This window comes from Eleginops maclovinus, chromosome 6 (genome assembly GCF_036324505.1).
Source record: "Eleginops maclovinus isolate JMC-PN-2008 ecotype Puerto Natales chromosome 6, JC_Emac_rtc_rv5, whole genome shotgun sequence".
NCBI lineage: Eukaryota > Metazoa > Chordata > Actinopteri > Perciformes > Eleginopidae > Eleginops > Eleginops maclovinus.
Window position 1 is genome coordinate 6,472,203 of NC_086354.1, and position 104,491 is coordinate 6,576,693.

General features: G+C 40.8%; 5 protein-coding genes across 11 annotated transcripts; 4 read left to right on the plus strand and 1 right to left on the minus strand.

The window, feature by feature from the left end:
• The first annotated feature begins 276 nt into the window (after nt 1-276).
• Nucleotides 277-44,983, plus strand: LOC134866514 (disabled homolog 1-like). Of its 2 annotated transcripts, XM_063886724.1 has the most exons (15): nt 277-610; nt 18,117-18,731; nt 25,698-25,837; nt 28,740-28,838; nt 30,568-30,699; nt 31,633-31,752; nt 32,135-32,173; nt 34,588-34,653; nt 36,386-36,445; nt 38,266-38,313; nt 38,551-38,656; nt 39,787-40,419; nt 41,692-41,819; nt 42,182-42,288; nt 43,369-44,983. In XM_063886724.1, exons 2-14 carry the CDS (start codon nt 18,662-18,664, stop codon nt 42,269-42,271), a joined length of 1,731 nt encoding a protein of 576 aa, XP_063742794.1. In that variant the 5' UTR covers nt 277-610; nt 18,117-18,661; the 3' UTR covers nt 42,272-42,288; nt 43,369-44,983. The 2 variants fall into 2 exon arrangements, with proteins under 2 accessions (XP_063742794.1, XP_063742795.1); XM_063886725.1 differs by lacking the exons at nt 34,588-34,653; nt 36,386-36,445.
• Nucleotides 44,984-46,129: 1,146 nt separating this feature from the next.
• Nucleotides 46,130-58,410, plus strand: c8b (complement component 8, beta polypeptide). The gene is made up of 12 exons (XM_063886723.1): nt 46,130-46,343; nt 52,651-52,801; nt 54,152-54,299; nt 54,515-54,656; nt 54,771-54,903; nt 55,305-55,502; nt 55,692-55,932; nt 56,451-56,579; nt 56,684-56,847; nt 57,216-57,369; nt 58,034-58,105; nt 58,202-58,410. Exons 1-12 carry the CDS (start codon nt 46,261-46,263, stop codon nt 58,354-58,356), a joined length of 1,770 nt encoding a protein of 589 aa, XP_063742793.1. The 5' UTR covers nt 46,130-46,260; the 3' UTR covers nt 58,357-58,410.
• Nucleotides 58,411-59,488: 1,078 nt separating this feature from the next.
• Nucleotides 59,489-67,678, minus strand: c8a (complement component 8, alpha polypeptide). The gene is made up of 11 exons (XM_063886846.1): nt 67,447-67,678; nt 67,222-67,330; nt 65,971-66,118; nt 65,716-65,863; nt 65,015-65,204; nt 64,733-64,915; nt 63,865-64,105; nt 63,642-63,773; nt 63,367-63,524; nt 63,004-63,229; nt 59,489-59,813 (listed from the first exon to the last, which is right to left on the minus strand). The coding sequence occupies exons 1-11, from the start codon at nt 67,554-67,556 to the stop codon at nt 59,662-59,664; spliced, it is 1,797 nt and encodes a 598-aa protein (XP_063742916.1). The 5' UTR covers nt 67,557-67,678; the 3' UTR covers nt 59,489-59,661.
• Nucleotides 67,679-68,041: 363 nt separating this feature from the next.
• On the plus strand, nt 68,042-76,884 carry si:ch211-188c16.1 (uncharacterized protein LOC562677 homolog). Of its 5 annotated transcripts, none has more exons than XM_063885215.1 (19): nt 68,042-68,210; nt 69,380-70,319; nt 70,421-70,609; nt 70,852-71,395; nt 71,480-71,595; nt 71,695-71,717; nt 71,822-72,018; nt 72,203-72,335; nt 72,528-72,687; nt 72,913-73,036; nt 73,115-73,146; nt 74,263-74,326; nt 74,491-74,528; nt 74,726-74,789; nt 75,767-75,862; nt 76,000-76,013; nt 76,270-76,303; nt 76,440-76,529; nt 76,607-76,884. In XM_063885215.1, exons 1-18 carry the CDS (start codon nt 68,202-68,204, stop codon nt 76,507-76,509), a joined length of 2,847 nt encoding a protein of 948 aa, XP_063741285.1. In that variant the 5' UTR covers nt 68,042-68,201; the 3' UTR covers nt 76,510-76,529; nt 76,607-76,884. The 5 variants fall into 5 exon arrangements, 4 of the variants coding, with proteins under 4 accessions (XP_063741285.1, XP_063741287.1, XP_063741284.1 ...); XM_063885217.1 differs by having other exon boundaries at nt 71,822-71,862; nt 71,968-72,018; nt 76,440-76,884; XR_010165976.1 differs by having other exon boundaries at nt 76,000-76,133; nt 76,440-76,884.
• Nucleotides 76,885-77,543: 659 nt separating this feature from the next.
• LOC134866020 (phospholipid phosphatase 3-like) lies at nt 77,544-91,676 on the plus strand. Of its 2 annotated transcripts, none has more exons than XM_063885912.1 (6): nt 77,544-77,899; nt 83,097-83,251; nt 87,841-88,121; nt 88,235-88,292; nt 88,445-88,621; nt 89,180-91,676. In XM_063885912.1, exons 1-6 carry the CDS (start codon nt 77,761-77,763, stop codon nt 89,306-89,308), a joined length of 939 nt encoding a protein of 312 aa, XP_063741982.1. In that variant the 5' UTR covers nt 77,544-77,760; the 3' UTR covers nt 89,309-91,676. The 2 variants fall into 2 exon arrangements, with proteins under 2 accessions (XP_063741982.1, XP_063741981.1); XM_063885911.1 differs by lacking the exon at nt 83,097-83,251 and adding an exon at nt 84,129-84,286.
• The last annotated feature ends 12,815 nt before the right edge of the window (nt 91,677-104,491 follow it).

Sequence of the window (104,491 nt, forward strand, 5' to 3'; positions counted from 1 at the left end):
CAACTGGTCCCTCCTCCCTCCACCCAATCCTTTATTTTTTCGAAAAATGTTTAATCCCCTCCCGCCCTCCCCCCCTCCCGCCCTCCCCCCCTCCTCCCTGCACACATTCTCCCTCTAACGGATCCCCTCTCTCTACATTATTCTCTGTGCATTTTAATTTTTTTTTCTGTCACCGGGGGCCCAGTTTCCCCGCCCACTCTCCTCATTTTCGCCCGAGTCTAGAATAGTGGAGCCAAGAAATAGTTAATCTCTCCGACTGCTGCTGTGATTGGTCGCTGTATGCAGCCCTCAGCCTCCTTGAATGAGAAACGGGGGTAACCAGGCAACTTCAGAGCCGGAGAGAAGGGACAGAAAATAAAGAAGATAGAGCTTTTTACGGGATCTTAGAATTGTGGAAGAATTTTGAACATGTAAAAAGCGAGGCAATGTGATTTCACCTTGGAAAATGGAATTAACAAATGGATTTTCTTAAGCACGCTCTGTGCCTCTCTCTCCATCTCTCTCTCTCTCTCTCTCATTGGGGGAAAATAGAGCGCTCAAATGAAGGGGACACAGATGTGGATTAAAACGCATAAATGGGACACTCCGGAGAAGCATCCGCTAAGAAAAGGTGAGTGCAGTTCTGCTATTAAGGAGTGTTTTAAAAAGCTGAAAGTGTCAGAGCTGCTTAAGGATGCGAGGCAGCTCCGCGACATGTCAAGATTTATGGATAGGATGCGTTCGCCGCTGAATGAAAATGGGTTGTATTGCAGTCCGCTATGGATGACTGAGAAACAGTCACATATGAGATGAACATGAAAGGAATGAGATCAGAAATTGTGCTCGTGAGGAGGATCATCGACGGTTGCTTGGTGGATTTGAACGTGGAGTCCTCTAAAGCGCAAACGCCGGTCGCTTGTCAAATAAACTGCTGTCCCATATTGCGCAAGAATTAGAAATATGGTTCTTAAAATGATTTCGATGCATGACTTCCATCGGTTATGTGGCTTTTCTTCCGATAAGTATCGGGAAAAGCTTTGAGCTTCTCCTGCCACGTCTGCCCCCCCTCCCTCCACAAATATTCAAATGAAGAGATGTCCTGCTGCAACAGCAGTAAGTCATCTTCAATCGACTGCGTGTTAACCGGCTCTGATGCTGAGTGGATGATGACGCATTTGTTGATAAAATGTATTGATCGGTGCTTAGAAACGGTTAGAAAATGCTCAGCGGGCTGCAGCGGGGGGATGAGTACCTGTGGATGGGAGCGCGCGGTGCAGCGGCACCGGGCTGACCGGCAGCGCAGAGCCGTGTTGCCTCAAACCAGCGCATAGGGCCTGTACAAGAGTGAGCATTGACTCTTGATTAGCGATCATGGGTCACTGTGGTGATGAAAAACATCCTGCTAATTGTGTAGATCGTCTGATCATGGTGGGGGGGTGGGGGTGGGGGGCTCTGAACTGCGCCAGGGCATGCAGTTGTTGCGCCCACATTTGGATTTTCCCGATGAGAGATGGATAGATTTCATTGGCCATAATTCGATTATTTAATTCACTTTTATTTAACTTTTTTAAAGTCTTTTATTTGGATTGTATGTAACCATATTGAAATTATTAAAGTATTTACATTAGTGCTGTTAATAAGATAAATACATATAAAACAAATGTATTATTAAAATTCATTAGACATTTTTTTCTTTAATAAAGCAAAAAATAGATTATTTGCACCAAAAAAAAACACGTTAAAGGTAATCTTGGAAAGTTTTTCCATTTGAAATGCAGGGCATATGATTAAGGGATTGCCCACACACAGCTCTAAACATGGTACCAGCCAATGCCTGGGCTAGCAGCTAATGGTGCTAACAGTGAAAACATTGCAAACAACAGCAACAGTGCTATCAGAGCTAATGGTGTAAACCTTAGGTGATACCAGAGGTTGGGCCATACTTTTTCGACGAAAAAGATGTTGGTCGCTATAGCACCATCATCGGGAAACTCCTTATGACTGCAGTGCAGACTGGCGGCTGAAAGTCAGCCACAGACAGGGACTAGCATGCAATAACATGAACACACAGCCTGTCGGGCTATGGTAACAAAGCAAAGAGACAATACAATTAATACAAACACAAAAGAAAAGCCTCACATTTCTCCACTGAATCTTTCCAGATAATTATTTTCTGCCACATTAATGATCTACAATTTGAACCTTAAAGTGAGTCAATGTTTTTGAGTGACTACTGGTTGGGTGTTTAACCCCTTCCTTCCTTAAATGATTATTTATGATTTGAACCTTGAGTCAAATCTCCCTTGGGTGAAACTGTACATAACATGACCAGTTCAAATGCACAATTCAGTGCTTGACCAGGCTTCGATGGAAAATGGCCTATGCTATTGCCGTGAAAAATCACTAACCTAACAGCTAGCAACTATAAAATGAGATGCTGATGAAATTATGTGGCTCAAATGACCTCATGTTGTGTTTATGTCACTGCTCATCGGGATGTATGCAAAGGTCGGCGTTAGCTTTTTCACATTGGTGCCAAAGTTCATTGGTAACTCTTGCCAATGATCCAAACTGCCTAGCGTAATCTCCTTACAGAGGATGTTCTGCAACAGATCCTAAGCTGCACTCACTGGCTCGATTGTAGGACACATGTGGTGAACGTGCACACACACACGCACGCAAGCATACAGTACGACTTCCAGTTGTCATCCCAAGACAGTTCTTTCCAGCCCAGTGTGAGTTGGGGGGCTTAAGATGGAGCTGAACAAAACACTAGAGAGCATTAACTTCTCCAGTATAGGCTTCTTTGTTGGATCTCCCAGTGGATTCAAGACATTTAATTTAGCTCCTGACAGCAGAAGCTGCGGGTGGATATGTGAGCTATATCTTATCCGATTAAGACCATAATGCCTTTTCCCCTTTCGCAATTATTGTAAAATGGTGAAAGTGGTTATTTTGGTTTCTTGTCCCAGCACACTAGCAACAAATTAGGGACAACATTTGGGATGTTGTTGTCTCTTGCAATCCTTAGGGTTGTCTCGCTCATTTGCCTTAGTGTTACCTCTCGCCTTTTGTCTTGCTGAAAGGCATCTGTGTTACACATAAGTTTGTTCCTTTCATTTTACCTCAACTTGAACCCCCTTAAGATTTCCCAAGTGCTCTGAGATAATGCATCTAACGAACAGGGGGGTTACGCCAACCTCAATGTAGCGTTTCAGCATTAGACGCACGATTGCCGGAGTGGCCTAAATCTTTTATAAAAGTAGCTTTTAATGAGCTCGCAAGATTGTGTCTGAGTTCTCATTTTGCTGGTGGCCTTATCACATCCAGTCTACTCATTAATGGAGATGTGGCCCCTGGCAGTGGCAGGTCAGAGGTGATCTGGGTTGACTCCGTTGAACAAAAGGAGAGGATTGCTCAGATAGCGGTGCATGCGAGATGCTGAATGATGCTCATGCTCCACTGGGAGTGTAATCAACATGACAGGTGCATCTGAAGTTGAGAGACCAACGGGAGGGTGGCGGCAACCAAACGTGTCGGAAGCAAAGACTCTTAACTTACAAGGTAACGAGTAGTTCGACATTTTGGGGAATACTTTGATTTTTATAAGGATCTTCTTATCTAACTCTTGTCAAGAAATCGAATCAAAGTCTAAAAACAATTTGCTTTAAAGGGTTATGTCCTGGATCATTTCTTGCCTTGCAACTGGTCCCGGCCAAGAAATAGTCTGGCATCTTAATGACGTCAAAGTTGTTTTGTGCACTTTAGGACAGATTGAACAATGCATATAAAATGTAAGTGAATAACTTCACACAGGGCAATATAATTGGAACAATCCCCACTTATTACTCACTGAAATTGGAAAATGTTTGAATGAGACATTTTTTTCCAATATGTGTAAAAATAACAAATGTAAATAGACCCATACTTGGAAATACGACAAACATATTGTCTATGATTTACATCATAATGAGGCTGTAAGTCGCAACTCTCATTTCCATTTAAACCTTGTAACTTATGAATTCAATTCTTTCCAATATCCCTTCAGACATTATGCAAGTTGGGCTTGTTCTGTTTACAAGGATGAAACCTTATCAAAGTTGAATTATGTTTAGATACAAAAAATTATGAGAGCAATAGAAGTAATCTTTGCTAATTGTGATCAAAGCTTAATTTATGTTTCAAATTTATATGTAATTAAGTCAATTACCGATATATATGTAAATTGTACCACTACAGCAGTGAGGCCCAATTGACTACCAAGTGTTTTCCCGCCTAGTGTCCCTTATCGCACTGGCCCTGTTGAGTTGACAATGAGGCCGCGACCCCGGGACTATAGAGTGTGTTACTGGAATCAAATGGGCCAGTGAATTGCCAGCCCATCAGACAATTATTTCCATTGTGTGGAGCCGGGTAGCTAGTAATGCTTGCGCCTTGACCTGTAACATCTGGTGAGCGAGTGAAGTGTTCAGTGTGAAGCCGGCAGTGTCGGCCCGCGTTCAGCCGGAGCAGCCGTCTCTGCCCGCTTCACTTCCAGAGGACTGGGCTTCTTCAATGCATCAATGACACCAGCCATCACAAGGGACGTGTAGCATGCCAAACGAGTGATTCATTAGGACTCAATTAGCTGGGAGGCATGGGGCGCCCTGCCATATGCCTCGAGGTTCTACGCAATCTGTACCCACTCCCTACTACTGTACTATCAACTGTCTTTGGCACCGTACATATGTGTCGCAACAGCCTTTCCACAGTCGTCTTTGTACTGTTAAAACAAATCGGTAGTATAGATTTAGCAGCTCCCGTCTCAAGCCACCCACCTTCCAAAGCTGGGAATGAGTCACAATGACCTTCAGCTCAACTCATGTTGCGCCAGTTGGCTCCGTATGAAATGCTCATCCATTCACTGAAGTATGAGGCTGCAGAGCTCCAGATACTGTAAATCTTAGGAGGCAAGAAAGCCCCCCCCCCCCCCATCCTCCCCCCGCTCAATATCGACCTCGCCTTGCTTGCCAAGAGGCGGCGTGTGCTGCCGACAAGATCTATCCTCCCTCAAATCTAGTTTGTCTTCTTATCTGTGCCAAGGTAAAGGACCCCCATCACCCCGTCACTCCTGGCCCCTGCCGCCCAATCAGACTCTTCCACAACCCGAAACTAATGAATTAGAGCAGAGAGACGTCTTGGGGCAATGAACATGCCAAGCTCATGTGATGTAATATGATGTGGCATATAAACACTTCGTCCAAACATTGCAGCTGGCATGTGATATGTTTGTGTCCATGATTGACATTTACACATTTTCTTTAAAGGTAGATTCTGCTAATTTGCTATGAAAGCTGCCACGGCTATATGTACCGCTGACATTCAAATAATGCCATTCAGTTACCTTTTAAAAGCCTATTGAAATAAATACAAATCCAATCATTCAGGATATAAATATAGAGTTATAAGATGATTCAGAGGACTGTCCTTCTACACCCCCTTAATACCTCCAATCCATGATGTTGCTAGCTATATACTGTAGATATTTGAAAAGACAGGGTCAAGTGTACTTTTACAGTGCATAATGGGATAGATTCGCCACTCATCCCAAATCCCATTCGATTGGATACATTTGTCTGTCTTACACCAAGGACAGGATTAGTCATCAAAAGCATCGGAACAGGGAGCAAAAAAGGGGACTTTACGGAGAGACGGTAAATGCAACGACACGGGATAAAACCTTTTGTTTTTATTGTCAATAGGTCTTTAATATTTCTGTCCCTGTTTTTTACACATGCAATATTATATATATGTTACATATTCAAAATAATTGTCTACAGAATGATTTAAAGGGTTGTTTGAATATTTTTCAGTTTAAGAAGATGTATAAAAAAAAGTAACTAAACTTTATGAAGTGGCAGGTAATCTGTTTCCTTAGTTGATTGTGAATTAGTGTACATGTCGCTTGTTTCTTTTCTCACGTTACTGTAAGTATTTGTTGTAAGTAACTATAATTGACAGACCATCTATTTTGATTGTTTACTTATGTTTTGAGTAAGGGGCAGGAAAAATAAGATTAATTCTTCTCCCTGCTCCTTTTCGCTCATGGAAGGTGTAAAGAGTTGTGTTTTTGAATGTGAATTGATTTTCTTTCCTCTTTTTTTTTCTTATGTTGTGCACCATCATGAGCGGAACAAACAAAAATGAAATGAAAAAATAGGAACCAACTTCTGGAACAAAGATTGATGAAGTTATCACATTATTGATATAGAATGGAATTACACTTGTTGTTCAAATTTTTTTTTTTTTCCAAAAATAAGTGTAAAATGTGTTTATGGTCCGTACGGAGACTCTCATCAGCTACAGACAACCTGCCTTCGTACCTAACATGTTACTTTGCAACATATGCCTGAAAGAGTATGCATTAGCATTATTTACTATTACTGTTTGCCTAGATAAACATCAACTACCTTTTTTAATTCAAGCAAAAAATACATCAATCATAAATCAAATGAACCCATAAAAATCTCGTTTTATATAGGTCCATTTATGTGACCATTATCAAAGGAGTGTCATCGAGAAATGGAAAAAATGAAATAGGAAAAAAACGAGGCGTCTTTCTGCAAATTAGAAGCGTAACTTTTCAATAAAGCCAGGAGCGCGAGAGAGTGAAATTGAGAGAAGTTGGAGCGGCTCTGCCCCAGTTGTATGCACGTGCAGCCACCCAACTGCACTCCTCCAGCGCTTTCACCGCATTACCCAGAAACGCTACGTTCGTGTGACCCAATTTACCAGCCCCTCTCCTCCCCATTCATCTGCTCTCACAGATGCACTGCATGAGGCTCCATAAGCAGCAGAGCATTCATCACCTCTGAGTAGCGAGGTCCTCTTGGTTTCCTCCCGTTGGTCCGTTCTACAACCCTATTCCCCACAGGCGGGACAGCAGCTCCATATGTGGCTGATGATTGTAATAGTGTGGCGGGGCTGGCAGCAGCAGCAGGCACCAAAGTAGCCGCGATGCATTTGTGCGTGCGCTTGTGTATGTGCTCCATAAAATATGTAATCAAATATAAGCTTAGCAGGTTTTTCTTCCACTGACAGTCAATTTAAATATTGTATCTGCCACGGCTCTTTACTGCAGTGCTTTTTCAAACCCCCCCGAGGTAATTGAGATGTTTAGTTCAGCCTAGAGGAGCTATCAAACTCAATTCTCATGTGATTTCACATCCCCTGATTCATGCTTTTTTTTCTTATCGAGCACAGCTTATTCCCCCTGTTAGGATCATTTACAGTTTTGAGTAATCAAACATTAAATGACAGTAAATATTTATTCACATGCTCAGTCAAAGCATCGCTTCAATTAAACTGTTTGAATTGGTCTTACTTTGTTTTGAGCGTTGTAGTTTGATGCGAAAGAATCTTCTGAAATACAATAAAACTCATCCTGTGAAATTAACAAACAGTTGCATCAACACCTCTTCAAAACTGTTTCAACAAAAAGTAACACTATATTATTGCAGGGCTTTTGTGTTTCACTGCATTATTTAGCTTTGGGTACCAAATAAACCATCAACTGAGCGTATAATGAGCCAGTAGGTTGTCTGTTGGCATTACTTTCATGTGGCCAGCATTGAATTCAAGCTGATGGAACCAGAAAAGTCCATTATCTTTGAATATTTAACGCGTCTTTCAGTTACTAAACTGCAGAAATGTAAGAAAATGAAAAATTCAGTTCAGCAGCACATGCTGGTTTTAAACAGTTTTAGGTTTTGAGAAAAACGTTGACACCCATTTTTAACTTAATAAGGCAACATTCACAACATCACTAAAAATCTTTGACACTAAAGATTTTTTGTCCTTGTAAAATGATATTTACACATATTTGTTTTTGGCATAATTCCAATAAAGTATTCCTATGAAGCAGTTTTACATGGCTAATGCCAATGATTGTTTAATTTCCATTTATATGTTAATTGTCAAAATCAGAGCTTTTTTTTAGACCTGAAACTCTGTTTTTTTCAGTTAACACAAAGAACTGGCTATAAACAAGCAAGAGGCCATCTGTCTCATACTTTTGGTGAAAATACCCAATTAAGACACATATTGTGAATGTGTGTATACTTGCCTAAAGAACGCACCCTATTAAACCCCGAGTAATATCTGTTTATCCCACTTGTCTTCATAGGGAAATTCTATGTGCTGAATAAGGCCTAATTTTATCTAAACATAAAATGACTTTGACGTGAACCCTATAAATTCAGATTATTGTCATTCACCTCCTAAGGTAAGGAAACTATCATGAGGTTAGTTAAAAGTGTAAGTGATTTGCAGCACTTCCCTAACCTTAACCAAAGTGCTAAACTTGTATAAAATGATCTGTGTGCCATACCAAAGCAAACACACAAAATCCAGGGCAGCCCTCATTATGTAATGCACAAAGCAATAGTAGTACATAAATTACCTTTCTTTAAACCAGGGAAGGTCCCCCACTTATTCACTGACTATTTGTGTTAATTAGCCAGGCAACTACAACCGTTAAATACAAATTGTGTAGAAAATGAGCTAAATAGAAGAAAAGTGTATCGCTGTTCTTCAACTGGATGACCTGCTGGGGGCCCTGCGGCAAAAAGAGTCCTCTGTTGAGCACCCCATTGCTTTTACGCTTGAAGAATGTTCACCAAATAAGCCCAAGCAAGCTAAAATAATGTGCTAAATGTCTTCCTATCTGCATAACAGGGCCTTTGGATGCTTATAAAACAGCCTAATGCTAGAAATCTAGTGGTCATCTTTGATTCCAATGTTACTTCAGATCATTGTGTCAACAAACAAGTTTTGTCCTGTTTCCATTAACTTCAAACGTTCTCTTTTCTCTTTCTTTTCTGCTGTTTTCATTAGTTTATTTTCTGAAGAATCGATCACTGTAATACACTCTTCACCTGCCGTAACAATCAAAAGTTTGCCTTTGCCTTCAAGTGTTACAAAGCTCTGCAGCAAGGCTGTTGAATGAAAGTAATCACAAAACCCCTGCTTTAGTCTCCTGTTAACTTCAGGATTAAATTTAAGGTTTGAATCATTAGTTTAAAAGTACTAGAGAAACTAACAGACCCCATCTCAACCTAAAACAGTCCTCGAGCTGTCTTCCTCTCAGAGTTCCTTTTTTAAATCACTATGGATTCGTGTATTGTTATTGGGGTTAGTGGATTTTGGTCTTTTAATGGTATTATTTTTGTATTTGTGAAACCTTTTGTAAAGCCTGTTTTGAAAGTAGATGCATAAATATAATTATCATAATTATTGCCACACAATGAACCCTGTTTCACCGCTTCATTGTAGTTGAGTGCTTTGACCGATTGGTAATCCATCTTGAGTCAGAACTTTCCCTAAAGGGAACTGACCCTTAGATTGACCTTTTATGGAGGTGAACTTGTTTTGCTTCTGCATTATTATGCTTCATTTATTGGTGTTATTATTAGAAAACGTTGACAGAAGGCCATATTTAAGTCTGTGACAATCAACTAAACTATAGATTGTGACATTTAAGTAAAACGTAGAATGAATCTTTCTCTCATTATGGCTGCTGACATTTGATTCTCTCTGCTCAGGGTGAGTAATTCCAGTTGCTTTTTCTACCTTCTTGTAATTAAATGGATATCCGTCATGTAGTGATGCCTGCAGGGAACAGATTCCATACTGTACTTTTGATGCAGAGCTGCACTGAGCGACAAGCATCTGGCACAGCGACCCGGTCAGCATGACGTCTTCCAACGACTAACTTAAGATCGCTCCTCATCAGCGCGTCACAGTCGGGGGCTGCCCTGATGTTTTGCTCTAATCAGACATCAAGTGTCATATTTAGAAGGCTTCACTCAGGCTTGAACCCGCCTCCGCTCCGGGTTTACACTAAAACAACATGAACAAAAAGGAAACGCGCCTCTGAGAGCGACAACATTGGCTCCGTCGCTTGTCTGTATGTTCACGATATGAGCGAGATCTTGACCTTGTGAGGCCATTGTAATGAGAGGCAGTCGAATATTTCACTTATCATTAGCAGCATGATTAGCTGCCAATGGGCTGTGCCTGGCGTGGTTTAATCCTCCCGGTCTCCGGAGTGCGATAACATATGAGATGACAACAGTTTCACACCCGGTTTCACACCTCCTGTGGTTCCATACGTCGCAGCGGCCTAATCACTCTTGAGAGATTAATGAGAGACGTTTGAGGTGTGCTGGGAGATTCTCTAATTACACCCACACATACGGTACTGTAGTCAGGGGAGTAGACAGTTTAAGCGCGTGTGTGTAAACTTCTGCTAAAGTACCATTTTACGAGAGACCTGTTCCCTCGTACTGGGAAAAGTTGAGAAACAAAGGCACCCTCAAGAGAAAAAAGAAGAAAAACTTTATGAAAATTGTGATTTATTTGTTTTGCCCCAATACAGCAAAATACCTCTAATTGACAAGAGTTATTCTTTAGTATATATGGAGGAGAAAGGCTTTCTGGGCTTGGAAAATCCCCAGCAAGAACTAGTAACACTTTCCTGTGTAGGAAATGTCAATCACTTCTATATTTTCTCCAAGGCAAATTTCTGCCAGACGCAGCAGTTTGTGTTTTCATAGCAGAAGACAAGGTAGAAGGGGGATTTGTAACATCTCAATTTAGTACAACCTTAGTACAGCCTTTTTCCCTCTTGTACTCAAAAAGGCTTAATCACTAGGAAAAATGGCTGAATCCTGTTGAAGTACAAAGACCCTCGACAACTTTATTAAAAGGTTAATGGACCCTTCCACTTGACATAAAAGAAAATGCTAAACCATATGAAAAAATTGCAGCAATGTGTATAATGATGAAACTACGGACAATTATTAGCTGATTTTGCAGCTCCCCTTGGCTTCACTGACTTTATTAGCCAGTTGCAGCTCATTGTTTTGCATCTGACCCGCAACGTTACTGGTTTGCGTCACTCTCACGGCTCTCACTATCGTTGTTTGCGCCACGGGAATAGCGGGAATAGCTGGTTAACATATTTGAGCTTTTATTTGCTAAAAAGCCTCATGTTTCCCTCAGGAGTTGGTAGTGACTGATAACAGAGCTACTCACGAATGAATTTTGGAAAGTGGTACACCATTTTTGGACAAAAGGTGTATACTTTTTATAAAAATTGTGTAGCTTTTAAACTCTGTATGTTAATTGAACAATCATTTAACAAAATGTACTAAGTTGCAGTTTTGGTGTAGTGCAATAACCGAATTCCTGTTTATCAAACACTATTAGTACTCCAATTAATACATTTTTTAGATTCTCATTATCGACCAAAGCACGCGATCACAAGGCTGATTATTTATTTATAATTGTTTCCCGCTGAACCAAAGTCTCTGAAGCCCGATACACCATGGCTTATTTACTTATAACATTGTTTTGTTGGATGGATAGATTCAGATTTGTGCTGAGGAAATGTTAAGCCCATTCAAACCTTTTTTTTAATTAAAAATGTTTAACATCTGCATGATATATCAGCTGCCCTGCTATTGAAACATATACGCCATTGGTAGACCCTTATCGAACACTCACACTAATAGATACTTACATGACTTTTTGACAAGCTCTATGGTCTCAAAGGAAGGCTGAAATGAGCACTAATCTCGGGAGGAAAATAACTAAATATGCAAGAGCCATGCTCCCAAATAAAGTACCCTCTCTTGATTTTTTTAAACCCTCTTTCTGTCTCTCATAATTTTCATACAGTCCCTTAATAGTCTCAAAATGACAACAGTCATTAGGATCTGAAAACCTCTGAATCTGTTTGCCTTACTAAGATCCAAAAGATGACACACTGCACTTCATTTACAATAATAGAATCTCTTTCTCAACAATGTGTGTGTGAGGTATGTCACATCATGGCAGCATCAATGACACTGTGTGACAGTAAGTAGGGAAACAAAGAGGTTCCTGTCCGGTGCTTCCCTTCAGCTTCGTGAAAGCTGTCTGGCAGACTGCAGGTAATGTTTTTGTGCTCCTCGGTTTTGATCATGGCAACTTTTATCTCAGCTCCACAAAAACTCTGATATTAACATTACCTGTCCACGGTGCTGCTGACTCAAATGTGTTTCTTTTAAGACATGAATAGTGTCAGAACAACAAACAGTGAAACAGTTATTCACAGTGGAGTTCCATAAAGAGGTGCTCTCTTTTTCTTAATTATATCCATGACCCGTGTGCAATTAAAGAAGACACCTTTTGGCTATTTATTTAGTTCAAAGGGAACATAGAGGGAGGGAGAGAAAACCCTAATTGTCTCATTAATTACTCTCCGCATGAAATAATGACCAAAACCAAGGTATCCACAGTTCTTTTGTAACTCACAAAAGAAAGGCAAGGGTGGGGGTGGCAGCGAAATAACACATGCTTCAACCTCTTTTCACAAATAGGCATTATGTTGGAAGAGGGAGACAATGAAAAAGAGGGCAGGGGGGAACAGGGGTGGGAGGGAGAGGAAAAAAAGAAGGTTAAAATGAAATTGAAAAAGTAAAACAAAAGGCTGTGGAGACTAAAAATGATAAGAGCGAATCAAAAAGAGAGGAAATAGAGACAGAAGGAGAAAAGATTGGCTGTGAGGTAACATGGTGTTTGTCCAGGCCTTTTTGGAGCTTGCCCAGTTCTCTCTCGCTCCCACCAAAAGTGGTAAATAGCCTGTTTTAACACACTGTTCAGACGCTGAGACACAGCACAACAACAAACCAAATCAACAGTGAATTAAAGACTCCTCGGGGAAGCCATCGAGTAACATCAGAGGAGGTGTTTTGGAGAGACAGATCAACCAATTAACGGTTCTGAGAGAGGTCCAGGAGTCTCACGCCGGCTCTGTTTCCATACCCGCTGTATGTGGTGGGTGGTATTAGATAAATAAAAGCTGGAAATGTATCTTGTTTGCATGCTATTGTTTACCGTCACCATAGGGAGCTAGTGACACTCTATTAGCCTGAATATGTCTGTTATAGAGACAGAAGCAGCCTAAGAAATGCAAACTTTCAAAATAAACCCCATTAATATTTGCATCTTGAGACCTCAGCTGTGCAAGTGTGTTGTTCATTTATGTCATGTCTCACACTTGAAGAGACCACGCACACTCGCACACACATCTCCGTGCTCTTCCGTCTAAATTGGGCCCAGTTATCCTGAAGCTGAGCTGGTAAATAGGATAATGCGGAAACACTTCAGAGGGCAGCGTCTCACTGCCCTCTGTGTCGCCGTGCCCGGCCATGTTGGAGCCACGCCTAAGTGAGTGCACAGCTCCCAGGCCTGTGCTGACATAAATCTGCACCGCAAAGCAACTGTGTGGCAACGCTTATTTAGTTTACCAGCTGTAGCCGCTGAACCCGAAGCAATAAGGCCTCTCTTTGCCTCAGAAAGTAAATGAGGATGCTTCAAATGCCCAAACCAACATTTTTATTTGATATGTATTCTCTTCCCTTCCCTTGCTCGCACACTTGACTGTTCCATCGTCAGAGGCCCTCCATCTTGTCAGAATGAGGTGAACTAATGGGCCGTGGCTGAACAGCCCGAGCTCAGAGGCTATCAGTTCCCCCTGGAAGGCCAGGAAGGCAGAGGAGGAGGAGGAGGAGAAAGGGGAGGTCTTTTCTTCATCTTTGGCTACACTATTTCAGCTTTCCCTCAGATAAATCATCGCAGAAATCAAACAGAATGGTTTAGTTTCTAGTACGATGTCCCCATTTCTTCTGCTTACATATTATTCACATGTTTGCGAGCTTAAAGAAAGATTGGTAATTTACTCAATTCTATTACATATTCTTTAGGCTGTCCTATTTTGCGCTGATGCCCCCCACATCCTTTGTTCTTTTAGCCATGCTAGCAGAGCGGCTCTTTAGATGACAGTGTCATGCTTTTTGGCCAGTGTCTTGCTCCACCACTGGCAAAAATACCTCCACCACATTGGATGGATTGCCCTGATATTTGGGCATTACTAGACTTGATATTTTGCTATCATCTATTTACCGACAATGAATTTGGTTGACAACTTAAGGGTTAATCTAAGGGAAACATCAGGTCAATATCTGACACTTTAAACCAAATACCTACCTAGCATTAGCGTGTTGGCATTTTCAACAGGCCAATGTTAGTATTTTAACCTTAGAAAGTGCACCGCTTTCCCTAAGTACATCCGCTCAGAGCTGCTATCTTATGCTGTGTTTCAATTTAGATGATTTGGTTTGTACACTTCCGTGTAGTTTGCTGTGTACACTACTTACTAGGGTGGTGCATTAATTCTGACCGGGTAGTGTCGAATCGAACAAGGCCGTAGTTCAGTTACAGAAAATTAGGATCGCAACATTTGACACCATTGTGGTTCTCATAGTGCACTGCATTTTGCCATACTTGGCATGAACAAAACATTAGGGAAGGTACAGAAATACACATTTGCACACATTTGTGTTGCTGCTTTACATTTTCATATATTTCTGAATTCAACCTGCTATCACTGTGCGCAAGATGATTAACCCCTTTGACATGTGGTCACAAATGTTAATACATTTTAGCGATGCCCCAAAGACCCGTATGCCAGTCAACCATTCGCTAGTCAGGAGTCTAATTAGTAAAAAAAAAAAGAAGCAATTTAATCCTATCTTTTTAATCTAATCATAGGCTATCTGACACTTGTAAGGTCGCATGAGCTGACCTTATCGTTGATTCTTAGAGTGCGATAAGAGCTGAAGCTGTGGAAAAAATAAGACATATAGTAACAGTTGGCCAGCCTTCACTGGTGACAAAAGGTAACACAGCAGGAACATTCAGAGGAGCTCTGCTAGGCCAGGTTGTGACAGTTGTGTCCCACTCCATGAGCTGGGGGGCGTTTTGTAACAAAGATGACCAGCGCGAGGTGCCAAAGCCGGTCTGTCGAGAAAAAATTCCACCAGCCCAAGGCCATGCCAGCCTTGGCCAGGCAGAGATGTAGATTGTGCAGGGGAAGGGGAGGGGGCCTTCCCTGCTCCTCAGCAGTCACCGCAAACCAGAAAGCACAGCCTGCATCTTCCATCGGGACCACAGTGAATGGAGGTGTAATTGGCCATATCCAGTGATAGATGGCTGTTCAACCTTTGTTACTCATCGGTGGCAGGATGCGCGGGGGCCTGTCTCACAATATGAGGTTGATTGTGCAGTCTATTAAACACCGGTCTCAGGAGGGAACGTGACTCGCAAGAATGCTGGGGCTTAGAACAGCACCTCAAGTACTGCATGATCTGATTTAAAAATCAACGTGTGATTGCCCATTATAGTTTTTAGACAGTAAACATGATTGAAAATCTGATCACACTTAACAACTCGTTTCCATCCAACGAGCAACCAGGAAGATTGAAATCAGTATAATTGTTGCAAATTACAACCCTTTGTCTCTCTGCAACATAAATCTAAATTATGGTTTTTATTGCGACCAAATTAGCACGTCAAGAATTGAAAGCAAAAAAACACTCATGATTATTGATCATGAAGCCGATTAACGATGTGACTGGTAGAGTGTTTTTTAAGTACCTGCACTAAAGGTTATAGGAATCTTTCTGACAAACTGATGAAAAAATGAACATAGCATGGTGTCACTTCATGAAAAAGATTCAAACACATCTCATCGTATTACACTGCAGCTGCATGACAAGATGTATGTTTCTGCATGATGCCCAGGGGGTCTGGTTCGCCTTGTGAAGGTATACACTCCAGAAAAATCAATGGCTTGCATGATTGATATCTTCGATGTGAAGGAAGAGAGTGTTGCCATACATCAGGTTTTCTCAAAGCATTCCGGTTTTTGTTCAATAATCCGGCGACTGGGCAAAGAATCTGACGCAAGCAGGAAACAAACGTCTAAAGAGATGATTTGTGAAATGCCGGCAGAGAAAGACAAAGACGGCGGCGGGTTGACGGAAGGAAATGAAGAAATGCGAGCAGAAATGAAATTGACTTCCCTCAAGGAAGTTTCATTTTGCACTTGAGAGAGGTAGAGCTAAAATGAACAAATTAATAAATAAAGGGTGGCTTTTGTCAAGGGCTTTTGACATCCTCCAACTAGAGTAGCTGGAGAAACGAGTGATGCTCGTTAACTCTGACCCAAATCATAAGAGACACTGGGAGCTGTTAAAACACAGAGCAGATTGGGGAGTCTGGGTGACCTAGATAGCATTGGTTTTGACAAGCCGCTGTACATCACATTAAATCGCTCTTCCGTCTAACACAATGAGGCATATCTCTCTCATTGGTAATGAAAATTACATTCTGATAAGGTTCATTGTGACATGGAAAATACCTCTTCCATCTCTGGCACTTCGAGGCTCTGTTTGAGATGTACTTATGGGAAGATTGCCCCCTTTTGCCTGGACCTGGGTGAAATTATCTGCCTCATAAGTACACATGAGAGGTGACACATGGTCTAGACAGCCGTGCACAAAGAGAACTGGTGGTGATGAGGCAACCAATATGAGCTGGTGTTAAAGAAAATGAAATTTCTCTTGACATCACGGCTCATTTTGGAATAAAAGGAGGGTTGATGGCCTTGCCTGCAGGAGGAGAATGAGGATATAGCTGCAGAGAGACTATTTCCAAGATCCATTTGTTTTACGCATGCATACAGGAATGTAAAAAGCAATGCATATACTCTGAAAGGATCTCTTTGCTTGACCGAAATTGAAAAGGACAACGTAATCTGACTTATTTCTAGAACTATCTAGCCATACAGCCCTTTTTGTGACCTCAGCACTTTGTACGTGATTCAGTGGCCAACTCTACAGAAGAGTACAACCAGGCATAAGTAAAATGCCTAAGTAAGATATGATAGGGGTACACATTATTGAAGATAAATGTACATTTTGAGAAAAACATTTCCACATAAGGTTGAACTTTTTTGAATAAATCAAACTCATAGCGTTAAGCGATGCCTGGCTGTAATGCTCTTTTGTGCAACCCAGGATGTGAAAGTATAGTGTTTATATCTAGATTGGATAAATAGTTAAATCTTAACAAATTGCATTTGTCCCCATATGGTTTGTTTAAGTTATACTTCTGGCTGCTAGCCTTGCAAATATTTTTCAGTTTTATGTTTCCACATGTTGAGATATCCCAGTTTTTTACCACTATCACAATACAATGGCTGTGAATGGATTTCCGTGTTTGGTTCTCCAAACATTGCAAAATTACATACAAAGAAAAAAATCAACAGTGTCCCAGTTACTGTGAATAAACTACGATCTTCCGTGTGATGGATTTCCTAGGGACTATTGTTTGATCTAAAAAAGTAGTTCTGGTAAAAATGTCCCACATTGAGGTTGGTCTGATTATAATATGTAACAGGGACACTGATTCTGAACCATTGTCTCAACCTGGCCAAAATAAACTAAAGTTAAAGTATATCTTTTTTTATTGTTGACCTTTAATGAGTCATGAATGATTGTTTTACACCGGAAACAGTTTCAGTAATGGGCAAATATTGAAACAAGACTCACAATGTCAAACAATGTCAAACAGGATAATGTTTGCCCGGTGCTCGATGTGCAGCAGCACTTTACAGCCTGGGGTAGGCTGAAGGCCTCTTCCCCCAACAATGGCCCATCACCGTGCCAACGGAAGCGGTGCCAGCCATGGTGCCAGCTTGGCACGGACCCCAATGTTAGCAGTGGATGATTCAAGGGCATTAAAGCACAATGTGGGGGGTTCCAGTTCATGGGCAACAGTGCCAGGATTTCCACCACAGTTTGCTTTGAAACAGCCCATCATTCGCCGCTCTCTGTTACTTCCCCTCCTCTCGAGCTGCTTCCTCGTGCTTTGAGCATTAACAATCCATCTTCTGAAAATTGACTTTGCATGCACAGAAGCACCGGTCATGCTTTAATGTTCTATATTTACTCACAAGCTGAGTATAAAAACAAGAGAGTCAAATATTCCGCCACAGGTCTCTTTAAAAAGCGGGCATTTGCTGCACATCATTAAGGATTGATGAATTGTTAATAAAATCTTTGTTGATTTGTTAAATTGCTGCCTGCCATTTTCGTCTTTTAAATTAATGCTGTAATGAGTGTTTAAGGGGACATGTGTTTTTCATTTGAATGTTTAACCAGCTCCAGCTTAACATTAACTGTCAACCCTGTCTCTTTGCCTTGCAGTGCTCGGAGCGAATGACTGTGATGGGCTGTCGGACTGCATCTGAAGTAATCTCCCAAAAAATAATATCCACTCCTGACCTACTCTGAAGAACAATATTTGATTCAATCAATGTTGCAGTGTTCCCCTGGAGGGAGTTGCTCCTGAGTAATAGGTGGACCCTCAGAAAAGAGCAACAGTGGACCATGTGATACTTGACCTTCAAAGAGTGAACTCAGGTACACTCCAGAAGATGTCAAATTTGATCTGAGGCTGCTCTCAAGAGGATCACACATAATTCAATCATCCTTTTCACGTGTGGTTCAGCATTACTTCTACACGATGGGCCAGCAGTGACGGAGCGTACTTATCAATGACGGATCTTCATTTATCCAGGAGTACCAGACATCTCATCATGGATTTGAATGAGATTTTCCCCACCAAAGGGCGACTGTAAAAAGAAAAAGACTGGAGTGGGGAGAAATTGGACTCTGGGAGTTTGGGAGGATTAGTGTGCTGCTAACCCATGGTGGATCTGCTGTGAGCGGGACGAGGGACTCAGTGGAGGATGTCAGCGGAGGCCGAGCTCCAGCCGGGTGTCAAAACCAGCCAGCGAAGGGAGTCCAGGAGGGTCAAAAGTAAGTGAGAGTTTACTGCATTGGTACAAATATTCTGTAAATCTGAAATGTAATATAAAAGGCTATTATGGAGTGGTGCGGGAATGAGTCCTAAAACCTGGAAATTAGTTAGAATTTTACAGCTTCCTTTTAACCTCGTCTGAACGTTTTTTTGGACATGATTGTGGTTATAGCCCTGAAATACGGTCCGTGTTCGACACAAGCTTAAGAGTTTTTCACTTTGTTCTCCGACATAAAATATGTCAGTAAATACCCATCTTTTAAATATCCAAAGGTTTTACATGTCATAAAAAAACAACAGTTGCTAACAAGTGACTTAATGAGACATCACGGTAAAAACAATTCTGCATTTGGCTTAGCAATGTTGATGCACACCCATGAAACGGTGATGTAGTTCATTTTTAAGCTTCTTGTACTTGTAGAAAAGGGAGTCGGGACAAAGTGTTAAACTGGCAGCTTTCTTATGTTTGGCAGGCAGTGAACATAACTTTTAGTTCTGTTTGTATGGAGCTAAATAACGCTGGAGTACATGGAGAGAGGGTTCACTCAGTCAGACCCGCTGAGAGCTCCCTGTCATCCCGGGGATCCAGATGTAGTAACAGCTATCGCATGTAGCCCCAGGGTCTAGTAGCGCCCATGATTTAGGTGTCATGGACAGGGTAATTCACACCCCGTCGCTTTGATGAACAGCATAAGTGATGTAATAGGACGAGGCATTCTCCGAAACTTCACCAGGAGATTGAAATGGGATTGAATTGGCTGAGAGGAGGAAATATAGTGAAGTAGAAGGTCTGAGATTCACAGGGAGAGGGGAGGGGGGGGAGAGGATGCAGTTTTCTTTGCCCTCCCTTTCTCCATTCCTTTTTTTTCCTCTCATTTCTCCATCCATATATAAAGCCACTGCAGCTAGTCCAGTAAATCTGGCTTCTGCGGGATGGCTGTAACGAGGCCGTGGGGCCAGGTCCTCTGTGGCTGTTTCACTGGCCCTGTCGGCTTGGTTAGATAAATGGCCAGGCTGGAGGAGGGCCCATTGATTTCAGTTAAGTGAAAGGGGGAGTGCAGAGCTGGGGGGGGTGGGGCTATGATACACTCTGCCTTGCGACGGGCTATCAGCACAGGCTATCAGACCCTGACTTTACCGTGTTAATCACATGGGCTGCAGGGACCATTATTGCAATCAGTAAAGGTGCTATTTAGATCCATATAAATGGAAATGGAGCAACATAAATGCAGGCAGACTTGCAGACAGCAACGCTAGCTAGTTGTTTGTGAACAGGTTGGGGCCAGTTGAAGGACTCTACTGAGGATAACGATGGTGACATGTATTTAAACAAAGCACTGTTTATATTCAAATGTCTGGAAAGCAACACTAAAAGTTGGGTGATGTGAGAAGGATAATGTTGCCGTTATTTTATATTTTTAATCTCGCAAACAATGGAGAAGTGAAAGGAATACAATCCCGGAATTGGGAACTTCTGGTTCCTTAATGTCAAAGTCTTTTTAAATTGGGTTTTTGGTTAGATGCTTGAAATAGGGTCTGTACATTTATTCAACAGGGAAGGCAAATATTTTGCAGCAAAAATAGGATTTGTTGCTGCAAAATCTAAGGCACTAACCAATCACATTGTTGGGAACAGTTATATTTATGAAGATTATACGATGACAACATGGAAGCTCTCACGTCCAAAAGAACACGGACACATTTTTTTCAACCTTGACAAACGCTGCATATACCAGATCCAATCCTTCAGTTCCTACTTTTCACATTAAACGCCCTATACATACATAGTATGTTGTTTGCAGGGGAGTATTTTATATTTTCTTACTGCTTATTCGTCATGTCGCTCAGTATGACAAGGCCTTTGTTTTGGGCATCAGCCCATCGTTTCAGATAATACATTAATAAACACATTAGCTATAAATATTTTATTCCATCTCTGCTAATAGCTCACCTAAATCGTACACATTGCTGCTTTTTTAAAATTCTTTAAAAAACTGATTTATACTACATTTGTCTGTCATGTGTTTTGTGTTAGGGATTTCTTAGCACTTGCCATTCCTCTCAAAATCTGTTTTGAAAAATCAAAACAGCAAGCAGGCTCTGACTGCCATGGTAAAGCCAGGGCTCCCCTCCATCCATCAACAGAATTGCTTTACTTGCGTGACTTTGCTCTATCTCCATAGCAACTGTTGCTCTCCCACTGTAATCTGTGCGCAAAAAAAAGATTCATTTCATAAAGAAAGACAAGGAATAGAGGACAGAGAGACATTGAAACAGAGTAGTCGGAGAACGACGACGATGCGGCGAATGGAAAATTAGAGGAAATTGTCAGTCACCTCTCATTCTGAATGAATGACATTGGGAAGATTGTAAGAGACAGTACAAATAGTAACCATTTCACCCTATTCAAACACTATTTCCCACATTTGAACAAATCAATTGGTTCTCATATCCAACTGCTCAATCCACTGCTTTACAATGAGTGTTATAATGGCATCGCTGCGGAGCCTGTATATAAAAAATGATCTCGCCCATTTCCAACCACTAGAACACATCAATACCTTTTCTATTTCAATCCAATCGTTGGTCCAGTGCACAGGCGATCTACACAATGACCCTCATTATCCCCGTAAGGGCTCCAACGATTAGTCTTTAAACCAGGACCTCGATTTGCTGTTGAATGTCAAATTTGGGTGGAGGAATTTTGACATTGGTGTTAGGTGAGGGGCATGGTACTGCTGTTAGTGTTTGTGATGGCAAATCTGCACGTTTGCGGAAGCTTATGGAAGTTATTTCATGCACATGGGGGAGGCAGATGGCCGGGACAGATTTGCTTTCCTGAGACTTCCATTCTCTTTAATGCTGTCACCAGCCCCCTGCTCCAAAAGGATATAGCAAGGATTTTCACTTTCAACTCAAAATAATGGTTAACCTTAGGATTTTCCGAATATCTTTTCAAAGTTTTTGTTCTGTTCTAAGATGAAAATCCTTGAAAAACAATTATTCATTTGATTAAATTAGTTAGTTTATTTATTATCGTCTCTCCTTAAATAAATAAGATAAATGCCTGTGACATGCCTCACTCCATGTCCAACAGGAGTGAGTGCACATTTTTAAAGCAAAATACATTTTTGTTTTTTTCAATATTAAAAATAATGAAAACTACCTTTTTTTTTCTTCTAAATTTGGACTTTTTCACTTTGAAAATGTCTGGAACAAGCAAGTGAAAACCAATCGTCCAATAATGGAATCTATTTCTTAATGGTATAATGCTAATATTAGTAGCATAACCTTTGCTTAATCTAACACTGCATTAATAGCAGGTTGAATATTGGAAAAAAAATGGAAAATTGTGTTGGTGATTTATAATTCGAATGTCAATGATACATATGAATGAGCTGAATTATTTAGAACAGCCCTAGTTAACATTGAATGTACGTGAACTGAGAGTAGGCATCAGTAGGCATTGTGATACTTTCAGTCTCATTTTAGCGTAATGCATTGCGTGCGTTGCCTTGTAGCAGATGGATATTGACAGGAAGAGACGAGCAGACACAGATACACACTCGGAGCAGTTCAAAGGTTAAACTGCTTCGATGCCCAGATCCCCAACAAAAAGTTTCCCGCTGCCAAGTCCTTATATCTAGAGGGGCACTTCTGACTCTCCATCTGTTGCCATCTGTCCCTTCACTGTCCCCATTCTAGTGTGGCAATGAGGACGATGCAACACTGTGATCAGAGACAAGCCTTGTAACAGTATGGAGCAGGGCGAACAGTAATTGTTCTCTCCATGGTCCTGGTGCAGGGCCTGTGTTCAGGTTGGTGACCGTAGAATTTTTCTTAAAGGCACCTCTGATGTCTTGGCTGGTCAATCTCAGCTGCAGTTTTGGAAGATTCTGCTTTTTCCGTCTTTATTAGATTGCTGTAAATGAGGTCAATGTGAAATATTAATGGGTATTGTGAGAAAGGTCCCAGAAAGAGTAGTGCAGTGATTTCATATATTTCTAGGTCGTCCTGGTATGTAGCATTGCATTTGCTCCCCCGACCAATAAGCAATAGAATTTTTCCATTGGATTTCGGAATATTGCCGAAAATAAGATTTCTGGCAAAAACACGTTTGTGATTCTTACAAGCTTTGTTCAGCAGGATCATTTCCACATTTTGACACCACTTTTATGATTTTCTGAAGCATAATTGCAACTACCAGATGTGAAAAGCTAACGTTATGCTTTAAAAAAGACTACATCACGGTGTCATTGCTCCCATCCCCACCGCTAAGCTAAAGGTAGCTAATGTTAGTTGTCTTCTTTAGAAACGTGATAGCAGCCGTCATTTTTAGGACACCGAGAAGCTTCGGACATTCACCCGGACATGTAGAAACAAAGTGATGATTTTTAAAGCTTGTTTGAACCACAGACATTATTTCAGACACGTAATCATTAAAAAAAACTGTTGATTTCGAGACAATGGAACCGAAAGTGGTAAAATGCTCACTCTTTACCAGATTTAAGGGCTTATTTCTGCACCATTCTATTCTGACCTCTGAGTCTGAGGCCACCAGGGCTCTTGTATGTCAGGCATTTTGTCCGATGTATGCAATGCACTTAGACGCAGAATAATAGTACACAGTGCTTTAGGCAGCCCTCTGTCAGACAAATTATGAGCGTCAAGCTTATGGGCCAGAAATATTGTGAGGACCATTCAACCTTGGGTAATTGTAAATCCAGAAAGCCAGAGGAGTATGTATCACCTCCCTCTCACACACACACACACACACACACACACACACACACACACACACACACACACACACACACACACACACACACACACACACACACACACACACACACACACACACACACCTTCCTCTTCTCTCCTCTCCTTCCTTACAGTTAAAGTAACAACATGAAACAGCATGCCCCGCAGCTCTTTAGTTTTCAAATACAGCACACTCGCTCGTCTTGATCTGAACCCAGAGCACGTAGCGTACGAGTTATGCCACTGTGTCAAGACGCTCATTCGGTATGCAAGGCCTACTTTTTTTTGAGGATCCGTGCATAAACCTCTAAATCTCTCCTGAAGTGTTATTAGGGGGAAATGGCGTGTTGTATGTAAAGAAACAAATGGCACAGAACATCTGGCTAAAGCTCATCTGAGAGAGCTGCACTAAATTGGACCGATCGTGTTTAAATTGCAACTGGAGCAGCATGCATTTTACATTACATTAGTGTATGAGTCAGTAAAAAACTGGATGGAATACATAACACTGTAAGAATAGGCTCCAGTCGCTGTATGAGGTATGGTTTGGAATAAAGTACAGCAATAATTATCATCCGCCCTCAGCAAGCTTTGAAACAGCACATTGTCTGCAATAGTTTAGTGAGTTCGTCATCAATGTGCGAAGGTAATTTCTGTACATGGTAGATGCCAGGTTTCGTTTGGTTAATTTTCAGAGGTACGTGGTGGCTGTATATAACACTCATTATCCTCTGGCTTCGAAACAAGTCTGAATTAGACCCAGATTTGACATTCACTTGCTTAGAGACTTTAATGACTTTAGCATCTTAAAGCCCTCCTCCCCCTTTGGAGAATTGTGCCCTCATGAATTAGTGAGAGGGTGTGCATAGCCAAGACAAGTGCTTGCATTTGACGCTTTCTCTCCATTTGCACAAACCACTTAATATCCTTTTTTTGATTTTTCCTTTTTGATTTTCCTTGGAAATTCATTAGATTGTAGAAGGAATTCCATTTGTGTAGGAGTAGATGCACTGTGTGTTTCTTGGAGGGAAAAGGTTTTTTTCGCTGTAATACATTCTTTGAGTTCTTGGCAGTCTGAATTAGGGATATTAAACATCCTGCCTCTCTCGCACAGAGCTCAGCCATCCTCTTAAATATGCCATTAACAGATGTGCTGTATGGGACTCTTGAGCTAGAATTGAGTGAGCAAGGGGCCTGAAAACCGTTAAATTCTCAGAGGTGATGCTGACCTTGATTCTGGAATCCTGCTACCTCGTCGTGTAAATGGGGCAGGAGATGATGTTTTGCGGCTATCAAACCCAGCACAGGTTATGAGGGGATGGTTTATACATTGCATACACGCAAAACTGCGCTAAAGGCTTGCAAGTCATAATCAAAAGAGTTTGACGGTAGGTAGCGTGGAGACTAAATGAGAAAACTGGCGGTGTCAAGGTGATGTCAGGGCCGGTTCAGAGATGATAGACAGAATAATCAGCAATGGGGATGGGAGGGAGAAGGTGAGAAATGGCATTATAAAGCCCGAGGCCGGCCAGACACATTTGCAAATGCGCCCCCCCCCTGTCCCAAACCACCAGCCCACCCCCCGACATCCATCACCAAGGGAGGGCCTGGTGGATTATGGGTGAGCGCTGGACCGAGATGATTCCTCTCAATAGCAGCCATTCAAGCTGGTTTGTCACCACCAATGGCACCCATGGGAACTGTGGGTGTGGGTCAGGCGTAGGAGTGAGCCCCCCACACTGTAACCTTCCGACCGGGCGTTCTGTGTGAATGCCCCACAATGCCTTGCAATTGGCGAGGGCAGAGTGTTCTCAATGTTCCGGTTGTTTTCTCATTAAGTCCAACGGCTTTATTCAACTTCATTTTCAATCTCAAGTTCAATTTTCTTTCAATTTAAGCTTGCTCTTTCTAATTTGCAATTCATTTTGCATTTCCTATTCCATAAATATTTATACCGGAGCAGCCAACTCTCTCACTCACACACACACACACACACACACACACACACACACACACACACACACACACACACACACACACACACACACACACACACACACACACACACACACACGGTAGCTTTTAATGTATGCCTCAAACAGGGCATGATGCTAAAGTTGTGTATTTCAGTCGTGCTCACATCCTTGTTTCCTGTTGTCTTTTTCTTCTCCTTATTTTTCGGCCTCTCTTTTTATCTCTCTCAGGTCAGGACCGCACTGAAGCGGGGCTTATTAAACGTTTCCGTGGAGATGGCGTGCGTTACAAGGCCAAGCTGATCGGGATTGATGAAGTGACTTCGGCGCGCGGGGACAAGCTGTGCCAGGACTCCATGATGAAGCTAAAGGTGTGTGTTTGTGAGTGTTGGGGAGAGCATCAATGAGCTCCTTCACTCATCACAGTCAGATGTGGAAAAGGCTTGTCCAGTTATGTCTGTATTGTCTGTTGAATGAGTCATATGAGCTGTCCTCTCCTGTAAAGGACTCACTGAAGCTCCTTAAAGAACTGACCACATAGAACAAATACAAGTCCTAATAGGTTACTCTACAGCTCTTTATCACGTAGCTACTGTAAGGTTGGTTTTATATCTGTTGCTAAATGTAAGTGGCCTTTTACTTCAATGTCCCTCTAATAGGCTGCTGTATTTCTAAAAGCTCACCATATTTATTCACCTAGCTGTTTTTGACCTTGGAGGCAAAATGGCTTCTTATGTTTAAGACGCTTAAAGCCAACACTTAACTTAGAAATGTTCACTTTTTAGAACCCCCTCCCTGCCTTTTGGATGTTTTCTCATGTCAGTCCTAGCCTTCTATTTTTACAACGATGTTATAATTGTAGCACATATGCAAACTGTGATAATGTGACCTAGATAATATTTCAGCCTGTGTTCTTTAGAATGTTGCAAGTTAAATTAGGTCAAATTCAGCCCTATAGTTAGTTGAGAAAAAGTCTTCATACTGGTGATCGTGGATGAAAGGGTTGAGCGTTACCAAACTTATTTTGAAGTACAGTATGTGTACAAAAATGAGCTGGTGCTAGGCCTTTAAAGTTCTCCATTCTCGCACATGCACTGTTACCCAAAAACAGGTGTTAGTCATTCCCAAAACAATGGCTCTTTGATCGCAGACAGTGGAATAGTACAGCTATCCTCTCATTTATAGCCGGCTACCATACATTTTATAGGCTGATAAGAGCTAGCTAGCTACCTACTTAAAATAACAACACCATTTTGCCACAAGCTGATTTATTTATGTTTTCAGCTGACTCGGGTAAAACTATGGTCGGTTCATTATTCCAAGCGCCCGTTGTACGGAAACCCCAATGGAAAAAAAAATGTCCCATTGGTCCGAAAAACCCATTTGTCCCACAGTTTATTAACACAAAAGCAAACACCTATTCTCGGAGCAATGAGCCTTCGGATCGGTGGGTGTTTTTTTCTTTTGGGGTAAAAGACTGGGGACCAACTGGCTTCCGGTGCAATGAGACATTTTTTGGACTATTGGGTTTTCGTAATTATGGTCCTATGGCACAATGGCAACAAGAATCTTGAAACAGGGGTCTTTAAAAAGCATTTGATACACCTTTTTTCTCCCGCTATAATATTGTACTGTTAGTATGTTAAGGAAAAATGTAAGATTACTTCATTCTTACAAAATCCTGATTGGCTGCTTTGACATAACCTATAAACGCACCCAATAGTGTAGATTTAAAAAACCCTTATCTTGTATCTTTATCTTTAGGCAGGCTAAATTACAAAGTTTGAAACTTAGGTTAGAAATTCGAAACACATAAGCATCTTTGCAGTGGGTGGCTACGGGATAAATCCTCCTCCAAAAGAGGACATATACGCCATGTTTTTTTAAGTATCTTTTCACACTCTTTGCTGGGGCTTAAATGTGTGGGAAGCCCCAAGAGAAGAGGAGGGCAGTCAGAAGGCAAAGCCTCTCTTCGCCTATTTCTATTTCCAAGTGAAATGTCCAATAAAACAACTTTTTCCCCCACCCCGATGGCATTTCAGAAGTGCCCTCCATATGACTCCAGTATTCACCAGCTAGCAGCCATTTACAGTCTATGGGGCAGTCGATACAGGCCTGCTATTATCTGGACAGGGGATAAAGGAGGGGATGCGGTCTCTATTGAGCTGCCTCTCGTTGCCTTGAGGACTAATCCACCAAATTGAGAAGCCGATAGCTGATTGACAACATCCATCGACTCGCCCGCCCGCCCTCCTCTCTCTCACTTACTTCATCTTTTCCTTATCCCCATTGCTTGTTCTGCTCTTTATCCTCACCCTATTCACAGTCCCTTGATTCCTTCAGCTCCTCTGTTTCTCATAGGAAAGATACATGTTAAGATGGATATGTTGCCTCAACATCTCCCTGCAGAAGTAGAGCTCGATTGTGATTAATGTAACCCATTATGTCTTTTAAATATTAGCTGAGCCCTAAGAGTAAAAAAAATCTGAAGTGGAGGATAGCTGAGGTCGACCACTCTTCAGCGTTCCTGGTCCTGCAGTTTTGTCAGATGTGTTCAGCACAGCAGGCAGGACGTTCTTCTTCTCGTCTCTTCTCTTCTCTTCTCTTCTCTTCTCTTCTCTTCTCTTCTCTTCTCTTCTCTTCTCTTCTCTTCTCTTCTCTTCTCTTCTCTTCTCCTGCAGGCTTTGTTATCTGAAAGACATGTCAAGCACACAGGTCGCGTCAAATGGAACACGGTGGAGATGTTAATTGTTTTCTTTATTAGAGCTGAGAATGTAAGGGAAAAAAAGTGAGCTGCTGAGATCCATGGGAAAAAACGTACTTCAAAGGCTGGCTGCCGTGTTCAGTCAGCACTATGCAAAAGTTGTCGAAGCGAGCTGGTCGGTCAGCAGCTATCCATTCTGTCAGCAAATCTCACCTTATTGTTGTTAGCTAGCACTTGTATATGTCACATTGAAGTGCAGTAAACCTACTTCAAGAAAAGGGAGAGAAAAAAAGGTGCTCGGGGGAGAAGAAAAAAAGGCCTCAATAATAATAACTCTTGCTCACAAGTCGACGTGTGAACTCCTCTGAGAGTGAAGCTTCAAGAAACGGCACATGAAAGAACATTCTGTCCTATCACACCTTACGTAACTACTGTCACCGTACCCTACAATATCCCCCCTTCTCCCACTGTCACCCTCACCTGAGTCGGAAGAGGCGAGGGCTCACCATCTTTCATGCTGAGCTCATATCCTTTCATCTCCTCATGTCGTTTCCTTTAATCTCCTGCAGGGAATGGCTTCCTCGGCACGTTCCAAAGGGGAGCACAAGCAGAGAGTGTTCTTGACGGTCTCTTTCGGCGGGATCAAGATTTACTGTGAAAGATCAGGGGTGAGTAGCATGTCAGCGAGGCCCTCGCCAGCTGCTGTACTGTGAACCTACAGTGTAGGACATCCAGAGGGCAGACGCTCGCATGCTTCAGTGCACAGCGGCTGCCAACCGACGCCATCTTGTCAGTGCGGTTGACTTATTGGTACCACTGAAATACCTGCGCAGAGGGAGGATGATTCACAAGGTTGTGCTGAACTTTAACCAATTGTATTTGGATTCCAAATTCCTGTCCAAATATTGATGCGGAATGAGATTGCCTTCCATGTGATATTTTGCCCTTTACCCTTGAACTTGACAGCTTTAAACTGCAGGTCTTGCATTTGATATTGAACCCCAAGTACACTGGGTTAACCCGTGAGATCTAAGGACTACTGCAGGCCCTTTACTGTAAGATCTGTCAGGCCCTGTCTGCTTGCTAATGATAGCGCAGTGAGCAATGTTAAGGTGATGTTAGGAGACGGGCTGTTTCCGCCTCCATACTGGCCTCCATCCCCCTGGCGGGCTCCGGGGCCTGCTGTTCCATTACAGGATGATCGAGGCACCCGGCTCTCCCCAGTCCTGGGGCGTAGCATTGGCTGGATAGGCCCACTATGCTCATCAGCGCTAACCGATAATTAGCACTCAGTTCCACCCCTTAATGATCATTGCCGCTAATGCTAATTACACCACGGCTCCACCTCAGCTGTCATTATAGCTAAACTGATAATTACCTAACAGCGTTTGTCCTGTGGCTGCGAACCCCCCCACCCCACAACCAACCGTCTACTCTCACCCCCCCCCCCCCCCCCCCCAAAAAAAAAAAAAAAAAACCACCCGTCTTTGATAATATCTTCTTTCACTGTTAATGAAAAAGAACATTAAGCCCCGCGCCACCACCAAATAGCTCACCAGCTTTCTGACAAGCTCATTTGTTGTTTTGGAAATCATGCCCCCTAATGCTCCTCATTTTATTTACTGATTACCGGCAGTAAATAACACTCAACACTTAATATCCCTCTTGAGTTATTATGGGGGAACGGGATCAGCAGTGTCAGCAACACTGAGATGGAAATATTTTATGTAAAGCTGACTTGATTCTGTGCTGAATCCAGTAGACTAGTCATATTCGTTTTGTATTTTACATTAATCTGAGGCGTTACCAGCGACAGTCCCTGCTGAAAATCGGCTAATTTTCAAATGAAAGCTCCTCCCCAGTGCCTAAGCTTATCTCTGCTAATAGAGGAGCTGCAAGTGGGTGTGCCCGAATGACAGCTGAATTGCTCTGTGTGTATTTGGGTGTGTGTTTATGTTTTGAGAGTGTTTTTGGAGGTTTCTACTTCAAAAAAGGCATTGAGCATCACAAAACCTGCTTATATAAGAGAGTATAGCAAGGAAGACCAAGAGGTTTTACACAATCTGACATAAAGCACTAAACAAACATCATGCGACTGGATTATACGTTTAATATTAACTATAGTGCCTATAGAGTTCTGTGAAGTATAGATTTGAACACCCTTGAGTCTCTCCTCCCTCTGTGTTGGATGTGTTTGGCTCCTCAATATGCAAAGATGTTTAAAGTAGGTCTGACCTACTTTCCCTGCCAACACAGTGTACAGTACTTGTAAAACACTATTTAAAAATGGAACAAGACATGCTTTGCATCTGTAAGGGGAGCAAGATTGTGTGATTTTTCCGTTTTCATCAAGCCAATGTGGTCCTTTCTGTAAACTTTGACATGTCTGCCATGTAGGTGCTCATGCATCACCACTCAGTGCACGAGATCAGCTACATCGCCAAGGACACCAGGGACCACCGGGCCTTTGGCTACGTCTGCGGGAAGGAGGGCCACCACAAGTTTGTGGCCATCAAGACGGCACAGTCGGTAGGACATGTTATGTTCTTAAGTTACTTTAGGTTAGGTGAAGTCTCAAGCAATTATATAATAGACAGAGCCAAACATCTCCATATGCTGCTCTTACATTATCTGTTCAAAGTGACATGTCTGCAAAAAGAAATGGAGTTATTAAATCTCAAAGGTCACTCCCCATAATGAATTATATTAATTTATTGATGAGGATGATAACACGGTTAATTTAAGTTCTTGTCACCTCAGTATTTTTTGACGTAATTTTTTTGACTGAAATGACTCTAAATTACTATAAATACATTTAACGTGTTTTATTTATAAAGGTCACTCCACATTACAAAAAAGTTGATGATGATACATACCAATTAATTCCTTTTCACCTCAGAATTCTGTTTAATTGTTAGCTACTTGTACATGAGTTATCTGACTAACCAACTAAACCAATACTTTACTTACAAAGTCCACTCCTCAATAAATAATATTGATTAAATGAATGAGGGAAACACAGTCCAGCAGTTACATTATTTGACATCTCAGAATTGTGCTCAGGGTTTACTATTTGTTTGTAAGGTTGTGGTAGTTTTGTGTAAGAAGAGGATAACACAGTTAATCAAGTCCTTGTCATTTCAATATTTTTGAAACTATTCTACCCTTAGAGTTTTTCCTAGTTTTATTAGTAAAGATTTTTAAATAATTCAACAAAAAAACTATCTTTCTGCCCTGTTCATTTTCACCCACTTCTTCTGGATTTTTTAAAACTCGTCTACCTCTGTTTCTTGCTGCTGGCCTCCACATGTCCATCTTTCAAAACACTGCTTGTCAGTCACCTTGATCTTTCTGAAAAAACTCTTCTTTCTTTCCTCACATTTCTATTTATTTGCCCATTTCCTTTCCTTTCTCCTTCCCTCTCGTTAATATTTGTACTTCCCCGTCTTCCTCTTCGTCCAGGCGGAGCCTCTCATCATCGACCTGCGCGACCTCTTCACGCTCATCTATGACATTAAACAGCGGGAGGAGATGGAGAAGAAAGCGCAGAAGGACAAACAGTGTGAGCAGGCGGTCTACCAGGTAGGACATGTTTTTTTCTCAGTTTCATTTCCCATTCAGAGGCGAGAGCACACATTATAACTCGGCCAGCAATTCATTCACACAACAGAAATCTTCCTCTGAAGTGCTTCCCAGACTGTGTTTGTATGCACCATTGATTTCTATATTGAATATCTAAATATAATGGAAATGCAACAGGTTGGTTTTATTGGAGTCAGGTATGTGTGACAGGAAACGCATGTGTGTTGTTATGCTCGCTTGCAGGAAAGGACACTTGAAATGTATTTTTTGTTACCCGTTCTTCCTCCATTTACCTTCTAATGAATCTCCAAATTGGGTCGCACTGTCTTACTGTTTAAAAAAAGAAAATTTGTCATCTGCCTTCTGTCCCACCCCTGCACAGACCATCCTGGAGGACGAAGTTGACGACCCAGTTTACCAGGTAGGTCCGGAGGCACACAGCGCAGCAATCAAACACTGCTGAACGTGATGCTTTCTTGCAGTTTTTTCACTCTTAAAGCTTTGAATTGAAAGGAAACTCAATTTAAATATCTCCTCCAGTCACTGATGTGCCTGAATTAATGATTCATGATATTCCACCATTCCAGTAATACACTGAAGACCATCCTATGGACAGTTTTGTTCAACCATTCAACTCCCATTTGCCAGTGCAGTGTTGTGAAACCATATTTTTTCAGTTGATCTGTGTCAATGTTCTTCCAAAGACATGCCCACCCCTCCCCCCACAGACTGGTTGTTACCCCCTCCCCTTCTTTATAGCCTTGTGCATTTATTTGCCTGACATGTTTTCTTTTTTTTCTGTTTGCTCTCACTGAATACAGACAACACTAACTCTTACTCTGAATGCTATGTTCAGTGATACGTCCAGCCACCTCCCAGAAGTGTGTTTTGCATAAAGTCATTCCATGTGCAGCTTTGGATTATGTTGATGTTGGTTGACAAAACTCCTCACTGTGGCCAGAATCTTAAAGGAGCACTTTGACATTTTGGGAAATTCACTTTATACTTTCTTGCCGATAAGGTTGGATTCAATTCATTTCATTCACAAATACAGGTACAAGCCTAAGACATAATGGGGATATGTAAAATTGGACCAACCAATTTGAGAAAAGGTTCCCAAAAAATCTAGAATTGGAGAGCCTTCATGTAATATTCACAAACACTACAAGCTAAAGACACCTAACATTTGCCAAATACCCTCAAAATATTTCAGCAGTCAAAACATTCAACATTACGTGTCTTACATTTTGACATATTTGGTTAACAACTGCTTCCTTAAGCTCTTTTTAAAGATCAATGGCGCCAGCAGCTTACTTGCCTTTTTTAGCATAAAGACTGAAAACGGGAAACTATGGCCTGGTTTTGTCCAAAGGTAAATAACAAACGCTTAACTGCACTGAAAACAATCGGCAGTGTTAACTGCATCTGATTTAGTTTTTGTCATAACATCTAGTGTCTTTTGGTCATGTCTTCTCATTTTAGTGTCTCCTAAGCATTTTCAAGCTACAGCTGTTGCCATCTTTGTTGTGTACAGTTACCATGGTTACAGGTGTTGTTCTTATCTATCTCAAGGTTAGTGGTAAAGGACATGTTTGTTAAACACAGTGCCCATGTTAACTAATGTACTCAGAAAACAGACTCATAAATCTATTTATCATTTCCGAACGCAGGCTGATTGAACCGAAGGCTCACCTAGCATTAGCATTAACGCTAGCATTAGCTCAGAATCTAGATTCAACCACTTGTTTATTCATTTAAGTGCTGTTGTTTTCTGCGTCAAGCACAGAAGCTTACTATAGCATCTTGAGGAAGTTTTTGAGGGTTGACACCCTACTTAGAACCTACTCATCCCTTCCTACATGAAATACATCTTACTCTCCTTTCTTTAAATGTCTTTGTGCTGCCTGCATGTTTTTGTAGTCCGTCCCAACTTTTTTGACAGAGACATCATGTTCCTCGTTGAAAAATATTTTCTAGTTGAAGATGCAGGCAGTGATAGCTTTAAATCTGCATAGGAGATTTGGTTTTGCAGTGGAGGATACTGTTGATAATCAGAAGCTAGGCTACAGTGTATGATTCTGCTGAATGACGCAAGTTTAAAATGAATTCTTTGCATTACTACATTTGTCTTTAATGTTGTCCTTTAGTTTTTATTTGTTGTCAAAAATCTAGTTAATTTAATAATTGTACTTTTCATAGGGTTCTTTATTTATAATTATACAGTGACCTTTATTTCCAGTCATAATGCTAAGCTAACAAAGCTAAGCCATTTCTAGCTCCAGCTACACATTTATCGTACAGATATGAAAAAGGTATCCGTCTTCTCGTCTTATCCCCGGCAAAAAAGTGAACATCATATTTCCCAAAATGTCAAACTTTTTTAAAATTTGAGATCCATAGAGACATGTTTCCAACATCTTAAGAGTAGACACTGACAAATGTGAGACTTCCCTCATGGATCTCAAGTTGAATATTCTGACCTCCGTGTCTATTTTCTCTCAAAGAGGTGGAGCATCATATTATTGATGTTAAAAGGAGACCTCAAGCTTAAACTTCTACATTGCCTTGAACTTCTGCCTGACCTATTATACTTGTGCTCTTTCCTCTTTCCACCTCACTCTTTTTTCTTTTCCCCCCCATTCACCGCCTTTTTATTCGCCATTCCATTTCACTCCCTGCCCGACGCCATTCTCGCTCCCCTGTGCTTTCATTTATTCTCGTCATGTTTCACTCCCTCGTTGTATCTCTCTGTTTTATATGCCAACCTCTCTCTCTGTCTTCCCCTCTCATTGTTCTCTGCACCTCTACGCCTTGCCCACTACTTCTGTTCTATAGTACATAGTGTTTGAGGCTGGACACGAACCCCTCCGTGGCCCCCAGTCAGAGGAGAGCGTTTATCAGGTACAAAGACAAGCATTGCCCCCTTTTTTTCTTCTCCCTCTTCATACCCTGTGATAGATTATTATGGTAACAGTACTAACATGACTGTAAAGCACCTTTCTTAAAGAAGTTACAAAATGCACATTGTTTTTGGAGAAAAGGTTTTCTGAGGATTCAGTAGATAATCTAACTAGGGTTTCGGTTTTTAATATGGCTAAAGATGAGACATCATCCAGGAAAGAAGCAAATACTGCTTTGATTTATAAATTAAAATACGGTTCTGATCAAGTAACAACTGGTAGTATTTAAGGGTAAATCAATGCTAACCGTGGGAACAGATGTATTGCATTCCATGTAGCTTTTTCACGATAAAAGCCTCTTGCCTGTTAAAGTCACAGCAGTGGGATGTTTCATTAGCACTAGCAGTAACGAATTACAGCTCTGAGCAATGTAATGTGAGCGTACACTAAACTGTGAGGTTATCAATAAAATAAAATGACCTGCATCCTGACTTTGCATATGAAGGCAATTTGAATCCAGCATGGGATTGGCTGACACCGCCCAGTACCAATGAAAACTCAGACAAAGAAAATGTTAATACTTTCAACAGCCATTTCCGAGAAAAACTATGACCTTTTTGGTTTGATTTTATGAAAATCTTTAGGATTAAATATTTATAGATAATAAAAATAATTAGTTTACTTTAAAAGTACAAAAGAGAGTTGGAGTCAGTTTAAGGAATCGGAATAGGAGGATTTTTCTATACATTTTAATCTTGAAAATAAGTCAAACTTCAGTATAGCTGCTAACGCTAATGCATTTATTCTCAAGATTTCAACAGTTATTCGAACATTGTTGACATTTAAACTCTCCTTTTCTATAAAGTAATTCTGACATTTTGATCAGATTTTTCAAACAATCACATTTTCTCCTCTAATTGTTTTCTCTTTGGTATAAAAAATGTCTCATGTAGCATCTAAAACATCTGAAGAAGAGTCAAGGTCAGTTGTTCAGTCTGGATAGTTCACCTAAAGCCTTTAATATCTCCAACACTTTGACCTTTTGGCTTTAGACCAATTCAATGACTAGCTAGGACTCAAGAGACCTGTGGTATGGTTTAATCCTACCCTCCTCCCTTTTCTCTCCCTCTCTCCCTCCTCCTCCGCCTCTTTTTGCCTCTCTGTATTTTGCGTTCCTCTGAAGATGAAAGATGCAGAGAAGGAGATTAATCACTTGCCATGCCATTTGATCTCAGAATGAAACAAGATCAATAGGCTTGAGGAAAACGTAAGGAAAAGTTGAGGGAGCAATGGGGAGACAGGCAGCAGGGATAAGAGCAACAGATAGTCGGAATAAATGTGAGAGAAATATCCAAAGGAGGCCAGAGCCGAGGCGTTTTGATATTGTCAGATGAACTAGTTGAGACATACTGTTGCAGAATAACAATAGACTTTTTTAACACTCCCAGAACCAGCTCGCGCCATCTTCGAGCAATGTTTGCAATCAATATTGATTTAAGTAGAATTGATTCAACGAAACAGCTGTAGAATTAGCATAATTCCATTGCTCTAAAAGATAAAACCAAATCGTAGAAAAATGGACTAAATGGATATTGATTCAGAATGCTTTTTCTCCTTCAATAGAGATTTCTACTTCTTGTATTTTAATAAACGAGGCTGTTAAAAAAGAAAACGTTAAAAAAGAAGGTGTTGCTCTGTTACTTACGGATGAATCGACCTCCAATCCAATGCAGGTCCCAACCAGTCAGCAGAAGGACGGGATCTATGATGTCCCAAAGCGCCATTTCATGACTGTAGGTGTTTTTTTGGTTTTTGTATTATTTTTTTCTTTACCCTTCTTCTTGCAAACCTCTCTTTAACATCCTCTTGAAGGAAGTGCCTCAAGCCCCTCTTGACGGTGCCCATTGGTTATGTCAAAAACGCCAAGCCTAGAACGACTCTGTGGTGATGATGAAACAAATCTCCATTGGTCATGCCCAGCCTGTCTCAAGGAATAGGACGAATTGATTGGTCAACCAAACTCGGACATGTCGGCAATTTCACAGGAGGTTAAAGACGCTGGCTATGTATCCTAAATCCAATCCTGTGCAGAATATGACGCGTGTCCAACCAGATGGTTGAGACTAAATCAGTGTGTTATCAGGCCCGACCGATCAGATAAATAAAGGGGTGGCTTTTCCGTCCTTCCTCGGAGGATGAGGTGGAGAGGTTTGTAGTTTGGGTTGGTGTTGGTTTGAGCTGCATGCAGTACAATCAAACACTCATAAAAGCTGTCCCTGAAAAACAATATACGGAAAATCGACCAAAAAGCATTCCCCCCCCCCCCCCCCCCCCCCCTTTCATCAATATGAAAGTATATTTCATCTCATCCTGGTAGGTTTTATGAGTTCTTCACAACCACGCTACTACATCCCTCAAATCGCTTGTACAAACATTCATTCAAGCCTATTTCACCCCAATGTTCAGTCAGAGACAATTTCCCTGCAACTTTTGAAAACAGCCCCAGCAAAGTGCTTCTGTGCTCTCCGCTGTTTGTACACTCGACGCTCAGCATATCAAACAGATAAACTTCCCCGGCCCCCGCGCTATCTCACCCAAACAGCCCATGCCGGTATAAGTAGCAGCGCTTCCATATCTCTAAGTGTTACTGCTTGTCTGTTCATTCAGTTGGAGCTTTTTCAGAGCTTTGGAGCTCCCCTGATGTGTGTCGGTGCCTGCAGGGAGAGACCTCTGTGTACACTGTTTACCTTTTTCCCCAAATTCAGACTCATTCTGTGACCCTGAATGGTTCCAAAGTGCCGTGCAAACTGTGCAACGCGCCATGTCCCGGCTTATTCAAGGAGGACATAAACACCCTGTTAGCAGCAACACTGATTGCTGCTATCCTCCCTTTTTTCCTTTCTTTGGTTTAAATATATGTGTGTTTGTGTCAGTTTCTTTGCAGCATGCAAGTCCTGTGTGTTTTTGTGCTTCTTTACGGTGATTCATTGTCTGCTTGTGCATGGCCCCAGAGACATTTCATGCAACTTAGCCATTCCATAGTCTCTTCCATAACCGCGTCACCCCTCTCCTTTTAAGTAGTGCAAGTGGAGGACAGGGGGGGACTAGAGCGGGGGTCACGTCTGCCCACAGGGTGAGGTGGCCTCATTGTCTCGCTCGGGTGGTTTCAGGAGCTTCTTCTTTTCATTTACGTGATGAAATAAACACATTCCTCTGTGTATGTATCTGCTCACGGAGAAGAATCAGCATGATAAAAGAGGCCCGGGCTCTCACGGGGGCCCCGCATCTTGATTGGCAGACATAAGAATATCTAATCAGAGTCTGTTTTATGGGACTGAATAGCCTTTTACCCACTCAATTATAGCGAGCCATGAAAGATTCATTTTAGATCCATTTTCTGATAATGGAAGAGGGGATAGTTGTTTCTTGCCATCCACAGCACAAACCGCCTTTGTGAATAGATTTCACTCCCCACACCTACCCACTCATGCAACCACCCTACCCTATCTGGAGACAAATTCAAGGTTTCATGAGTGTGCAAATCTCATTGTCCGGATGTATCACTGGACTTTTTCTCTTTCTCTTTCCGTTGGTCCCTCTGTACCACTCGCAGAACATCAACCACTTTGATCTTTTCGGCGACATGTCCACTCCTCCCTCGGTAAGTACTGACCCACGGAACCAAACCCCCGATGGTGTAATGGAAACAAGTTTATAGAATTCATTTTATCTGTGACATTAGGTCATTTAATTAGGACTGTCACAGAGATCTAAATTACCCGACAGAAAGATAAGTGAGATGAATGTGCGGCGCAGTGACTTTTAGGTGACTTTGACAGAAGTGACATCTGTGTGTGTGTGTGTGTGTGTGTGTGTGTGTGTGCGCTTCGCCTCCCAGATGCCCCCGTCACCTGCCAACACACTGGACCCGAGCAGGAGCAGCCGCCAGCAGCAACACGCTGCCGAGTTGTATGCCCCCTTCAGCCCCACCTCCGTTCCATCAGGTAGCCCACATTTCCTGAAACATTGCATCTTTTTTCTCAATACAGAACATACAAAGAGAATGAAGTGCTGTTGGGGATGTGTTTCTTTGATGTGTAGTTGGAGAAAAGCTTTACTGTAGAACAGAGATACTGTAAAGCGATGTTTCTTCAAGGACAAATACTGGTGGGTTGTGCATATCCTAGCAAAACCATTGACATTGGGATTTCCAAAGAGCGTTCAAGAACATCCTTTAAGAACAGCAGCCTTCTTTAAAGCAGGACACATCATCATTGTCACAATGTGTCTGTCTATGATAACACAGCTTATGAAGATGAGAAATCTCAGATGTTGTTCTGGAAGCTTTTCAAAACATCATTTTTTGCAAATGCATTGCCATGCAACAGTGAGTTATATTAAACAAAACAAATACTTTGGTGACTGACCTCAAACTGCAAGATTCTGCCAGTTTGGTATTCCTCCCAAAAATATGGTCCCCAATCACGTAGTATGTTATTTTCTGCCAGTAGGGGTCAAAACAAAAACAACAATGTTAAGTAGCATGGGATCATGGGAGTTTGTCAATGCTTCTCTCAGATAGGATTCCTTTATTTATTATCAATGTCTCTCCGATTTTGTTTGGCTGCTGCTTAATGTTCAGCTTAAGACCCAGACATCTGACGACTGACATTTTTTATGAGGCTAAAAAACCAAGATCTAAAAAGGATATCGTAAAGTTTGGCCTAAAACTGGATAAAAGTCAATTCCTGACAGCTTCTTTCAGTCAACGTCAAAGCTATGGAAGATCAAAGGGGATATCGCCATTACAGGCGACCAAATTAAATGGAAAGTTCATAGAATAATTCGGTTAGCAATATACGTATGTATATAACACAGGCAAAATGACATATTATACCTTTAACAATTCCCTTTTGCTATTAATTTCACCATTGAATACCTGTCATTGTTAGTCAAATAGACACCGCTATTATAAGGGTAATATGCTGCAGTTTGGAAAATCAATGTATTGAATCCTGAATCCCAGGATGCTAGATGTATTCTGCGCTCATTATAATAGTCTCCTCCACTTCCTCTTCCTGCCTTAATATCCTTTAATCATTTTTCTCCCACCTCCTCTCTTGTTCCACTGCAGGCTATATGACCATGGGTCCGGTGCAGGCGGCACAGTGGGCTCAGCAGTCGTACCCTGGCCAGGCCCAGACCCTGGCCTTCCCCGTGCAGGGGCCCCTCCAGGTGGCTCAGGTCCTGCCCGGTGGTCAGCCGCTCATCTGGAGCCAGGCCAACATTTTCCCGGCCACTCAGCAGCAGTGGGCGGCCATGGCGGCGTACATGCCGGCCCAGACTGTGGGCGTGGGGGGGCATGCCATACCAGCTGCCATGCTCCAAGGCCTGGTACCCATTACCACCATGTGCCCGCAAGCCTGTGACTTATCGGCCCCATCCTCCGCCATCACCAGCCCCCAGCATACGGCCGACCCCGCCCTGCTCCTGAGGCAGCTGAGCCTGGGCAGGGAGGGCCTCGGCGCGGACTCAGACGCAGGCGAGGGCCCCTCTACATCAGGAGCCGGACATGGATTTGCATCCGCATCGGTGAGCAGGTGTGGGACCCCAGGGCCGATGGGCGTACCGGACACACTGATCTGCAGTCAGCTGCTGCCGCCTTCAGCTGCCACCACACAGGAAGAGGAAGGCAGCTGTAGTGACCTTGATCTCTCTCGGATGACCTTGAGCCCGGGTACATCCTCATCGCCGTCTACTGAATCTCGTAAGTGCTCATCTAGTCTGAATGATGTAACATCTTTGTGCCAGTATATGTGAAAAGTGAAAAGCATTTATTATTTTAATAATTAGTGTTATCATGGAAGGACTGGACTAATTTAACAACTATCAGATCTATTCCTGTGCCTTTTTTGCATTTATTGTTCCCAAAGGATGCATCATTCTTATTTTGATGACCCTAACTTTTGGGGTTTTGAATGAGTGTTGGATTTATTCCCTTAAAATGTAGAACAGTACACCAATGTAGAAAAAGTACACTACTGTACGGAAGCCCTGAGGGGCAAGTGAGAAAAATCCTGGACATAAAAAAAAAAAAATACGGTTATTCCTGAAACAGGTGGGAAAATAAAGTGGCAGGATTAAAGAGTTGTTGTTGTAATCCGTGTTTCCCTAACAACACGTAAGAAAAAGGTAAACAAAGTAGAATAAAAATAAATGAATAACAGTAATCTTTCAAAACCTGCTAACGCACACCACATGAACCTTGTGTTCAGCTTGCATACAAAGAAATATTCTCAGCGTAAAAAGAAATACATAAATGATTCAAGGCCAGAAGTAAGCAGTGAATAACAGAAAGTTAAGCTAAAAATATTATTTTTAAGTTTTGATTTACAAGCCACAACAGAGTTACATTGTCTAATGTCAGCAGGGAGGTGATTACAGAGAAAGATGGTATGATAGGAAAGACACCTCACAGCCTGCTGCCCGACTTTAGCTTTGGGGACTGTTTTTTCAAGAGGACATATTTTGCTCATTTTCAGGATTTATATTTGTATTTTGTGTCTCTCCTGGGACATGTCTCCATGCTTTAATGTTCAAAAGCTCTTTATTTTTCTCATACTGCCTGTGCTGCAGCACCTCTTTTCACCCACTGTCTGAAACCAGAGCCCAGTCTGCTCTGCTCTGGTCCTGCCCCATAGCCTATCACATAGGAGCGCTAGCTAATAGAAGTGTGAGTGTTACATAGGGGTGTCATTATGTTATGGAAGTTAGCAAAGGAGTCCAATGAAGGGGTTTCAGGCCGGGGGGGAGTGTGGGGAGAGGAACTCCCTCTGGTGGGAACACAGGGATTTTAGCCTTTGCAGACCATTGACATGCACAAAAACCTATATAAAACACTAAGCATAATAGGGCCTGAATGAATGAATGAAAGGTCATGATGTGGATTTGATGCTAATATTTAGATTAGCATTAAACAGCACACTATGGAAATGTCTTCTAACTGTATACTGATCATTTCTTCCTCCCTCTCCTTCAGCGTCCACCCCGGCCCCTCATCAGAGCTCGTCCTCAGATTGCCCCGCCTCCCAGGCCAGTGACCCCCCGACAGATCACTCCCCTGTAGACCCAGAGGGCACCTGCAGCAACGCCAAGGAGGAACAATCGGTAAGCCCCGCCCCCCTGGGTCAACACCCCCTGTCAGTAAAACACATGGATTTGAGTGACTACTAATCTGTTATCGTCATATGGATGATCTGATCTCAAGTACGCCTCACACAGCAAACGATTTATATGGCAAAATAGGATTGATTTTACAGAAAAATGTCAAGTCAATTAAACATAAAAGGTCAAAAATGATTTAAGTGTCTTGATAAGATCATGTATAATAAAGTAAAATCGTGGTTCGAGGTAATTACTGTCATTATCTAAACGCTTGGCTGATTTTCTTGGAGAAGTAAAAGGAAAAGGTGAACAACTTAGCATGTCACCTGCAAAATATAAAGTTTGCATCCCTCTTTCTCTCTCAGGGCTCTGATGCTGCAAGGTCGACCTCTCCGGAGCCCAGCGGAGCTCCTGATGCTCCGCAGGATCAGACCTGTCCACAGGAAGACAGCTAGAGAACAACAGACACCCAGTGCGTATTTCATGGCCCCATCCTCTCCTTTTTGCATGTTTAATCTTCAGTATCAACTACCTTCACATGGTAGTCATGTCATTTTCCTGTGTTCTTCTCCCCTGTTCTTTTGTCCAACAACTCCCTCCATCTCTCATGTTTTCACAACGATAACTCAAACATCCAAAGGCTTTATAGTCATAAACACATTAGCCACATCGTTGGTAATTAAAATAATAAAGGGACCCTATTTTGCTAATTTTTTCAGGTTCATGTTTGTATTTTGTGCCTGTACTGGGACATGTCTCCATGCTTTAATGTTCAGAAAGCTCTTTATTTTTCTCATCCTGCCTGTGCTGCTGCACCTCTTTCCACCCTCTGTCTGAAACCAGAGCCCAGTCTGCTCTGATTGGTTAGCTTGTCGGCTCTGTTGTGAACCGCTGAGAGATGTCCCGCCCCTTAGCCTATCACATATAATGTGTTTATAGACAGACCATTTACATGCACACTAACCTATATAACACACTACAGGAAAGGGAAAACCCCAAAAAGCATAGGGCCTCTATGAGATATTAAACAAATAAGTCATACAAATGCGCAATAATGGTGCAAGTAATATGCAGGAATAAGCTAATTATACTGCACATCTTAGGTCAAATGAGATAAAGCCATATTAAATAATGTACAACACAGCCATGCAACTCAAGACTGTCCCTGCTTGCAATCGCATCACCCTGCGACAGTAACATTACATTTTGTATTTTTAATTTTGATTACTGATGTCGAACTGCAGTCTTCTCCACCAAATGAAATGCCTGGTACCTTGATGAAAATGACTGATCTGAGACATGTTGGAAACTGTTGGAGACATTGACCCTGCTTTCTTTATTAGCTTCATATAAACATGCGTCTCCTTGTTTCCCTTCCTATGTGTGCTTTGCAGCCCATTATAAAAGAGCCTTGGTTCAATGTTTCTGTCATTATGCGTCTCTGCATCACCCAAACTAAAGATAAGGAAGGCACAACGTTGCCCCCCTGTGGTTAGATCTGTAACTGAATGAATGCAGATTCATGATTTAGTCGATCCGTTTGTTCTTTCAGGGGATGGAAGCTCTCAAGGCCCAGACAGAAGCTCATGAGAAAAGAGAAGAAGAGAGAGTGACTGTGAGATCTCTTACAGCTGGATTACACTGTTTTTTCAACCTTTTAAAGGATATTTTTGGCAGTTCTGTAATACGCTGGCTTTCCTAGGATCTGCTTTTCCTCCAGAGGCCACACACTGTACTGTACTGTACTGTGCTGTACTGTACTGAACTCCTCAGCATGACAACCAGACTTTGGCTTTATCGTCCAATCAAATTACCTTTTAACCAGGAAGTGACCTTTAATCTTTGATAAACACACAGCGGGAGGCGACTTCCTGTCACGGATTAATGAGTTTACACCTGCAAGGATGCGTTAAACAGCCATGGTGACACTGACGTTGCAAATATTTTTTCACGAGGAGCATCGCCCTACTGTATGCGGTCGACCTTGGGTTTGTCAACCGCCACCAGCATAGACTGTAACACAGCAGATGGATTTTGCCAAATGTTCTCATAGTGTTGCTCCACCGATTCGTCCATTTGCATGAACAGACTCGATGTGGATTCAGCTTTGGGCTACACTGTTCTTTGCAGCTTCCCTCCAGACCCCAAACATATAAAAAAAATATTCTTTTCTTATTTTATAAGCTGTGAATTCTTAGCCGGTGTCGTTAGAGGCATCGGAATGACTACGAGGCATTGACGTGGAAATCAAAATTTGCCAAACTATCTATTTTGTAAATAAGAATCCCCCCCCCCCCCCCGCCCTTCCTTATACCTGAGCCTCTGTGCCATAAGATAGCCTCTCTGATGCCAACTACCTGTGTTTCTCTCAAGCAATGCCCTACCAGCACCTCCATTTTTTGACGTCTGGATGTTTGTTTCGCTTTTGCAGCCATTTTTTTTTTTTTTTTTCATTTCGGAAAAATGTCTTTGTTTCCGTTGGGTCGGTGAGATATGAACTGTGAATCTGTGTTACATGGTCATTTGAAATAAAGCCTGCTGTACCTGTCTCGCTCTGTTTGAGCACAAAAGAACGATAAAGATGGCGACAACATATCCTGCTACTCTTCAAAGGTAACAGGTTTTTTTTCCTAAGTAAATAGAAAGCAGACTTTCCTGCATCTTTTTCGTTCTTTTTTTAGATATTCTACATTTCCAGCTGAGGTCGCATTGTTTACAATTTGCCACTTTGAATCATATCTCTGTTTGATTTCTTGAATTAATAAGCAGAATAAGAGACAGTAGAGTGCATTTCTATGCCTTATCAGGTTTATTTTTGTTGTTCAGTCACTGTTCTTCTTGTATACAGTAAACAGGTCATTGTTGTAATGAAGCACTTATCAAAAGTCTGCTCCACCCAATCGAAACGGTCAAAAAGAAGGGTTATATAATATGAACAATAGAGATATCACTATTAACTGCTAGACATACAATAACAAACAGTAACTGTACCCCCTTGCTCGAGTAAGAAAAATGAGAAATAGTCCAAAATATTTTGTAAATTTTATTTATGGAATTAAGAATTGTCTTGAAAAAGAGAAAAAAAGGACTTTTGTACGTCTATGACTTCCCCTTACACTGTACCCATGCCACTGTTCAGTCACAAATAAAATATCATGTGATTCCCATCATGCTCCATTTTTTAATTTGTTGTAATGCTGTTCTTTTTTTATAAAAATGGATCTCTAAAGAGAAGAAAAGCAGCCAACAGAGGCTGCTCTGCTCTCACAAATACTGCAGTGATCCTCAATCTTTGTCATGTGACTACTTGTTTGTGATATAATAGTATAATGACTTGTGCTGATCGTACTACTTAATCACATGAGAAGCAATCACAATCATACTTAAGTAAAGGTACAGACATATTCAAAGCAAAGAGCATTTCAAGTCTCAAAAGTAAAGTATTAATGCAGAGAAATTGCCACATTTTTGATGCAAATGCTCAATATATACCATGTATTTAATTGTAGCTGATCAAAGTGGATCTAAACAGCCTCTTATGCAGATAGGAAGTGTACTTCAAAATGCCACATGATCAATCAGGAGGGTAATTAAATGAGTGTATCGAAAATGAAAAACAGTTCTGCTGCTCATATTAGTAATTGTTTGCTTTTATTGCGAAATATTGGGATATTTGACCTTTAAATGAAACCATCTGGGACTTTTATAGCAGAAATCACTGTTTATGGAATTTCTGATCACTCATACACATCTGCTACATGCCAAAACACCACTTTTTTCACCTTTAACAATACTTAATTTTATAAGAATATCAAATGTTTTGGTGTTAGTAACTCCAGCTGTCAGATAAAGGCATTATAGGTACTATAATGTTACTTTTGTTACCACTGCTGCTGTTATTACAAACATGGATATACAAATCACATTGCTGTTGCTTTGGTTTACCCTGAGTCAGCCAAAGTTGAAGCAAAAGATTGTGTCATTCTGTAAAATCCAAAGTCGATGAAGGTTTAAAGGTCAGAAGTACATAAATATTACTCAAATGTTTTGAACAGGAATTTTCTTTATTACAAAGCCTTCATATTCCACCAATGTAATTCATCGTTACACTAAAGTAAGTTGTCTGATTATTCACATTCCTTCAGATTATACATCAAAAAGTGAATTAAGATCGTTCAAAAGATACACAGACTTCCTGGATTTCCTATTAAACTTGCCAAGCCTGCTTCATTGAAATCCTGATGTCTGTGTGATACCTGTGTTAAACTCACACTGACACAAGACACAAGTCCTATAACCCTTTGTTTTCTGAGGCCTGCAGGATTGTGTATTCAGCTCCTACTCTAACCCTACTGTCAGCACTGAGTTCATGTATTGATCAGTGTGTGTTTACATAGAGAGCTGAGCAGCAGTGTGTCTTCGTCCACAGTCACAACACACAGCCATGCTTTCTGTGGGGATACTGATAATTGCACTCACTTCGCAGTGCTGTCTCAGCTATGCTACTTTTGGAGTTTTGCTGTCAAGGTATGAGTTTTATTTCTCTGTTTAGTAATAAATTGCCTGCATTTTTTTGGTCAAGTTCAATATCCATCAAGAGTAACTCATTTCACGGACTTGATGTCATAGAATAGTTGATTCCATTAAGGATTACAAATGATTCATTTGATTTTAAATGCTGTATTAAGATAACATAAGGACCTTTATTTATCCCCGTGGAGAAATTCAGTAGTTTAAAGCAGCAACAGGAATAGTGAAAAACAGGACAGTAGAGATTCACAATTAAATACAATTAAAAACTGTTAAAACAAGATTTATATTGTAGAAGAGTTTGCTTATTTATTTTTTTATTTAGAAGTTTATTGATCAGGGACAAATGCATTAAACATTATTTCATATGAAATACAAAACAGATGTCATGCATACAAGTTTCTAACTGAAGCTAATTTGCAACCCCTGTCCCCGGTTAGGCTTTTGCTATTAAAACAGAGTTCATGAGCAAAGTTAAAAACAATACGGAAACATGAACAAACAAAACATATAGCCCGAGACAGAATCGATACATACAAGAATCAAAAACACAAAACATAAAAGGCAGGACACTAAACGAGTACAGTAGGATATAAAAGTCAATGTTCACTGGTTTGTTTCAGTTTCAGCCATTGTTTTACTTCGGTGTTAAAAGCCTTGAGCTCTGTCAATGTTTTTATTGCAGGTGGTAATGTATTCCATAGGTTGGTACCTATTACTGAGAAGGATGACTGTCCAAATGTTGTCCTGCGTTTCACTGTTCTATAATTATTGCTTGTTACACTCCTAGTTCTAATTCCACTGTTTTGTTGGGTTACTAGTTGGCAGAGTATTTCTGGAGCAAGGTTGTTCACACACTTGAAAGTCAGTTTTAAGAATGAGAGGCCTAGAAAACTGTCAAAACTTAAGTTATGTTTCTTGATAATTTGGCAGTGGTGCCATCTAGGAGGTTTATTATCCATTACTTTCAGTGCCGGTTTATATAATGACCTAATTGGTGCCGGTGTTGTTTGATTAGCTTGACCCTAAACGGTTGTACAATATGATAAATGGGAGAATATCATGGCATGCATGAACTGTTGTGCTGCCTTAAGGGGTACAGTGGTATGCAAAAGTTTGGGCACCCCTCTGAGATTTCATGACAATTTGCTTTTCCTTTATAATAGAAGATCACAGCAACAACATTTGTTTTCCTACAAAGATGTAGACGTTTTAGTGTTTTCCAGACCAAAATTCTTAGGGTAGCATTACATAGTTTTATTATAATAAAATAAAATGCAAAAAATGGGATGTGCAAAAGTTTGGGCACCCTTATAAATAGCATTCATTTCAACACCTGTACGGATTTATAGCTGACAGGTTGCTGCACAAAATTGCTTTGATTAGCTCATTAGACCTTCAATTACAAAGACAGGTGGAACCAATCATGAAAAAGGCTATTTAACATAGGTAATAGCTGGCTGTGCCTGGCCTAGGTTCTTTCTTAGGGAGTGGCAAGATGGGGACCTCAAAACAACTCTCCACTGACCTGAAAGCTAAGATAATCCAACATTATAAATTAGGAGAAGGGTACAAAAAATTATCTGACAGGTTTAAACTGTCTGTCTCCACAGTCAGAAACGTAGTTGTGAAATGGAAGGCCACAGGAACAGTCCGTGTGAAGGAAAGATGTGGTAGGCCGACAAAAATAGGGGAAAGGCACAGGCGAAGGATGGTGAAAATGGTCACAGAGAAGCCACAGACCACCTCCAGAGAACTACAACAACATCTGGCTGCTGATGGTGTAGTTGTTCACCGTTCCACAATCCAGCGTACTTTGCACCAGGAAGAGCTCATTGGAAGGGTGATGTGCAAAAAGCCTTTCCTGAGTGTTAATCACAAGAAGAGTCGCATGAGGTATGCAAAAGCACATCTGGACAAGCCAGAAGCATTTTGGAACAAAATACTGTGGTCAGATGAGACCAAGATTGAGTTATTTGGTCATAACATGAACAGGTATGCATGGCGAAAAAAACACACTGCATTCAATGAAAAGAACTTGTTGCCCACTGTAAAATTTGGTGGAGGATCTATCATGTTATGGGGCTGTGTGGCTAGCACAGGTACTGGAAAACTTGTTAAAGTTGAGGGCCACATGAATTCCTTACAGTACCAGGAGATTCTTGACAAGAATGTTCTAGAGTCAGTCACAAAGTTGAAGCTACGCCGGGGTTGGATTTTTCAGCAGGACAATGATCCTAAGCACCGATCAAAATCCACCAAGGAATTCATGCAGAAGCACAGGTACAATGTTCTGGAATGGCCATCCCAGTCCCCAGACCTTAACATCATTGAAAATGTATGGATTTATTTGAAGAAGGCTGTCCATGCACGGAGGCCAAGAAACCTGACTGAACTGGAGACGTTTTGTGTGGAAGAATGGGCCAAAATACCACCTGCCAGGCTTAAGGGACTTGTCTGTGGCTACAGGAGGCGTCTACAGGCCGTTATTGCAGCAAAAGGAGGCAATAATAAATATTAATGGAATTATTTCTTAGGGGTGCCCAAATTTATGCACATGCCTATTTTTGTTTGAATGCACATAAACATGTTTCTGTTTGACCAATAAAAGTTATTTCACTACTGAGATGTTTCTGTTACCATAAGGTATAACATATGTTAAAATGAAGTTGCTGCTTCAAAAGCTCAGCAAGTGACAAACTGATGCAGTGGTTTTCCTAAGGGGTGCCCAAACTTTTGCATACCACTGTATATATTGTCTACTCAGACGAAAGCAGTTTAAATTGGTTTTGACAGTTTTACACGGACTCTTTACATGTCGATCAAACTTCAATTGAGAGTCTAAAATGACCCCTAAAAATTTGAACTCGTCTACTTGGTCTATTTCTATCTCATTAATCTTTATTCCAGAATTTTCTTTGGCTTTCCTCCTAATTGAGAAGCAAATCGACACAGTTTTGTTATAATTCAAGGTTAAATGATTATGTTGAAGCCACTGTGACACACCAGACATTTCTTCTAACAGTAGTTCTGCTGCCATCTGTGGAGTATTGCAGATACATATACAATTGTGTCGTCCGCATACATTTGGCATTTGGCTCTTTTGCAGGTATCTGGTAAATCATTAATATATAAACTAAAAAGTAAGGGACCCAAAATTGAACCTTGTGGAATTCCCATACGGCAAGTCTGGTCAGTTGACAGGGTAGTGTTAGATCTGACCCATTGCTCTCTGTGTTCAAGAAAACATCGAAACCAAGTCATTTTCTCCTCCGAGAAATTAAATGCTTTGAGTTTATTTAGGAGAATTTTGTGGTTGATAGTGTCAAAGGCTTTTTTCAAGTCCAAGAACACTGCCACCACTACATTTCCTTCATCTAATGACTGTTTTATAGGTTCTGTGAGATAACAGTTTGCCCACTCTGTTGAGTACCCTGCTCTGAACCCAAATTGTTTGGGGTGCAGTAAATTATTGCTTTCAATGTAATCAACAAGTTGTTTCTGAACACCGGGATGGAACCGTAAGGTGTCCATCCCGAAATGATCCCTGGCCTTAGAAAGCCTTAACAGCATTATAACTTCACCAATTTCAATTTGATAGACCTCTTTAATATGAAAAGACATGGAGAGTGTCTTCTAACTTAACTGGTCGAAAGTGTGTTGCCAGTTCCTCTACTGACTTGAAAATTAAATGAAAAATGAATTCAATTTATTTGCAATTTCCACATCAATGTTACTAACTATTCCATTTATGTTCAGTTCCACAATAGATTTTTTGGGGTTAGGAGCTCGATCAGTCAGAATATTGAGATGTTTCCAGATAACTGAGCTTTTCCCTTCTGAGTTGGCAATTCATTTCATAAAGTAAGAGGTTTTTGCATTACGCAACTCCCTAAATACTGTATTTCTTAACCCTTTAAAAATAATTATGTCTGTATGTGTTTTTGTAGTTAACGAGTGTTTGAGCGCGAAATCTCTTTTCTTCATTAATTGACGAATGTCTTTATTCAGCCACGGTAAAGCCCTGTGACGTTGTGGGTGTTTCAATGGCTGAATATATTTCTGCATCAAATCTGTAAGTGTTTTCATTATTGTAGCACAGCAGGTGTTTACATCATGAGTTTGCATAACAGCATCCCAATTAATATTCTGTAGTTCATTTTCAAATTGTGTCACTGTTTTGGGAGATGACTGCAAACTCAGGTTTACCGGAGTCATTACTCCAGGATTGTAGACGTTTTTTTTGTTAATTTTCTAACAATTAAAACCATGTTGTGGTCGGACAGGCCTGTAATTAAATGATACGTCTTTGTCACTCTTTCAGCTCTATTTGTGAAAATCAAATCAATGAGAGTTTCACTGACTTTAGTAAGTCTTGTCGGTTCTTTAATTATTTGCATGAAACTATATTTTGAATATATTGTTTTTAGTTTTTGTTTGCTGCCTTTGTCCAACCAATTTATACTATAATCTCCTAGAAAATTAGTTTCACAGCTACAATTTAGTAGTTCATCCAATTCCTGGTAAAATGAAGCACCGGGTGAAGGAGGATTAAATAGAGTCACAATATTACATTTCATTTTTGTTGATTACATTACATTAATGGCCACACATTTTAAAGGCGTATCCAAATTAATTTCAACACTTTTGAAATGATGTCTAATGTAAATCAGTGCTCCACCCCCCCTGCCTGACACTCTGTCTTTCCTAAAGCAGACATAACCAGGTACATCAATCGCGTGTGTTGGGATATTACAATTTAGCCATGACTCAGTTAGACATAGATAATCCAAATTAGAGTCGGTTAGTAGGTGTTGAACTGGATCTCGTTTTGATATAATGCTTCGGATGTTTAAATGTCCTCCTTTTGGTTTGGTCTTTGAGTCCCATATGACCTTTGCATGATTTACAGTCTGAAAAAAATCTGAATTGCCTTTGTTTACCTTCTGCATGACCTAGAATGCTTCTTTTACTGTGTATAAAGGATTTGCTAGTTGCCCGTTTTGCTGCATATTTTCTTCCCATTGTGTGCGATGGTTCTGGCTCTGTTGGTAGACCAGATTCATCTATATGAAGTGTAGAATCACAGGTGTATTGTTGGGAGTCAGGCAGCAATTTCAAATGAAGCATGTTCGTTGGATCCCTCCCTCTGGTGGAAACATGCTGCACCAGCACTGATTTTGCTGGATCCAGCTGCACTCTGGTGGAGATAGTTCACTTCATGATCCTGTAGACCACACCCATCTGGGTAAAGAGTGGAATCACTGATAGGTTGTTGAGGCTCAATAATCAGTGATTTCATTTGGAGCATATCCTTTAGCTTGCTACCTCTGGTGTGATCATGCCAAGCTGGTGTTGGTTCTGCTGTGTCCAGTTGTGCAATCTGACTGGGGTTGGCTCCAATGGACCAGGGTTCAGCTGTATATCCCCACTTAGTAGCAGCAAAAACAGTAAGGTGTTGTAAGCATGCCATTTGCTTCTCTTGGTTATTTGTTTCCTGTTTTTTCCATTATAGTATTCTTTCTGCCAGAAGATGGTATAAGCAACTAAATATCCATGCCCAAAATAAGTCAGTCTTGACGTGTTATTTAGAGTAGAAGATAATCCACAAATACATGATTGATTACTTGCCAGATAAAGGCATTGAACAGGTGGAGCAATCAGAAGCTACATGCAGAGAAGCAGTGTCCAAACAATCCATTTTCTCTGTACCTTTTGTTTGAGCCTTGACTTGGATTTAGGCATTTCTTTGGGTTGGAACATTTTTGTTGAAAAACATTGGATGAAGCTGACAGGAGACAGTGAAAAATGTTAAAAATAAGGAAAGGTGTGGAGCCCAACAAACCACACCACCCCTCAGTGGCCATTTTCTTTCACCTCACCTTCATTTGTATTTATTTAGAACATTTCAAAAATGCATCCAATTATGCTTTCTGTATGTGCGCTAATGCTACTAGTTTGAGTAGCTTTAATAGCTAGCAATTTGAGTAGCTTTAATAGCTAGCAATTTGAGTAGCTTGTGGGTTCTTTTAAATGTATTCTCTGAATTATATTTGTGAAAATTCTGCATTATTCTCAAAATACGAAACAAAAAAACAAAATGTAATGTCTTTATGCTGGGCTCTAAAGAGTTATGTAAATTCTTCTCTCTGATTTAGATCAATCTGTAAATCTTCAGGGCCTTATTCTCCAGCAACTTGCTTTCAACAAATAGATACACATTTGCTTCCAACTTGATAAACATGTCTGTATAATAAATGTCCATTTGTTTTAACTTGATTTTCCACATATACACGTGTCACAGGGAAGTTCTTCCTACCACCACAACGAGCAATGCAGAGCCCAGTGTTCGTGAAGCACGGTCAGCGGGCGATCAGCTGGTAGTTCATCCGGTGGACTGTGTTCTGTCAGACTGGAGCTCGTGGTCACGCTGCGACACCTGTCAGAAGAAAAGAGTAAATATGATGACAGCAGACAGCTGGCAGTGCATTACATGACTTGTGCTTGTTGATCCATTAGGACACCACCATGTTTACCTGATAATCAACTGTAGCTGATATTTTCGGTTGATGTTGATCACTTTTCATGCATGCACTCAGAAACATAAATTATTATACATTTAGGTTTGTCAGAGAAAGTTTATATCCAAACACAAGTTTAGGGTTCTGCCTGAAACCGTCACTTTGCATGTTTTTCTTACAAATAATTAATAGTTGTTCCGACTATCATGTTGTAAACCTTGCATCAGCAGGCAGTGCCTCCCATATACCAAAATTCACCATTGAACGCATGTCAATGGATTAATCTGATTTCAGCACCTTCTTATAACATATATAGGCTATACTTATAGGGATTTAGTTTTAGGAAAATTGTTCTTGCTAAGAGGTATGAGAAAACTCTTGTTCTGCCATGAAAAAGGTTATGCTACAGCCAGCAGATATCTAATTGAACTAAGTTTAGGGATTTGAAACAGGAGTAACAGACAATCTGGCTCTGTGAGCGAAAGAGTCACTAGCATCCCTAAAGGCTTTATTAACTCCTATAACACATCCAGTTTTTACCATTTTTGGCTAGTTCAAGTGACTTCCAGGTGTCCCACTTAGTTAACATGTGACTGTTCCTGAAACACTGACCAACTCTATTCACCTTTCAAGTTCTTAGGGCTAAGTTAAGTTAGCCCGCAGCTGTTGGTAGCTTTAGCATAGCCGAGTTTTATTAATCTTCTCCTCTAACTCTCACAAAAAGTAAATTAATATATAGTCCAAAATGTCAGACCTTTCTTTTAACTTGAAAAATGGTTGACTTTAACTGAAAGATAAATCAAACAAATAAAATGTACAAAAAAAGTTATGGTTTTGTCTGCTGCAATGAACTACATCTATGTCCATATCCCACTACATTGGCCAGAAAAGTTGATCCAACTATTGTCACGCACTGATTTTCATAAATGACATAAGATTTGGTACAGTCAGTTTAGAGAATGGTGAATAAATCATTCCCAAAGAGCTGGTACTGAGAGATAATTCTGCAGTCTGAGGCATTCAACATTTTGACCCTTGTGGGCAGTTTTTCTGTGAGGCAAAGGTCTCAGCGGATGTACTCCAGTGCTCTATCTCATCCACTTTACAAGGAAGGGGATTAATAACCTTGACATGACAAAGTGAAAACAGCCCTCTAATGAGATTCCGGCTGTTATACTCCCCCGGAGCAGTTTCCAAGCTCTTCCACCACCTTTATTGGGCTGTTAGGAGCCTTTCTCTGTGTTTCTCTGACCGTTTATGTGTTTGTCTCCCTCACCCATCCAGTATCGCTATGCTAAACTAGAGCAGCCGTCTCAGTTTGGAGGGCAGCCGTGCAATTTTTATGGCAGGGAGGAGGAGGCCTGTATTGTTCCGGACCGCTACACATGCGACAATGTTCCCTTGTGTGAGGGATTCCTCTGCAAACAAACAGGTATATCCATAAATTGTATATATGGGTATATAAACAGTCCAGATAGATTATTACACTGCTTCTGTCCTTATGCTAAGCTAAGCTAATTAGTGGCTTGCTGTAACCCGTGTTGTGGGGAAGGGGCAAGTGATTACAATGCAAATTGGTCTCCAGATTTATATTTTTGGCGAAATTAACCACTGCTATTTGCCATCAACATCTGTCCTCTCCTTCAGGTCGCTGTATTCCCAGAACTCTGCAGTGCAGTGGGGAGGATGACTGCGGTGACATGTCAGATGAAGCCGGCTGTAAGACAGTTTCCAAGCCCTGCAGACAGGAGGCTGAAGAGTACTGGGGAATCGAAAACCTCGCCAAAGGGTTAATCACATTTCCATTAGTCTACAATATGATTGTCAGTTATTTCAGGGGACTTGAATACCTCAAACATGATGTTCTTCTCACACCCATCTGCTGCTGTTACTTGTTTTTCAGGATCAACATCCTGAACAGTAACCTGGAAGGACTGGTGCTTGATAACAGATACTACGCTGGCAGCTGCCTGCCAGACTACATCCAGGATGTCAGATTCAGGAAGCCTTACAACTTACAACAGTACACTCATCAGGTGAAACCAGCTGCGAATCACAGATATTAATTAGGTTACTTTAAGGTACCACTTTTCAAGAAAAAAAACAATCTATTCTCTACTCTAGTCTGATACTCAAATAAAGGATTCAACATAACGAGATAATTGATTTTTTTCCTATAAGGAGCAATTTCGAGAGATGAGGTTGATCCAACACTGCAAAGTGAAGCCAAGGGGTTCCTTGCCAAAAACAGGAATATTTTTCAGATTTTTCCCTAGTAACTTTGTGAAGTTTCTCTGGATATTACCATGAGAATTGCTCTCTCCCTCCACTGTGGCCATAACACGCACATTATTTTATCTGTTGTCAGTAAAAACGTTGCTTTATATATTTGGTCCACCACAGTGTTAAGGAATGTTTCCCTCCCATGTTTTTACAGACAAAAGGCTCTTATGACTTCACCTTGGAGTCTTTTAACTCATACTCTGAGTACATGGACCACAGCGTTAAGGAGCGCACTACCCAAACCACTATTTCCATTGGCTTTGCCATTCCAGGCGTAGCTGAATTTGGCTACAACTACAATAATGCCAAACATACCAAGGCTGAAAGGAAGATCCGGCGTGCTTCTGGCAGGGTAAGTTATTGTTTGTTTTTGTTTTTGTCATTGCCTCTGTTAATCCTAGTGATTTCTCAAAAACAGACAAAAGACGGATTTACCATACAAACTCAAAAGTCATCTGTTCTATCTCTCAATTCAGACTCCAATCGTAACCTTAAAGTATTAACGTGTCCATTAATTTCGTCCTGCTTTCTCTCCCCTCAGACTAACAGCTTTGTGAGGGCCAAAGCAGAGCTTGAGATGGCCCAGTACATGTTGAAGTCAGATGATTTAATGCTTCACCCAGAGTTCTTGCAGCGGCTGCGCTCCTTGCCTCAGACCTATGTTTATGGGGAATACAGACAGATCTTTAGGGACTATGGCACCCACTACATCACAGAGGCTGCCCTTGGTGGAGACTTCACGCACACTATCATCCTGAATAAGGAGAAGCTTGAGGAGTCAGGTAATCAGATCATGACGCCTCAGTCAAATGAAGCTTGGTTTGAATGGTTGAATTCAAACCAAGAATGCATATCAAAACAAGATAATTATCATGATCAAATACTTTGGTTTGGCAATGGTAGTGACATCCTGTACATCCTGTCATCTCTAACACTGACACCTGATGATCAGTAGTAATACATAAAATAATATAAATCAACATTTTTATTATTTCGCACCATTTAAAGCCTAGGTTAAAAGGTGCTATACAAAAGAAAAATGGTCCAAAATGTTAGCCCTGAGGCACCCCAAGTAAACGACACAAAGTTGGATAACTTGCCTTCCTGTTGGATAAATAAGAGGGACACCAGTTTAGTGCTACTCAGAATATCCCTACAATGTTCTGGCCTGTCAATGGAAATAAGGTGACTGTTTGTCAAAGGTTGCAGACACAAAAAAAATATATTACAATGGCAATTTCATTATAGTCTAGCTGCGTGAGATATAATATGACCTCCTTGAATACTTTGGTTGTTCTAGAATATTCTTTGGACGACTACAAACGCTGCACGCAGTCAGGCCTAAAGGTTGGGGCCAACATATATGGTGTTTATGTGTCTGCCGGATTCCAGGGTGGATCTTGTGATGGCCTGCTCAATGAGATGGGAGGTGAGGTATCATGTTCTTACCATATTCGCTGCAGAATATGTTCTGTTCTACATCAGACATAGGAACTCATGCTTCAACTTTGAAGTCTTCCGGTTTCTCCACAGAGGACACAGTGCATGGCAGCATGGTGGAGGACTTTGTTGCTGTTGTAAAAGGTGGAAATAGTGAGTCCATCACTGCTTTGGTTTCTAAAAAACTTCCCACCCCACAGCTGATGGGACTCTGGGGTGAAGGTGTGCGTTTCAACCCAGACTTTCTTCGCACTACAGTGAGTTTCTCTCCTTTTTACTTGATGTCATGCTTTCCTTTTCGTTAATTTCTTACTTACCTTGTCTTATCCTGTGTTCATTCATATTACGATACATGCTATAAACTAAATGCTAATATTCCCCCAATCAACTTGACTTATCGATGCCCGAAAATTCAGCAGAGTTGTTTTTTGGTGTTAACAATATTTGCTCTACTACAAACAGGCAAAGTACAAATTGGCTAACACATCTTGAGAACAAACTGCAAAGAAGACAAATAGTAATTGTGCCAAATACAAACGGGCTGACTCCCTCAGAAATGACCAAGTTTCTATCCCAAAAATGTAAAATTGAAGAATATTTCATAATGACATTTGTTTTCCATTAGACACGGCCCCTGTATGCGTTGGTCAACTCCAGAGACTTCTCCCATGATGCCACCCTGAAAAGAAACCTGAAGAGAGCGCTGTCAGAGTACCTGGCAGAGGCCAGCTCATGTCGGTGTGCTCCCTGCCGAAACAATGGAGTGGCCGTTTTGAGAGGTACCTTAAATATTATTTTTGGTGTTTATGCAAATCATTATATCCCATATCCATAACTTATTGACCGAAAGCTCATTCAAAATTCTGAATTTCTTTTCTAAGATAGTTTGTTTTTTTCCCATATAGTTTGGGCACAATACTTGAAGGGATACATCACCCACTAAATGACCATTTGGAATCAATTAATGACCCTGTGTAAGTCTCAATTAGTGAACCAAGGGCAAAAAATATTATAGATAAATAAATAATAATAGTCAAATTGTAGTAGATTTCACTGTGAAAAACAAAGCTGTCCTCAATAATCAATGATTTTATATAAAAATACTTGTTGTGGGGCAGAAGGATTCCTTTACTTTGGCAGAAACTCTGAGCAAACGCAATATACAGTATAGTTTAGTAAGAGAGGTCATAATGATGCAATGAGTTTTCAGTCTTTTGCAGGTGAAGACCTTTGTTTTTACTTAAAGGAGCATTGGGTGACTTTTTTTTACCTTCAAAGGATGACTGAGGGAGCTGATTTTACTAACAAATATTCTCTGTTGGTGTTGTTGTTTCCTAACGCAATGTAAGAGTGTGTAACGCGAATCTGATGATGTTTCAGTGGAGATTATGATGTAAGTTATAATGATGAGAGTGAAGGAAATATGTCCTTCTCCTTCAACAGGCACTAGATGTGACTGCGTGTGTCCTGTTGGCTACTCTGGGCCGGGCTGTGAGCTTACTAATAGGCGGAAAGGTTAGCTCCCTGCAAAACAATTTTCAACCTTTTTGTCTCTCTTTTTGCTAGAACATGATATATTGATATGAAATATGATGTGGTCTCTCCTGACAGACATTGCCATTGAAGGCAGCTGGAACTGCTGGGGTGCATGGTCATCCTGCAGTGGGAGAACAATGACGAGGAGCCGTCAGTGTAACAACCCAGCACCTGGTAACGGAGGCCTGCCGTGCAGAGGACTGCAGCAGGAGTCTACTGAATGCTTTTAAAATCTGTTCTGACGTCAACGTTGACATTTATAAAAACCCTCTTTGAAGCTATAAGGTTGGTCTGGTTCGTCTTTGTCTTTAGACTTACAAAGTTACACAATGAATCATATTTGATTTACAACGTACTTGACCTTAATGCGATATCTTCTATGAATATTTTATAAACAATAGTAAACCAGGTCTCTTCTGGATAACTGTATCCAGGGTGCGATTTGACAAAAAAACAGAGGGGGGGATGTTTTTTTTAATTTATTCATAGACAAGAACATTGGACTTTTAACTTGCATAACTAGGGAGAAAAAACCGCAAAAAGTAGACAGGCCCTTTTTTCGGGTCCGTGGATTAGTCCCCATCACAACATGGCAAAACTTTTAATAACCCATACATGGATTTCTATTCAACGTCACAAAAACATGCGTACGCACTAACAGGCAGAAAGCACCATAGAACAGCATCAATGCTCTCCATGAAAAGACCCTCCAATTAACTTAAATCAAACACTCAAAATAATTCACTAAATAGCACAACGTGCTGTCAACACTCAGGGACAGGTCTGGAAAACTAGACAAAGTAAACAGTCGGCTCTGGTGACAAATTTGTGGTGGCTTTTTCGTTTTTCCTATCGGGGCATTGTCTGCAGCATTTCGGCCCTCTTCTATCCACAATTCTGCAAATGGGTCCTGTAAAGTAAGATGATATGCTGCTCTGAACGCGTTTCATGTTTGGTTCAGCGCTGTTTTTCCTGCGAAGTTCCCGCACAAAAATGTTACAATGTTTTTGTGTTCGATGACGTTCAGAAATATGCACCGTCTGCCAGAAGGCTGCTGAATAGCCTACTCTGATGTAAAGACACTGAAGATCGTTAGATTTCAAGAGTTTAAGTAGGCTAGCAGTTAAGTTGCATTCATCGCTATCAAGGGGGGGAAATCCTTGTCCCCACCGGAGATAAAAATAATTTAGCAGAGGTAGGGATAGGAAAACCAGAGGGGGGGAAATCCTCACCATCCCCCCCTACAAATCGCACCCTGACTGTATCATTAAACTAGATCAGTCTGAAGCACTGACCTTGATTCAGCTTCTGTTTAAATTCAAACTTCACATTCAAAGCATTTAAAAATCGGAATACAAAGCATTTACACAAGTCTGCACAACACGCATTTATTGCTACCTTGATATACAGATTAGTATAGTCTGTGTCCTGATAAAGGCATTCATTTCATTTTTTTATTCAAAGCTCAGACAGATAAACAGGGTAAAAAGCAGTTTTTAATTCATAAAAAAAACAGATTTTCACGCTGAGCGAGTTCAACAGTGCCGAGTCTGAGAGGAGGAGCCTCTGCAGGTTGATCCGCCCCCATCAGGAGCAGGGTTATCACAGGATCTTGTCCGAGTCTTCTTCCCCGACGCACATGTTGACCAGGCCCCCCAGCACGACCACGACCCATTTGTCCTGGTATCTTTAAATGAAAAATTAAGGGGTTTTATGCCAGGTTTAACAAAAAAACATTGATACAGAATGATACCTTGAAAAATGCAGATTATTAGTTGGTATATTTAGAAAAGTCACTATTTTATTAAAATGTCATAATTGTTTTTAGGAGTCAACTCCTTTTTAGTTAACAATTTCAGCTGTCTCCCCACTGATTTTTTTTTTTCTTTCTTTTGAGCTGCACCAGTTGATCAATCAAATTGTCTACAAACATTTCTCGTCCCTTAGGCAGCCACTTTATTTGCCCTGAGATTGAAATTTTGCATGAACAAATTAATTGGTGGACTGATGCATGCCCAAGTGACACAGCTGAACAATTCCCAAGCGGCTTCAAACCTGTGATGTCACCCAACTCTCTCAAAGCGTTCACACTTCTGGTCTAAAGATTATTAAAAACAGAAAACTTAAACAAAATGTTCCTCCTGTGTACAGTGGTCATTCAATTTGGAAAGTCGCTATAGAGACCAGAACGGCTGTGAACATGTTTATTTCTGCAGTAGGCCTACAGTTGGGCATATTCACAATGGGGTATATAAAGATTGCATTTTTATTTTGAGCCAGCCTCAAGTGCACATTCAAGGGACTGCAGTTGTTTGCACTTCCGCTTTGGCCTATTCGTTTAACCCTTAATGTTGTCGCATAGTCATACCCCTTTCTCTCTCTCACCTATTTTAATTAACAATGTTAATATAATATAAATAGTTAGCTTAGCATAAAGACTGTAAACTGGAGGCAAAAGCTTTATTTTTGCAAATTATTGTAATTGTTAAGCATATTTGGTAATATGAGTGGCAAAGCCATGTTAAATAGCCCACGCAGTGAATATGTGTGGCTGCTTGCACTAGGATGCTATTGTGAGCATGCGCAGAATAAAAGGTGTGAGTTTTAATACCAAAGAGACAATGGTGGTCTGTAACTATTCTCCCGTGAATAATAGCCACTAGAAGGTGATAGCTAACCACTTTGGTGACTGTGATAACGTTAAACTGCTGCGGAAATGTGTAATGACACAGCTTATGGACCAAGTCATGCAGACTTTTATTCGACGGTGATGAGAAAAAATTAGGAACTCTGTTAAACAAGGTTCCTTGCGCATATGGAGTTGCGCGGCCTCAGAGAAGCTATCTTGGAAGACCCCCAGATAGACGAAGTCGAGGACGAAGCGGCTCACGCGGAAGATGAGGTAAAGAACGGCGAGGCATATGCAGAGCTAGTGCAATGTCTAGACAACAGAAGTTTGTCATTGATAATGAGAGACGCGAATCGTGACGGAAGAAAAGCAATGGAGATTCTTCGCGAGCACTATGCGGGAAAGGACAAACCCGGCGTTGTGAGTTTGTATTGTGAACTTTCCTCACTCCATAAGGCTAGCAATGAAACGGTCACTGACTATATTATTCGAGTAGAGAAATATTCACCTCATTGAGAAGAGCAGACGAGCATGTTAGCGATGGGCTTCAGATAGCCAAGGTAGTAAAGGGGCTACCTGATTCATACAAGCCATTCATCATTCACATCACCCAGACAAATGACAGTGTAACGTTCGGCTAGTTTAAAACAAAACTGAGAATTTATAAGAGTACTGAAAAATATGGGAAGAGCGACGTGGATGTAGAAGAAGACAACGTGATGAAGACTAGCGGGGCAACGAGGTTTCGTGGAAGAGGAAGAGGAAAGAAAATGGCGCTGGCTGATGTCGAGTGTTACACGTGCGGTAAAAAGGGACACATGGCCAGGACATGTCCAGGCGAGAAGAGAGGAACGAAAATGGGACACACCACAGCGAGGAAGGGGGCGCGGTCGAGGACGAGGCCGTGACCAGGTGAAGAAAGCTGAAGGAGAGATGGAGGCAGAGCCTACATCTTTCTGTTTTTTCAAGTTGAGTGACTGTCCAACACAAAGAGGAAACAAGAAGGGTCTCATGGTCAACTGCGGGGCTTCAACACACATGATCAACGACGCCACAAAGTTCAAAACAGTTGACAAGCGCTTCAGACCTGAGGACCACATGATCGAGCTTGCCGACGGAACAAAGGTGAGCGGATGGCCAAGATGAGGGGAGACGCCGAAGTCCACTTGCTGGACAGCGAGGGAATAAAGGTGAAAACGAGGCTTAAGCAAGCACTCTACATCCCAATGTTTCCACAAAACATATTTTCAGTCAAAGCAGCGACAGCCAACAGAGCCGAGATCCGCTTCAGGGATGATGACTGGCTAGTCCACAAGGATGGTACCAAGTTCAAAATGGATGTGTATGGGCTGTATTACCTTAGCACAGTAGAAGATGAAAATGTTGATGAAGTGTATGGTTGTCATGACATTCATGTGGCATAGGATACTTGGTCATTGTAATTTTGATGATGTTGCAAAATTAGAAAAGGTGGCTAAAGGGATGTCGATAAAAGGGAAAAATGACAAGTCCAATCAAAACTGAAATATGCACACTGGGCAAATTTACACAAAGCAGAAACAGACAAGCAGACGCTAAAGCTACAACCGTACTAGAGCTAGTACACACAGACCGATGCGGTCCTATAGAACCAGCAGTCAAAGATGGATACAGGTATGCGATAGCATTTACTGATGATTACAGCGAGATGATTTTTCCATACTTTATCAAAGCAAAGAGTGACACGACAAAAGCTACAGGAAAATTCATAGCAGATGTAGCTCCATGTGGAAGGACAAAGGGCATAAGATCTGATAACGGTACAGAGTTTACCGGACAGGAGTTCCAGTCCTTACTTAGGAGCAACGGGATAAGGCAAGAGACGAGTGCACCCTACTCACCTCATCAGAATGAACTGCAATGACAGGGTGGAGAACCTTATTCGAGATGTCACAATGCATGCTATTGGAGAGTAACCTCCCAAAGCAATTATGGACATATGCTGTACAGACAGCAGCTCAAATCCGCAATAGGTGTTACAGTAAGCGGCTAGAGCAGACACCTTACCATGTTTTCACAGGAAAAACACCTAACCTATATAACAAAGAGACACTGGTGGTCTGTAATTATTCTCCCGTGAATAATAGCCACTAGCAGGTGATAGCTAACCACTTTGGTGACTGTGATAACGTTAGACTGATGCGGAAATGTCTAATGCTACAGTAATGCCATTTTTTTCTGCTGTATTAACTAATGAAAAACTTCTCACCTCTTCTGAGAGTTTCTTCACAGGCCTCCCCCCGGTAGCCAGACTTACAGATGCAGCTACAGGAAGTACTGGTGAGGACAGGAATGCCATTGTGCCTGCAGGGGGCGCAGCGACAGGAGTCAAACTGTTGAAGATACTCATCCAATCCCCTCTCCAAGTTGGCCAGTCGCGCACCTGCTTGGTCGGCAGCCGTGCTGAGGCGCACTAGCTCATAAATTGGCATGGTCTATGATTGGACAGAGATAGGAAGAGCACAAAAGATACTAAAAAGCAGGTCATGAACAAAAAGTTTATCTATAACGTATATTCTGTTTTAATTCTGTGTAAAATAGTGTAATCTCAAATCATATTCCAGTTAGTGACCTCGTGTTCGATGAGTGTTGGGTTGTATTTAAGGGATGCTCCCCATTTCCTGTAGGTGTCAGGGTTCCTGATAGCCAAAATGCCACCGCTGCTGAAGGTATTTCCCCCCTTTACTAGAGTAACAATGTCCTCGATCATAGCTGAATCTGAGTCCTGTTCTACCATTCAAAAGAGGAGAGAAATAAAAGCTTTGATAACACTCTACTGCATCACTCTTTTATATCAGGTGTCGATTAAATAGAAATAGTTCAAAATAAAGATTTTTGATTACTTACCTGCACTCAATTTTCCCTTTTTTTTGCATGACTTCCCACCCACTTTGAGGTTTACTGAAGTATAGCCATTGATAGGATAGCTTATACCAATAGAGCCACCAAAGCATCGCCCAGATTGTTCAGCATTAATATCTGTGAAAGTAAAGAGAATTTAACAAAGGTTACCTCAGGCTACCTTTCTTATCAATTTACATTAATTAAAAAACTGTAGGGCTGACAGTACTTGACTGTGCCATGGACGTTTTGTTGACGACAACAATGTATTCAAGGGTTCCTCCCATAGTTCCCTCTGTGACATAGTGGGTGCCAAATGTGCTGAAGAAGCGGGAGTACATCCCAAAGTCATACTGCTCCGGGAGCTCCATTAGTGAAATGTAGAAATCTTCATGAAGCATCAACTGATTACTTCTCATTTTGAAGTGGGCTGTTTGCACTTTGGAATAAAGCCTGATGAAACCTAAGTCCTGAGAACAAATAAAAAAAGTTTTTTATAGACTTTTCTTTTAGAATAGGTGTTTAGATTATATTATTTATTAACCTCAAACAATGGGCTATCTTTTGACACTTACCGCTGGATAAAGGACTTTAAATTGTGGATAATACACACAGTGAGATGAGAAGATAGATCAATACCAGTTTGATATTTACCCTGAATATTAAGCTAAGTTAGTACAATGGTAGCTAAACATTAAGACTGAAAGTGAGTGGAAACATCGAGCCATGACTCTGTCCAAAGCTAACAAAATCCACCTACAACTTCACAATTGACCTCTTACTTGATTTTAGTCTTTAAAAAAACAAGCTGGGAGGCAGTACATTTTGGACACGACTAGGCTAGCTGTCTCTGTTTGCGGTCTTTATGCTAAGCTAAGCTAAACTAAGCTAACTTGCTGCTGGCAGTAGCTTCCTCTGTGTAGTAGTTGAAATGAATGAGTGGTATCAAATCTACTTGTCTAACTCTTTGCAAGAAAATTTCCCAAAATGGCAATCTAATGCTTTGAGAAATCTGCAAACCCTGATATTTAAAATAAACAAAATAGTTAACTGCACTTCATGCATAGCATTTTCACCTTACGGTCAACAGATCATACCTGACTTTTATGTTGCGTTATGTTTTTGAGAAACTCAGATTCAAAACTTGCAGTCACTCCAACTTCCACATAATAGACCCCAACTGAGACTCCCGCATTGGAAGAACTCATAGTTTTTCTTGCTTCCAGGAGGCTTGTCATATCTTCATAGTATTCCTGAGAACCCTCTGACGTAGCTTGAGCCTGAAATTCAATACAAACATCTTATCAAAATCAAAACGTCTTAATTCAAACAGCCCATTTATTAAAGACACCTCAAAAAAGATAACGACATTACAATACCACAAAATGGTAGGTATGGTAGTTATAAGGTTTCCTGTAGTTCTTCTCATCTTCATTGTAGTGAAGGTTCTCACAGAATGCATCGTAGAGGAATTTCCTCCATTCACCATTATAGACATATTCACACTTTCCTCCAAAGTACTTCGGGTCAAGTACATGATCCACATAGTCTCCAGTCAAGCTGTTGTAGCTATAGGCAAGGAAGTACAAATCAGTCAAGTGATAAGGTCCAAGATTTTACTTGAAATACATGTCTGTTAGGGTACTTTCTAATGTCAAATAAGGTATCCCAAAGCAGATGGCCCACTGATGAAGGTCCTCAAATTTCAATTATTACAAACTGAGCGTACGGAAACATTTTCGGAAAAAATAAATCCCAAGCAGTGAACTGTGGGAAGTAACAAAAACACATCCCTTTAACTGTCATTGCCATAGGCACTGCCAAATACATGAGCTCTCCAAGATTGACGTTTAAATGGGACACATTTGTATGAATAATAGTGTATATAGATATATGATGTTTTGAAGCAATTTGATTGGATGAGGAAGGAATTGTTAGGTGTTTATGTATTTATCCTAAAGCTGTATGTGCTGTTACTTTTTTTTACAACTGTCCAGCTTTGCATTGCTTAAAAAAAAAGTCCTTCCTTATAGATATATAAACTAAAGAGAATAATAACACCATTATATGCATTATTTACCCCTGAGTGCCACGTTCAGCCCCAGGGATAGGTAGTAAGGTTGAACATTTGTCATCTCTCCGGCTGATTTCTTCACAGTCGTCTTCGTCAGAAAAGTCCTCGCAGTCCGACTCTCCATTGCAGCGAAGGGACTGGCTGATGCAGCGCCCTGGATACAAAGAAGCACAGATAGACTTATACTGGATACACACGCAAATAGAAAAAGCATCTTCTTAACAATAATGTGTTGCTTGAACGGGCGTTGGTGGGACTGGCCTGTTTCCTTGCAGGTGAAGCTCTCTCCACAGTAATCTGTCACCATACACTGAGTTGTCACTGTGGGACATGCCAACTTCTCCCATAGTGTCTCAAAGCACTCAGTGCCAGAAAACTGAGAGGGCTTCTCTAATTGTCTGAAACGGACCTGAAACAAAGGCCAAACATTAGTCAGCATTAAAATCCCCCAGTATGTTCATTCCTTTATATACTGTGCCATCATTCGTGAACAGACTTCTGCATAAACACAGAAGAAGGCCACGTTTATAGCATGGATTTTTTTTCATACTTTTGCAGGTTAAAAAACATATACATTCAATAAATATTCCCCATTATTTCTACATTCCCTAAAAGTAGCTAACATATTTGATATATATGTGGAGTAAAGTTTTTGTTACTGATAAGCCAGAAAATGATTACGTAGATTATTCAATCATTTGGTCCACAAAATGTCAGAAAGTAGTCAAATATGTCCGTTCCAGATTCTCAAAGTACAAGATAATGTCCTTCAGTGTCTTGTTATGTAAGTCTAAAACCAAAAGGTGTTCATATAATATGATAATAAACAGAGAAAGCAGGAAATCATAATATTTGGGAGGCTGAAAACAACATTTCTGCCATCTTTCAATGGAAAAAAATGATCAATCGGTTATCAAATTGGTTGATTTGTTTATTCTGTACAAGATAGGGAGCTGGTAGACAGATTTTGTTTAGACATAAGGGTAGCGATTTACCTCTGTTTCCAGTCTGTATGCTAAGCTAAGCATATTGGCTGTTGGTAGCTTTCTAATATGCACTATGGACAGATATACTGTAGGAGGTATCAATGTTCTTCTGACTCTCAGCAAAAATGCAAACAAGCATCTTTTCCAAATTAAAAAATGTATTGCAATCAAATGAGTTTGCACATTTTCTTTCCGGTGGATCGACTCACAGTTGCATCTTTTATGTAAAGTCTGGGGTTCTGGGAGCTTAAAATGTCAGCAACATTGTACAATTAAGGCAGACTTGTGTTGACCTTATTAGAGCAGATGTGCTGTTTGAGGATAATAATTTCACCCTTTGGAACCATTGATCATTTCGTCCAAAAATAACTGATCAGAGCTACCAAACCGAGAACTGTGTCAACACTACAGTGTTATCTTTACTTTTTCTAGGTATTGTAAAAGCCACTCATAATAAGTAATCGTATTTTTTATACAACATCTTTGCATGACTGATTTATGAAATGTATTGAGAAAACAACATTACCTTTTTGTCTGTGCAGGAGTTACATGGAGTCCAGGATGACCATCTCCCCAGTTGACAGTTGATCGGATTTGGTTTGTTTGCAGCTCTGGCCCTCCTCGTCCCAGCCCAACTGTCACCCCCAAAACACCTTTACTATCTCAGTTCTTATATCCATAGAATATATTAAATCCCTAACAACATTTAATCAAGTGAGTGTAAGACATATTAAAGCGAGGAATACTGCACCTCTTATCAGCAGTTGTCCATGGCCTCCTGGATGCAATCACAGCTGGGCTAAAATTTAAAGCAAGGTGCAATGTACATAAAGTCAGGAGTAAATTAAAAGATGTCTCCATGCTGAAAGTGAGTTGCTAGTCCTTAGAACTAAAATACCACATCCCAAAAGAGTCGTTGTGTTGTGACTTCACTCACTGCACTCTTGATCAACCACAGTGAATGATTGATCAAGAGTAAACACATGCTCTTACAACAGTTCGGAATGTTTTTTTTAAGAATATATAACCCCAGAACACACTTACAGCCAAAACATGGTGTCCCAATACAAACACAATAAACACTTTTGATGTCATAACAGTAAAACTATTTAAAACAACTACAACTGAAACACAAAAGTTTCCCTTTTTACAATTTCTGCAGTAAGGAATATTATGTATTGTTGTAGTTGAGATTATTATCATGATTATTTTTATTGAGAATATTATCATTAAAAAGAATAAAGAAACAGTGACGCTGCCTCTTTAACGGCACTACGTGACGTCCCTCCTGATTTGTCTATTAAGCAGCACGGACGCACATGTCATCAGGTCACGCGCAGCAGGTGCGTCTCGTGTGCTTCTCGCGGCATCAATTTCAAATTGTTTGTTTTAGCAGCCTGTTTCTTCTAATGATTTATCAACGAAGCCGACAGCTTCCACGTGACCTCAGTTTAGACCGCTTTCCGACGGTGAAAACCTGAACAGGAATGAACAAAACGAGCTACAATGGAAGAGGTAACTTTTAAAGATATTTAAAGAGTTACTTTATTCGAACACCTTTCAACGATAGCTTGATTTTAAAAAAGCATACAATGGCATTGGCTAACTGTTACCCCATGTTGGTTCATGCAAATTACAAAACTTCTAGTTGTGTCTAGCTTTTATCAGCAGATAGTTTGGGTTTTATTGGCCCAGATTCTCGGATATCTATCTCTAAGATGTCTCCATCCCCAAACGATGGCTGTAAATTTAATTTATGTTGTGGTGCTTACAGTATTTAAAATATTGCATTAGAAAGTCAGCAGTAGAATCATATTAAAGTGTTGAGAAATATAAGAGAAACATAAAAATGAGGGCTTTGTTTAACAAAAGAAGAAATATCAATCAAAACATTGATTTACAAATTCACACATTGTGCAGTGTCATCGGCTCTCATTAATACAGTCACTGGCTCACTAGTTTCAATAGCATACATTTTTGCTAAATCCCTACGATTCATTATGATTTTTTAACATAGACCGTTCACCCCTTGCCCACATAAGCATGAATCTAAGGTGTTTAGTATACTTGATAAATAATGGATATTTATTATAGTTTTCCTGTTATTAAACACCGACCACGTTTTCCTTACCTCTGCTTTTTGGTTCATTGTTTACCATGGAGGCACGTTTTTCAAGAAATTCAAATTAACATGGCTTGAAAACATTATATAGAAATGATAATGTTTGTGGTTAAATTATTAAGTTAAATTATTGGTTTGTAAACGGTCAAAAGAAAGTGTAAAAAAAAAAGCCCAATTTTCCTTCAAATGTCTTGTTTTCTCCACCAAACTGTTGAAACCCTAAACCTATCATTTTACAATCATCCCTGTACATACAGATCACATTACATTATTGTTATTTCCATTGTTGTTGTTTTATTATTATTTTGTACATTATATTAGGGTCAAGGCAGAAATCTTGAAGACAGAGATTTCAAAAACTCCATCATGTAAATCTAAGTAATTGTGTGAGAAATGTTCTTTTGTAATTTTGGTAAACCAACCCTTAAATTATGTTGTGCCAACATGGCAAAATTGGGGTTTTTCATCCGTAAAGAATCATTTAACTGAATTGCGTGTGTAAGTAATAGTATTTCTATTAATCTAATTATTCATGATTCTTTTTCTCTTCCCCTCAATGGAGGGACTGAGCAGTTTCAAAGCTCTGAGGGCCAAGTTTCAGGAAGAGGCCCTCTTGGCTCAATCCAAAACTAGTCGACCAGCTGTTGCAGAGAAACCCAAACACCTCCCAACCTCTGGAGCACACTGCAGCTCTGTGGTCACCAGTATTAATATTGCTGTAGAAAACAAGACATCAGTTCCCCGGGTCATATTCAGAGATGGGCTGCGGGCATCTGGAGGTAAGCGACCAATATCCTTTCCACCACAACCTCAGCAGACCTCCCCCTCATCCCAGCCGACTAATGAAGATGCCACAACAAGGCCTTCCCTCAAAGACAGACACATGGCTCTGGTGCTTCCTCTCCTGCATGCGAAAGAGAAAAGGACAGAACCACCAGCCAATAAGGAGCACAAACTGGAACCGGAGCCAGGGAAAGAAGTCCCACCACGAACAAAAATCAAGAAGAAAGGTCTGCTGCTTCCTTTCAAGTCAATTAAAGCTTCAAAGATCAGTTCAGACAATGGAAACGAGCCAACATATGTCGATTTGACCACCAGACCCTCGAGTGCTCCTGGTGAGTTACCCTCCTTGGAAAAACGAACCACAGAAGATGGGCTTTCCTTACTAAGTGACCAATCAACCGCAGAGTTCCTCCTGTCCAGCCTCGATATCCCAATCACCCCTCCTACTGCAGAGTCAAGTGTCGACTCCGAAAATAGAGTTATGAGCACCTTGGAGAAGGCCAAGAAGAAGTTTTCACGCAAGCAGATGTTGATCTCTGTTAAAACCAAGAGCTTGCGTTCCCCTGACTACGCCTCGAGAGACAAGGCGTTTCCTTTGCCGCCAGATAACATGGTGGAACCCGACCTACCCAAATTACCTGTACCCTCTCCCGTCTACCTTCCACACCTGGCTTGCCTATCGGCCCGGCCGTTCTTCAAAGTAGACCACTCATCACGCAGTAAGTTACATTCTTGTCCACGTCAGACACCCATTTTATCCTGTACTAGTTTTCGATAAGATATCTAACGTGTTTGCAAAATTGTCTTTCCCAATGGCTAGAGTCTGCTAGAAATAAACAGTTTGGCAGAGATAATACTCTTGCCTATTTCAAGACTGGTGAACCTCATCCAATCATTGACCCTCATAAGAAGCCTCTGCCTGACTCGAGGTCACTGGGTCCATTGCCTCCAAAGCCCCCCAGACCTCCATTTGTGGATCTCAGCTGTTACCATCGGCCCACAGTTAACGGTTTGTTAACTTTTCTTCATTTCTGTTTCTTTTTGTTCTCCATTTCAGTAGCTGTGCTTCATTTGAATATTATTTCCCCCCAACCCCCCATTTGTGGCTGACGGACTGAAGACTATATTGGCAGAAAGTTTGATTTAACTTTGACATTGCTCACTGTGTATTCAGTGCTGCGGTTTACATTATACTTATTTGTGGTTGGGTTGAACATCTGCTCAAATGCTGATCTTGGTTTCTTATTATAGAGGTGTCACCAGGTCTGAGCCAAGCACCAAGCCAAGAGCCAAAGGCCGAGCATCCATCCGTTTCCCAGTCGGTGCTGGATGCTCCAGAGTTTCCAGACTTTGAGAGTTCTGAGATTGAAACAGCAGACGGTGAAGTTGTTGACATTGCTGCGTTAGAACTGGAGGCCTTAGACTTAGTCAGCATTGAACTTCCTGTGCCAGATGACGGCGAGATCACCGATTACGAGGATCCACAAACTCAATTATTAATGTGCGATCCTGTAGAGCCTGTTATGAGCACCGCCATCCAAGATCTGAACCTCGGCAGTCAAAACATAATGCATCTTGATCCGGCCAGCTTCCCTGAACCAATAAACCTCCCAGAGTTCCCAGAGTCTGTGGTATCAGAGCAATGGTCTCAGAGCGAGGAGGTGATCGTGGATCCTCTTTCGAGCACTAAAGCTGACGAGACTGATCCGGGAGATGCTGAGTCCAACTCTGCTCTGCAGGAAACGGAGAACAGTAACCACGCAGCGTTGAATGATGGGAGTAAACCACATCCCGAGTGAGTTTTATACTACTTTCACATCACATTTTGAGTAAGGAAATACTTCACGTTCATACAATTTGATTCTTTTGCTTCCTCTAGTGTATCTTTACAGGACAGTTACTATGAAGCGTGCAATAATGTGTACGAGGATGTCGAGAACATCAACAAATTCATCTTCGGCCAGAACTCGCGCAAACGTAAAGCAGGACTGAAGAGTAAGAATGTTCACTTATTACTGTATATCTTCTTGATAAAAGTCCTTTTCACAGATCAGTATTGTCCCTGTTTTACTTCTTTGTTCCCCATTTCTACAGATCCATATGCTAGCCATGCTACGGTAACGCCTTTTCTTTTTAAATACATTTAAATGACAATGTAATCATCTTGAGTACGTTTGTGAAGAACAATGGCAAATTTTAAAAAATGGTCTCTTATTTTCAGAAAGAGGAGGCGCCTCATCATATATGGCACCGGAATCCTTGGTATTTATATTTTTTCTTAAACATACAAGTCTTGTGTTTTGTCTTAAATTGGCCAGTTTTTGTGTTTTTTTTTCGTATTTATTTGTTTTGTTCTTACTGTGGTAGGGGTAGTTTACATGGAGAACACTCTCATCCGACCTTTATTCAGGTCCACAGGTATGTCAGACATATCCCCTCTCATACCAGCCATATACTTGTTCCCTCTGTTTTTACATCTGGAAAAATCTTTAGTTATTTTTTACTGGCACATGGCTCCATTTATATTTCAGGTTGAACATGTTATCTTTATGTAAAATGAGTTTTCTTTGTGGCCATTGAACATTCAGATTTTTGTTTTCAGTAAGGAACGCAACAGCCCCAACACCGCTGAACATAAAGAGCAGAAGAAGAGGGAAAAGCAGCGACTGGAGAAGGAGAAAAAGGAGCAAAAAGAGAGGGAGAAGAAGGAAAATGAAATGAAAAAGAAGTTCAAAGTAAGTTGATAGTGGTAGTTAATACTTGTTTCAGTCTTGTAGAGCTGGATTATCTTTCTAGTCTGCTTCTGGAAGGCCTTTAACGGTCTGTTTTAACTTGCTAATATCCCATCCTGCATTTTGAAAGAAATGTTTTAGTCTCAAAATGAGGGTTAATGAATAAATTACATTACTGAAACGTTTGCTCTGTAGGTGACCGGCGGAGAGGAGGCCATGTACCACGCCAAGGTGACGGTGGCTAGCAAGGTTCGCAAGAATGACCTGCCAGTTCAGAACGGGGACACTGTGGGCATCATTCGCACCACCAACTGCCCCAAAGGCAAATGGTTAGCCCGAGACGCTTACCACAAATGTGAGTTCATACACATGTTTGTTTATTTTTTGATGTTGATAAAAGGTTCTGTCATAAGATTTTGCACTAGTCTCAGCATATATAAAAGTTGAATCTTGAACTAAAAGCAGGCTTAAAGTAACGTCTGATTACATAAAAGTAAAGGGATTCTCAAAGGTAAGTATTTTCGCTTTCACGATACACCCCACAGCTTCTGTTTTTTTTTCTTTTTCCTGGGTGTTGCAGATGGTTATATATCCGTGATGAATGTAGAACTAAATATCAAAGAGATGCTGGAACTTGGCAAGAAGGCCCAAGCAGCTGGACGAGGAGGCAACCTGGAAGGAGACACGATCAGCATTGGGAGCAGGTCAAATATGCTTTAGTTTCTAAATAAAAAATGATTTGTGTTTCATGATAAATGTCTAACTCTTTCTTTGTTTTGCAGATCATCTAGTCATCTTGTACTAACAAGCAGTTGTAAGTAAAAGAAGCCTCTGCACATCTAAAACATTTAAGAGATAGTTTACATATTTTAAAGTGGGTTAGTATGAGGTACGTTCCTTATTCAGTGTATTTCCTACAGAAAACATCCCTAGTTTGGACAAAGGAGTATCGCACAGGACCAAAGCAGTGTTCCACGGACAGGAGCAGCAGCAAAATGTATTTTAATCATCTAAAAGAAAGGCTGCCACATAAAAAATATATACCAGTTTTATTCTATGCAGTATTTTCACCACTTTCATAAAGCTCCTTCTCGGGGGGAACAGAAGCTGTTATCTTTACTCTCTCCAAAGCCACCAGTCTCCTTTGACAAAAAGACTGTAATTTCACCTTCTAGAACACCAAACTTCCCGTTGTACCGCTGCCTTGATTGGTTGGTTAATGATGTTATTGCGTGATGTTGGTGAATCTGAACTTAGTCTTGAAGAACACCTTAAGTCACACAATAACCGAGACTAACCACTAGAGGCATTAACCTTCAAGTCTGGAAAGGTAAAATATGTTTGTTTTTTTGTCAATGGGGTCAGCTGGCATGAACTGTAGAGCTGTCTGATGGCAGGTAAAATGTTCTTAATGTACTGTACATATATCTTTATACATAGGTATAATTTTCCTTCAGGCGGTTAAAATAACTGCCCAAGGCAACTGCAGAACATTGCTTTACTCCTGTGCCGGTACTTTTGTCTACTTCTTCAAACTTCAAAACATCGTCAAATATCCCTTTTATGATTAAATATTAACATTATTATTAATATTTGACAGCTTGTACAGTCGCATCTAACCCTACCTTGACATTAAGTACTTCAACATCTAAAAAGCAATGTATCCTTATAACTATGTAAAGTTAACCGGTTGGTTTCATGTATGGACTGTTGAATGGAGAACAGTTGCACAGAGGCTGGATACTAGCCCTTAGACCAACGCAACACAATACTTGGCCTTAATTACTCAAAGTAACTATTTTCCTTCTGCTTGACAGCTGTGTGTTGTTTTATGATTGTGAAGGAGTTCCATGTAAGCTGCGGTTTTTAGTTTCTACCCTGCCTTCCATCTATCATCGCTGTTTACACCAACCAAATGTGTTTCCCACAGTCACAGACGACAGTGAGGAGTGGGCTTGTGAAGACGAGACCCTCTCCCCCTTCAATGAGATGCAGTAAGTAATGTCCTTTACTGTGGCGTTAAGTTGCTTTTCAATCAGTGTTTTCTAAGAAAGGCGGAAACCATTGACCACATCAGAGAGCGTTTTAAGTAATTCCCTTTGAAGGATGGGATTGAATTCATGTGGTGGGCATTTTTGTTCCTCTTCTTTCTACATAGTTCCTTTCCCCATCAGACTGTCCCACTGCCTGAGATGTGTGAGTACATTTTATATCCGGTCTAAGTGAAAACACGAGAACAGAACATGGGTTTCCCACCCTCTCAGCCTTCTGGTTTTTAAGGGAAATGGAAGCTCTGCCTGTGGTTTTGTCAGACATTGATGTATAACAGACTGTAACGTGCCTCATCCCCCCCCCACCCCCCCGCTCTGCCCTTCATGTGTTCCCTTTGACAGCACGTGGCTACGTGAGCGCCCATCACACTCTGAGCGATGCCAACCTGGAGGACCTACACACACAGTGAGTCACACACACACACACACACACGTCAAAGCAGATACCTTGGCATGTTTCTTTTGAGTGTGTACAGATGATGTATTTCTACTAATGGATAAAAAGACGATATGAAAACAAAATCCTGTTCTGAACATGGGACTTTTATTTCACACAATATTGAAAAGATGACTACTATATCCTGTAATCTCCCCCACCAATATCAAACCCATGCATAAAATGTTTCAGCTGCATGTTTCTCGTTCAATATATTTTGTCAGGGGGTGTTTAACCTTTTACTTCAGTCAGTGTTCATGCTTTAAAGATGAAACGTGCTGTGTAAATTACACAGAAAGCTTTCTGATTGTTCAATTTCCCCCAGCTGAAGGGGGTTGGTGGTAGAGTTTAGAGAGAAATAAAAGTTAAAAGATGTGAAAATATGTTTTATAGTTAATTCCAGTTCCATCTTTAATACACGGGATGGTTTGAAGGCACAATGGGCTGATTTGAATAGGAATTGTATTTTATATATTCTCAATTAATGTATGAATTGTTTTTATTAAATGTCAATTCATTTTGAGAATTCACACAGTGATTTCAAAGTGTGTAAGGTGTTTGAATACAACCCCCCCCCCCCCCCCGCCCAGTGAGAATCACAATTAAATAACAAAGAAAAGCACGACATCAGCACATTTGCAAAGCTCAAACCAGCAGATGTTTAACATTTTTGCTTGAAAAATGATCAATTGTATTTTTTAAGTCCTATAGTACCACAAACAACTATTCCATACCTCATTAAATTGATTAGTATATGTCGGCATCTCCACACAATGAATTGTCCTCGATTAAATAATGCAAATCTTTAAGATATGTAAAGTAGGGCATCTATTATGGATTGTGATATAATGTATAGGTATGCCATGCCCCCTATAGGCTGCTAATGAGTATGAAAATTACTATTATAGTTATACAAGTCCTATCTCTTTCTTGTCTTTCAACACAAGGAATAGACATGAGGCCCTGCAGAAACTATCCATCTTCTTTCAACACAGCAAAGAGGAATTCAGAGACATTCCTGATGTCGGAGTAACCCCTACGAAGTACAGAATTCTCATATTCATTACCTCAACGATCTCTAATTAAAACTCATCTGCAATCGACAACTTTTGTTAATGATATCAAAATGTTCTCTCGTGTATTTTTCCCTTTCTTTCCATCCCTTCTATCCTCTGCAAAGTGCTGAGCCACCAAGTAAGTTCAGAGTTTAATTTTTTCCATGACCCCACTGTTGTCACCACTCGTCATTCTCACTGATATTGGTGCGGCTAAGTGCAGGCTACTTGGATATCTCTTTGAGGGCTCCACAGCCAGGTTGGCGTCCTGCCTGTAATGTCAAATATTTTGCTGGGGGGAGGGGACATTTATCAGACTCCTGTAACCTGGAGACGTGCTGCGGAGCGGTTCAAAGTTAATGTGACATTTTGTATCTGCTCCTCTTTTTACCCAGACTTCTTGTGTGCTGTCGAGGAGCCTCTGTATCCGTAAGTGTTGGTTGCTTTCCTCCTTATCAGCCAAGTGAAGCTTGTAGATTTTTGCCAAAGAAGCGCTGCCAGTTCTTCAGGTTGTTTGGCATTCTCCTCGTGAACTCTGACGACCCTTCATGTTTTGGTCTGACAGTGAACAGGAGGTTGACTTCACAGAGCTGGAACTCCTTCCTCCCCCTCTGCTATATGCTGACGCCTTCTGAGTACCACATCGCCAAATGAAGTAATGTCTAAACCTCAAAATCTACATTTCACAACTGAAATTTGTTACCATGATTCATATATATTTTTCCTGTACAGTGGACAAAAGAAAAGATCCTGAATAGAACCGCTGTGACTGTATTATAATTCTTATCACACGTTTTTGTTGAGTTTGTCGTGAATATTTCACATTAAGTTGTTCAGTTCTCTTGGTACTGTTATTAATCCACAATTTGAATCCTTGCACTTCATCCAGAGTGATGACATAAAGTAACTCTTCACTTGTACATTTAAGGATTTATTTGTGAATGTGTTCTCTGCATTTTGGTTTCTTGTTCTGTTTGTTACATCCAATAAAAATGTGGTGTTGATTTATATTTTTCATGACATTGTTTCCCTGATTGAAGCAGACTGCTGGATTAACCTATACATAAGGTGCTCCTGTACACCTGCAGGAATGAGTCCTAAAACATGGAAATGACTTGGCTTTCTTGCATTCTTGGTTCCATGTTCTCAAAATCAATGGGTTTTTTTTTTCATAGGTTTTTGGTGTGATGGCTGAAATAAGGTCTGCGGTTATGCCACATTTAAGAGATGTACACATTTTGTTCTACGACATAGAATGTCAGTGATAAACCCCACTTTTACTTTTCACATGTCTCAAACAATACTAGAGGTCTGCGTTTTCACAAAAGTGGTATTCATTTGTGAATGATTTCCTGCTCAACAAAACCTGTAAGTATTCACATTTTCTCCCTATTTTGCAATATTCAAAACTCCATTGGGATTGGATTCGCCCCTGTGCCCTTATTCCCGGATCTTCGTCATTGTTATGGCTGAAGTTGCTTTGTGAAATCCCCTTGTGACTGCTGACTTGTGGGTGGGGGGTCATCCAGCCCCAAGCACCCAGAGGTGTGTGAGTGTGTGGGTGTGTGTATGGAGGAGCTACCATATGGCATTAATTGAAAGGGGAGGAGCTGGAGGAGTGGCTTTCTTGGAAGGCTGTCACAGGACTCTCACTTGGAACGGAGGACAGGATGGTTAAAAGTTAGTAGAAAGTGAGCTGTGATTGTTGGAAGGGCTAGCGGTAATGTTTGGAGAGGGCGTATTTGCTCAATTAGTTTAGACTTGCATGACGACAACTGCTTCAAGTAGAAATAGCTAGATACAAAGAACGAAAGAAAGAAGCGAACAGCGGTAACTTCACCAATACTTTTATCCCGTTTTTATCTGAACCACATAAGACTTTTTAAATGCAACGCTGTTTGATATATGAGAAAACCATGGCAGGCGAGATGAAGAACGGCGGGAGTTCACTGAACAACAATAACTGCAAAGACCACAGCAGGAGGAAGCTACTGGTGGGAGTGGACCTCTTCTGTCTGTTCTTAGGTAAGAGCCCAACTGTATGCTAATGACCTCTAAAATATGTTTGTATAAAGTGTATTACAGGAGAACGTTTTGTTACTATGCACTGAATGTGTTGCTGTTTTACTCGCATTGTTTGTAACTTTACAGAGGTGGAAGAAGTACACAGATCTTGTGCTTAAGTGAAAGTAGAAATCACAAAGTGTAAAGTAAAAGCACTGTATGCAAGATGTCAGTAAGTACAACAGTATTGGCATCTAAATACTGTATACTGAAAGTACCAAAAGTATCTCATTATGCAGATTTGCCTATTTCAGAATATGTTTTTCTTTTTATTGCTCTGTTTACCAAGCTGGTACAGGTGAAACTAATTTAAACTCATTTTGAATTTAATCCAGGTGTTACTCAAGTCTTTAAGGGTTGATTAATATTTGTTGTCATTAATCCATATCTGCAAAGTAACTAAAAGTACTACATAAATGTAGTGGAGTAATAGTTCAATACTCTGAATTGTAGTGGATTAGAAGGATAAAGTAGCAGAAAATTACCTCTTAGTACCTCTAAATTGTACTTAAGTACAGTACTTGAGTAAATGTACTTGGTTACTTAACACCACTGTTTACAGGATGTGTTTAAAGTTGTGTTTTGGCTTCCAAACTCTTACATACACGTATAATGTGGTGTTTTCTATAATGTTGAGACATTAACTTTCACATTTCTACTCATGGTGTCTTCATACATTAAGTGAGCTTAATATAATTATTTGTATTTAAAAACTATTAAGCTACTTATTACATTTTAACTTTTTAGTGTAGCTACACCAGCTCGTCAAGCTATGTTTCCTACGCAACAAGTGATGTCTTATTACAACTTCAAATGAGCTACAACAGCTATTAAGCTGAATATTTTCCAAAAATATATTAGCTTAGCTAGTAGTGGAAGTATGTTTTCCTCAGCGGCGGCCAACCCCTCACAAAAAATAGTGCTGGCAGAGGGGAAAGTAATATATTGCTACAGGAGGGATATATTTCTTTGGTCTCCAGCAGCCACACCTGTACTGTAGCTCACTCTGCTTTGACTCCAGAATGGCTCACATTCCTCACCATCAGGAATTCTCTTGATCTCAACATCTGGCATAATATATTGTGTGTGTCTGTGGAGTAATTAAGGGAAGTGGTAAAAAAAATCAGCCCTGAGTGTGTGTGCATGTTGATCAGTACAGGTCCTGTGATGTTAAACAGCTGGAAAACACTAGGTTCAGGTTGTTGCATATTTTTTTAAACTGACGTTTAAACCCAGAAGGTTCACCCAACTGTGAGGCTTTAACCTTTGACCGTTCTCTAATCTCACCCTGTTTTTATCTTCATTAACGTAATCCTGGATGGAGTTCCTTGGAACATCAGCGTAAGAACATGATTGCAAATGGCAATGCAGTGTTCAATTTAGGAACAAAACACTGAATGGGAAAGTACCAGCCAAGCTATTGTTAAAACAATCCCATGAAAGATCTACAGTGTAATATTTTTCAGACCACACTATATTTAGATTTTGTCTCAAAGGAGGGTAAATCCCCAGGATTTTCTGTGTATGTACCTTACCACAGAGAAGCTTGTCAACAAACCAGCATTGTGTTTCTTGCTGAAGATGTGGTTTAGAGAGAGCGACCACAAGGAGGAAATGGTTGACCAGTACTGGTAATCAGTACGCCTCCATTCTCACAGTGATTGAAGTTATAGTATTACTGCATCTAGGGAGATTTCTCTCTGCTTTCATGAACTCTCAGGTCACTGTAATCCCAGTAGACCACCAGTGCCAGTAACAATAACATTAGTCAGTACACTGGCGGAGAAATCCGCCCCTGATGCAGTTGTGAACTACATCCTAGTGAATAAGGCTTAGGAAAGCAGAAAGCTGCAATTAAGTGCATTTGCCTGAACCCGGTGAGGTTATCAGGTTCAGTTAATGTTGACAATGACAATACTTTAATGGTGAGGGTATCTAGTTCCTTTTTCCTTGTTCACAACATGATATGTCCAGTTTAAAATGCATTCATCATACATTCACAGTATGTGCATACAAGGTTGTATGAGCCATGTGTCTAAATATAGACATATACTTTGTGACATTGTTGTGTATGATTTATTCCTTTTTTATGTTCATGCATCGTTTGTGTGTGTTTGGGGGTTGTGGGAATAGAGGAGGAACAGATATGTAAACTGCCTCTTGTTTAACACCAGATCTTCCATAGATTTGAATAATAAATAGATGGAAAAGCAGCAGTAATAACCGCTAGCAATTCAATGCAAATGTGCTTTTGTGTAACCCAAGAAGGCAAACCTACTTTCTTTTCCGTAGTGGAACTATGAAGTACAGCAGACTGACAGACAGGGGGTCGGTTGTGTGGGGGCTGCTGGGAGTAAAAACAACTGCATCTGTGTATACACCACAACTACCTCAGACATGTATACATTTCTACGCCAGACACTGAGAGATCCCTGCAAGTGGAAAATGTGCGTCTGTTTATTTTAATAGTCACACTCTGTGTTTTGGCGAAAGCCTCCAAAATATGGTAGGGATTTAATCCAGCGTGAATACACTGATTCTAGTTTCCACAAACGGCAGCTACACAAAGCTGCCTATGCTAAACTAGAGGGGAAGGCGAAGGAAATTCCACCAAGTGTCATATTTTGATGTGAGCCGGCTCTTGGTTACGTGCAGAAAGAGCAGCCATCATCATTCTTAATTTACGCTGTTTGCTTGTTTTCTGGTCCCTGGTTGATTGTTAAGCAAACTGCCTCAGGGTTAAGCCGGATAAAAGACACCTGATGCTAACATTAGCAACTGAAAACTCACCCGGGGGGGGGTTGAAGTCATTTTGTTTGCTTCTGTTGTCTTTGGGTCAAGCTAATGCAAACCCATGCTTGCTGACTAGTGTTGTCATTGGCAAGATGAGGACAGCCTCCCCCCTTCCTCCTCCTCGCCCCCCGGCTGTTAAAAAGCGGGAAGAAGAGGGTAGGAGGGGGAAATCCTAACGCGCTTTACTCAGTGGTGATGCTGCACTGTTTAGACGGATGGAAGGGGTCGGAGGACAGAAAAAAAAACTAACCCGCTGGGTGTCGGGAAAACAGGAACTGACAGCATCTTGGTGTGCTTGTGTTTTTTTAATCTTCCTCACAATCAGTTTTTTGAAACACTTGACCCGTGCTGGTTCCTTTTTGAGAAAGCCGTGGATTCTTCAAAATCCCCACCTCTTGTCTCTGTCCATCAATCCCTGCCCTCGACATCGGGCAAGGGTCAGGACTCTTGGGGTTTCAATTGCAGTCTTTTTTTTTTTTTACAACACATACAGTATATCAGCAGTTTTGGGAGGCCAAAGTCTCTGTTTTGGGAAGTCTTGTGAGGTTGTGTTCACGGCCAGGCTAAGCAAACTGAAGGGATCAGACGTTGAAGGTTCAGGGTACTGTAAAGTAATGTATATTTTCACGGTTTCTGAACTCTGAGACGTACCACCCTGCGCTTTCTCTCGCCACCAGACTTCCTCTGGATCTGATTGAATCTGCGTCTAGGTATTTGTTTGGAGAGCGAGAATGAAAAGCGAGAAAGTTAATAACGTGAATCCTGCTGAATGTGGAGGGAAGGACCGAATTCCGAGGTTCCCATCAGGCATCAGCGCTCCGACTGTAACCTGAGCTCAACCCAGCTGGACCTTCAAAGGCCAAAGTCAGCTGTGTGTGTGTGTGTGGATGTGAGGGGTTGAGGGGGCTCAGCAAGTGAAGCGTGTGCTGACATTTGGTTTTGAGAAATCATGCCCCCTCTCTTTCACCACAACCCTCCCTTCCCTCGGCAGCTCTCGGTGTTGACCTCTACACCCCGGTGCTTTTTCGGTTTTGAGACAGAGTAAGGCAGCGTGTGAGAAAGTGAGTGCCGATGTTTGTTTTCCTTTGTATCGCCAGATCTGCAGATTTATTCAAAGAGAGACTTGAAAGCCCCACCATTAGTTAAATGTCGCTTTGAAGGGATATGAAAGTGCGTTTTTTCCAAATTCTGTCAAGAGATTGGAGGCGTCTCCTGGGTACCACAACGTCCACACTCAAATTTCAAAGTCCTCCATTGAAGCCATTGGTAGACGGGGGGAAAATAAGCTGTCCCTTTTGGCTAGCATATCTCTAGCACCCACTCTGTTTGTCGGAAGATAAATAAGATCTCTTTGCCTCTTTAAGTGGTTAAAGACACTAAATTGATCAGACGCAGACACCCCCCGGGGCATCTTATAGCCGGCCTTTTTAAAGTGCACTTGAAAGCCTCGCCAGGAGAGGAGAGATGGCTCTGATACTGTTCGTGTTTTTTTTTTCTTGTCAGCTAGCAGCAATGGTCTCTAACTTAAAAACATGACACATCCAATGCTGTTAGAGCTAACTCGGGTTTGCGATGAGTTGATGCAATTCTGAGCGAAAAGGGTTCACTTAAGTCTAAGACAAAGATGCAGTTTTGATTAATTCCAATGCTCATTTACTCATGACAGCATCAGTGTTGGCTTTAAAAACATGATGGAATAGGTGACTTGAATAAATGTCTGCTGGGAGTTTGTAAAATGTTTGTCAGCTTCTTTCTGTACATCAGTGTTTCCACTTACTGGACTTTGAGTGAAAGAATCTGTTAACGTCCAGAAAATCTAAATGTCTCCAGTCGTAATGTCCGCTGAAAAGAATTCCCCCCAAGCGAAGTTTGAATCGATAGTATGCCTTATAGGCCTTCGTCTATTTTGATATGTTTACAAAAAGGTTTTTTTTTTCGATTTTTGAAAGTTTTGAATATGTAGACATTGTGGAATATGTAAAATGTAATGCCATTTTTTTTGCCATTGGGCACAATTCTAATGACGGGACATGTATCATTTGAAATAGCCTACTGATGACAACTTTAAATTTTTTCTGTTTTATTATTATTTTTCGGGCCATGAGATGCATTTGAAAAGGGTAGATGGAGGTGGTGGCATGCGTTAAAGACCCGCCAGTCGGTTTAAACCTGCGTTCAAGGTCATTCTTTAAATAGCCTTTCTATAAGTTGTTCAGCTTACTAAAAAACAGATTATATATGATCAGAATTTCTCCCATTTGGAAGTTGACATTTTCCGTGACACAAAGCAAAACAGAAACGCTGCCGTACATGTGTGTATCTTCCTGTTTATAATGTCTGATACAGCTGACCTCTGCCCATACAGTTGTGCTTGTTGGTGCGTGTTTGCACAAATCTCCATTCCCACCGTACCAGAGAGGATTCTTCTGCAATGACAACAGCATCGGGCTGACCTATAAGGGCAGCACGGTGTCCACCATCATGCTCACAGCCGTGGGCGTCACTGTGCCCGTGGCCTCAGTAAGTCCTGCTGTGGTACTGCAAGACAACGAGAGAGAATATGTTGGGACACCCGGTTCCTCCAACGGTTGGCTGGTGACACGATTGGCTCGACAGGCTCTGAGTCACACTCAGTGGTTATACGTTGCACACCATTAGCTGCAAATCATTTAGACCGTGCATTACAGCCAACCATTGGTTTCCATTCTTTTCACAAATGTAAGAAAGGGTATTAAAAGTAATCTATGTGGTAGAAATTCCTAAAAACTGATGAATTAATTGTTTATTCCATGAAAAAGTCAGAAAATAAAGAAAATGCCTGTCACAGATAAACACATTTAAATTGCCTATTTGTCTGAACAGTTAAAAAAAATGGAGATATTCAGCTAACTACAAAATAGGAATTAGATAATGCCTCCATTTAAGAAAATCATTTTTGGTTAAGATGACTAAATCAACTTTTGGAAGTATTACCAATCATTTTCTGTAACGTGATCTTTTTATTCCAACATTTTTGCTGCTCTTTGTAAATCTACAGTCCCATTAAAAATGGAAACTAATGGCAGCCTGAGTAGAGTGTAAAATTGCTTTGGAAAATGGCCATCAGCAAAAGGGAAAAAAAATCAGTTTTGGGCCCTAATAAAGTCTCGAATAATAAGACTGAAAATGAAACAAACCTGGAGTCATTATTTCTTGATCAGCCACAGATCACAGCCACAGAATGGATGGAGCCTGTCCCAGATGTTCCCTCGTTGCCTCTTGCTTGTACCTGCGACCTCTGTAATTTGCGTATCATTAACCCTGCACCTCCATCTCTCTCTCCCTCCCTCCCTCCCTCACCCATCCCCAACCACCCCTCCTTTCTCTCTCTGTGCCGCACACTGCTTCCTCACACTAGCCGGCCTGCCTTTCTTGGTCATTGAGACCAGCGCTGTTCAGCCTTACCGTAGAGGGTTTTACTGCGACGATGAGTCCATCAAGTACCCGGCCAAACACGGAGACACCATTAGCGACGGTGTGCTTAGCGCTGCTGGCATTCTTATCACCCTCCTCTCTGTAAGTCACCTCACTCTGATCACTAATGTCATCATCATCACTCTGTGTTTTTCAGCAGCCTTCACCATTACTAGCAGCACACCCACTGTCACATGATGTAGAAAATGTATTCATTACTATACACCTTACTAACATTTTGGACAGATATGACGCACTTTAACTGGATTAATAAAATAAGATTATCTCATTGCTTCTCATTCAACAGTCATTCATCCAACCAATCACATTTCAGAAAGTTAAATAAGAAATACGTCCTGTTTTCAACACTTATATTTGGCAAACATATCTGTCCTTGGATCATACATGGTGATATAAATGTCTTTATTCAGAAATATCGCACAAAAATGTGTATCTGTTTATGATTACATTTAAAATATATATATTTACATTTAATTTAGCTGACGCTTTTATCTAAAGCAACAAAAAGTCCATTCAACCATGAAAAAAACACTCAAAAAAGCAAGAATGCTGCGCTTACATTAGGTTTTAATGAGCCAAAAATAAAACAATATGATACTGATGTAAGGATGTTCAACTGTTGACTCTATTACATTTGCCATATGTGTTTATGCCTTTCTCCAATTTAACCATTCATATTCACTGCACTCAAACCCTTGTTCACACTCCCATTAGAAAGCTTTATCCGACTGTAAACTGAGATTATCCCACATGATTACTGAAACAACACCCCTCATACCTGTGCTATCAGGCCCTCTTGATTGGCTTCAGCACATTCCAGATAAAAAGCAGTCAACAACATTTGATGAGGGCTTTTCTCCTCAGGGGGGCTTGAGATGTTTCCACTGATTAGAGCACTCTAGCTATCAGTGAGTAGTTTGTTGCAATGTCCTGAGAGAGAAACAGTAAGGATACGCTACCCCGACATCCTGTAGATATTTAGATATAAAAAAAAAATGTGTACATGTATTTTGCCGTTGTTCTCGGCCGTGCTTTTCCATTATCAATGCTTCTGTCCACACGGCTTTGTGAGGGCTGAAATTTCAGTTATACTTAACACAGATAACCAGACCCAGAGCGTTTTTCGGCTTTCTTTTATTCCCTCAGATCTAAAGTAGGTAAATTAATTGAGTTTTTGTCTCTGAGCTCTCCCAAATAATTCTGAATTGACTGCACTTCTGCGGCTCAAGAGGAAATCAGTGTAGCTACTGTACAGCTGCTTCTGTTGTGCCACTCGAGCGCTTATAGAAGTCCACTCTGCATTTTTACTAAATTAGCATAGCAAAAAAATAGATCATAGGTAACTGTTATGTTACCAATAGGGTTGGGCAATATATCTATATTATATTGATAGCATTTAATATATTGAACTATATATCTGATTTTTGGATATCATCATATCATAGTAAGTGATGTCTTTTACAGTTTGAAAGGCTGATGTAATTTAATAATCAAAATGTTAGTTCTGTCTTAATCTTCAAGTTCTTTTGACTTTTAATGAAAGTTAAACGGAAGCCTCAAACAGTTTAAAACTGTTTTAGGACCTTTCAGCTTGATTGCCCAGTATATAACATTTGTAAGAAAAAAACAAACGTTAAAGTTACTTTGAGTCATTAGAATGGTTCAACAGTAACCTTCTGAAAACTGCCAACAGACTAGCAAAAACAGATCCCTTGGACCTGCACTAAGCAGCACATTTGAAAATCCTTCAGGGACAATTTAGTTACCCACTTATGTTCCTCTAAACTTGCGATTAGAATGTGCAGTTGACACCTGGAGGACATGCAATGGGAAGGTGCCTTGCCTCCTGACGTCTCTTTCCCTGTAGCCAGTAGTGCCCCCCCCCCTCCTAAAGAGCAGACTGCTACCAGGCTTGGGGCCACAGGGGTTTTAATGGTGAGAATAACAGCTGGCCCCATGTTATTATGGTTGACGCAATGGTTGTTTGGTTAGATACTGTAATTGGTCGGGTGGAATTGTGGTTAGTGTCCAAAACAAGACTTTGCCAGGTATCTAATTTTCCCCTCGCAAAAACCCCCTGGAGCGTTGTGGACAGAAAACACCAGCATTATGTAATTTAGTGCTTTGTTTCCCACCGAATGGAGCTGAGAATCATAAGAAGCCAAGTCCTCTATAATTTATGAAGATCTTTTCAGAAGAAATGAAAACCTCATGGTGTCATTTTGGAAAAACAAGACATTTGAAACAAGCCGCAAATCAGCATCTTGCACCCATGATTATCTCTTGAGGTTTTAGAGTAACAGCTCTATGTCCCGCAATGCCAATTCATTTATGCATTCACATGGTTAATTCTTTCACACAAGGGGAACCAGATGTGTTTTCTCCCCCTTCCCTCTTTTCCCATGAAAGCAGCTGGGCTTTATCGAGCTGGCTCTAAAGGCCTGAATGGTGGAAAACAACACACTCTATCGGCTTGTTGAATCTCCGTCGGGGCTACCCCTCTGCACAGAGTGTTTCCCAGAATGAGACTTAGTTCTGCGCCCCTCGTAAGAATGTCTGATGAAACAGAGATACTAACAGAAAACAGCCAGACATCCCGTTTGAAACTGGAGCCGTTTCAGAGAAGGAGCCGGAGCGGTGAAAAACAAGCATGCCCCCGATGTGCGCCTGGTGGAGTCCCGCCACGAAAATCAGACACGTCTCCAAGCTCAGCGTTTCTGCTGATTAGAACCAGCGGTGCCTCCCCCGCTGCCCCCCTCATTCCTCCAATCACCTTCCATTTTCTTTCTCTTTCTCCTCTACTCTGAAAGCTTTCTGCCCTCCCCTCCTGTCACTCTGATTTCCCCATGAAACTCCCCGAAATTCTCGTTCTGACTCGTCTACCACACTTTCATTTTGAGCTGTTGGAAGACAACGAGATGAGGGGGTTGGAAAGCGTTTTTTGGGCTGGAACAGCTGTTGCGAGTTAAGGCTGTCTACCCCCCCCCTTAAGTGCGCCTTGAACGTCAGTCGTCGGTTTTAGACGGTGGTTTATTTGCACACTTACTGAAAACTATACAAGGCGGACAGTTTGATTCACCTCCCACGTCGCCTCGCTGTTTTTCTCTCAGAAGTAAGATGCACAGGTAAACACGTTCAACTCCAAAGTAGCACTTTTCAAACCACTTCAAGAGAAGTCATGAATTCTATTTTAGCTGTCATAATGACATCTTATCCCAAAAAAAGGCACGTACGTTAATTACAATTCTCCACTCTGACCATCAGCCTGTTCCTAAAAGTCTACCCTCGCAGAATCACAAACTTTGATGTTCATTTGCACAAAAGCACAATGTTGTAATTTGGAAAACAGGGTATTTATAAAAGTATGATACGAGATCTAATAAGAACAAAGTTGATTTTTTAGATAATGAGTGAAAACACTTTTTTATTAAATTACAACTGAAATATGAGCATGACACTTAGCTGACCAAGCAAAATCCTCTCAAAGTGCTCTCCCATTCCTCATAAACAAATGTTGGCTCTCACACACTTTCACACAGTAGATATGATTTAACTGCTTTGGAATTAATGGTTTCAATGGGAATTTGTTAAAATCCTAATAAACACTGACGTCAACATCTCTTCCGTGCCTTCAGATCATCATCGGGGAGAGCTACAGGATCTACTTCCTGAACGAGGGATCCAAGTCCTTCGTGGGGAACCCCTACATATCCGCTCTGTACAAGCAGTTGGGCGTGTTCATCTTCGGCTGCGCCATCAGCCAGTCATTCACTGACATTGCCAAAGTGTCGGTGGGCCGCATGCGCCCTCATTTCCTCGATGTGTGCAAACCTGACTTCTCCACCATCAACTGCTCCCTGGGCTATATCACTGACTACCAGTGTCAGGGACCAGAGAACAAAGTTCAGGAGGCCAGGTATTATCATAAAATGAGAAACAATTTATCGAAACGCGCTTTAACAGCTTTTTACAGTTTGCAAGTGTAGTGTTAGCTATAGTTCAAAGCTTATTGTCCTTTATTCTTTTCAGGAAGTCTTTCTTCTCTGGTCATGCATCCTTCTCCATGTACACCATGCTTTACCTGGTGGTAAGTTATTCAATTGTGTACACACACACACACACACACACACACACACGTTCTCTTACATATAGAGAATATTAGAAACCCATTTCCCTCACTAGATAATAAAGATTATTGGTACCAGTATCACATTGCAAATGCTCTTTCTTTTTTTATAGTTTTACCTGCAGTCTCGGTTCACTTGGCATGGAGCTCGCCTGCTGCGCCCTCTGACCCAGTTCACCCTCATCATGATGTCTTTCTACACCGGCCTGTCCCGTGTGTCTGATCACAAGCACCACCCCACTGATGTACTGGCGGGTTTTGTGCAGGGAGCCCTGGTGGCCTACTGCATAGTAAGTGGTTCTATTATGTTGTAATATTAGATGAGATCTGTTATCCTTAAGAATGGTTGATTCCTTTACATTTATGAGGCCTCAACTATAAATACATGTTTTGTTTCTTACTTTCACTAAACAATAATATAATTATATCTTCTTTTCTTAAACAGGTTGCACATTTTTTTATAGACACAGAAAATATCAGTTTTAAGTAAGGGGCTAAACAAGGTATCTGGTATATTTGACAAATGGGTAAGAAAGATAGGTTACGTTAATGCTTTGTTATATATCGAGATGTAATCTAGTAAACAAATACATATAATTGGCAGTTGTAAGCATTACCATGAAACGAGAATGATTGCAGTTAGATTCAACCCCACTGAAAATGGAAAACGGAAGAGGCCCTAATACAGAACCTTGAGGAACTCCATATTGTATCCATAAATTAAAGGAAGTTGCAAAACCTTTGAAAGTAACCTATAAAGAACAAAATAGCACCAAGATTGATTTTATGTGTAGCTTGATTTTGAAGGTGTCCCCTTGTGAGTAACATTTTTTGTACTTCTTCCGCAGGTATTCTTTGTGTCTGATTTGTTCAAGCCAAAAGGTAGACGCTCAACCCTCTTGCCAACACAAGTGAAGAAAGATCTTGTTCCTCCAGCAGACATCAGAGAGCGGAGCAACCATCTCATCATGGCATAGAGACGACTGCAAACTGACTCTACATAACCCTGTACTGTGCCATTTCAATCACTTCTACAGCCATTGGCCAATACTGGATAGAACCAACTCTCAGAAAAATGGATAGTGCAGACAACACATGGAATCTTTAAACACCTCAGAGGATGTCAAGTTTCGCTTTCTCGACGGAAATCTTTTCTCAGACATTTTAATGTGGAAAAGAGAGAGGACTTAAGATATTTGTACCTCCACTGTTATGAAGATTATTTAAGATTCTCCTCTGTCGAAGCCTTTCCATGGACAAAACTCTGAAAAGAAACTGAGAAACGGCAGCTGTAAACAAAGCTGTGTGTGGCTTCTTTTGCCTTCTACCTTCAGCTGCATCCAGCATTGGAGCTACACTAATATTCCTGCCTCTCACTCACCGTGTAACTAATACAAACAAATCATGACGAAAAAACAGATTCCTTGATTTTTATGAAGGATGTTGTTTTTGTTACGAACGTAAGCATTTTATGTAGGTCTGTACGATAACTTCTTCTGTTTGACGATATAGTGTCCAGAGATTGTTGCGATCAACAATAATTCTGTTATTTTAAGACTTACGGAGGTAATGATAATGTTACAGGATGGCAATGCAAATACACCCTTTAAAAGAGATTACTATATATTTGTAACGAATATTCACATTCTTGGAAGTACATACCTGTACAATGAAAGTTTTATAATGGATGATAAAACACTTGAGTTTATTCTAATATCAGTTTAGGGTAAAAAGTTGGTAAAATGCGTAGGTAATCAACAGCAAGTAAACACAACAGGCAAAATGATGACGGTCATGTCAAACAAATCATACCATTAATCGGTAACCTCAAAGTTATCGATGTCATGTCCATTTTTCGTACCATAGGTCATAAACGATCATAAGTGAAAGATGTCATGACCATACATCAATTGGGCGTAAAAATAATCAAGATCAGGTCAATATTTTCGTACCATAAGTCAGGAACTTAATTTTTGTGGCCTAATTACATGTGTGAATTAATAGCACTATATTAGCTTGACTCTGTTTTACCACTTGATTGACCTGAAGTGAAGCTTTTGGAAAGCTTTGTAAGCATTTATGTCCGTAATGTTGTGTTCCTTAGGAGGAGCACCAAAGTGTTGGATGTGGGCCTCTTTCTGCTGGCTAGGACGAGCCCCCACTGAGCCATTTAATGAAAGTACTATCTGTTATATGTACCAGGCGGGTGCTCATAAGTGTTAGGTCAGAATCTGTGTGTGTGTGTGTGTGTGTGTGTGTGTGTGTGTGTGTGTGTGTGTGTGTGTGTGTGTGTGTGTGTGTGTGTGTGTGTGTGTGTGTGTGTGTGTGTGTGTGTGTGTGTGTGTGTGTGTGTGTGTGTGTGTGTGTGTGTGTGTGTGTGTGTGTGTGTGTGTGTGTGTGTGTGTGTGTGTGTGTGTGTGTGTGTGTGTGTGTGTGTGTGTGTGTGTGTGTGTGTGTGTCCCTTGCATTACTTGTGGGTTAGGGTAGGGTGTTTTGTGAGCGTGCCAGTGTGTCTAAATGTCATGTCTATATATTTCAATGTTTATAGCCTACAAGTGTGCCTCTCTTCAGTCAGAGAACAGGCACCTGCGCTTACAGACATATGCAATTTGAGATGGTAACACTGTGGAAAAATGCATCACATGCAGTGCTTGTTCTTTACTGTTACTAATCAGAGTAATTATTTTCATCACTGAGGAATCCTTTGATATACTGTATGCTACTCAGACATAAATAGACTTTGAGTAAATACAGGGACTTCCTAGAGAAGCGCTTACTTACATTAGATTTTCAGAATGAAAGCACAAAGAAGCAAAACATTTTTGGCACATTGTAATCGCTTGAAATCTCATGAAGTTGAAAATCATTGCATTGAATTTTAAACTGCGTTTGCATGACCTTAATGTGTTTGCTTTTTTTTTTGCAAAAAAACTACTTTAAACCACTGAAAGCGTCATCTTAACTCAGTTTTAGGTTACTGAGACAACTTTTGAAAATGTTTAGAGATGTACTTTAAACGGCATCAGAAAATTCTGCATGCTACCACGCCTTGTACATTACTGTAATATGTATACATACAGAATATCTCTTGAATAAATGCCCACTATGACTTATGTGTCGAGACCTGTGTAAATGTAAAACATGCTGCTTTATAGAGGCAGAGCTTGGTGGTCATCCAATAAAGGTGACACATTGTGAATATTAAGTCTTTTGAAAAACATAGCTCAGTACATGTTTCTTAAAAATTGCCTTTCCATATTTTTGTATTGTGTGAAATTTTGTACAATAAAACTGTAAGACGTATAAAAGATAGACTGTCTTTTAATAAACTACTAAAGTTCAGAAGCAGTTTACTGTGATGTTTATTTCACTTTTTAGTCATACATGGTTTGTGTGAAACTCTTGACTGTTATACTATGATTCAGCAGTGGGCCACCTTTGCGTGCAATGGAGAGATCTGGGCGTGGGGCAATAGTAGACTTCCATGCTTGGCTTCCTGTGGGGAAATAGTGTACATTCCAGGTTTTAACCCCTCTCCCCTATGGCTCTCGAATAATATAGACTCCACAAAGAAAGTATGCCAGAGTGGCACAGTACATTCACATATGAGAATACTTAGAAGCTATGTAATTTGCCTGTAGTGTAGTGTATAATCCCTGCAGATGGCTTTGTCTCCACATAAAACCTTAATAATCCATATACATATATATAGACCATCTACAGGTTGTACCATGTGAAGTTACTGCTTGTGTCAGCATATCTTGAGCTTGGTTTTGGAACACTTTTCACATGGTATTTAAAGCCGATTGATTTTACTTTGGATCAGGCACAGTGCCCAGAAGGAGATTAGAGTTGATAAATTGAATAAGCTGCAAAATGTGTTTTGTGTTTATGACCATGCTAGGGGTGATACTTTTGTGCAGCAGCTGTCTTGTATTATGACTACGACTAAAATGACTGTTTCTAATAGCTTGATTAGGTACGAGACTACACCCTGCAGAGTGCATGTGCTCTGTTAGAGTTTACTTTTTCTCTACTTTGATCCTATACTGAAAAATCCCAACTATTTAATGGATTGCAATAAAAGCAATTCATGGTCCTTACAGAATAAACTTTCTGTAGCACACCATGCGGTTGAAACTTTTAGTTTTAGTCAAATCTGTTTAACTATAGAATGGATTGGATGTCATCTGGTACAGTTCCCAGGGGATAAATCTAAATTAGATTGTCTAAATTAGATGGTCATCTAATTCGGCATCGAGTTCCAGCAGTTGGCCAAAACCTTTTCCTATCCAACAGAAAATGTCAACATGTATTACTAAGGTTGGCAAAGATCTGGCTTTTTCTCTTGCACTCTCTTAAGGTTGATTTTTGTAGTTATAAGTGAAATGTCTATACAATTTTTGTTGACATTTCAATAACTAACTTAGCTATCATCAGGTTAGATTTTGGTAGCACTTAGCTCCAATCTCATGTGTCACTTGGATGCCCAAAAACCAAGATGGCGAAGGCCAACAATTCCAAACTTGACGCTTCAAAACCCTAGTCAACACATGAATGGATGACAACAGGTGGCTGCATTTACTTTTTATATACAGCCTATGATACCAAATCCCTAAGCTGAGATGATGATAATGCTACACATGTTGAATATCAACCTGTTAGCACTGTTGTTGTGAGCATGTAGGCTAGCTGGATGTTAGCATTTAGTTCAGAGGCGATCTTCAAGTAGCCACTAGCTTGTCTTGTTATGACCATCCCTGGACTGACGCACTGTGGTGGAGTAGTTTCCTTTTGTTATGACTACTACTAAATTACTTTTCCAGTTTCTTAATTTGGTACAGAACCAGACCATCTGGGTGTGTGTTGCTTTTCTACTGTTATGCTAACTTCCTGTGGGTACATAGTTTCCATCTCTCCCTGCTGCTTTCCTTCTCTAAACCAAACATGGAGTGTGTTTGATATAAGTTATCTACTGAAGGTGTAAAAACTCCTTTGCTACCAAACATGGCAGTGCTTTCAAGTCCACGAGTGTTGCTCTCTCTGTTGAACAAATTTCCGCATCCAGTGCCAAAAACTTGTGTTTATGCTTGTGAGCCAGCTCTGACCCACTCCATTAAACCATCAATGGTGCAAGATTTTCTCAAAGATATCTTCAGTTGTAATTGGAAATGATAGAGGCTATATGCTGAGTATATTTTTATTATTCAGCAGACCAACTAATGGAACAGTCTTGTTTTTCTTTTAACATGTCTAGTTTGGATTCAAAGAGTCTTTCTTGATCAGTGGCTCCTGACATTCTGATAATAGAAGCCTTTTCATGTGGTTTGAAGAGAAAAAGGAGTTGTTGTGTTTTCCCACCACAGTTTAACCCCTATTATTGGTGAAGCAATCACACTGTGATTTCCAAATTATTCTTTTTATGAGCTCTGTAGCACTGTTGTGGTTGGGATGATTTTCTTTCTTTCTTACCCCCTCAACACAAACAAACACAACACACTTCTCCTTCTTCCTATCTTTGAAGACACTCATTAGCCCCTTTTCAACCACAGGAACTTTCGCCAAACCAGAGATCTTTTGAGGAACGTTTTGCATTTCAATCACAGGAAACGGGGGTCTAAATGAAGTTCTAGGGACATTATTTTACCCCATAAAATGAGTGTCTTCAGTCATGGGAGATTTTGATCCAGGGTAAAAGCTGTTAATGTGACATTACTGAGTTTGAATTAGTTTTCATCCAAGAAAGTATCCATTCAGATTCCCAATATGTGATCAGTTTATCTAAATAATGCATGTATGGAATGTCCTGTGACATCTTCCAAGATGTGACAAAGGTCCCGATTTTCAAGTAGTCGAACGCTAAAAGGTTGTGTTAAACAGCCATAGTTTTTTCATACGTCAGCTGTATTTTATGCCAAATCTTTGTTGCTGTTGAGACTGCGGTGGACACATAGACATCATTGGGCTTAACGCATCTTTTGCTTCCTATAAAAGTAGTTCCTTTGGGTGGAAACCACAAACTACTGACATAATGCTTTCCATAGCCCCCTAACCTTAACTCAAACCCTAACCACCACAACTAAATGCTTAACCCCAACACTTACCCTAACCGCCTCTCTCAAGTAAGGACTAACCAAGTTTTCCTCAATTTCTATGTCTTTACTCTGAAGGTCTCAAAACTGAAATTGGTCCCCATAAAGGTAGACGAACAAGAACCATAATTAAACCACCATCCCCTTCCCTGCAAAGATTATTGCAACTGTTATCACTCTAATTACTAAGCTGATGTATTTTCTAATAAAAAAACCCATTAGCCTGCTTTCTTCTTGTGCATCTTCAGGCTGTCGCTTTACAATGTAAAAGGGTTTTTTTTTGTGGCTGTTGCTGTAGTGGTTTTCAGCAACGATCATTTTTTTGTATAAACCCACTTGAGTAAGGAGGAGTTTGAAGCAAGAATAAAATTCTGACCGGGGTCATTCTTCTAGAAAAGCTATACTTTAGAAAGTTTGGCCCATTGTTTGCTCCTTCATTCAACTTGAAGCCTGTCATAAGAGTCTGACGCCACATGACATTATTGGCAGTCGTCGCCGAGGTCATTTGTCCTCTTCCTGACAGATGGAGGGATGCTGAGCGAAAGCGAGGCACACCCTCCAAATGCCCAGGCTGATAAGTGACCTCATTACAGCTCCACTGGGCTTATTTTTCTTATTCACAGAACACCATGATGATGGCTGGCTCCCTGGGAGACCCTGGCTCTTGAGCCGTGCCAAAATTTGGGACTTTCTGAGAGTTTTTCTTTACTTGGCTCATGGCACACAATCAGCTTCTAGGATTATCACTAACAGCCTGAAACACTTAAAAATACACGGAACTGCCCGACATCCCTCTACACAAGTTGTTTATAAGTACATTCATGGCTTGTAAATGTTGTGTTTGAGCTGACTGTAACCAAAGCAGAGCGAAGACAGCAGTCCTTAAACATATTATGTAAGTCTCCTTTATCTGCCCCTCACTCATCAACACACAATACCAGCAAACGCCCTTCATGAAAAATACTCCAAATCATAATATTAGACATAATACATTGTGTTTCAGAAGCTTTCAGACCTTGAGTTGCAGTGCTGCATCTGTAAGTAATTCTCTCTCTGATTCTCTCTTTCCCTCTTTCTTTCCTCATCCTCCCCTGTGTCTGGAGAATGTAAACATCTAGAGGGAGGCCCAATCCCTGCCATCACAACCTTTCTTACAGCTGACGTGGAGACAGGGCTACACTGACCGGGAGTCTGAGCCAGAAACAGTCTAATGTCCACAGCGGGTTGAGTGTGATTAGTGTTTGCAACAATTTGTTGATAGTTTGACTTTATTCTGGAGCTTTTCCAGTTCTAGATCAACATTTCAGCCATGCATCTCATGTGGACAACATCCCTTGAAATGTTGCCACGGAAGTCCCCCAAGGACACAGAGCTAAAAATATAAGCCATTGCTTCTTAATATTATTTTATTGCTGGTTACAGGTTGGGGTCTAAGAATGATGACATCAGCCAGTCTATTGGTCAATCACAAATACTTAACATCTGGAAAATAATGCATTTGTATGTTGAATCACTTGGGACGATATTTTGCAATCAGAAGAGTTCTGGTTTCTGTTTGTAGTGAGAAGAATTCAGTCTGAGCTGGTGTTGAGTGAAAAAGGTGTGGGACGCCTCGATCGAAGTGTAATCTCTGAACCCTTTGGCGAAACATACTGCTTGTGAAACCATCCGGTCCCAGACGTCATCTTTCAACTCTATTATGGCGTCTCAAGTTGCAAATCGGATTGTAAACAATTGAACGGGGCACGGGAAAGGAAGTCTTGACCCTGATATCCATTATACTGATATTCTGCTTTTCCGAGAAATCATTATCAGGCAGAGCTGGCATTTTACAAGATAAGCTAAACAATAACTACTATAAATTAGTTCTGAAAGTTCATGGTCCTCAAAGAAGCATTCCTAATGACAGCCCGACCTTTGGTATGGTGCCATTTGGTCGTGTTTTTCCCTCGACGGAGCTTAATATAAAACAAGGTATCCAATCCTGAGTTTGAAACCCCATGAGGTTTTCACTAGCTCAATGATAAGGTGACATTTTTAACACGAGATAATTGCCAGATTTCTATCATTTTAATGTATTGTTAGCATTCATGGTTCCCAGAGGAAACATCTTTATGAATTTGGCAATCATGTGGCTTTGGACAATTTTGTTTTGCACTAAAGGAGGATTGTAATGACATTTGCTGAACACTTAAAAATGGAAGATCTCTTGTAGATGTGGTTGTTAACACTCATAACCTTTGACCTAGTGACATCCTGAGGACAAACTGCATTGTTGATTCCTCTAACAGCAAGCCAGTAAGAGTAGCAAGAGTTAAACCTTGTTGTTGAATCTTTCAATTATTTTGAGCTCTAATGAACAAAGCTCTACTAGTGGGGCTTTAGACTTATTCCTACTATATATCCCAATCTTGTAGGGACTTCCAGGAATTCTCCTTACTACACTATCATGTTACTTGAAGCTCTTTAAAAGGCATTTCTCAAACAAACCCCCATTCCTTGTCCCTCCACTCACTCCCAACATCTCAAACTGATTTCCAAACCCCAAAATCCCAAGGCTATTGCCCCCTCCTCTTATTTCTCTCCCTGCTGAAGAATTTGAACAAATTACCTCCATATGTGTCTGAAGGAGCCCCATGGGAAATGAGCCAAGAAGAATATACTGCTGACGGAACACAAACATTGACTTCATCAAACATTGAGAGCAGCGTGCTCTGATGCTCTCCATATGCTCACCTGGCACCGGCAGACATTTGCTGACAGCACAGCAACATCTCACCAGCGAGGCTCTTTATCTTCTTATGCTACATGTTGTTTAGTATCTCAGATGAGGAGGTGGATGGAGGTGAGGTTGCTGAATGCCATAACTAATGAGATAACATGTCAACATATAGAGGACGGTTGGTGTTTCCTCAGGCCTTTACATGATAAGGTTACCAATAGATTATGAAGATTGAATGTGTCAATCAAATGCAAATGTTTGTAACGAAGGTGAACAAAATCCCAGAACCCCTTCTTTAGGGCCTCATGTGTTTCCAGTTAGTAACCAGAGAAACAGCAAAAAGGAGGAAGCGTGAGACAGGACAGAAAAATTGAGAAAATGAAGAAATGTAGCAGAGTAGGAAGACGTGTGATTAACTTTAAACCTCAGGTACGATGCTCGTGCTCCTCGAAACCTGTATTTCTTTTGGCACCTGGCCAGAGGCTTTTGACCTTGTTCGCTTTCCTTCTCATGTCACTCGGCACGGCAGGCGCTCGGTTGTGACCTTTCTGGCAATGAATACATGTCTCTGGAGAGATATCGCTTACGGAAAGCCTTCATAGACCGTACGTAAAAAAATCACCCAATCAACAGCGGCTATATTTCACATAACCATCAATGTGTCTGGTGCTGTAGTCAATGCTGACCTCCAACACTTGGAATGTGTGACTCACCGGGGGAGGGAAAGGGTGGACTGCTCCTATCTAGCTAACTCCAAGCTGCACTATAACAGAGCTACAGGTTGATGAGGAATCCTCCTCCCTAACATGCCAAGAGAGAGAGTGAGGGGGAGAGAGCATCAAGGGTTTGGCAATAACAGACTTTCTGAGTGAAAGTGAAGCTGTGAAATTGCAGGGGGGTTCATTGTGTTGCATTCCATTTGGTTACACACTAGTGGGCTGTTTGACAAGTCGTATAACGGTGATTAAAGAAGAATCGGATCCCGAGCCAGTTGACGTAAGACTGAAGAGTTATAGAACAGAGCGACTGATTGGTCATGTCCAATAGGATTTTTGTTTGGCAAGACAATGACAACAAGTGAAATGACTTTGAGGGCAAATGTGGGAGTTTGACTGATCATATTAACGTAGTTGATGATGTGGTGGAAAATTTCACAGGAAATGCTAGTTTGGCAATGTTCTTGGCAACATGGACTGGTAAAATACGCAGCTGGCAGATGTTTTTCGTGAAAAAAATTCTGAGGAACAACTGTACACTACATTCTCAGTAGCACACACTTTTTGATGAACGTAGTGCAGCATTTAGCAGCTAAAGAGCCACATATTTCCTTCAGGATTTGATGGGAAAACCAAAACGGAGCCAAAAGGAGAGTGAATATTGGACTTACATGTAACAGATGGACACAAACCAGACTTAAATGAGTGCTAATGTTGCTCTTTGTCTGCAGAATATGTACATAGACAACGTCCAAATAACAACTTCAATATTGTGTTAACAGCTAGAAGCACTAACCCCAAGTGGCCAAAAATCTATTAAAGCAGGTTTAAAAATGGAGATAGATATCGACAGTTCTTCCTAAAATTAGATTAGGCATTGATTGAAATACTCACATTTTCTCCATGTGGTATTGATTTAGATTTGAATCAGTATTTAATGACTTGTTCTGTGTGTTTACAGATGCCTGAATGGACAATATATTATATAAGATTCAACTCTAAATACCCTTCAAATATTTTTCATTGGTCTTTATGTCAATAGGTAAAAATGCAAGTTCAGGATTTAATTTTAGCACAAGTTACCAACCTAAGCATGTGCGTATGTGTATATACTGTGAAAGAATGGTTGTCAGATAGCACAATCAGCGACATTTTTCTAAATGTCACAGACCAATATATTCAGGAACTGCCAGGAAGCAATCAATCTTTATATAATTCAACACAATGACTGACTGTATAGAGTAAACAATGTCACATAGTTAAGCCACTATCAACTTTTTAGGAGCTTTTGGCAGTGCCTCAGTATAAGTTTACATAATACATACTGTATAATTTACTCTACATGAAATAAAACCCCTTGAATGAGGTCCATTGTGATATTGGCACCATAAATGAAATTCACTTGACTTGACCTTTAAACACCCACTTATCCTCTTTAGTACAAACATGTCACATGGAAAATAATAGTGAAGTTAATATCGTGGAATTAGGACAGATGTGAGATTTTGCAGTACTAGGCAACCTTTTTTTCAAGTACATAAAGATGAGCAATATGTAAATTAAGACAAAGGATTAGAGAAAGACTTTCCCAGTGAGGATTTAAAGCCAGAATCACCACAAATCTTTCATCTGGTGCAATTTGCTGCAATTTCTCTCCAAGGAACGATGGGATGAAAAGGTTTTTAAAAAGCTCTTCATTCTGACACTGGGTGCTTTAGCTCCTCCTGACCTGGGGCAATGGAGACGCCAGAGTGATGCCTGGCTGTTCTCCTGGGCTCTGGAAGGAAAATCCTGTTTAACGTCTCCACAATAACATTCCCTGGGGTTATTTATTCAGGAATGTTAATGTGCTTAGAATCTCCTGGCCCCTGTGGCCTCTGACACGGGCTCCTCTGGGCATTCGTATCAAGCGTCCGATCAGGCACACACACAAGCTCTTTGGTGCCGCTGCCATCTGGTTAAACTACGAAGATTGATTCAGCGGGAATCTATTGATAACCCTGCAGCCGCACAGCAAAGGCTATCCAATCGGGCCTTTTGCAATCACATCTCTGTTTATGTGTTGCCTCAATTTGACATTACACTTTGGAAGTTGTTGTTGCAAGCCTTTCATTAGAAATTAATGGACTTCTTGATATGCCTCTCACACACTGTAAACACTGTATTTTATATGTCTTCTCAGCTGCGGGATCTGTGCTTTATGTCATGGTTTGAATAAACACAACACAATTACAGGATGTAAATGGGCCTCTCCATACATATGAGATCCATTACTGTTCCACACTCATTTAATCTCTCTGTAGGTCCCTAAATGGAAACAGATGCACAGAGCAGCATGATCACTTAACTAAAATTCATGAGCGGCGGGAGTTATTAACTAACCGCTTCTCTTTAAACATTGGGCCTTTTTGCATAATTGTTAAATGTGTTTTTTTTGACATTACAAGACAGATACCATTCCTAAACCTTTACAGATAACATGAAGGCTAAATTAGCTTAGCATTAAGAATGAAATAAGGAAAAACAGCTACTTTGTCCACAAGTAGCAATGGGCTATTGGGATAATATCCCCCTGGGCAAAGACATGCAGAGGCCTAACCTCCTCTCCTACAAAGGAGAAAGAAACACAGACTCTGTAGAGGTTCGGCCTCGTCTTGCTATTGTTTTGCGTTCCTTATGTAATTATGTTTTGTCTTTTCTGGTTGTTCCTTTTCCTCTATTTAATTATGTTATGTTTTTATGGTTATTTGCATCTTTTTCTGGTTGGTATTGTACATGTCTCTTCCGGTGACATTTTGCAGGCGAAGGCCAGGGGGGCCGCTGACAACTTGTTCGCCATGGCCTGTACTCGAAGGGCTCGCTTAAGTAATCCATCCATTCTACCAGCACCCCTAAAGCTATACTTGTGCAATGTACATTTCAGGATTTCCACGCTTGAGTGCTTGTTTTTCTTGGGAAACGTATATGAACCATTTAGTGATTTTTGGCCTAATTGGGCTGTAAATAAGGAGGGGTTCCCTCCCTCCCTAATTGGCTTTGTTTGCATGTTAGGGTTTTTCCACCTATCCCCCAGTACCAGTGCCTGGCTTTGAAGCCAATTTGTCTTAGTGGCCAAAAGCCAACTTTCTGGGTTGTGCCATATGATGCCATTGGGCCGAAAAATACTTTGGCATAAACACTCACATTGGGATAGAGGTGATTGTAAATGAATCAGAATCAGAATCAGAAACCCTTTATTCATCCCACAGAGGGGAAATGTAAATTTGCTACAGCAGCAACAGAGCCAAAGACAGCTTTACAAAAGAAAATATGCATTTCAAAAAATAATTAACATAAAGAAAAACACACAATTTAAAAATACACATCATGTAAGGAGATATAGCAGCCAGGTAATATTGCACAGTTATTCATAATGGCATAGTTATGTTTATATATTACACATAAATTGTTATTGCACAACTGGTCAGTTTTTTGTTGTATGTATTGGGGGTCTACCAGGGGCCATGCTGGTTGTAAAGTCTGACCGCTGCAGGAAGGAAGGACCTGCGGTATCTCTCTGTGAGACACCACCGGTGCAGCAGCCTGTCACTGAAGGAGCTGCACAGTGCAGAAAGGGTGTCCTGGAGGGGGTGGGACACATTGTCCAGTAGGGAGGACAGCTTGGCTGCCATTCTCCTGTCTCCCACCACCTCCACAGTGGTTAGTTAAAACGTATTTATTTTCGGAACACAACCCACGCAAAACTCAGAATTTGATCTGTTTGGTCCAATCACATCATTATTGTAATGAGACAGGAATGCAGTATTGGAAAAAGTTTTCATATCCTGAAGTAAAAGTATTCATACCATGCTGAAATAAAAAACCTGTTACAAGTAGAGCCCTGCATTGGAAATGTAAAAATAAGTTTAATCAGCAATATAGTAAATTATTAGTAAAAGTAGCCAATGCAAAACTAAACTAAACACCGAAAATTAACAAATACAAAATGATTTAAATGTTCATAGTTGCCAATTACTTATCCCTAAATAAGAGAGATGACTGATTAATTGACTAACCTTTTCCCCCCTGCCTGAAACGCCTCAATTGTAGTCGACATAGTGACACTCAAGAAGTAACACTCAACCTTCAATTGGCTAGCGCTCCAACACATTGTTCTTGATAGGGTACAACAGAGCTGACCAGCTAACCAATCAGAGTAGACTGGGCTCTGGTTTCAGACAAAGGGCAAAAAGAGGTGCTGTAGCACAGGCAGTATGAGAAAAATAAAGAGCTTTCTGAACATTAAAGCATGGAGACATGTCCCAGTAGAGACACAACATACAAATATGAACCTGAAAATTAGCATAACAGGGCCCTTTTAAAATATAAAGTGTCATAAAAAGAAAATACTCAAGTAAAGCACAAGAACCACAAATGTGCCCCAATGAACAATATTTGAGTAAATATACCTCTGTAGAAATGAACTCGGCCCCTCCTCAAACACTGTATCCATTTCTCTTCATACATACATGCTTTCCATGGAGCATGTGAACTCAGAGGATTTCCTGGCCTCAGTGGCCTCACTGCTGTTTTTCTGACCCTTGACTCAATGCATGCAAACACAAACTCCACGCTTCAGGCGTAGTCACTGGGGAGCTTTGCTACACCACAAGGATGATTAAATATATGTTCCTCTTTTCCCAGTGACGTGTTTTCTGTGTGTAAGAGTTATGTATAAATTCAATCCACATGAGGGAATGTTTCAGGTGGTTTCGTAAAAAATAAAATAGGTGGGCAACTCCCCTAATAAACCCCACATCCTCTTTATGATTCACAGTAAATCAGCCTTAATTGCACTGACAGGTGCTGTAAAACCCTATCTGCTCATAATTCCGGCCTTTCAATGACATCCACAATTTGACCGGTTCTTAATGTTTGTGTAAGTTTATGATTTCCCTAAAACTGGAAGTCAGAGGCCCTGACTCGTAAAAAACATAATTCTTTCTGTGTGAAACATTTTTATGCTTACCCTCTACCTCCTGTAAGGCTAACCCCGGGGTCACTCTATGCTGAAAACACTTGTTTGTACGTGGGTCATTTGTTAAAGTCCCCCTCTGGGTCGAGGTAACCTGATTATGTACCCACATAATGGAAAATTACAAGAATGTTGTTTCCAGTATGACATATTTGCTGTCAGTATTACGCCTCCGATGAAATCATGGAATGCTTGAGCAGCTTTCCAGCATGTTTGTCAAGAAACTTAAAGAATTAATTGCTGAGACTCTCCTATAAAATTACAGAAAACATATTATTCATATTCCTGAGTGGATGAGATGACCTCAGAGTGTTGATTTAGGCTCAGTTTTCAGGCTTGCTGCAGGTTGGACAGCCTCATCGTCGAAACTTGATCTGTACTGAGAAAACAGAGCTAATGAATGAAGTCCCAGAGGAGAGGAAATCAGGCTTGATTGTTCAACCTCTGAGAATGTCATCTTGAGTTCTTAGAAAGGATGAATGTCTGCTGCCATCTACAGGCCTTAAAAGGGAAGAGTCAGCTCTCAAAACACATTGATTACCAGATCATGCCAAAAGAAGCTTTACAATGTTATGAACAAATGTGGCTTTGTGGCTCAGTGGTCCTGAATCTTTGAACCTGCTGCTATGGTCCAGCCTGATGCTCACGTCACTACTTCTTTGATGGCTTCATCTTCTTATTTATAGACACATGCATTTTCAAGCATTTGGACTACCTACTACTTTAATTTACACACAACATCTATTTCACATCTGTCTGTCCTGGGAGAGGGATCCCTCCTCTGTTGCTCTCCCCAAGGTTACTTCCATTTTCCCCCATTTGTTAGGACGTTTTTCCTTTTCCCAAAGATTCTCAATTGGGTTCAGGTCTGGACTCTGTGGTGGCCAATCCATGTGTGAAAATGATGTTTCATGCTCCCTGAGCCACTCTTTCACAATTTGAACCCGATGGATCCTGGCATTGTCATCTTGGAACATGCCTCTGCCATCAGGGAAGAAAAGATCCATTGATGGAATAACCTGGTCATTCAGTATATTCAGGGAGTCAGCTGACCTCATTCTTTGGGCACGTTGCTGAACCTAGACCAGACCAACTGCAGCAACCCCAGATCATAGCACTGCAGTTGTGACCTTTTTTTTGGTCGGGCAGTGTATATCCATTGCAAACTCAAGAACGCACATTATAAAATATACATAATAACTGTGAATATTTAATAGACCAATCTAATCTGCTACTTTAAAAAATATAAACACTGGATACTATATACATTATAAAAGTGTGAAAAGTAGTTGCACATTTCTCAAAATATATATGTGTGAATTGTTTGAGTAGTAGTTATAATAGAAACTGTGAAGCTATTTGTCATCAATTGACTTCATCATGCTTTAGGCCACATTTTATCTATACATTTCTAAATCTTGGTCTTCCCATAATGTATATTTTTAACTTGAATAGGTATTTAGCGTCTTCATCTCGTGTTATCGGAGGAGATTGTCAAATGTTGTAGGTTTGAAACTTTAAAAGAAATATATTATCAACAGCCGAGGCAGAGAATTACAGTATGGTCTATTATCTGCGTACAAACGTTTATTGTTCTCTTAAATCAAATGTTAAAT

Excerpts from the sequence above, each read along its gene's own strand:
- LOC134866514 (XM_063886724.1), top strand. The coding sequence starts at position 18,662 with ATGTCAGCGGAGGCCGAGCTCCAGCCGGGTGTCAAAACCAGCCAGCGA. Across the intron at positions 31,753-32,134 it reads GTGAGCAGGCGGTCTACCAG|ACCATCCTGGAGGACGAAGT; the intron begins GTAGGACATGTT and ends ACCCCTGCACAG. Across the intron at positions 41,820-42,181 it reads ACGCCAAGGAGGAACAATCG|GGCTCTGATGCTGCAAGGTC; the intron begins GTAAGCCCCGCC and ends TTTCTCTCTCAG.
- c8b (XM_063886723.1), top strand. The coding sequence starts at position 46,261 with ATGCTTTCTGTGGGGATACTGATAATTGCACTCACTTCGCAGTGCTGT. Across the intron at positions 57,370-58,033 it reads TGGAGTGGCCGTTTTGAGAG|GCACTAGATGTGACTGCGTG; the intron begins GTACCTTAAATA and ends CTCCTTCAACAG. Across the intron at positions 58,106-58,201 it reads GCTTACTAATAGGCGGAAAG|ACATTGCCATTGAAGGCAGC; the intron begins GTTAGCTCCCTG and ends CTCTCCTGACAG.
- c8a (XM_063886846.1), bottom strand. The coding sequence starts at position 67,556 with ATGGAGACATCTTTTAATTTACTCCTGACTTTATGTACATTGCACCTT. Across the intron at positions 64,916-65,014 it reads ACCATACCTACCATTTTGTG|GCTCAAGCTACGTCAGAGGG; the intron begins GTATTGTAATGT and ends ATTGAATTTCAG. Across the intron at positions 63,774-63,864 it reads AACGTCCATGGCACAGTCAA|ATATTAATGCTGAACAATCT; the intron begins GTACTGTCAGCC and ends TTACTTTCACAG.
- si:ch211-188c16.1 (XM_063885214.1), top strand. Across the intron at positions 70,320-70,420 it reads AGTAGACCACTCATCACGCA|AGTCTGCTAGAAATAAACAG; the intron begins GTAAGTTACATT and ends CCCAATGGCTAG. Across the intron at positions 74,529-74,725 it reads TGTCCCACTGCCTGAGATGT|CACGTGGCTACGTGAGCGCC; the intron begins GTGAGTACATTT and ends TCCCTTTGACAG.
- LOC134866020 (XM_063885911.1), top strand. The coding sequence starts at position 77,761 with ATGCAACGCTGTTTGATATATGAGAAAACCATGGCAGGCGAGATGAAG. Across the intron at positions 77,900-84,128 it reads CCTCTTCTGTCTGTTCTTAG|CCGGCCTGCCTTTCTTGGTC; the intron begins GTAAGAGCCCAA and ends TCCTCACACTAG. Across the intron at positions 88,293-88,444 it reads ACACCATGCTTTACCTGGTG|TTTTACCTGCAGTCTCGGTT; the intron begins GTAAGTTATTCA and ends CTTTTTTTATAG.